This window comes from Nyctibius grandis, chromosome 2 (genome assembly GCF_013368605.1).
Source record: "Nyctibius grandis isolate bNycGra1 chromosome 2, bNycGra1.pri, whole genome shotgun sequence".
Lineage (NCBI taxonomy): Eukaryota > Metazoa > Chordata > Aves > Nyctibiiformes > Nyctibiidae > Nyctibius > Nyctibius grandis.
In genome coordinates, this window is record NC_090659.1 from 94,081,652 (window position 1) to 94,225,830 (window position 144,179).

General features: G+C 41.4%; 3 protein-coding genes across 11 annotated transcripts; all 3 read right to left on the bottom strand.

Moving 5' to 3' along the window:
• Positions 1–28,853: 28,853 nt before the first annotated feature.
• On the bottom strand, positions 28,854–79,568 carry ZC3H13 (zinc finger CCCH-type containing 13). 9 transcript variants are annotated; one of them, XM_068421934.1, is made up of 20 exons: positions 79,359–79,568; positions 72,741–72,863; positions 72,197–72,306; positions 67,174–67,285; positions 60,379–60,487; positions 58,473–58,612; positions 57,579–57,733; positions 56,051–56,248; positions 54,482–54,655; positions 50,429–50,739; positions 48,905–49,369; positions 47,366–47,548; positions 43,715–44,258; positions 42,514–42,617; positions 41,074–42,093; positions 39,166–39,675; positions 35,935–36,090; positions 34,832–35,032; positions 29,979–30,142; positions 28,854–29,328 (listed from the first exon to the last, which is right to left on the bottom strand). In XM_068421934.1, the coding sequence occupies exons 2-20, from the start codon at positions 72,855–72,857 to the stop codon at positions 29,158–29,160; spliced, it is 4,944 nt and encodes a 1,647-aa protein (XP_068278035.1). In that variant the 5' UTR covers positions 72,858–72,863; positions 79,359–79,568; the 3' UTR covers positions 28,854–29,157. The 9 variants fall into 9 exon arrangements, with proteins under 9 accessions (XP_068278035.1, XP_068278015.1, XP_068278014.1 ...); XM_068421914.1 differs by having other exon boundaries at positions 54,482–54,574; positions 72,741–72,866; positions 79,359–79,448; XM_068421913.1 differs by having other exon boundaries at positions 35,941–36,090; positions 72,741–72,866; positions 79,359–79,448.
• Positions 79,569–81,705: 2,137 nt separating this feature from the next.
• Positions 81,706–101,894, bottom strand: CPB2 (carboxypeptidase B2). The gene is made up of 11 exons (XM_068425468.1): positions 101,824–101,894; positions 96,293–96,368; positions 93,501–93,625; positions 93,301–93,409; positions 92,652–92,753; positions 91,992–92,096; positions 89,294–89,410; positions 88,210–88,300; positions 83,965–84,167; positions 82,018–82,102; positions 81,706–81,890 (listed from the first exon to the last, which is right to left on the bottom strand). Exons 1-11 carry the CDS (start codon positions 101,892–101,894, stop codon positions 81,706–81,708), a joined length of 1,269 nt encoding a protein of 422 aa, XP_068281569.1.
• A 12,698-nt stretch (positions 101,895–114,592) lies between these two features.
• LCP1 (lymphocyte cytosolic protein 1) lies at positions 114,593–133,647 on the bottom strand. The gene is made up of 15 exons (XM_068424970.1): positions 133,569–133,647; positions 132,011–132,162; positions 131,127–131,256; positions 129,690–129,822; positions 129,026–129,107; positions 126,870–127,035; positions 123,577–123,719; positions 121,431–121,526; positions 120,637–120,835; positions 119,870–119,948; positions 119,554–119,668; positions 118,579–118,712; positions 117,442–117,565; positions 116,431–116,555; positions 114,593–114,990 (listed from the first exon to the last, which is right to left on the bottom strand). The coding sequence occupies exons 1-15, from the start codon at positions 133,633–133,635 to the stop codon at positions 114,858–114,860; spliced, it is 1,878 nt and encodes a 625-aa protein (XP_068281071.1). The 5' UTR covers positions 133,636–133,647; the 3' UTR covers positions 114,593–114,857.
• Positions 133,648–144,179: the final 10,532 nt, after the last annotated feature.

Below are 144,179 nucleotides of genomic sequence, written 5' to 3' on the forward strand. Positions count from 1 at the left end.
GCTTTGATTTGGATTTTCACTGCTCTGAAGTTTTCTAAATTTTATATTCTGCTACTTCACAAGGGTCCCAGCACACAAGTAACATTTCCCCCCACCACTAAAAACAGGAGAGGTCAGGTCTCAGGTCTGGTGTAACTTGGAATAACTCCATTTAAAGTCAGCGATGTTTTCCTGATTTACACTCGCTGATGGATCGGGTCCGTTGGACACAAAACATGGTAATTACTGGATGCTGGAAATACGAGAGCATAAAAAGGCACAGAGCATGCTTCTAAAAATAATGAAATATATGATGCATGAGAGCACATACAGAGAGAAACTTGCACTGAGGGAAAAGAGGCTTCTAAATCAACAGAATAATTAAACATGCAGAAAGCTTTTGCTTGTCATTCATCTGCATATCACCGGGCAGGAAATTACTAATTAGCCATTAGATTGTCCTAGGCATTAAAAAGGAATTAGGGAAGTGCAAGGAAAATAACATGCTTTTGTGTATTATTACCAGTGCGTGTCTCTGTTGGTGGGCAGGGATCCTTTTTGAGCCACTGAGCCTCATTAAACTCGAGTCCCCATAACCGGGTTTTCTGGGAGGTGATTGCGCCGAAGCAGATGAGGGAATCAGAAAGCACATTCATTTCATGGGACAATCCTGTGTGATATGTTGCTCTGCTTGTTAATAAATCAAAGAGGGTTAATTTAATTAGCTCTCTGCCAGAACTTCCTATCAGGGTGCTATTTAGGCTTGCTGGCTAAGTACTCAGATGGCTTACTTAGCCTTCGTAATCCTTTTCCCCTTCAAAGCAGAACAGATGAAAGTAGTTTTTCTTTCTTTTTTTTTTTTTTCCCTTCTTTTTAAACGTGAGCCCAGCGCTGGGGGTGAGGCTTGTGCTGCGGATGGAACAGCTCCCATAGAGCATGGGCTTCAGCCTGGGACTGGTTTGTCACAACTGCCTCTTCCTAAATCAATACTGCAATACTGGCTCTGCCAGACTGCAGAGAGCCTGTGCGTAAAAAAAAAAACAAAAAAGGATTCCTGATAATAAGTGGGATATTGTGAATGCTGGAACAGCTGACGACACAACCCCCACAAAGAACATTAAAGACTGGAGGAATACGTATCTCTCAGTTCTTGACATTTGCTTGTAAATGAGATAATTTTTGCAGTGCTGAGAGACACTTTGAGAATATTTTCAGACAGACTTGAGGACAAGTGAGTGAATTGATTTGCTTAAATGTATCCTTTTTCTCCATTCCCAAAGTAACTGTGAGCATCCAGATATTTATTATTTATTTCTTCCTGATTTGTAGTTGGTAGCTGAACAAACACTTTATGCCAGCAAATTTCATTCTGCAACATATCAGTGCAAGTATTCTGCCGTTAAAGCCTTAAATGAGCAAAAGGTGCTCATTATTTACATTGGTTAGTGCCACCTAAATCCCCTGGGATTATTTCTATTTGACTGATTGACTCAGCTGACCCAGCTGCCCTCCTGGGGGGAGCAGGAGAGGTGTCCCTGATCCCACAAGTGCAGGGGACATCTTCCACCTAAATATATACCCATGTCACTGGGTTGGTATACAAAAAGGGTTGTCGTTCTTGCAAAGGAAAGACCACCTTCAAGGGTGGGTGAGGTACCTTTGCGGTACCCAAATCCTGTAAGCATCTGTGCCTATCTCGCGTTCTACATGTGACCTTCTGAGGAGCAGCTCCCGCCGGCAACATTTGTGGAGAAGGACGAAAACGAGGGCTCAGTGCATCTGAAGGTAACTCCTGCCCAGAGTGTGAGTTCATGTTTGTGGTGATGCTTTTGCAAAACTTTTTATTGCCCATATTCTTTGTGTCCCAAGACCCACTTGCAGCACCCTCTTATTGCATTTCGACACACAACTTAGCACCGCCTTGACAAGGGACCCTACATCTGCCGAGCTGCGGCAGCCGGCAGTGCACGCAGCTTCACTTGCAAGCAAAAGCTCAGCAGCGTGGTCTGATGTGCGGGTGTGAATCCAGGTCTGTCTTCTGCTTTTGCACATGGGGGCTCTTGACCACTGTAATTCCATTAACTTGAGTTTGTGGTGGCCTTATTAAGGCTTGGGAATGCAAGGTCTGCTGCCCTACCTGGCCTCAAACCATGAAGCAGGTTCTCAATGGCTTTATTTAGTTGTATGGATGCAGCCAGAGAGAGGAGGAACAAGTCCGTGTGCAAGGGGCACTGGATGAATCCAATTTAGCTGCTGGTCGTTAATTTCTGATGACTGTAGCCATTATTTCCAGGATAGTTAATTCTGTAACATGCAAGTGGGATGTGGCAAAAAGCCATAGGCTAAATCATTATTAGGATCCAGATTTTGCCGAATTAGCAGCTCTAGTTGCATCACTGTAATACCCGTGGTGTTATAATGTTCTAACAGCTCAACTGCTGGTGCAGCTGCATACGGTTAGCATGGTAACAGGGTCAATTAGACATAAAAACTAGTCACAGCAGCTCTAGCTTTCTGGTTTGACCTCTTTGCTTTCGGTCAGAGCTGCCAAGGTGAAAGGGAAATGCATGCAGGAAACCACGGGTGTCCCGGCATGGTGTGACTTGGCAGGATGACAGCCTGGGAGATGCATCGCTCAGTCCAAACCCAACGTTAAATGGCAGGGCTTGAGTTTCAATTGGATTTCTTTATCTTTCTGACCAGGCACTTTTGGGGGTGACTTTTCGACATGCTGCTCTCTCTCTTTTCCTGCCCCGCCAGACTCAGCAGGTGTAGAGAACCCAAGTGCCTTCTCATCCCTACTTGTACAAACCTGGGTGAATGTCTCTTGCATTATCTTGCTGACATCCACAGGATGAATCCTGTGCAGCTGGCACCAGGCTGCCCTCTGTTACCAACAGCTGTAGGAGAAACATAACCCACCTTGGATGACACCGGCACTAGTCTTTATCCCAAGGATGGGAGAGGTGGATGCCGTTCAGGGCTTCATGAGTACCCATTCAGGCAGCTTACCAGCTTGCTTGTGTGGCCCCATTTCTGCCTGCTGGTAGGATTTCTGGCAGGGCTGGCTGACATGGGGTGTACTTTGGCTCCACTACTTATATTTCTTTGGGGAAAGAGCCAGGCCAAGCTAACCTGCCACTGTCCTCTAGCAGGGGCAGCCCACATGTGTGCCCTGGGGCATGGAAGGACTCCTTTTACACCCTCAGCTCTGCCTTTTAGTGATGATATTTGGATATTTAAATGCGTCACTGTCCCCATCTAGCCAAGGTTCAAGTTCATTTTCTGCCTAGGCAGGGGCTGCAGGAGCAGGATCCATGCCAACTAGGCACCTCTCCCATGAGTATCTACATCTGAATGCATCAGCCTGCCTCTCTTTATAGTCGCAGGGGAAAATGGGGTGATGCTGAGGACATGTTTTCCCTGACCTGACTGGGATGTCAGGCAATTTTCTGCACCCTTTGGATGCAAAGTTAATGTATGAAGCTTCATCATCAACAGGAGAGGTGTTTGCACTTAGTTATAATTTTCCTCTGTTGTCCACCAGACCTTTTAAGCAAGAACATAATAAACGTCCCACTATCTCAGTGCAATGGTCCCTCCAGCCCATCACCCTGTCCCCAGCAGTGACTACAGGAGACGGCATTTTAAGTCAGCTTGTAGTCAGGGGCCACCACCTGCTATCCATTCTCCTGGTATTCCCTCAGCATCTACAACTGTCATATTGGGGCATTGGAGGGCACATCCCTAGGGAAGCAGAGCCAGCAATTTTTAAAACTGGGAGGAGAGTTGTAGCCCTCCAACCTGTCCCCTGTAACGCACGTGTCACTTCATACCAGTGGCTTTGTGTTTTGGTTAGAGCCCATCCTTTCCAAAAAGCCTGGGTTTGATGTTTCCCATGAAGGAGACCACTGGCACCTCCTGCTAAGTACTTCCAAAGGTTATTTATCTTGACAGCTAACATTTTTCATTGTAGCTCAAGTCTGAATTATTTTCCTGCATAAGCTTCTGTCTGCAGAAAGTCGTTGTTCTTTCCCTTGCTGGGGAAGCCTCTGCCATCACAGACCTTCTCCATTTGAAAACGCATTTTTTGTCTAACCTCTCTTTCAGTAAACCCAATAAACAGATAGTGTTTGCCTTGCAAAGCACCTGTCTTGCCCAAGATCAGGTCACTCTTGCAGCTTCTCTATGCATTTTCTCTACCTCCTCCTCATCTCTTCTTGAGCCTGATCTCCTCACTGCTAATGAGTACAGAAGCAAAATGACCCATTTGTCTCATAGCTCCACGGTGCACTAGTTATGGGCACAACATGTCCACTCCTTTGGGTCCCCATTCCCACACCTCCTCTTCACTTGCAGGGCAGATTTCACACCCCTTCAGCACAGCCACGTGGGAGCCAGAGCTGCCTGCTGGGAGGGAGGAGAACGGCAAACCTCCCTGGAAAATGCATGGAGGCACTCCCTCCTCTTGTCTTCTCTGGTGTCTACAGTGATGAGAGGCAAAAGCACCAGCAAATCTTTTTTCCTAATTCAAAAAATGATCTATTTTTTCAAAAGTAAAGTTGTTGTCTTTACCAAAGTACTTTATTTGTGGTGAATTATTCTGTCAAATACGTTTTTAAAAATCCATTTTGCCTCCATGCAAAGATATAAACAGTATCTGCACTGGAATTGTACTGATGCTTTAAGTAGAAACTGATCTTAAATGTCTCAACAATTTTCATTTTCTCAAAAGGACAGCTTTTATTGGGCAAGAACTATCAAAAGCAGTCTTTAAAGCAGTTAAATAACATGCCAATCAAGATATTAGTGATAAATGCCACAGAAAATCTTAAAAAACTAGGGAGAAAACTGAATCTGGTCATCTGGAACCAATTTCACAATTCTGAGGTTCTTCCTGGCATTTCCTCAGTGCTGTCTTCCTTCTCCCTCTGGGCAGCTCACCTTCAACCATTGCCCTCATGGTCGTCATGGTCATCACCCTCAGAGCTACTTTGCAACACTGCACATCCAACACCACCGATGCAATAACCAGGATGCACGCGGCCAGCGTTCGCATGCTTGGGCCACATCTCCTGCATCTGTCACAGGGCAAAAGTCACTTCTGCACCCCGTGGCCACCTTCAGAGAATCATCAAAGCACAGCTGCTGAGCTGGGCTTTTTCTGCTAATGTCCCTTTGGCAGAAACTTATATTTCCCTCTGGTATTGTAGGACACTAATATGGCAAGGGGTATTTTTCTTTTATTCCTTTCAAAGCCATCCTTCCTACATTATTATTAACAATACATGAGTTTTCTAATAGCTGGGTCAAGAGGGGAATTCTTCATTTCTCCTTGGGGGTATCTGCTGCACAGGGAAAAATGTTGCTGCCTCCACCTTCTTAATTTTGCCCCTGCACACCACTGCATTTGGTGTGCTCTCCCTTCCTCTGCTCGCTTATTAATGGGAGAGTTTATGGCAATACCCCAAGCCACCTCTCTCTACCCAAGAGAGCATCTCCTTTAACTCTCACCAGCAGCCCAGCAGCTCAACAAAGACTCTTTACATTTTCATGCTGTTATTTAGATAAAGTAACTGCCATCATTTCCTATTCATAGTGGCTGCCTGGTGCCCACATTACCATAAGGACACATTGCTTTCAATTGCCAGCCTAATGCAGTGCCCAGCGGAGAGTCCTGCTGCCCCGGGCCATACCGGCATGGGGGGCAGATGGACTGTAGCCACCTCAGTTGCCTTGTGTCAGAGAGAAAAAGCACCAGGAGCCAGTAGTGATGGATGGAGGAGGCTCCTTTTCCTGCCAACAGCCTGGGGAGCGGCTTGTTCAGAGACAGCCTCTAATTCTGAGCAGGTTTTAAGGGCTGGAGAGTTTCTCATTTGCCTGAGAGTCTGTCTCTGGTCATGCTTTGTGGGCTGGTGTTTCGTTCCCAGAGCTGCACTCAGCCGGGGCAAGCGGCCGTCAGCAATGCAGACTGGCGGCAGCGCCAGTGTCACCCTTTAATCTCCTTAGTGTGCCCTCATCTCCAGCGATGATTTGTAATCAGGATGCTGGGGGCCTCCCTAGGAGCCTGCCAGAGTCATGATGGGCTTTTTTTTGGTCCAACTGCTTTAAAACAGACACAGACACACGTGCACAGAGACATGGGAAGGACAGGCAGGTAGCAGGGACGAGACAGATTTGCTGTGCTCACATCAAAGTGCAAGCAGCTTCTGGGTGTGCAGAGGAGCCCTGCTGAACCAGGTCATGCTGCTCCTGCCTCCCCATGGAGGAGGCGGGCCTGGGCAATGAAGAGGTGGAGGGTTGTATCCAAACGACCCAACAAGACAGACTGAAGTCCCTGCTCTTCTGGGTCACAAAAATGATAAATAATTCAGGCTTGCTTCAGAGCTTTGGATCCTATGTCCAGGTTTTCCTGGTCTTGGACTTCTCTGTCTTCAAAATCTTGTCGAGGCAGATTTTGGAGACGTTCATTGAGGATTTTCCAGCCATTGGAGGTGCCATATCTTCCACTAGCGGACGTCTATGCCTGATCTAGCTGGCTGTGCCTCTCAAGACAGTGGGAAGCAGGTCTGGGGCATCTCAGATTAAAGGAGATATCTAAAATGGGTTAGATGACCCACCACCTAGGTGTACCAAATCACCTCCACTGACTGTACACCCGCAGCTCTCACAGACGTAGCACCATGCTCCTCAGTAACCAGCTGAGATGAATCCCAAACCCAGCAAGCTGGGCTTTGCCACACAAGCAGCGTCTCCAGTACACGGCATCCTGTGACCCCACGCATCATACCTGGACAGTAGATGCCATGGCAGGAGCTGCTTCAGGGAGGTCCAGCACTGCTTGACCAGCACCTCAGGACAGCCAGTGCTGGCCATGACCGGGGAGAGCAGTCTCTGTGAGGTGTCCTGCCTTCTGTAGGGGTACGTGCACAGCCCACGCTGCTCTCCCCGGCCATGGTATCCCCCTGGTCTGGCCCTAGCAAAGGCCCCAGTGATCCCAAATTATTCTGGGCGCACACCAGTGCAAGTGCCCCTGTGTCCTCTCTGGTCCCCGTCCTGTTTTGGGCAGTGGAGCTCCCCATTGCCAGCTGTACCCCAGCAAAGACCCCTTGCCAACACGTGTGTGGTTGGACAAGTGCCAGCTAGGTATAAATTTCAGACCTCTTTTCTGAATTTCTAAACCCTTTCTCTAAACAGAGACTCCCTAGGACAAAGCCCAGCAGTAACGCCCCCTGCAGTCATGGTGAGCCCAGAGGCCACCACCACTATCTGAAGGTCTCACCAGCTCCTGCCATCTAAAGGCTCACAGGTCTCACTGATGACCACTGGCCAGGTGGGACACATAGCCCTTCCAAATCTGTATTTACTCATTTGAGAAAACATGCTTGCCAATGCCAGCGTTGCTGAGATATTGCTGTGAAGATCAATTAGCTAATGGCACAGAGATTTGGAGAGGGACATTTGAATGTGAGGCAGTACTCAGTGCGAAGTGCTGTTAAGATGTCCCAGTGTATCACTAGAGGCATCCATCCCTCGTGAGCTGCACCTGGTAACAGCTTGCCCGGACCATATCCTTTCACATCTATACATGCACCAAAGGCCCTGGCAGCCAGTGGCATTTTCTCAGCCCACAGATAGCTAAGGTTGAGCCCACGTAAGTCAGAGACTGTACAGGGACTCATCTGCCCAAAAAGTGTGCACAAAAAAAGGATGCCCAACAAGAAAGGCCTCATCTGGAGCATGAAATCCTCTGCCCCTATTCACACGTGGTGCTCCCATGACACCAGTGGCATTTGTAGACAGGTATCTGACGGCAGAATTTCACTCTTAGACCATTTATTTCACCTTTAGGATCTTCTCAGGAGGAAAAACTAGAGGTAGCTAGTCCTCCCTGAAATTAATTTTTGGGCTGTCCTTCAACTTAATATACCCTTGCAATTATGCTGATGTCAGCAGAGATGAAGCAGACTGATGCCTGCCATTGCCAGCTGGCCAGCGCAGTGAAAGCCACCCAGCTCCTTCTAGGCTACATCCTGCAGCATCATTTCTTTCTCTGCATCTGGACTAGCCAGGCTGTGATGTCCAGGACCCACATCACACCTGTCTTGCTTTGACTTACACGGCAAATACCAAGGTGAGAAACGCTGAGGAGGGTTTTCAAAGTATGACCTCTTTTTACCTCCTCTCTGCATCACAGGTGGATAAGTGATGCTGTGCTGTGCTTCAAACATGGTCAGAGTCACGGACAGGGCAGAGGATGTTGGTAGAGCAGTAGAGAGGGGCAGGAGGTGAGAGTTAGGGGGACAGAATATGTGCCTACATATAATCCATCTTCTTTGCGTGGTAAAAGAAGATACATCTGGAGTTATTAACCTTGGTTATAAACCCTCAATTGACTATTTACTTGGAGCAAGATGGTACAACTGCCCTTCATGCTGGTGGGCATGTCACCGCACTAGGTCCCTCTGGGCAGGTGGTTTCTCACCGGTATAGGTTTTCAACAGCACTTGAAATAAATTTAAAATATATAGCACTGGAAACTACAACCACCAAATGAATACTTGCAGCCACATCGCACTCTCGGTTTCCCTGGGGAGAGCAGTTTTAATACTGACAGTGTTGCCTCTGTTTTGGGGCACAGCCACAGGACAGACCTTATTGCTTTTCTTCCTGCCTTTGTAAATTTAACTAAATTAATTTGATTTATATAGCCAATAAACAGGCGCTTCTGTCCCCTGCTCTCAGACACAATTGTCAAATGGACTGTTCCTGCAGCCACCTCTCTGCCAATAATAACAACGTCTTCTAGTTGAAAAGAATCATTTAAAGGGGCAACTGTCCTAATTGCCTAATGTCTTAATTCCGGGTCTGTTTTCCAGAGAATAACTAATGCTTTTCATAATGAGATCAGTTGTCATCTCTGGGGATACAACCACCTTCTTCCTGGAATGCTTTTCATGCCGGAGGACAAGCATGGAAACTGAGAGCGATATTGTTGGCGAAAATCCCAGCTGACACTACGTGTTTCTGACTGTGATACAGCTAACTCCCGAGAGGCAAGTAAAGCCTGACCTCAGCGCAGGCAGCAGAGATCAAGGCTGCAAGATCCCAGCCTGCTTTACGCTGAAGGGAAAACTCCCAGAGCCCGCTCCCCAGGAAGATTTTTCTGGCAAAGTGACTATTTTGAGTCAAATGTCTCGAAGTGAAAACATCCCTCTGCTGGCAATAATAGCTGAGAGAGTTCCCGGTGTGATTTGTGTGTAATAGCACTGGGACTGAAACTGCACGCGTTGCTACCCATGGCACAGCGAAGAGTCAGGCAGTATTTTAAGGCTTGATTTCCTTTTTTGGGAACTCACTGTTTCAGTTCTATTTGGCATTTCTTAGCAAAAAAATCTGAGCCTTCACTAAAACTGAGCATCCAGATAGCTCAACACAAACCTAAAAGCAGGTTATCAGGACCATCCTGACTTTATTTTGACCCATTACTAGAAAACAAACAACTCCTGCTGATCCTTTGCCAGCAATTAGCTAGCAGGCAGCAAATTGCTCCTCCCCAAGCCCTTCCACCACGGCCACCTACCCACCGACCTATCTTCCTCAATCACCAAAAGCCCAACCAGCAGATGAGCCCTGACCTGTGGCCTCGAGGCCATCGCGCTCCGGCTCGGGGGGTCTCGAGAGGCTTCCTTCCAGAATGCACGCTGGTTTACATTTTAAATGGCAATTTATAAAACCACGATACAGCTAACGCTGAAAACCTAACTTGTTTGAAAGCAATCCCTGTCACGCAGCGTGACAATGGCATGCCTCAGGGTTTGCCTTTTTTTTTTAATGTAAAGATATCAGATGATCAGCTGACTATCCCAGTGTTATTTCACCTCTCTGTGCGAAGCAAGCCCATCAGAGACACTTTTCTTAATTACTCAGCAATCCCACTGAGATTCATTTATCTCCAGGGTTCAAATATGCCAGGCACTTAAAGTGCAAACTGAAGGATTGTGTTAGAAGTTTGCCAGAAGGACTAACAGCATTTTATGTGCGTAACATCCCCGTTCGAATGATTTGGAAAGGTGGCTGTGATATATTCCATTTAATTATTTCTTTCAATGGTTTTATAAATGTGCTCTCTACGATCTACGAGCAGTGTACATCTCGATTATATAAGACATGTTTTTTTTAACTAAAAGAAAATCAATAAGAGACTCCACTTTTTATTTAATGTTGCTGTCAGATGGCTGCTCACAATAAAAACCCAAAGAATATTAGTTGAATCATAAAAATCCAAACAGGCTACTTAACAAAGCATAAAAAATAGATGCCAGCCTTTGTTTTGGAATTAGATTACAAACCATGCCCCCGCATCTGAAATGCAAAGCAGCCGAGCTGAAGGATAAGGCATGAACCAGCACCTTTGCCCCTCCACCTGCCGGCGCGGTGGCTTTGAATCAAAGATTGAGAGGAGCTGTCCTGCCTCGGAGAGCACCTACCACCCACCCTGGCCCCACAACCTGTCACGAGAAAGGAGGAGCTGTAACAGATTCCAGTCCTAAAGTTCAGATCAGGATTTTTTTTCATTTTTTTTGGATCCGAACTTCATTCAGCCCCTGATCTGGTGTGCAGCCCAGGGGTTGCCACCTCGTCTGTGTTTCTGCTGTGCCTGCTGAGCGTGAGATGCTCCAAAGCACAAGTACAAGCGGGACATAGTCACAATGGAGGACCTGACCCCTCTGGTGGTCTTGGGTGCCAAATCCATTTCCCTCTAACAGAAAAAAAAAAAAAGAAGCATATTTTTTGCTCCTCTGAAACACTGCTGGAGGAGGCTTGGCCACCCTGTATCTCTTGGCCCTTTGCTCCCTGTCTGAGCTGGAGGCCCTCAGCAGGAGGGCAGAGGTGTGGACTTGGGGACAGCAGGAGCCAGGACACAGTGGGACCGGGCACAGAGAGGGTTCGGGCATTCCAGGGTGGAGAGCGCCCATGACACCCAAAGCTCAGCTGTAGGGGCACTCACAGCCCACATGGGTGTCCTCAGGCCCCTTGGGGAGTCCAGACTTTCCCAGCCCATGCGTTTTCCCGACTCGACTTTCGCTCTCGCAGCCCCATTTGCCTCCTGCTGCTTGTCTCTGAGCAGTGATCTCTTGCCTCCCATGGTGTGTCTGGAAGTGGCCACATCCATGCATGAGATGGACTTCTCCACCTTGAAGTGGTGATAGGAGGAAAGAGGAGAGTGGCGCAAGAGGAAAACAGCTCCCAGATGAATTCACGCTTAGCAGTTATTGCTCATTTTACTGGTTTTCATTAAGAGAAAGTGTGAGCAAAGAGGATTTAACTGGATTTTGCTTCTTGTACTTCTGCCTTTTCCACTGTTTGCAGATCCCTTCAATTAACTTCTCCTGGAGAAAGCCCTTCTAGATCATTTTCCAAGGCTTTGCAATTAATGTAAGCAGAGCCCTGAGGGGCGTTCGATTTGTGTTAGAGTGTCAGTCTCATTTATGGTTAATTTGGAATAGATCCACTCCACTTTGCTTTGCTGGACTGTAGCACGGAGTCAGATCTGTTTATGAGATGCACTTTATTACTCGCAGAGGTACCCTCAGGGCACTACATCAATTTACAAGTACTTAGTCGCTGCTTTCTCTTAACCCTCTGACGGCCAGCATATTTGCATTTTGTAAGTTGAATAAACAGTAGTCCCTGGCTGACTGGGGCAAACAGCAATTTCTTTAGCTAGTGGATCCTGACTAATGAGATAGGAGTAAAGCATCCACCCGTGTCCTAGTAATAGGATATTGCACCGTGTCATTGCACTGTGACACTTCAGTTGGAGATCCCTGGGATCTTTATGTGACAGTGCAGAGGACAAAAAGGGCATGGGGGTGGGTCATAGAATCATAGAATCGTTTTGGTTGGAAAGGACCTTTAAGATCATCAAGTCCAACCATTAACATAACACTGCCAAGTCCACCTCTAAACCATGTCCCTAAGCACCACATCTACATGTCTTTTAAACACCTCCAGGGATGGTGACTCCACCACTTCCCTGGGCAGCCTGTTCTAACGTTTGACAACCCTTTTGGTGAAGAAATTTTTCCTGATATCTAATCTAAACCTCCCCTGGCACAACTTGAGGCTGTTTCCTCTTGTCCTATCACTTGTTACTTGGGCAAAGAGACCAACACCCTCCTCACTACAACCTCCTTTCAGGTGGTTGTAGACAGCAATAAGGTCTCCCCTCAGCCTCCTTTTCTCTAGACTAAACAACACCAGTTCCCTCAGCTGCTCCTCATGAGACTTGCTCTCCAGACCCTTCATCAGCTTCGTTGCTCTTCTTTAGAATCTCTCCAGCACCTCAATGTCTTTCTTGTAGTGAGGGGCCCAAAACTGAATACAGTATTCGAGGTGCAGCCTCACCAGTGTCAAGTACAGAGGGATGATCACTTCCCTAGTCCTGCTGGCCACACTATTTCTGATACAAGCCAGGATGCTGTTGGCCTTCTTGGCCACCTGGGCACACTGCTGGCTCATATTCAGCTGGCCATCAACTACCAGTAGGTAGTGAGTGCATGAGCCTCCCTCTGCAGATGAACACAGGGGTTGAATGACCCATCACCGCCTGCACAAAAGGGCTGGGCAGTGACTGGAAGAGTGCCTGGAAGAAAACCCACATGTCCCAGATTTGAGAGATCTGCTCCGCTCTCCAGCTCCAGCCTCTTCCTGCTTCATGGAGTCACAAGACAATGGGAAATCGTTTGGGTGGTTTCACCCCACCACAAGAACACCATGAAATCCCGCTGGTCTCCTGGGTGTTTAAAGGATGCTGTGAGGCCTCTGCGGGGGCTAAGCTGGGGAGCACTGACCCTTCCACCACGGCACTGTCTCCATCAGTGGCAGAGAGGGAGAGAGGCATTTGGAAGGAAGGAGGAAAAATAAATAGAAATGAAACAGTGTAAAAAAGGAGCTCAGGCTCAGGTGTGACTCTGTCTGCTAGAGCAGAGAAGAAAATTGTTCCTGATGTTTTCCAGTGAAAAACAGCTTTTCCACTCAATAAACATTTTCAAGAACATTCTACTCTCAATGATTTTTCATGATCTGAAAAGTTTTCATTGCCAAGAAACTCCTCCATTTCTCAAGCCCTGAGTTTCTGATGGAGAAAGTTGAAGAAATACCAGCAGGGACAACAAAAGTCCCTAATTCCATAGTGCAAAAAATCCCCATCAGCTCTGGTTGCAGTCCAGAAACAACCCTGCAGATAGGACCCAGGAACAATTTCCCATCCTATTTGCTCACTTCACTGGCAAGGAAAACTTTCCCCTTGGCTAGGTCTGCAGAGCAGGCTTCCTCCTACATCCTCACAAGAGGGAGTAATGGTTACACCACGTAGCACGGGGCAGAGGTAATGACTCTGTGTCCTATTTCAAGGTCAGTCTTCCCCTCTTAAAGAAAAATAATGTGAGAGGAGAGAAACGGACCCCTTCTGTACCAGCTTTTGGGCCATTTTTGTGCTCCAATCACACTTTGATGAAAGTTGGGGCAGAAGAGAGGGGCAGTAAAACAGGGATCTGTAGGAAACAATAACAGAGAGAGCGTGTCAAGAGGGTTTAAATGGACAGCTTACATCGGATGGAGGAGTAAATGCGGTTAACACAAAGCATTTTAAAGCCGATGGTAAATGGCAACTATGTTCCTTTGCTCCTTATTATTAAATCGTGTTGGATTAATCTGGCATTAAGTGGTATTTCTGTCTCTCTACTCTGTCACACAGATGCATCATTCCTGTGAAGCGCTGGCTGTGATACGTTTCATGTGAGCTTCAATCAGCAGTGTGGGATCAGCTTCTGCTTGCAGAGGTTAGAAATGGATTTCTCTACTCTACTGCTCTCACAGATCATGTTTCTAGATACTACAGGGGAAAAAAAGAAGTTTGTAAAACTGGAGCATTGACCATTCAGATTTAGCTTGGCTGATTCCGTTCTTCCTAATCAAAAACTGACTATCTTGGAGAAATGTTCTCCTTGTGAAAATTGCAGTGTACCATCACCAGGCAAAATTGTGATGTTCGACCTTGGAGAAGACAGAAAAGAAGAGGTGACCCTCCAGGACACATTTTCTTAGGTGCTCTGGGATGTCTTGGGAAATAAGCAGTGATGGGCCTCAGCTACCCACAGAAACAAACAGACCCTTTAAGAGAGTCCACTTTCATCATGGCCTTCCTGAAGAGTGAAAGGAACAGCCCTGAGAGCTGTGTTGCTCCTGTGGAAGTGGCTCTAAGACTGTAAATGAAAAGTCATGGCTACTCTGCAAGATTTTCCACTGATCTCTTAGGTCATTTGGACAACTTTCACTTTTTCTCTTCTGGACCTCAAAGCTGAACTGAAAAAAAAAAAAAAGAAAAGGAAGTTAAAATAGCTGCAATTCCTGGAAATTCTCCTGAGCTTTCTGGTATTGTCCTAGTAACATGTATCGGGAAGCAGAATGACTGCATGCAGTGTTTGGCATTGATTGAATATATAGATTGGTGATGTCTCAACTTCTGTTTTAATCTTTCCATTACCTATGGTATTTTTTACAGGGAAAGCCTTATTATTTAGAAAACAATTTCTATCAGCCTTCAAATAGATGAGAAGCTGCAGCATCTTAATGGAAGGCAAATTACTGGTGCTTTCACAGCCAGAGCCTCTCCCTGGTCTGATGGAAAGGTTAACCATTTCGCACCTCCTCAGTCTGAACACCGTTTTCCAAGGGAATGACAATTTGGCAGAATTTGTCACGGTATATTCAATAGCGCGACAAGCTCCTCCATATCTGCTGCGAGGGATGGCTACTCTGTGCCAAAGGGGGCTAAATTTTTAGCAGTGGGGAAATCCCTTATGGGAAGAGCATCTGGCAGGAGAATGACTTGCAGGGACATGTGCATCAGTGGGCCACCCCATGTACCAGCACCAATGGCCCCGCTCCTGGTGACAGCCACCCCTCGGCTGCAAGATGGGGGCTCTTGGTTCTCGGTAATTCAGTGATCTATCCCCACCTCCGTCCTGTCCCTCCAGGCAAATGACCAGTTTCACTTGAGCGCCGAAATCGGATTCCAGCTGAGGGGTCTAGGTGGGGAAGGCAATTGCTTTAATCCATTAAGCTACTTTAGCTCCCCATCTTTATCTGAAACTCACAGACAGAAAGTGTCACTGTGAACTTGATGGACTTAACTACTTAGTGCACTCAGTGCTCCCAAGTGCAAATTGGAGTTTCTTGGTTACCTTGTTTAAAAGTGAAATGGCCAAAAAGAAAAGGCTCTATTGCAACCTTGGATGCACCGTTTTGGAAACAAATCCTCACCAGACAATCTGTGCCAGTCAAAAAGCGTCTCAGAAGAGGCTGGGGACAGGAGTGGGGTGGGGTGTTTCATCTGAAAATGGCTGCAAGCCTGAAAGCCCATCTGTTTTTAAAAGCCAAGCAAATCCAACATGTACGCTAAAAAGCTTGGAGCTGGTTAAATCAGTGGGACTGCCAGCAGACACTGGTGTGACATGTTGATTTTCCTGTCTCTCCTTGTTATTTGGTAAACCACAGAGGCTTCCCACACCTCCATCTGTCACAGATCCATAATTTAAGGTGTGCACGGGCATCACGCACATTGCAGTTTGGATGACTGCGAGCAGCATGATGCATAATAAAAGCGTCTTTTGGCATCAGGCTTTTAAAGCCCCCCCAGGCTATTATTTGGTTTAGATTTTGACGAGGGGGAATGCTAAAACCCACCTCCAGCTCTGCCTGTGAGTGGGCAGTAGACATGAGGCTCAGATGACCCCCCTCCATCCTGCATCCTTGTACTGCTTCAGCACCAAGTTTCCACACAAAAGTCACGGAGGGACTAGGGAGAACTTGGGAAAGGATGCAGAGCTGGCACTGAATATGGGGGGCAGCTCCCCAGGCTCTCAGGTGAAACTGCTACAGCAGCAGAATCCTGTCCCCAGGGCCGAGCCTTGGGATGCCTCATGCCAACCCCAGGCCCCTTCTCAAAGGCATCGTGAAACCTTGACCAGGTGTCCCAAAGCCCTCATGTCCCACCCCCACCACACCAGCCAGCTTGACACAAAACCTAAAATGCCTCATTACCCTTCACGAGGTTATTAAAGGCAATGAAGTGGGGGACTCTGGGAGGTGAAGGCTACTTCCAGTGTTACTAAATCAGGGAGGGGTGTAACAGCTGAGCAACGTGCCCTCTTACGAGGCTTTGAAAGTCAAAGGCAGAGGCACTGGGAAGATTTCTCGTTATATTGGTCTTTATAATCCACTCAGGCATTTTCTTCCATAAGGGGTCGCTTATGGGGACCCAGTTTGCCCCTTCATTTGATGGATCAGACGACGACTGATCTTTGGTAGCTTCACCTCTGCCTGTGTTTTACTGGGGAACAGCATTCTGCCCCTATATCCACCAAGTTTATCTTGAAACAGTGGTCATTACCCAGAGTTTCCTTTCATCCATCCCTCCTGACTTCTTTTTCCTTACACACTCAATCCTGTGGGTTTTTTCTTACTATTTTTTTTTCCTCTCATCCTTTTTCCCCTGCAAGTTGCCAATTTCTGGATTTTCTGGCCCTTCCCTCACCTTAGGGTCAGGGCTTTGTTCTTTCCCTGGGCGACAGTCACCAGCCTAGGACTTTCCAGGCTGGCAGAAGAGACAGACCAGCGGTACTTTGGGGAAGAAATTACAGCCGCTTGCAGAGCAATTTCCTCGTTTATATAGACCTGAGCCCAGCTCCAGGCCTGAGGAAAGCACAACTTTCCACGTGTTTCTCACTTCACCTGCAAACAGTCCTCCGGCTGTTGCCTAACCCTGTGGCTGTTACAGTTGTCCCCCCCAAACTGAGATGTACCATGATTTGGAGGGTTTTTATTCCACAACCCAGCCTCTGTTCCCCAGACCTAGGACGCTGCTGACTGATGGTTAATGGTAATAGCTGCGTGGATGAGAACCAGGAGTAAATTGAAGGCCCCCTTGAAAACAGGGGAAACAGATGTTCGGAAGGCTCACACTCCTCATCGTTAACTTCAGAAAGTAAATGCCTGCTAATTCCTCATTTTATTGCCCAGCCTCACGCACAATGTCAGAGAGAACAATCCTGCAGGGATGCTCCATACATCAGCTCTGAAGGTCACGGCAGTGGTGGAAACGTACCTAAACAGGAGCGGGGAAAAAGGGTGGGGGGGCTGCTGTAGCAGCCGGCAGGCTGTGGCTGGGAACAAAAGGGTCTCCTGAGTGACTGTGAGAGAAAATGAAAGAACAGGGTCTGACAGCAGAGAGGGGAAGGGGAAGCCCTGTCCTGGACAAACAGGACTAATGGAGTTGAAGATTATCATTAGCTCAATTCCTGACCACTTTTGGTGTCCAGATTTTTCTCTGTAAAAAGCCAGGATTTATTTTTTTGTTTGGGAAGAAGCTCGTGAAAGACAGTTCCCCAAATCCAACATGACTTTGTTGGGAGCTGGGTCTGTCCTGGAGAGAAAACCAATTTTCTCTGCGTAGAGGGGAGATTTCTACTACCTGATGAACAGAGATTTAATGATATCTGTTCTGTCATTTTCTCACTCTCTCATATCTTTTTTCTGACATTTATTCATCCTCTTTCCCCCTGCTTTTCCATTTCAGCTCTCCTTCTCTCTCTTCCCAAGCACTGCCACTGTTCACCACCAGCTGACAGTGCTCAGGACCACAGATGTGGTGGTGAGCTAGGGGGGACAGGGTTTTGCAGTCTCTGACCTTGTCACTTGGACCTCCACACTGAAGCTCACACTTCCTCAGGATCTAACTCCTTCTGTACAGAAAGGATCCTGCAAGAGGAGCATTCATAAGGAGATTTTCCTGAGGACAACACATGAAGAAGTTGTTAGTGGTGTTGCATCTAGGAGATTCCTGCACTTACTGCAGCAGTTCAGCTGGCCTCCACTGCAGCAAGAGGCACCTGGCATTGCTCAAGGAAGATGGTGAAATGGAAAGCAAGAGCTTAGAAGACACAGGACATGCAATAGGTCCTCCAACCCACAGCATGGAGGAGTGGTTTACTGGACCTTAATGCGCAGCAGGGAGCACTGCTGATAATATTAAAGCTGGATTTACAATGCAAAGGCTTGACCAGTAAGCTGTATTTCCTTGCAAATGGATTTCTGTGAATGCATGTATGGAAAAAGAGAAGCATGGATGAGTGGAGTGGAGCTGAGGCAGGCAGGTGCATCCAGCATGAGCAATTTACTGTGTTAGCTGGGAGATCAGTGGAAACTCCTCTCATGTTCTCTTAATGTCTAGAGTCTCAATAAGCAGAGAAAACATGCATATTTATTCTAACCTTTAACTGTGCATATGAAATATAGGTCAAATATTTATTTGAAGACAACATGACCACAGCGGTGTTCTTTGGGGTTCTGAGGAATAAAAAGGTACCTAAAAGTTTTCTACTTAACAGGCCTCTGTATATCATCATGGACACTTGTCCGCACTTGAAATGTGACAGTTTAATAACTATGAAGCCACTGGAAATAATAATTGAGAAGATAGCTGACTAGGGCAATTTTACTTAGGTGTAACAAATACATCAAGCCAATATGGTGTTGTACACGTAAGATTAGCTTCAGCTAGTACATTAAAAGGTCATCATGAAATGAGGGGTGGGAAAACAACATCTCTGATTTGTGGACATAAGCTGTACAGTCAGGAGTGAGGTATTCCAGCCCTCATCTCGATGTTTATAAAAGCACAGGGGTATGTTAGTCTAATCAATCACTTCCCATTTATGAATTCCAGCTTGTACTCGCCAAACAAAAATCGCGTGCACATGTACCAAGACTATTGTTGATTAGCAGCTAAGACCGTTCCTGAAAATGCCACAGGCACAGAGGGGCTCCCCAGCTGTGCCTACAACCACGATAACATCCTGGCTGGGACCAAACCTCCATTATCCTTGAGGAATAAAAAATGCAGAGTAATCAGGCAAGGGAGATGTCCAAAGTACAGTTAATTTTGGTGAGGCATATTGATCATTTTGCAGTAGTAATAAAGTGAGGCAATATACAGAGGTCTCTAAGTATATGCTAATCACGAAGGTTTTGCCTTGGTGCTTCAATGTGATGCATTAGAGACAACACACACAACGCAGAGAAACCAGTCAACAGACCTCTAAGCAATGATCTGTACTATGACCACACTCCCTAAGTGCAAGACTCTCATCAATATTGAAGTGTACATAGCAAAAGACCATAAAATAAACCTGTAAGATGTCAAAGGGTAGTCACTGAAGAGTCAGGCAAACAAGGACTTCACCTCATCTAGACTTGCCCAGGCTTTTGGTGGGAGTGGGGGATGCAGTATATTAAGCATGAAGCCAGCAAGAATTCAGACGAGATAAAACCCTAACATCAAATTATGGGTATGCATGAATACACTTTTGTCATATTGCTACTTTCATGTCATAAATGCTTTGCCTAGTCTTTTTGAGATAGTTTCATACAAAATAAATGTAATCACACCTTGAGTATAATATTCAGATCATGGGATGCAGGCATACACAGTCAACACCTCCGAGTTGGGTGTAAGGATGGAAGTTGGTCTCACGAGGGACAGGGACTGGCATGGAAGTGGCTGTAGTGACAGACCAATATCCCTTCTGAATTACTAACACCAGACATTCAAGGGTGAATTATCCCTTTCCACCCTTTCTTTTTATGGAATCTTTCTCTTCTCCCAAAAGATAAACCAAGTATGTTAAAAGGGAATTGAAGACAATAGGCAACTTCTCATGCAGGGAATTATAACACCTTTCGAAACAGAGGTTTAATATTAAATATGGGCACCTTGCTTCACAGCTAAGACTTGAGTGCTCACTATTAAAAATGCCATGATGCACAAGGGCAATCTGGTCGCTGCCTTTTACTGTTGCATCAAATGGTATCAAGTAGAAGGTTTATTCATCTCATTAATATGAAGAGATTTTCCATCTTCTTTGTCGATTTAGGATAAGCAGATGACATTAGAGTTTGTTTCAGATTCTGCCTTCCTGATCAGTGTAACCTGCTTACTACAGATAAGTGTGACAAGTGTAATTTATGCTGCAACAGAACGGGGATGAAAAACGCTGAATCTAAATAAGATTTTTGACATAGCTTTCTTACCAGAAGAGGAAAGAGCACGGTAATTCATAGATGCGTGCACACTCACTCGTACACACACAGCCACTGAATCTTATGACATTATTAATGAAGATGTTTGGCTTTGTTATGTTTAATGTCTAAAATATCATCTTTGTTGGATGGCTAAATTTAATGTCATATTGGTCTCAGATCTTCCCCTGAGGGAACCTGCAATCTGTATTAACAACCCAATTCAACAGAGAGGCCCATTTAACACTCCTATTAGCTCAGTACAAAGATTAATTAAGAAATAATCTCTTCCAAACAGGTCCTCATCAGTGGTTAATAACATGTTTGTTAGTTAACTTCCTAAGGCTAGATCTGTGATGGGGAATGTTCCAGTGAGCTGGTTAACTGTCTTAGCAATTGTTAAAGGTTTTATTGCCAATATAAACTGTACTTCACGATTTGCAACAGGAGCAGTGTTCATAAAGAGTTATTTGCAAAACAGCAGATTTAACCATGTAGACAGAAAGCCAGCCATTTAACCAGCGGGGGTCTAAGACAATTAGAAAGAAGGCCACGCTGAAGATAACTGTATCTCTCCAATGGTCTTTACAATATTCTTCGCAATGTATTTTTAAATGTGCCTAAGACTTCTGTTGGCTTTTTGAATGTGTTTATTTACAACAGCTTTCTATTGCGATCTCATACCCCTTCCACGTTCCTTTTCCAGCAAGCCCACATGGATCTGCCAGCATGCAAGCAGCAGCACGTGCCAGCAGTGGAAAGATGAAGAGGGTCAGGGGCGACAGCTAATAATTGGGATCTGGCTATATATTGCCCTGCTCACCACTAATCCAGGTCAAAAGCTGCTTAAAATTTAATTTTTGTAAGGCTGGAAGGAAACTTTCCCAGATCTTGATCAGTAGCATGTGATGAATTGCAAAGCTAACAGAATTTTGCAGAAGTGAGAGGAAAAAACCCAACAATTGAATTTAGTTTAGGGTTACATTGATTTCTCCTCCATCCCTTTACGGGACAGTGTCAGAATCTATCAGATTAAAGTACATTACAATGTCTCTAGATAAAATATTTCCTTTGGAGCTGCAGAACTTGTGCTTTTATGCCCTGCTTAAAAAGAGTGACATCATGTAAATCCTCCTAAAGATGCAGATTGCAAACATTTAGGACACCTCTGCCCATGGGCTCTGCCCGAGGTGTGATCAGCCTCACAGGGCAGTGGCTAACACATTGATGCTCCTCATCAGAGCTGCCCCCTCTCCTGTGCATGTGTATGTTTTTGCTACAGCTTTTAGGGGGTAATTAGTCCAATGTATACATGTATTTCAGTAAGAATCAGGGACAAAAGACAATGAAACTCCTGCTCTGTGCCTAATATTCATTTTTTGATACACAAATCAATACAACAGTGATTAGGTACTTTTAAAGCAACACAGTATTTCTAAGGAAAAAAAAAACCAACCACCTGATAAATCCTCCTCTGCTGTTCTTGGATGAAGAGCTGAAAACCAATTTTTATGGTTCAGAGGCAACGAGGGAAGGAAAACATCTTTCCAGATATTGGATTTATCACTTTGGTAGTATATCAATTTAATCATGTCATTCTCTTCACAGTTCACGTTGCGAACAGGTGAAAATTAGAGTTGAATCTCCCATACATAAACACAATCTTTCCTTTCTATCCAGATGTGTGTGGCTGGGATGAGGCTAGAACTGATATATGCCTGTTGCCAGAAAAAAAAAAAGTCTGACTCTGAAATTCTCTATCCAGTTGCCTTATTTATTAACTACCCAGTACATTTTATCATAGGCTCCAGCAATTTAATGCAAAATCAGGCCGGTTTACGCTCCTCTGGTATTTGAGCAGTATAAAATTGCTTTTCCTAAAACGGTGCTGAAGGGGGACCCTAATTTGAGCGTTTCCTTATGAACGAACCCTGTGGTGATGCAGTGCTCCTGTGATGACATTTCCATGTAGATCGCGATGCCATTGTTCTTGCGTTCCAGAAAACGCTCATGTGCCCACTCGGACACGTACTACGAACAGAACAGCTCTGTTTTTCACAAGCTTGGAAACGCTTTGAAAGCAGTGTTTACCAGCCCTTTTCCTTTAGGCGTCAGACCTGCTAAGATTCCACGCTCCCACCTGGGTCAGAGGAAGCTGTGATTTACGCTAAGCTGCCATCAGACAGCACTCCCCATTTTTTATGTGCAGTTATAAATGTGGCATTAACTAGATCAAACAACAAGACGGAATCGTGCATCACACACCGCACATGCTTTAGAGTCCACTGATGAATAGGTGAGGCCATCTTTATAATTTGTGCCCCAAGAAAGGAAAAAAAAAGTGGGTGAGATTATAGCAATAAAAATGGAAATTAAAGGGATGAATACAGCAAATAGATTATGCTATCATTCCAGAGCAGACAGCGGAGAAGTCACAGTTGCCCATTTATGTTTTGACAGTTCATGCATCAGATGAGATTTGCAAAGAGGGGTACCACTGCTTAGGGAAAGTAGAGAACAGAATAGTTGCTGCTAAGTGTGAATTTAACAGCACATTTATTATTTGGGCAACTTGCTTTTTGATAAGCAGGAAAGCAAGCCTTTTGCACAAAGAAAAAAATTTTAAAATTCAGATTGTGCAGGAAACATGCTGCAGTCAGTCGTGTTACCTGTCAATTTATCTCTCTCTTACAGTGGTCCTAACCAGACACCTCAAAGGAAAATTCAAAAGCCATCAAATAGGGTCTCCTAATTTCTACCAGACTTAGGCACAGGCTGACGTAGCCTTCTCAGCAGGTCTTACAGTGTCCAAGGGGTGAGCAGTTTAAGCCCACACATACGACACCTTGCAAGATTCAAACACGCCCAGGATGGTTCCTGAGCATGGGAATGTGATTGTCTGAGTCTGAATGATTGCGTGACTGAACCTGGCCCGTCCCAAACTGAATTCTCCCCATGCAAATCCCCTGTGTGATTTAGCAGCTGGGTCAGGGGCTTTTCCCAACAGGCAGCCATGCTATTTTGGGAGCGAGGACAGCTTCCTCACACAGAAACAAACTGCTGGGTACCAGGCACTCGCAATGTCCGACAGCCTTCCCCATCGTGTATAAATTCATATAATATAAGCTGTTATAGATGCAGTCTCAGTTTACCTCCCAGGAGCAAGCATATATACTTGCATGATCAATCCTCTTGAAAATCTTGTTAAGTTTTGGCTTGTGCGACATCCTCGAGCATGAACTCTAAGCCTGATTAGGCACTGTGAGGAAAACAAGAATTTCTGTTTTATTATCCAGTTCTGCCACTCTTTTAATTTTACGGAATTACGACTGAGCTCTGTCATAAGAAGCAGAAAAAAAGTATCTTCTGTCCTCCTTTTTCTGGGTCACTGTTTCGTATATTTTAATCATAACTACTGTTGCTCCTTTCCTTTCTAAGGACATGGTCCCAAGAATTTTAATAACTTTGTTATGAGATCTTCCATGCCTTCCCTGAGTTCTCACCTGCTTTGCAATAAGCTTTCTTGCACTTGGAGCCTACTCATAGCACAGCTTCTACCTTTGCATACATTGTATTTTCTCTGTATTCTTCTATTTTTGGCTTTACACATGTCTCTTTACATCAGATTGAAGTTTTCTGTGAACTCTGGCAGTGATATTGCTAACTTACAGCACTGTAAGGTATAGAAGTTGACTAAATTTTCCCCTTTGGTGATGTGTCAATTTATATATGTTGATGCTGACTGGCAGAAGGACTTGAAATGAGCTAAATGAACAGGCCACATAGCAGCAAATGCATCTCCTTGGGTTTTTCTCCAGTTTTAACTGTAATTTGCAAATTTTCCCATCTTCCTTCTCAGTCAACTCCTTCCAAAATCACAAATGTACAGGGAGGTCACCCACTGTGAGCTGTTTGTAATGAGATGTGATCATTTAATCCTCCGTTTTACCTTCTGTTTCCCAGTTAATTTTTAATTCATGTCATTTCTTTATCCTTCACTTGCTACAGCTTAATTTTTTCTAGTAACCTCGTGCAAGACGTTTCAAAAGTCCTTTGAAACCTCTTGCTAACACATTTTCTGTGAGCATGCAAGACACAGACAGAGGAGTGATGTCTAAGATAGAGGCAGCTGCAGGTTTCATGCAGACCCAAAGCACCTTTGTGACTTGGAGAGAAGGTAAATCTCACATGCACCTATTCAGGTCCTCAGGGGGTTTCCAGTATCCATCTTAAAGTTACATATGGGCAGCTTAGGCTCACCTGTTCTTTTGCTGACCTCCTTCATTTTTTTCTCCCCTTTTGTCACTTTCCCATTTTTTTTAGGAGACAGCAATCATAATCCATGCTTCTCCTCAGTTTCAGGGCTCCCTGCACCTGTAGGTTGAATCCAACTTCTGCAAGCATAGGGAGTAGACCAGGTGAGAATTCAAAGGTAGTAGAGTAGTTAAAGGTAGAGTAGTAGTTACTTCAGAGAGTAGTAAAACCGCTCCTATCCCTGCTGGAAACACCCATCTGGAGCCATGTAAGGGCTACACTGCCTGTTTCCGGACCTCTTTCACCAGTGCAGCGTATGCTCAGTTAGGACGTCTAGATCTTTCTGTCTCCATTATTCTGATGAGCGAGGTCCTCCCTTGCAGCAGAATTGTGAAGTCACACTCCCAGGCTGACAATTACAACTTACACTACTCAATGCTGTTCCATTTCTACTACTCCCATCCTCAAGTACTTTCCACACAGTGCCCCAAGCACCCCTCATATATATAATATATCCAAACAGAAAATATAATGATGAAGTAGATGGAAAAAAGTATTTTCCACTGCCCCCAAAGCTGCAAGCTTTCTAAAAATCACCATCCACTCCTTGTTACTTCAATCATCCCTCTTGTTTAGGAACTGCATGTTTGCAAACAACACAATCCTTTCACACGTGAACGTACACTTAAAATCTGGCAGCACTCTGCTTTGTAACTCAGTTTGTTCTAGCACGTCTTTTGACACTTCGGTCTTTAAAGAGAATACCTCGACTTCATTACTAAGGAAAAAGCAAGCCTGTGGTAGGTACATCCCTGACAGGGAAAGCTGATATCAAGCAACCAGACTTCCCCGGAATACAATTATCTTCCCTCTTTCATCTATTGGTCCCTACCGACAGGGCAGAGGCAACGACACTGGCTGTTCAGTGTAAAAACAGTCTTCTTCCAAAAAACTTTAGCTGTTTGGTTTTTGAATGCTATTTTAGCACTTCTCTCCCCACATATTTGGACTCCTTTATTGATTTTGATGGGACGAATTTCCAAATTCTTAGGAGGTCAGTTTAAGAAACCTCTTGCATCTCCGTGCTTGGCCACATTGCTTTACTTCTGAGTTTAGGGCTTAGTTTAGAGCTGCTTATTATTATTGTAACAGTACATTTGCCATTCTCAAGCTGTCTCCTGAAATTGCATCTAAAAAACCTTGGATGCTCACACTGCCCACAAAACCTTACCTATTACACAATGTGCGTACCAAGACCAAGCATTTGGCACCACTGTCTTGGGCTTCCCCTTAGTGTTAAGGTGAAGACCTGTATGGTAAAAACAACTGTTTTGTATACAGACCCTTTGCAAAGCAGATTTTGACTGTTACTGCAAAACAGAGGAGGTTCCTGAGCTCTTTAAGCTGGCAGCAAGTGTTCAAATTCAACACACATCCCATGCCCTGCCTTCCACAGGCAGGGCAGCTCCAGCCAGCCTGCTCCCTGCTGAAGGACATCCCTACAGCAGAAAATGGAGAACACAACTGCGTCAAGGCAATTCAAACAAAAGCCTTAATTTAGTAAAATTGTCTAAACTCTGTCTTTTGAGTACGCTGTGCAGATGGCCTGCTGTCAAAATCTGTATCTCACTTCACTAGTTGAAGCGGTAATAGCCTGAAAGTACTATTTGAGCTAATGAACATGACAATATCCCAAGATACAGGTCATAGCCCCATTTGTGCCTCAAGGCTCTAAAAATCTGCTCTGTCTGTGAAGCCATTATGGCTGCAAGAGCTGGGCACAGAGTTTCACCTGAGTGCACACCTGCCTCATCTTAGCAGCGTACGTGGCAGCTTGCTCTTCTGCAGCTCCACATTCCAGGCTGCACCTCAGGGATGCTTAAAACTAATTTATCATCCAACTAGGCACAGCATGGGCTTAGCAGCAGAAAGGGCTGACATCTCTACTGTGGTACAAGGACCGCTTTAAAGTTGCTGCCACAGCTTAAAAGCAGAAACCAAGTAGACTTGGAGCTGGAGCACACAAGGGCATTCGAGGCACATGTTCAGCCCTGTCCGCACACCACTGCTGGAAACATCACAGGCTCTTGTGTATCCTGCTGAAGCCTTGCAAAATGAGAACTGGACTGAAATTCTTCCATCTACTCTTTTTTTTCTACACAAAATTAAGCTAGGAGAGAAATGGGGAGAAAGGAAGAGATGGAAGAGGATAAAAGGGTGGGCAGACCCCATCTGAAAAGTGATGGCCAACACACAGGGAAGGTGATGGAAGGTCCTAAAGCAAGTTCTCCGATTCAGACAAGTTTCACACCTTTTTCTGAATTGGGATGTGGGCAAATGTCCTCTTCTTAAAGTTACTGTAAAATTGCATGATGACAGTTTTGTAACTTACATTCCCTGTAAACTAAACACTACTTTTTGTTAAAGTGATGAAGACCAAAATACTCACACACAAGAATTTCACACCTGCTGGGTGCTACCTTTGCAGTGACTCCTGCCAGGTGAGAGGGGAATTGCCTGAAAAAAAATCTTAGTGCTTCCCACAGGAACAGGCATGTTTTCTGCCAGTACTGTGATGTACTTCTGCACTCACAAGTGCTGCAAATGGATCAAAACAAAGGTGTGCAAGAGGCAATTTCAGCACCTTTTTGTGTAATTCCAACAAACAACAGTACAGGTCAGCAGTGGCTTTGACCTTCAATGGGACACTACCACTTCACGAGATACTCACAGTAGCCCATCAAGTCTACTTTATTTTGCATTTTCCAGGGTAATGTGAAATACTCTTCCACAAACTAAGTGCATATATACACCTTGACTGTTTTACAGTAAGGTGTTTAAAGTAAGCACAGTGTAATTAAATGCCACACAGTGAATCTATTTTGTGTACTGCAGTCTTAGACAAGCCCGTTTCTAGCTATCAAACATTTTTATGTCTTTTAGAGATGGAGATTAAAATGGGCTTTAACATAATTGGAAGCAATGATCTAATACTTTCAGCTTAAAGGCAGCATTAGTGTAGCTATAAAATAGGCGAGAATACATTTAAATGCCGGATAGAACAGGTTTGTTAACTCTTGCTCATGTTAAAGTACTAGTGTTTTTAAAAGACACACTTACTTTTAATAAGCGTATATAAAAATCAACAACGACATTAAAAATAACAGTCACCAAGCCCCTTAAAAACGTTCCAACAAGTGAAAAACTTAGGAAGATAAAGTTTTGCCTGGCTCACATAGTTTAATAAGAATCAAACAAAAGGTAGAAGTTTCTCACGTCATTTGTATTTGATACAAGTACATATACACTAGTGTGGGCACTTACAAAAATATAAATAAAACCCCCTCACATTATCTTTAACAACAACTCTTTAAATGTAGTATAAGAACATTTTACTGAACGCTATGTACCAGGCATTACAGGAAAGCTTTATAGCAAGAAATCTTTGTATTTGAACTGAATCGCTATTCATATCTAGGCCTTTGCTTGAAGCCAATACAACTGTCGGTAATCACAGGAGACGTGAGACAGGCCTGCTGTTAAACTGCACAGTCAACATCCCGCCTCAGTGTGCTGATTCCAAGGAGAGAAAAAGGATATGAAACTAACATAAACCAACTGTCAAAAAATTTAGTGGTTCATAACTCATTTTCAACCTGAATGAGAACAATGAAAACAAGTTGTTTTGCAGCAAGCCAGTATCAAGGTTAAACTATGGATTTCTTTCCCACCCTCTATGAGCAGAATTCAAAGCAACAGTTCAGGTTTAAACCCGGGAAAAGTAGAGAGGTGTATACAGAGACTTAGTCTGAAGTTTGACAAGTCTCAGTTTCACATGGAGGCCTCCACAGACTACCTAAACATACCTGACTGGTATAATCCAAAGATCCCACACATGATATTAACTTCTCAAACTGAAAACAATTCTTACAAAATTGAGCCCAGGCTTGACAAGTCTCTAATCAGGCTCCTGAAATCTGTAACATCCAGCAAAACATGGCTGCTCACTGCCTTTACTGCTAGCATCCGAAAACTCCTGAGACTTATGAAGTGAGAAATACCCTCAGGTTGCTCCCTGGGATTGATCTGCCCTTATACTTAACAGAATGTAAAATACATGCACTAGTCCTCCTTTGTAAGCAGCGGGTGCTTCCAAAATGCTGTTAGTATCACAAATATAGGCATCTAAAACTGGTCATAAATCACTTCCTGGAAGTTTTTTACTTCATCAACAAGAAGGGGAGCCTTACGTGACTAAACTAGATTTTTGTGTCCAGAAATTATCAGAGGAAACCTACATTAAAGATGGAAAAGAGCTAGAGTTTTGTCCAAATCCAGATCCACGGCAGAGGCTACTGTGATAAGAAAAGTATTTGGAAAGTGGAGGTAGACGGACTCCAAGGAAGCCAGGTATTTAAAGAGATGCCACACATGTACTGAGGGCCTATTTATAATGAGGAAAAAGATAACACAGACAGTTTTCTTCAGTTTAATATCAGGTGGTGTTATAAACTGCTAAAACCAGACATCTTCACATTATTACACTTGATGCACCATAAAACAGGTTTATGTTACAAAGACTCAATATTATAAAACTTGCAGAGAACTTCACACAGAAGTCTATTTTTTACCTCTTTCATTCACATCCAAACCAAATAATTCTTATCTGTGTACAAACGGAGTATTTTCTGCCATCTTCTACAGCTGCTTTCCAACTAACCAGTTCTAAACATCAATAACAACATTGGTAGTGGGAAAAGTGCCACCACAGTCATTCGCTCAAGACACACACACTTCTTGCTGGATAGCTGGTTGGGGAATTTTACTATCCTCTGTCTTTTCCTGCCCAGGAACTTGGCACACAGTCTTTCGTTTGAATAACCGTAGACTCAACCGTAACAAGTCGCTGTCCATTGCTGCAGAATTTGTGTAAGTTTGTTTTGTTGCACCCTGTTGAAATTAAAAATTAAAAAAAAAAAAAAGAAAAAAGAAGTGAAAACAGTGGCTTTTACCACACAAGCTGAGAAATTAACCTCAAGTACTCTCAATAATTAGAGGTTTAATCATACATATTCACTAGAAAAGACTTTGAGAATTAATGATTTTTCTATTAGCATGCAAGATCATAAAACCTACTGTAGTGCAAGAAATGGTGAAAGTATTTTTCCTTTTAATTTAGAAAAGAAAATTATCTACGTACTTTTAACTGGGAAGAACAGAATCTTATAATTCTTATAAAAGTACATGGAATCTTAAACAAGAGAATTATTCAACAATTGTCTTTGAAATGGTATTTTAACATTTCTTTTTATCATGTATTCTCTAAATGTAGAAAGTGTATCTCCAGAATTTAAACTACAAAATAAGAAACAGCACCCACCTCTAATCTCAATCTTAATTAATGTCCCATCCTAAATAAAAAATAAACACCCTACAAGCCCTTTCAGTAAGTCTGTTCTCTGTTATTTAAAGGACTAGGTTTGCTCCAGAAAAACAAACAACAAACACCAAATACAAAAACTGTCTCCCTAGAGAAATGTTTTGCATAGTGGAATCTGTGTTTCCACATTTCCACTGAGCACTGTAAACAAACCACTTGCCTTTTCATTCTTCATTAGCTGCTTACGAATTGCAGAATCCCTTCGAAAGCACAGCGCTTTACAGCAAGGACCCAGATTACTGAGAAGACCTGCTCTCTCTTCTTTTCGTAGAAGTGCAGCCATGTTCAAGGCCCCCAGTTCATGTTCAAAAAGGTTTTCTGCATCTACAAAGAATTGATGTTTGCAGCGATCAACATATACATGGTGTTTTGGAATAGCAATATACAGTAATATGAAATCCCTTGAAGTTTTACTATTTGTATTTCCGCCTTCTAAACAATACCAAGGTTTGGAAAAAAGGATATTGCAGTTTACAGAAAAACACAAATAAATCCTTCACCATTTAAAGGGAAGGACAATACCCTTGTACATAGCTTCAGCACTGGAAAGCAATAATTGAGACAGCAATCACCGATAGGCCTAAAAATGAAGTGACAGCTCTGGGGTAAAAGAGGGGATATCATTTACGATCAGACATGTGTGACGAAAGCTGTTTACTACTAGAGTTAATCAGAAAGTGGTCTAAATTTCACTTCTCTGCAAGGCACAGGATAACTGTACCAATGTCAAAATAGGCTTTGGATGGCTGTGCAGAAGTGAAATACGACTATGTAGAATAACTCTTTTATCCATGGTGGATGATCCTGGAGAACGAATAAACAGATGCTAATGAACAGCTCCCTCCTACCAGCTCATCTAAAGCATTTGTTCATAGTACTGAAAGCGGCAGGTCTAGTCCTTTAATACATTTATCAGAAGAAACAGCATGCAGCTAGAACACTTTAACCAAAGACTCCTTCTGAGGTGAGACTTGTTCTGTGACATCTTTTTTCTACAAAATGTAGACAAAGACAAAAAGAGTGCACGTGGCTGAAGCACATCTCATTGTGTTAGGTTAATGGTTGGACTTGATGATCTTAAGGTCCTTTCCAACCAAAACGATTCTGTGATTTATAACCTTTTCACAATAAATAGGAAGATTATGATATAACTGGAAAAAAATGTAAGGTATGGAGCTAAGTCCAATCCAGCCACCTCTATATAGTAAAATATTTGGTGTTCAGCAGAGAATCTAACACCTATATGCCAGCAAACATGGGGAAAATTTAGCAGCTAAAAGCAGACTGCTACAGCAGTTTGGCAGAATGCACACAGAAGAGAACAAAGATGCATTTTTAAACCACTCAGTGAATTTGTGATGAAGCCGAGTAAGACTAGTTTTCAAACAAAGTGAAAAGAAACAAAAAAAGTTATATTAAATCAAGGGCAGGTTAAAAAGAACTGCACTGAAGTCATCAAGCCAACCTCAGCAGACAATCAACAGCACAAACAAGTGACAAGACACAAAAAGGCCACTTCAGAGGCCACTTGTGTCCCTCAGGGTTCAATTCTAGGGCCAGTCCTGTTCAACATATTTATCACGATCCGGATGCAGGAGTTGAGTGCACCGTTAGCAAGTTTGCTGATGATACCAAACTGGGAGGTGCTGTTGACTCTCTTGAGGGACAGGAGGACTTGCAGAGGGTTTAGACAGACTGGAGCATTGGGCTGTGATTAATGGGACGGAATTTAGCAAGTTGAAATGCCGGACTCTGCACCTGGCATGGAGTAATGCCGGGCACAAGTATAAGTTGGGAGAGGGGTGGCTGGAGAGCGGCCCTGCAGAAAGGGGTCTGGGGGTGCTGGTGGAGAGCAGGCTGAACATGAGTCAACAGCTTGCCCTGGCAGCCAAGAAGGCAAACCGCATCCTGGGGTGCATCAAACACAGCATGACCAGCTGGTCAAAAGAGGTGATGATCCTGCTGTATTCAGCATTGGTACAGCCTCACCTTGAGCGCTGTGTGGAGTTCTGGGCCCCACAACTTAAGAAGGATGTGAAAGTCCTTGAATGCGTCCAGAGGAGGGCAACAAAGCTGGTGAAAGGGCTGGAAGGAATGTCCTGTGAGGAGCAGCTCAGGACTTTGGGCTTGTCTAGTTTGGGGAAAAGGAGGCTGAGGGGTGACCTCATTGCTCTCTACAGCTTCCTGAGGAGGGGAAGTGACAGTATCCAGTGACACGACACGTGAGAATGGTTCAGAGCTGTGCCAGGGGAAGTTCAGACTGGACATTAGGAAACATTTCTTTACCGAGAGGGTGGTCAAACACTGGAACAGGCTTCCTAGAGAGGTGGTGGGTGCCCCAAGCCTGTCAGTGTTTAAGAGGCATTTGGACAATGCCCTTAATAACATGCTTTAACTTTTGGTCAGCCCTGAATTTCTCACGCACTGGGACTAGATGATTGTTGTAGGTCCCGTCCAACTGAAATAGTCTAGTCTAGCCTATTCTAAAGGTAGTAACAATGACAGTTTGTAAAGTCTGCCTATGTGCCAGATGCTGAGCATATCTGGCAACTAAGCATGTCCATATCCTTAGAGGAAACAACTGCATATAATAGATGGAGGGTAAGTCGGCAACAAATCTCAATTCCATCACATACTACAGATTTTTGTTTCCAAAGAAAATGAATTAAACAAAGTGCCCGGAACAAAAAATCCTCGAAACAAGCTATTGTTTCCTTTTTTTCTGCATTTCAGTGTATTACCAGAAACTTTGCATCTACAAATAAGAACAAAGAAGGGAGCACCAAACACAGGAATAAAACAGGGAAACAAGTTATACCACCATGAAGAAGTCCGAAGTGAACACACTCCATTTTCACTGTAACACACATTGAATATCTAGCTCAAATTCATTCACTTTTCAGGGCACCATATTTGTGCCTTTGTTTAGAATATACGTGCTGTGGCTGTGTAATCACTCTACAAGGAACCTTCACCTAGCAGATTACAGAGGAAATGCATACACTTGAAAGCCTGCTGGCAGTTCCACATGTAGCAACTTTGATACTTGAGAGACTGCACATACCAAAGGGAAATCAACGGAGGCACTTCAATCCCCTTTCCTCTCCAGAGCAAAGTTCTGCTGAATCTGAGTACACTTAAGGCAGCCCAGAGGCAGTGCTGGAGAGCCTCCTATTATCACCACTCCTCTGGACTTTGTTTATTTCTAGAGAAGCATGCAAGGACTGCTGAGGTTACTTCGGGTATCATTTTAAATAGCCAGGTGGAGTGATTCTGCACTGCACTTCCTGTTGCAACGAATCCCTGATAAGAAGTTTTGAAGTATAGAGCAAAATTAGAGCTTACAGGGAGAGAGATATAGTTCATACCTTTACTATATCAGACAGTTTACAAACAGAGGAAGACTCAATATTGTACCAATTACATTGGTTATGTGAATTCTTAAGCATAAGAGCTGAGATTTTTTTTTTTTTTAACTAGAAGAAAGCTAATACTGCATAGAAAGCTGCAACTATTGCAGTGGGACACTTACAGTACTTACTAATATCAAGTACACACCTCAAATTATACTATCTATGATGCATTAAAAATGTTTGCATTTAATTTGACTTTTAAAAAGTAGAAGCAGTAGCAACAGCCCATGATTAACAGTTATACAATTTAAATGGCTCAAGCAAGCAGTGACATTCATGGAGATTAACAGGCCTGGGAGAAGTTATTTTTTTTTTCCTCTCCTCTTATCTGAGACTGCGACACTAACAAGACAACTGCATGAAGAATACTGTTGCAAAGAATTAAAAAGTATTGTTTCAAATTAAGAACTAGAATTTATAGAGTAAAAAAAAAAAAATATTTTTTTTTCAGAAAAATCTGCTATTCCCTAAAAACAGAGGCTCAGCAGATACTATTATTTATAAGCCATCATTTTCTCACATTTAGATCCTGGAATAATTTGCAGAGAGATCTTATAGAAAGCAAATGTTTCATTGTCCTAAAAGAACAATTCTACCATGCAAGTTGTTGCAAGTAGCATCCTCTCTCTTGCAAAAGTCCTGCTTACACTACAGAACTTAGTAAACAGCACTGGTATAGTTCATGCTCCCCCCATCTATCATCCATGTCTTATGCCACACACTTTGTCCCAATGTCAGACCTGTGTATTATTTAATTTTCCACTTCTAGCAGAAACTTAATATACAAATCTCACTGAGCTCCTTCATTCTGACCCAAAATCCTATCTATGCATTCTGCAGAGGATCCTCAAAAGGAAAATAAAAGGACAGACCTTCAGAGAAAATAAGAAATCTTATTTCTTTCCCTCAATATTACTGTTAATTCACTGCAGAAGATATTTAGCTCTCCAAAAAACTGCTAACACAGTGTAGGCCACGAAAGCATGAACGGTCTCACAAAAAGAATATTCCACTAGGATGAAAAATTTTGTTTCAAGACCTTCCCACCACTGCTGGAATTAAAACACTAATTTGATTGACACGCAGCTGTATTACATTCCTGTAATTCTCACACAATACTCATTATACACTTTCTCTGGTCTTGAAACCTGGAGAAGAGGAGGCTCCGAGGTGACCTTATTGCAGTCTACAACTACCTGAAGGGAGGTTGTAGTGAAGTGGGAGTTGGCCTCTTCTCCCGGGCAACTAGCGATAGGACAAGAGGACACAGCCTCAAGCTTCGCCAGGGGAGGTTCAGGTTGGACATTAGGAAGAATTTCTTTTCACAAAGGGTTATTAGCCATTGGAATGGGCTGCCCAGGGAGGTGGTCGAGTCACCATCTCTGCATGTGTTTAAGAAAAGACTGGACATGGCACTTAGTGCCATGATCTAGTTGACAGGGTGGTGTCAGGGCAACGGTTGGACTCTATGAACCCTGAGGTCTCTTCCAACCTGGTTGATTCTGTGATTCTGTGAAACCTAAAATAATGAACTAATGCACATTTCATACGGACTTTCACCAAATACAAAAGACAGTTTAATCCCTGCAGAAACAATTACCTTTAGGTTTTTCTAACACTCTCTGGCAAGTCTCTTTAATTTTGGTGAAGAGCTCTGGTCCTGCCAATCGTTTGGAAATGCCAACTCTCAACATAACGGCACCTGGGGTGAATTTTAAGAGTGCAGCCCCAGGCTCCCGTGGTTCTTTTGGCTGCTTTGGCATAAGACTGGACCAATCTACATCTATAACATCCACAGGATCTGCAAAAACATTAACAGAGAACAAGTTATCACATCATCATCCCTTACCACAGTTAATGAATTTCACATGCTGTGTACATCCCCATCTCCTAAAAGCAATATATATTAGATAAATATTGTTCTGCAGTTCTCAAAGCCAGATCCTTGGACACTTCAAACTCACTTAGATTGATGGAAAAAAGGAGCGTAAAATACAAGTCGTCTTGTATTAAAAAAAACACCCCTAATATTCTGCTTCATTTTTATTGCAGCCTCTTTGTGGAAGGCTGCTTGGATTCTGCTTAGCCAGCAGATTTCGGCACATCACTTACGCATTCACAAAAGTCATAGTACAACTAAACATGCTACAACAGATCCAAATTAAATACTTAAAAAGCTAGAATTTCAACTCTGGATGCTGGATGTTTTTTTCAAAGGAGAGATATACTATTTATTGAATAACCATACAACTGCATTTGTCTAGTATGTTTAGCATAGAAAATATGAACACTGATCATACAGCCCAGATGACCCAACTGAACCTACGACAAGTAGAAGATTCCACGCTTCCCAGTGCATTTGGGAAGCATTCAAGCACAGATAAAATCTGTTCATAAAAATATCAGTTCCAAGTAATGATCAAAACCAAATGGGATAAATGAAAACACGTTTATAAAAGCAAAAAGCTTACCCTTCCAGCTATACAAAACAAGATAAATATTACTTCACAATACAGCTCCCACTACCCTTTACTTACCTCTATACTTCCCAGGCTTACCTGACTATTACAGAACAAATGAGAAATACTGAAGAGCATACAAACTGCATTCCCTATTCAGAAATACTGTCAACATCACAATAGCATTATAGGCAAACTGATCTAATCTTTATATTCAAATAATCATAAAGGGGTTTTGCTATACTTTTACCAGGCATCTTCTCATCCTCCTGTTGATCCTCCCGCTTTTCAGCATCACCTGCCAGAATTTCATCCAGTTCATCATCACTGATTGGCTCATATTCTCCAGCACCAGACCCCAATGACTGTACATCATCAATCTTTGCTTCATCTTCTCCTCCTACAAATACAGATATTTTCGGTAGCTTTAAAGCAATCATTCTTGTTTTCTAACATGCTTTAAGCAGTCTGAAAACAAAGAGGTTCAGCAAACTAAACTGTTAGGTTTTGGGGACAAGTACATTCAACATGCAAACAGGTATTAACTCATGGAAACAGAAAAGTTATTTCTCCTGTAGACAACGTGGCAGTTTGAATTTTATATCTCAGTCATTGTTTTTTGGTGCAGTATTAATAAAACTGCACACAGAAGGCCATACTCAGAAGAACTATTGGAACTGTGGATTAGCTGATATCTGATATGTAGTTAAGAATACAAATCTAAGTTAGTCCCACGAAGTCTTTCAGATGCTTTTGCACAGGAATCCAAACTTAGGATTCAGTCCAAAGGTTCTGCAAGAAAAAGAAGTAACAAAACCCCAAAATACAAGAAGGTGCAAGATATCCTGAATGAAGCAATTATTCACAGAGTTTTAGACTCTTTGTGGAAGTCACAAGAAGAGCTTTTTAGAAAGCCATGCCAAACTTCTGTAGTTGTTACACCATCCACATACTATACGCATATACAAATACCTCTGCTGTATGCGTAGACATGTTCCTTAAAACCTGTAAACACAAGACACTCAAACGTTGCATTTTGCAGTCCATGAAAGGACCATCTGAAGGTATTCTCTCATCTTCAAGACTGAAAGATCTCATTCAGGCATTCAGAAACGCTATTGCTCAAAACTCATAGACTTTCGTAGGGTTCTCTGCCACAGTTCTTGCAATGAGTTGTGCCATACAAACTAGACAGAATTTACAGGGGTCCTCCCCTGTGGATGACTATTCTAATATCTTCCAGCTCCCTTATGCAGAAGCAAAGCTGCCTCCATTTTAAGTTGCTCCCATTTTTTTTTTTTTTTGCTTGCCTTTGTAAAAGCTACAGAGGGGGAAGAAAAAAAAAATCACCTCAACTAACCTAAAAATCAGCATGGAAAAAGCAAGTAAAAGACATGCTAGCAGAGTGTAAATTAACTACTCAGACCACCCGGCAGTGCTTTGGAGGAAGCATATAGCATCTTGGGCATTATTTAAGCCCACTCCTAGAGCAAACACATTAATGTTCAAGACATGACAATAACTTAGTAATTATGTCCTTCTGTCTTCACGCTGACCTACCAGATACACTAGCTCACCGTAACTATGTGCTTGGACAGCACAGATGAACCATTAAAAAAATTACTGTATGAAGCAATTAAAAATAATAATCCATAGTTCTCAATAGATGATTAAAAAGGATTACTTTCTCAATTTTGAACTTCAAATCAAAGTTTGGTGATTTATAGATCATGATCCTATCACTATCTTTACTGCATTTTTGCAAAAATGTACTTTATATTCATTCTACCTTAAAAACACGATACACTAGTCAGCTAAAAGGAGCAATCTAAACAGGAGTAATAAAGTAATGAAAGACAACGAAGTACACTGAACCTTAGAAAATCATAAACATGCTATATATAGTATGCCTTAATAAAATGGAATGCCATCTAATATTTTACAAAAGACCTATCTTTTTCTAATGAAATAATCCTAAATATACCGTAATTTCCTACAGATGGTAATTTTCAGAGAATTTAGAACATAATCTTTGAAAAATGCACATAAGGATACACATTAAAACACTTACAAGAAGTCTGCTAAAACGCTAAACCTAAGAACACATTTAATATCCACAGGCTGTTTAGTTACAAGTGCCCTCTTGGAAAAAGATAATGTACCTAGAAACAGCCTTTCACCAACTCCTTTCCGAAGTTACCACATTGTACTCTCAGATTTATTGCACCATTCCTTCCTCTAGCTTAAAAATGGCTGAATTCTGTCCATTACAGCAAGACAGAGAAGACTTCCCCATACTCACTCCAAACACTATCTTTGACAAGTGCTTCCACTCCACAGATAATCTCCTCAAATGGAATTTTCTCAATTGTACCACTCAACCTTAATGACCACTTTGTGAGCAATCAGGTATGAGACATAAGTAATAAATATTCCTCATTGTCCTCTCCAGACAAAATTCGATTTAACTGCCCAAATTAACAATGAACATCTACTGATAATTCTTATTAAGCATGCAAATATGATGAGACAACATCCTGTTATCTTGTGTAAAACTACAAAAGCTTAATTAATTTGTTTCTCTTTCTGAAGACTACGGACTTCAGGCCTTACCCTCCCAAACATCCAAAAATTCCAAATCCTACAATGCCTTTTTTCCTCACGACAGATTTTTGAAAAGACAACTCCTGCAATCACCAAAAAAAGCCGATTTACTGAACATAACCATAACATACACCAGTCACTCTGGATTTAGACTCTTGCTTCTTTTACGTTGTTGCTATAGGTTAAAAGTACTTCCCAAACTCCCTATCCATGCAAAGCTCAAGCTGTCTAATCCACGTGACAAACTCCTAAGAGTTTGTCAGTGTTTGCCTCTTACTTACTTTATTTATTAATCCTAAGCACATTTTCCCCAGTACCATCAGGGCCAGCAAATTGAAGCCACATTTAATAAGATTACCTCAGGAAAGCCATTTTTGGACTGTTACGCCAAGCCATACATATGTTTCACCTACTAATCAGACAATCATTTCTATGATAATTGGGCTCTGAAGTAAAAAAAACCCAAAGAACAGTTCCAAGTCAACACTCATTTGTTTTCACTCATTACCTGTCACTTCCAAACTAAGAAACAGATCTTATAACGATATAACAAAGCAATCAAATGTTGGTGTTATTCTTTAGCAAACTGCCTATTCAGAAACGTTACACCTTGGTGAAATTATACCTCAGATCATTTATGTTTCTTTGCCTCAAGACTTCTTTAGAAATTAACAAATAACACTAACACAATTAACACTAAGGAAGATGCTCAGCAGATTTCTCTCTTGTTGTGTCTGCTTCCACAGTAGAGAAGCTGGAGCCAATAAGCCTTTCAGTAGAAAATTATTCTAATATAGCTCAATTAAGCACTATGCTAAAAGGGAAAGAACAAAATATTTGTCAGTCCAGGTTCTTTCCCAGAATATCTCACCTTCTAAACTCTCTACCTTTTCAGCCTCATTTCCATCTTCAAAACCTTGTAAAGGTCCTAAATCTTTGTCCGTTCTTTCCTTCTCTGAAGCTGTTGAATCCCGACAAACACCATCAAATTCCTTTTCGTGATCTCTGTCCAGTTTTGTTTCACTGTATTTAGTTGATTCCTTTTGAGAGGAGATTTCAAGAGTTCTGTCTCTCTCTCTTTCAGCAGTATCGGGTAGTTGTCTGTCTCTCTCTCTGTCCAGCTCCCGCCTTTTCTCCCTCTCCCTCTCTCGTTCTCTGAGTCTCTCTCGTTCCCTGCTCCTCGGCCAGTCTTTGTCAACATCTCGGTCCCAGTCTCTCTGTCTTCCCTCTCTCCTGTCTCTCTCTCGTTCTCGATCATGCTCATGTCGATCTCGCTCCTGAAGCCTTTCCCTGCTATCAAAGGACCCAGATCTGGAATGGACCTGACGATCTGATTCAGGAGAACTTCTTCTTGAACTGTGGCTTCTTGAATCTTGACGATCTGCATAAAATATTTTAAATAAATGGATGACTACAACATGTAAATGTGACAGCATTTTACTATACCAAAGCATTTTGAAGATTCAGATATGAAAATGTGCTTCTCAAAAGCGTCATCTTCAAATTAATAATGCTTTCAGATTGCCTATAGATTTAACCTTACTTAAAACCAAGGTACTTCTCCCAATCCCAAAAAAGATTTTTAGTGGCTACTTTCTACTACGACAGAAGGCAAACTGAAAGTACATCATTTTAACTCAGAAATTTAGGCAAGAGGAGGAAAAAAACAAACAAAGGAATCATCACAAAATTCCAAATTTTCGAAACATGTCTTCTAAAAGCTAGGAATGCCTTGACTAGCAAATGACAAATTCAGAAAAATAATTTCAGGCATGTAACCATGAGAACAGAGAGCCAAAGTGCTTTAGGAGGAAGACATTTTCCTACTGATGCTGTTTAAAATTTAAAACATTTTACCTTTTTTTTTTTTACAGGAACTACACAAATAAAACAAGTCAATTGTGATTATTTTGATTTGCAAAGATGCTTTCCATATGCATTAAAAGTATGCCTAACAGGAATCACGACAGATTTACCTCAGTGAAAATAGCTCCTGAGATGATAATGGATCTCTCTCCCAGACATTTTCATTTTGCATTTCATTTTCATTTCAGAATTTCCATATCAAAATGAATGTTAATAATGAAAAGGGGGCCTACAGGAAAGCTGGAGAGGGGCTTTTTACAAGGGCAAGTAGTGATAGGACGAGGGGGAATGGTTTTAAACTGAAAGAGGGTAGATTTAGATTAGATATTAGGAAGAAATTCTTTATTGTGAGGGTGGTGAGACACTGGAACAGGTTGCCCAGAGAAGTTGTGGCTGCCCCCTCCCTGGCAGTGTTCAAGGCCAGGTTGGATGGGGCTCTAAGCAACGTGGTCTAGTGGAAAGGTGTCCCTGCCCGTGGCGGGAGGGTTGGAACTAGATGATCTTTAAGGTCCCTTCCAACCCAAACCATTCTATGATTCTGTGAATTTAAGAACATTATTTAGATGATAAAACTACCTCAATGTTCTGTTACATTGCATTTTCTCTTTTTATGAGTTTTCTTTGTTTACTTTATTCCTCAGGCAGCATGAACTGAATCTGACTGAATGTTTGGGTGTGAACAGAGTGGTAATCCTTTTGAATTTGAAAAGGATCAGCTTTTCAAATATGGTAATACTTGCAGGAATCTTAATTCACTCTAGTTTTACAGTGAATGGCAGACAGCACCTCCCTCTCCCCTCACACTAATTACAAATGAAAACAGTATACAGCCAGGCAAGAATGATTTGGGATTTGTACCTTCGCACTTTCATACACAATGACAGGTCGGTCTCACTAAAATGTATCTTATTACCTGAAGATGTGCTGCGGCTGGGTTCCCCTCGTTTCAACTGATCAATTCTGGACTTTCGTTCCCCGGTGATTTCTAAGCTTTTCTTCTCTCTATCCCTGTCCTTATCCCTGTCTCTAGAGCTACTGTGCAGGATCCTCTTCCGTCCAGTCTGGTCATCTCCACTGCGATGAGCTGACTCATTGGAAGGGGATCTAAGTCTGCTTGAGGCATGGCTCCGATTGCTACCAAGGCTGCTGCTGCGCTTCTGATCCACAGGTTTACGGTGTGGTCCATCGTCTATAGTAACATGAGGGGCTTCCACCTTTCCTCCCCTCATCCTGTGACTTTTTCTATGGGAGTCCTCAGTGCTTCTTTCTGAAACAACAATGTCACCGCGTTCAGGAACATCTTCATCTGACCAGTCACTAAATGTTGTATCTTCTCTTTTTTGGGGGACTTCTGCAACAGCTTTCTCAGGTGGTGCTTCAACCAACTCTTCTTTTGTTACAGGGGGGGTTCTTGGGCCCTTCTTCTTTTTATGATGTGGAACAATTTCTTCATCAGAAACTTCAGAATCACCCTTGGACCTCTTCCGCTTTTTCTCTACATTCTTCTTTTTTTGACCTTTCTTGGGTGAAAAGACCTGGCTTTCCTCAGTTATTGATTCATTAGTGTACCTTTCCACCCCACTGTCATCATCTTTCTTCTTCTTTATGGCCTTTTTCTGTACTTTAGACTTCTTCTTGCTGTCATCATGCATTCTATCAGAAGCATCTCTTTCTTCAGAGGGGCGGTGTCCAAGGTTTTCCTGAACCCTGGACCGGGAGCTTTCTGAAGCATCTGGTTGCTCTCTTTGCTTATCTGCTGAAGAAACCCTCTCTTTAAACTCTGGTTCTTCATAACGCCGGGAACTTTCCTTCCTGTCTGATTTTCGCTCTTCTTCTTTCCAGCGACTCTGCCGCTCTTCTGTAACGTGAGAGGGGCTCAGTGACCGGGATTCCTGTGGCCGCACAACCTGGCTCAGAAGTCTGTGCTTTTCATCTACAAAATAGAAAAAAGGATGTACTTGTATTGTTTAGGAAGGAGAACAGGGGAACATTCAGCATCTTGTGCATGCCAAAAACTGTCAATTAAAACATACAATCCATTATTTCAGTTACATTTCTTAAGTTTTTCTACTGCTGCAGAAGCAGCCACGGACTATTTCCATTTTGGTGAACATGCACCTTAAACAACAGATGCGGAAGCCACTATCACCTGGCAGACCTAACACATAATGACAAATGAAGGTAAAAGACAAACATACAGATTAAGAAAAATGGTGTTGCTCATAAAAATAAGGGGAGGAGGACACTTACGAAAGCTCTCCCGATGTTTTTTTTCTATTTAAGATTGCAAGTTATTTTCCATAGGCAGAGGGCAAGCTGGATCCAGCTGCAGAGACAGTCTACTCCTACTTACTTTTATCATCTCCACTGTTGTAAGCATCACTATCAGGAGAGTGCTCACGGCGACGTTTGGGTGACTGACGAGGACTTGGACTGCTTTCATTTCTGTGACGCTTCCTGCGGAACAAAAACGTACAGTCAAATTTCTTCAGGATTCTTTAAAGAAAACATTCATTAATTGTGTTTATCACCAATACAATCCCTGAAGTCTAAGCTCCTCATATAGAAGACGACACACCTAAGGATGCCAGGAAGTTTTTCTAAGTTGTTATTCCAAAATTTCAAGCATGATCAGTTTTCTGATCGTACTGTAAGATACCTTAAACTAAAACTCAAACACTTAAGACAACTATCTTTTTAGCAAAAAGTTATGAAAGACTATTAAGATCAATTTTTCCCTCAGGCAATGACCCTTGCAGTTGATCCCAGCTGGCAGCTAAGCCCCCACCTAGACACTTGCTCACTTCTCCTCCAGTGGGACGGGGGAGAGGCCATACTAGACAATTTATAGGAATTCACAATTCCCTCACACAAAAGCTACTATTTCCAAGGAAAGCAGCCATTCAGGGCAACGCTGTTCTCCCTGTTATTGACAGAACAATGAGAATTGTATTGTGCTAAATGGAAAAAAAAAAAAAAGGCAAATCAGTGGTATGCACTTAAAAAAGGAAGCACCACACATTTACTTGGGGTATGGTTCACGCCTCCGCTGGTAGTCTTCTAGTATTGAAAATTTAGTAGTGCAAAGGGTAATGTATGTTCCACAGAAATTTAATGAACAAAGTCATGAACCCTGACCTAGTTAGCTGCTATCTTGACACTCCAGGCTTCAAAAGGTACCACAGTCGGCTGTTATGTTTCCAAGAAAGCCTGCATTATTAAAGCCAAGGCCACGCAAGTACACTTAGAAGGGAAAATGACATGGTCTGACTCAATTGTTAGTTCCTGAGTAGCTCCATGATTCTGCACTAACAAAGCATCAGATTAACTTCACCAGCATAGTACTGATTTTGGGGACACCACTATGTGCCACACAGATGCAGGAGAGACAAGGCTCCAGACAGTGCCGCTGCATAAACAGGATATCTTCTTCCTTGTGATGCCCCCCTGCTTACTAACTTACTGAAATCAACAGTAAAAGAATGCCTGTTTTGGTTTTTTGTTTGGTTCGTTGGTTGTTTTTTTTGACTGAAGAAACATTCAGATCCACTCACTTGGATTTTCTTTCCTCATGGACATCTCTTGAACTTCTTTCTTCTCTGATATCTTCTCTCTTATCCCTGCGGTCTTCCCTTCCTTTTTCTTTGTCATCCCAGTCTCTCTGGCGGTCTCTTTCTTTATCTCTGTCCCGACCTCTCTCCCTTTCTCGTTCCCGCTCTCGATCTCTTTCACGCTCTCGCTCCCTTTCTCGCTCCTCCCGCTCTCGCTCTCGTTCCTTCTCCCTCTCCCTTTCTCGTTCCCTTTCTCTGTCATGGTCCCTGTCTCGGTCACGCTCGCGGTCCCTGTCTTTGTCCCGCTCTCTCTCCCTCTCCCGTTCCCGAGCACGATCTCGTTCCAACTCTCTTTCCTTCTCCCTTTCTCTTTCCCGGTCTCTTTCTCTTTCCCTCTCTCGGTCTCTCTCCCTTTCTCGCTCTCTCTCTCGGGCCCTTTCTTCTCTCCTATCATCAGACCGATCTACCCTTCGCTCTTCTCTTCTTTCATCCCGCTCGAGGTCATCACTTCGTCCTTGATGTCGTACCGGTGAGCTTGCTCTCTGATCTGCGAAGAGAGGCAGGTTTGATTACCAAGTGCTAAAGTGACACACACTGCTTCCACTACACTAATAAAAACCCAAGAGCTTTTGGTTTGACAATCTAGATACTGGTTTGAATTAAATGAAAAGCAGCTCCTGCAGAAACTTGGACATTCTCTTTGGGGAGGGAAAAAGACAAAAAGCACTACTAACTTTGAACTATTTTTTCAATATTTAGGGAGTGGGTTTTCCTTATTTTAGCCTAAAGTTACTACAAAATTTTTATTTTCTACCAGAATTTCCTGAATGGCTTCAAAAGATAGTTATACACCTCACAGCCTAGCTATTACTATTGCATTACTCAATGATTCAAAATCTGGTATAGGATCTCAAAAAGCTCTGAATGACATACATATTAAATGAAATGTTATGAAAATTTTACTTCCTAAACCTGTTAAGAGTCACGGGCTTTATAAGAACTCACTAAACTAGCAAAAGTTACTGAAAAATAAGAAATATTGGCCTGTTTCATCACAGAAGAAGAGACTCCTGCACAGAAATACACAACCAAACCCATGAGAAAGGAAGAGGTGAGGATAAGACATGGGAAGCAGAACTGCTAGAAGTTTTCATATGTATTCACTGCAGTGTCTTACATTTTCAGAACATGAGTTTTTCATTGTTCAGACAGTAGATTAGAGTCAGGGAGAAACCTAAACTTATGTAGAAAATGACTGATCCAGAAGAACAGTGAAATCTGATTTACCTAATGATATTTACTCTCCACAAACTTAGATGCATTTTGTTAATGATATTTCAGATATTTTTTTAATATTTCTAGAAATTCTGACCACCTCATAACAATTTCTATGCTGATGTTAGTAGTATTTGAACCACAACAAATCAATAAAACTAATTTTCCACAATATATATTAAAATGCTATACAAAAGAACAAAAAATGACATGAACAGAGGTTGGCATTTTTTGGTCCGTTACTCTGAGGCTGAGAGTGCACTTCGCTGTAAATTGAGACAATGTCCACCAGGGGCAAGCAGGCAGAGTTTGAACAGGACTAAATCAATAAAATGTGCATTTCCATCAATTTAATCAATTTTCATCTCTGAGTGAATTAACAATGACTTAATGCTCCCCTGTTACCAGGTAAAATTAAAAGCAAACTTTCTGCCATGGATATAATACTTTTTTAAAAAGGTAAAACATCAATCCAAGCAATTGGTTCCGTGAACAGGTTTCACATTCTTTTAATGCTGCCTATAACATTATAATATGATTTACTGTGCATATTAAGTACTGCATTAGATTATATACAGAAGTTCTGTAACTCGATGTTCGTTATGTCAGTTTTGGTGACAAAACATCCACATGAAAGTCTTACATGAAGCAAGATACTGGAGGTGTATTAGACAATTAAATGTGGATAATCAGCACTTCCTACATGACTTCATTCTTTGAAGTGCTGTTCCAGTGGTTGTTTGGAACACCCACATATTTGCCTTAGTTGAATAAAGGCAGCCCAAATTTGCAAGCTTGCATTTTAAAATAATACTAAAAAGATTCCTACATATCATAGAACTAAGTACCAACCAAAATCTATCTTGATTTTTCTCCGAATGACAAATGCTAAGACTGCGGTCTAATTATGGACACTATGTCTTGAATTGTAACTCTGAGGAAGACTTACTACTACAAAAAGTAATCTAAATTTTTAAGGAAGAAAACAACAAATCTTATCTTCATTCAAGCTCTTTATATTTTTCCCCCCCAAAGGGAAACACAACCCATTCACAGCATCTTCCCTTCTAGAAATTTATTTTGTTGTGATGACATGTTTTTACTTCTAAGTTTGTTTTTTTTTTTAATTTCTTAATACATCCAGAACTCAGTATGATATGAAGAGCATAAATTACATGATGATATATCTAGGATTTATTGGGGGTGGGGAGGTGGAAGAGATGAAAGCTAGACTGCCAAAGCCAACCCCCAGGACACATTCAGACTGGAGGATTTTTCAGTTGACAAGAAAAAAGGAGGCTTGGATATTAGGTTTGCTGAAATCCTGCTTTGAAGAGGAGACAGAATCTAAAGCAGAACCCTTCACAAGAACAAGCAACAACAGATAGGTTTCAGCGGGCCAAAAAGCATCTTTCAAAATAGCATACAGAACATCCCTCTGCAAAACTGAAGTTGAATAGCTAGAACATATCTGTCACTTCCAAATAGAAACTCAAGGTAAAAAAAACCCCGCTGTAATTAGTATTTATTCTTCACAGCTTCTCCTTTCATTTTGATGCTATTTTCATTTGCCTGACTCCTCCTGTTCTCTTAATTGGTGAGCAATACAAACATTTACCAGAGTGAAAGTAGGTACTAAGTTCCTTAGAGACAACACAGTACTCTTTCAGGTGCAGAAGTGTGACATCTTGCATAGTATGTCTAGAAGAACAGTCTTGCATACTGTTTCTGTTGTCACCTGTATCTGTACCAACACTTAATAGCCAATTATTATTGACCACAGCAAAGCATTCATCAATATTAAATTCTCCAGGCAATAAATTTTTGAATTAATAATAAATTTAAACTGTCACTTACTTTAGTAGTAAGTAGTCCATAATTAAGTCTATCTAGTAGTCAGGCCTTCCCCCAAACACATGCAAGTAATTTATAGTGCAAAAGTACAATGTTTCTATACAGACAAACAGAACCAGTAATGAAATGCAATCATGACTCTAAGCTGACATGTGTATGTACATGAAGTGGAGGAGGAGGCAAAGAGGAGGAAAAAATGTTTTACGCTGAAGTTGTACAATGAAGTCTCTTGAAGAAGTTTAGTTTGTTTGAAGACTGCTTGGATGAATAAAAACAGAAGGTGCCAAAATCTAGCCATAGGAAGAGAGAAAGGCCACACTATTCATGCGTGCATGAAAGATCTTACTACAGAAGTTAACTCACATCAATGATAGGACTAGTGTCAGTGTGTGGTGTCAAATCACTTATTTATGAATTAGTGGTGTGGGGGCAGAACAGGAAGAAAAAGGAGGGAGAGGGAAACACACACATTCATATATATACGTTTGACTACATATGTATGTGCAAAAATATATATTAAAATACCTCTTTCTCTGTTGTCACGCCTGTCCCGTTCACCATGTCTTCTTTCAAAGGAGGAATCCCTTGCTTGTTCTCGACTATCATAGCGATCCCGATCAGGGTAGCTACTCCTTGATTCCCAGCTGTCATGGTAGTTTCCACTACTGCTGTGACCATCAACCTGGGATCCTCTAGTGCCTCGACTTCCTAATAGAGATGTATCAATATAAAAGATGAGCTTTCACATGTAAGGAAATCACAGAATCACAGAATCAACCAGGTTGGAAGAGACCTCAGGGATCATCGAGTCCAACCGTTGCCCTGACACCACCATGGCAACTAGACCATGGCACTAAGTGCCACGTCCAGTCTTTTCTTAAACGCATCCAGAGATGGTGACTCGACCACCTCCCTGGGCAGCCCATTCCAATGGCTAATAACCCTTTGTGAAAAGAAATTCTTCCTAATGTCCAACCTGAACCTCCCCTGGCGAAGCTTGAGGCTGTGTCCTCTTGTCCTATCGCTAGTTGCCCGGGAGAAGAGGCCAACTCCCACTTCACTACAACCTCTCTTCAGGTAGTTGTAGACTGCAATAAGAAATCCACTGATATTTTATACCAACTAAAGTAGTAACTTCTAATAAACTTGAATTAACTGTTCACGGAAACAGAAACTGAAGCGTCAAACTCTACTTAACCGACAACTCAAATTTCACATTTTAATTGTAAAGTTACTAATTTCAAACTGCAAATGCAAGACTTTCTAAATCACCACCCCCTGGTCAAAGTATGAGGTCTCATGACTAGAAATACAACAGTCCAAAAGCCAGTTCACATTTGTTCTGAGTGGGATGTAAGCTTATGGACAGTATAGCAGCAATAAGCATAGAAAGTAGAAATAATTTTTCTTTTAAAAATCGTATAGTGTTTCCCTGATGAAAACGTCACAGTAAGCCTGAGAAAGCCAAAATATATTTACTACAGATGATTAAAAGGTGATAAGTGAAGCTGTTCTACAAAGTGCATCAGACTCTCAAAAATACTGCCAAAGGTTAAAATCCCTTTTTTTTTTCATCAATCAAGAAGGGGCGGGGTGGTGGCTGGGCAGCGCAGGGAGAGGTGAGTGTGTGTGAAAGCTGGTTTTCAAGTACCTAAGACATGCAGTTGCTTTTGAGAGAACACAAAAAAACCTGCTGCCCTATACTTTGAGACACACTGCCCCCTACGAATCTTCCACTACATGTTAGTCTCTTGCTTGTGTTTGTAGCCCATGAGAAAATCAAGGGTTGCAGAAACATTAAATAGAGTGGTGTAAGGGCTAGTGTTTGTTTTAAAATAAGATGGCAGAACACCAATGTTATGCCACTTTAATGAGTGGAGAACACAGAAGTGCTATAAATTTAAGCAACTGTTCGCACTTAATGGCAATAAAATCGAACATAGCTTTAAGAGCATGAACTATTTGGCAGCACTTCCATATCAAATACCAAACAAGATAGTATGAATGTCAATATTCAATCTCCAATGATAGGGACACTTATTAACTTTTTAAATCACACAATACCCTTGTCAGATAATTCTGGACCTCTGCCTCGACTTCTGCCAGTTCTATCACTTCTGCTCTCATTTCTGGAGTCACTTCTGGAGTCATTCCTTGTTTCAGCACGAGAGCTCTCCTCTCTGCCATGGGATCTTCCATAGCTGCGCGAGTCCTCCTGATACTGGTCATCCTTTTTATGGGCATCGCGACTCTCTCTGTCTCTGTAGTCATGGGAATCTCGTGTGGAGCGTGAGTCTCTCTGATCACGACTATCTTTGGTATCTCTGCTATAATCCCTCGTATCTCTGGAGTCTCGAGTGTCTCTGGATTCCCTTGTCTCCCTCCGATCTCTGTTGTCTCTTGTCTCCCTCCGATCTCTTCCATCACGAGACTCTCTGTCATCTCTATGATCCCTGGAGGTACTCTGCTCCTGGTCATAATCGCGATCATCTCTTGTTTCTCTTTCTTTTTCCCTTTTCCCTCTAGTTTCTGTAAAATGTTCAGAAGAATGTTACATACCTAGCTTAATCAGAGCAAGCAAAAATTTAGCACACAAATAACACTAAAATAATACAGTCAAAATATACTTCTGACTTACACACAGAAAATCAAAATTAATATGTGAAGTAGGAGAAGATCATGTTGGGTATCTACCCATACACTCAGTAAGCTTTAAAGATCTTTTTGTGAATTTGAACCTGTACTTTACAAATATTTACCTGTTCAAAAGACAGTAATTATAATAAAAATAAAAATCAAACATATTAGAGAGAAAGCACACTTAAATAATTTTAACGTAGGATCATTTCTCCTCCAATCATAGATTCCTTTTTTTCCTCCACATACACATATATTCAGGAAATTTGTGCTACATTTAGACCACTTGATTTTAAGACCTTAATCCCTGCTAAAGTCTTTGTCTTTTATTTTTTATTAATTATGTATTTATAATGTTACGGCTATAGGAAGGTAAGTTTACAGCCAGCCTAAAAAAAGCTGACATATGTACTCTTTGTAATCTCTCTCTTGAGAGAAACAGCATGTTTGCCCATCACAAATTGCTCAACCAGCTTTAGAGATTTCCAGAGGGAATGACTGTTCCTTTGCACACACCTCACTTAATGTCAACTAAAAAGACGACAGAGCAATCAGTGAGGACTAGATCAGCACCTGGCACCTTACAGAAAAAAGTAATAGTGACAAGTATCCTGCCGTCATTCAGCTGATCCACTAGTATATGCCTGATACCAATGGAAGATCACTTACCTACTGACACCGCCACTGCATTACACAAGAAATACCTAGACAGATGCCTGCAAGATCTTTACAATCAGCCGAGCCTACATACGCAGTCCTATTAGGAATACTGCACTGCACAGTCCCTGAAAACAGCACCCAACAGCACAGGAACGATAACACAGCCAGTGTTTTCTTCACCCCCTAGCCATTAACATAGGTGCAGACAATGCCACAATTTGAAAATCAAGTTTCAGAATGTAATTTGCAAACAAATAAAAATTATTATGAAGTGCTATTTTTTATTCATACCATCCCGCCTTTCATGGCGCCTATCACGAGACTGTGAAGTCCGATCACGATCATGTCTTCCCTTTTCTCTTCCAGGAGATTGGTGTCTTGAAGGGCTTCGCTTCCTCTGAGGAGAGGAGGAAGAGTGTGGGGGATAGGGAGAAGATGATCGCCTTGCCGGCGTTGAAGCTGTCCTTTGATAGGATGGAGAAGGAGTTCTTTTGCGGCGTGGGGACGGAGAATGTCTTTGAACAGAGGAGCCTGACTGTGATGAAGAGGAGTGATGTCTGGAGGATATGGGAGAATGATGCTGACCTGATGGGGAAGCAGACCTGCAAGGAAGAGTCAGAATAGGCACACCTGTAATAACTTGACTTGAAAGGTTCCTACCATACCCTACAAAAAAGAGTGATTATAATAATCTGTGCATTCTCTACCCTCTGTCTGCTGAAAATAAGTGCTGTTTCTATAAAACATCAAACTAGTCTTCCCTCAAGGGTACCAAGGATATCCTTCCAAAGTATTCTTATCTTTAAATGGCTATAGTTTATTAAATATCCAAGAACAAGTTGTCCAATCAAAATTATATTACACAGCTACCAGAGTGCTTTCCTGGGGGAAGGGAGGGAGGAGTCAAAAAAAACCCATGATCTTCTCCCCCACCCCCAAACCAAGCACGATTTTTTTCTTCAATATAAAATGCTTTTTGGAGTTCATGGTAAAATTAGGCAGATAACTTTTACACAGTGCTACCTAAGGAGAATTTTTCTTCTTTTGTTTCCAACAGGATTCAGTTTTTTAGAACGTAGTGTCTCCTTCTTCTGCACTTTTAACTTCTTTCATTTATTATAAGCATTGATCTTTAAACAATTTAGGCCTGGATCCTGAAAACTCATATGCATATCTGCTTAAAATGTTAGCAAACATGAATATTTACACAAACTGGGAAAACTCATATCTAATAGAATAAGTATACAAAGTGTCTCTCATCTTTGAAATCCCATCTCTTAACTTAAAGATCATTTACACAACAGTAAACAAATCTCCTCATAATATGTTACACCATGCAAAGTCTAGTGTGGACAAACACACACTTCAAGCCTTTGAGCTCAGTAGTGTTTTCTTTCCCTTATCAGTATCAAAGCAACTTGCAAGTATCTTTTCTCATTAAATATGCATTACCCTTAACTCCCAACTCCCTTTCACTTCGCAAAATTCCAGACTCCAAAAATGAAGAGGAGTCAGAAAAAACACACACGGACAATATATCTTCAAAAATCTCACTTAATTTAGTTCCTGCTTTTCAATGTCCATATACGGTATTGGTGACTTCAAATAAACATCCAGGTTATACAGATGAAGCTCGCAGTTTCTGGTGACTCACAAACAAGGGACTACTTTACCAAAGGCAGTAGTATCTCCCTGCAATCTTCTGCAATAGCCCAGCAGCAGGTAAAGATCTATATGTAACACAGCTCTTGCTGAATATCTTGCAAACATCACAAGAAATTCTTCTCAGTAAGACAAGCTGTTATCAGTTGGGCTCCGAAGAGAATAAACTCTCAAATAATTCAGATTAGCAGGCTTACAGCCTGTCCTGACATTATCCAAGAGTCAAATGGACAGCTGCCCAGCCAATGCTACTTGGCAATGGATCTCCTGGCTAAAGCTTCTTAAAGACCCAGACTCTACAGGTAAAAAGATTCTCCTCATGTCAAGAACACAGAGCAATGATTCAGCTTCCAAGCAGCAAAGCTTTGGAAATGGAATGCCAAGTGAAATCACTGGCAACCTGAGGTAGGACCTCAAGTCTGTAAGGAAGTCCTTTCTGGGTAAAAGGCAACATGGTGGAAATCTTCTATCAATATCAGCATTTCACCCTTCCTTCCAGTCAATGTCAGACTTAAGAAAACTGCGTTCAGAGCTCCATGGAGTAGTATACTGATTACCACAGCACCAATCTCATGAAGATGGTGGTTTTATAGCCAGATTTATTACAGAACCAGATATATTCACTAAAGGAAGCATCTTGATTGTTAAGGCACTTCAGACTTGTCAATTGAGAGAAGTCAAACAAAATTTTTGCAGGACAAGCTGAAACAATACTTGTACTGAGCCATTTCATCTCCACTAGAGAATATACCCAGAAAAGTGGCAGAAAGAAAGGGGTGAGACAGAAAAATAAATAAAACCAGACTTTGGAACGTGCTTAACTAGGATACTCTCAAGAACAGGCTGCATCTGTTTTTTCCATTTAATTAATACTGTGTCTGTAAGCTTGTACACTTGGATATTGCCAGTCCTGGAGACTATCCCACTGAGATGTGTTTATGATGGTCAATGCCAGAGAATATTTGCACACCCTCAACAACAGACTAAGATTCTGTACCTCCTTGTCTGAAGACCTAAAAGTGCATGGGATCCAGTTGATGCACTCTTGATCTGGCTTAGGGATGCCTGTAAATTCTACACATAGTCTGACCTCCAGGATGCTTATGCATAGCTTCTTTTGTCTGGAAAATTAAAAAGCCTCAAGGTCCCCTTGTGCATGCTACCAGTAAACATTTGTCGTGGATGGCAGGAAAGAGGAAACTCAGTTTCTCTGTCTCCCTGGATATATACTCATGCTGGCCACAGCTTTCCATCACAAGAAGGAAGGTCTGACCAATGACTACTCCTGAGGAAACAAGTAGCCTGCATGCCTCTAATAACAATTTGTACACATTGTCACATACAAATGAAACAGATGGCCTGGAATTAGGGGTAAAATTTCCAAAGCACTCAACGTAGAATTCAGTCAGGGTCAGAAATGACTAACAGAATCTAGTATTATTTCAGGACTTACCGTCTTTAAACTAAGATTACATTTACTTATCACCATTAAACCATTATTATGAAACACAGGGTTACCAAAATTGGCTATCAATGGTCTCGAGACAAACAGAACATTTCAAATATCTTTCCTTCCATCTAGCAGAAGGCCCATTTATCTTCCCTGCTTAATATTCCCTTACATAACACTTGATACGTCTGCATAGAACCCCCAAGCAGGTAGTGACAAGCAAAATACTGGAGGAGGTTAGAAAAAGTGAGGAAAACGGTACGACGAGGGTATTTTTCAGTCTCCTTACTACTGCCTGCTGCAGGGGCAACGGGCTGCTCTACTCCCTTCCCTATAAACAATCCAACTTAGAGAAAATATCCATCAGTGCCATCTAGCTAATACAATACAACATTGTTCCAGCTGAACTGAGTCACCACAGCAGCAAAGGAGCTTGCTTACAACTCTTAGGATTGCTGAATGGATGGGTTTTATTTTGCTTGTTTTATCAGCATGCAGATACACATGACATCTGCTGTCTTCCTCCCAGAAGTGCAGAAAACAAGTATGCCTCCCTCTCCATCATACAAACATAGGACTGAAGTAGTATTTAGCACTGTCATTCTAAACCTAAGCTTACTCCTCCAGACCAAAATAAGAAGCCTCCTCCTTTCTTTTTAATGAGTAGTAAAAGATTTTTTTCTAAGGCCCCTAGAACTAGCAGGATGATATCTTCCCTGAAAGCTTCCTGCAAGAAGAGTCTCTGTCCTTGTATTGTACTGTTTAGCCTGTTGTGCTTGTTTTTCAGGGAAGACGTGTAGAACCAGGATCTGTGTATCACCTTACTCATTTCAGAATGGAGAAACTCTGCTCCTTCTCCATCTCCAAGATAGAAGACTTCTCACGTTTTCTACTTTTTAAGAAGGGGGGAGGTGAGGAAGAAAAAAAAAAAGTTCCCAAAGGATCACAGACTGACTATGTCTCATATTAGACTTCTGAAGTTCCACTTGAAGCCAAAACATTTGAGAGGAACTCACAAATGGAAGCCTGCACCATGAGTTGTGTTCTTGACATGACAGGTACTCTCAATGTAGTAACCTGGCAAGCGCGGAAAAAAAAAGTCTCAGAGCTCAAGTGTTTGAGGCACACACATACCCAGGACAGACACATATGAACGAGTAGTCAAACCAACAGAGTAAGTTTCTAAACTAGAACTATTCATGGAAATAAAATCCGTGCAATTGACCTCCCACCTGCGAGAGGGTGAGAAGTTATGTTTGTGAGTACTTGACTTGGCTGGAGCTCGGGAGGTTTGTCTTCGCCTTGCCGCAGGTGGTGAATACTCCCTAGAAGGGGAAGAATTACTGCCAGAATGATCTGCAGGACTAGGAGAACGCTTCTGTCTATGGGAGCTTTCAGAGGGATCCCTGGGAAACATAAACAGTAGCTTGTTTCACAGGTGTAATATAGCTTTAGTACATTTCTAAGAAATTACAAACAACTCCAAGACAGAACCTGTGCTTACAAGATCAAGAACTATCTTACAGAATCATTTGTTCCATTTATAATTTCATATATGAAATTGCCTTAAACTAGCAAAACTCAAGAACGCAAGATATGCACTAAATTTCTTGCTAATCACTGGACTGTAAAATAGAAAACTAGAATATAGTAAAACCAAAAATATATTCTTGTAATTTTACCTAATATTTCATGTAGTCGTGAAACAGAATTCCTATCAATAGAGAATTATCTTGCTACCCTATTTAAAAATTTCTGTAATGTCAGAACTTTATTGAAGAACCCTAAGCTCACAGACATTTTCAAACACTAATCACAGCTGCATATGAACAAGAGGTCTGTCAGAACCTTCAACTATTTAACTTAGTGTACATCATGAAGATTTGACATTATTTCTTAATTTTTATTATTTAGGAAAAAAAAGAGAAAAATGCAACACTGAAATACAAGGCTGTAGTCACCACAGCAACACCGATTATAATACAACGATAAGCCAATTATTCTCTTGATCCTTTCAGCACTACCTAGAATGTTCTTTTCTACTGCTTACGACCTTCCAGTAATGAAGTGTGCAAGCATGAGGGGAATAATATACTTTAAAGTAAGAATGGTGTAATTTATTTAATCAATTAAAAATACACAATTCACTTGTCTTCCACTCCATAGTCTTTGCTATGCCAGTGACAAAGTAAACACATACGAACACACACCCCATTTTCATCAAGGGAATATGGGACTTAAAAACGCAGATGATGTATTTTTCAACTTAAATGGACACCTATGCTTCAGAAAATAATGGGAATAGTCATACTAGTCCACCATTTGAGATAGATAGATAGTTAGAAAGTGAAGTAATTCTAAAATTGCAATAGTCTTCGACTACTTCAGAAATACTTTTAACCTACTGAGCATTAGGGAGAGTTTAAATGTGCCACTGCCAATTTATAAAGATATTAGTCCTCTAAGATTTCAGAAGAGTAGGCAAGCGGACAAGTGAATGACTTTGTCAAAGATTTTTGGCAAATGCATTGCTCCATTGGCAAAGGTCCAACTTCCTGAAAAGTAATGAATCTATCAAAAGGGTATTTTACAAATTTGATAAGTTATGTAATTAAAACCTACCAACCTGTTAGTTATAGTCTATCAATCCATCTATATAACACACTTACAATATTTAACGAGTACTGAAAAGGTTGTTGGCAAAGCAGGTATAAATCCCTTATTATTCAGTGTTCTATGACAGATAACTTTAAAAGCAAGGTTACATTAATGTTAAAAGCTAATAATGCAACATGACTTACCTTTGCTTCTCTTTTTTCTCCTTGTGCCTTTCAAAGTCACGCCCTCTCTCTTTCACCTCCCTTGCCTTTTCTTCTGAACGTTCTTTTGCTTTATGTTTCTCTTTGTGTTTTTTCCCCAGGGGAGTTTCCTCTTGTACTGGAGGAGGAGGACTAGGGGTACGAGGACCTTTCTTTTTACTCTGGTTACTTTTAGAACTCCTAGAGATAAATTAACAGGAGGGGAAAAAAATCAAGGACTGCCAACTATTTCAAATAATGGTTTCTCAGATGCTGGCAGAAAAGTTATAACCTAAAGGGTCTTGAAGCTTTTAGGATAGGATTCACCACTCTGTTAGCAAGCAGTGCTTAATAACTGTACTTGACCAAAGGGGGAATGCAGATGGTAAAAATTCACATTGAGCTCTTCCATTTATAACCTTTATTTCTGAAGTGAACAAAACCAGGAATTGCTTCTGTTCATACAGAATCAGTTTTCCAAGTTAAAATGCCCTTGCACGAACTGCACACATGAGAGTATCAGAACTCTATATATATAGTATCTTGTCTGTTTAGACTCCCATTTCTGCTATGCAATACCCCAATCACATACACAAAATTACTTGAACAACTCATGTCTTAGATTTAATGTTAACTACCTGACACAGTTATCCACAGCATCCAAATATTTTTAATATGCATTTCGCAATATGAAATAATATATCTTTTTCCATATAAACAACCACTGACATAAACCCTATAAACTAGATATCACTGCATACTGAATATCAGTAGCATACTGAGCATCAGTAGCATACTAGCCCATGCTGTACATTCTTGTAGCAAAACCAACATGATCTTCTCCCTTTTTTAAAGGGGATTTTTGCTTAGCAAATACAGATGTGTCTGCTTACACCGCTGCAGTAATTTCTTTCCTATCTAAAAGCTGCAAACAGTGATTCAAAAGGTCCTGCAGCCAGCAGAACTTAGAAAAAGGTTTTGGAGACTGACTTTTTGTGGCAAGGTGCCCAGTTTGAACTTCCTGTGATTTTCACAGACCTTACCTTACTTTTTTCCCCTTCCCCTGCCACATCCTTTACTTCTTTTCCCCTCCTGAATTCTGAGAAATTCCCTGCCTTGAAAGTCAAACGTTATTTCCTGAACATCATTATGCAATACCAACAGAATGTGCAGTTTTAAACATTTCACTTCAGTCTAGAGCAGCTACTTCACAGGCTGCAGCATCTGAAATAAAACTGCTTCCTGATTTTTAATGGTTTATATTTCCTCATCACCTCCCAGAGACTGGACATTTAAAGAGAAAAGAACTGCTTGTAAACCATGAAATTAATCAACTGACAACTACATGCATATAAAAATTTTCTGCAGAAGATTATTCACAGTGCACAATTTAGAGACCTTCCCGTAAAGTTATATAAAAGTCCTGAAAGCAAGGAAAATGAAAAACCATATTAATTATGAAAACCCCAGTATTAAAGAACAGTGTGGTTTTCTGACCTCTCTTTCTCACAAGATGCATCTACATACTGACCTCTGCTGATCCAAAAGTGGGGAAGATACAGTAGATGCTTTCTTCTCTTTCTTACTAGCTGAGGAAGATGATTTGGGACTGGATCTTCGTTTTGGAGATTTGCTAGACTTTCTCGGTGATGGTGATAATTTAGATCTAACCACCTCTGGAGAAATCTTGAGGAAAAGAATATATTAACCAATAAGATATTGATGCTGAAAAGCTTATCTGTATGCTGATATATGTGTCAAATATGTAAATTCAGTAACAGTCTACATCCGAGATCTTAACCATGTACACATCTATCTCAAAGAAACTAACCATATCGTTTTCAAAGAACACCATAAAAGGAAGATGATAGGAAAAGGGTGGGGGAAGATAAGTGATACACTCCATAATACGTTACAAAAACTGTAACTAAAAGTTTAAAATCATTACATACTCAAGTTTGTCTGAAAAAGAAAGAACTATGTTAAGGCTTTTTTTAAAGCTTCCCTGAAATCTGACGGGTTCTAACACTTATAGCTTTGCCTCTGTCACTCTACTTTACTCTGTTACTACAAGACATGCCGGAAAAGGAGCTTGGCAAACATTATGCCTTGTGTTTTCTTCTACATGTCTTCTTTGTTAAAGGTCTTATTAGTTTTATATCATTCAAAATGCATTAAATCCTACTCATTTAATAGCTGACTTCATAAAGCAGAAAACTTGGTTATGGTGCTGGATGATTGACCAGATACTCACAACCAATATCCAAGTCACATACTAAGTTATACACATGCCAGTTATTTACTACTATGTAACACAATAGTGCATTTGTAGCCCAGGAAGCTCAAGTCTCCCAGGAAACAAATTAGAAGCCTATGAAGTGGCTGATGATTTATTTTTTTAATTTCATATTCCCATAATACAAACCTCTTTTTTAATGACTATTTCCTCTCGTTTCTCCATGTTTTCCTGTTCCAACTTCATGAGTTCTCTCTGAATCTTTTGGCGCTTCATTTCCAAAGACAGCTCATGATCATAATCATAATTAACATCTCCATTATCAGAGTCTTTATTAAAAAAGAAAAGTAAATAGATTAGTAAACAATCACATATAAAATAAATCATAATATTTAGCACACTGGATGCCAAGCATAAATATTTCCTTGACTTTTAAGCACTGCATGAATGGATCAATGAAGCTAAGCCAAATCTCTTCTCCAATTATGTCTGTAAACCTGAAATAACTCCAGTTAGTTCCATACAACCTGTAGTTAAATTCTTAAACTTCATTTAAAAAAAACACCTTAACTTCTTTCAGACACTTGCATCAATTAAGCTGAGGCAGTAAGGGAAACACAGTAAATCATTTATTTATATTTAAATAACACACAAAAAAAATTAAGAGTGTGTTTTCACAAAGACCAAAAATATGTAGAGCACTACTTAAGTGGGAAATCTCACATGAAACGGATTTAAATAGTGATGCACAATACTAGAGGTTTTCGTTTAATGGAGTATCCCACAAATCAACTGATATTTATTTAATTACATCTACAAATTGATTTTAAAATAAAATAAGAGGGCTATATGACCTCTTTCACTGGATAAATGCATACTTCAAGAGTTTATTTCTGGTTTTAAAACATTATTACTGTTTCATTTTCTCATCAGAAAAGGTGCTATTTCTCTCATTTTTTTATTCAGTCACGGCTAGTTAATACCAGATGCTTCAAGCCTTGCAACTGAAATCTTGTTGAAAATTAAAGTAGTTTTACTCACTCTGTTTACATTTCTTATTTTGTTTATGGCTATTTAAGTCTAATGCTCAAAAAAGCACTTTAGGAAAATAACTGAGAGAGGAAAGATGACTTCATTAAAAAGTCATTAGCTTTCACCCCCCTTCCTACACACAGGAACTATGTAAAAGGTTTTGCAATAACTAAACTCAGTCTACAGATTCCCTTCATGCGTCAGGAATGCATGGGAGCGGCTTACAGAGAGGTGCAGCTCCTAACAGCATTAGGTTTTTTCCCAGTCCATCTGTCCTCTTCCCTTGCAATATTGTAACTACTTCTGAAACACTGATACTTTCAAAACTATGTGAACACCACAGTGCATTAGAAGCTGCCATAATTTCACTGTGAGGTGAACTTCAGCTCTAACAAAACCAAAATGGAGGAACTCAGAAGAGAGAGGAGAAAACAAAGACAGTCTTTTCCTCAAGTGTCCACATATCAAACAGACGAGTGTTATCAACAAGGACAAAGAAATCACCTTTTAAACACACACAAAAAAGACTACAGAAGGTAACGCAAGACTCTTACCACTCTTGCCGTGTTTTCAGAAGATAAATAGTTCTACCAATTGCTACCTTCAGCTGTTGTCACACTCATTCTAATGGAGCCCTTGTTAATGAGACACTCCACACCATTACAAATTATGCAACAAAAACCTGCTGACTTTCAAATTCAAAGGAGTTATGCTCTCTCCTCAGACTGACCAGTTTCAAAATTACTTTGGATGTAACTTGGATTCAACTACTGATCTAAACGTGAAAGGTTCAGCAACCGAGCTGCCTAGAGCCAAATTCTTTGTCTGAAGAGTCAAAAAAAAGGCAAAAAAAAGCATGTGTTTTTAAAATAAGTTGGTTTCACCATTGTAGCAGTCCAACTCAGATTGCTTCTTTGCTCTCCTCCAAAAATAAACATTAATGGCTACTGCATAAAAGTATTCTGCTTAGAGTCCAAATCTTTAAGCATTTTGCTTTACAAACAGCCCAGTAATCTAGCAATTCTTTGAGCTGTAGGGGGACCATTAGTTTTATTATACTCACCTTCTCGATTTGTTTCCCAATCCCCATTTTCCTCTTCACTTTCTGGTGTTCTCTCCTTTGTAATTTTGATATCCTCCTTTTCTCTATGTCTTCCTCGTGAGGACTCTTTCTATAAAGGGAAAAATGCTGCATTAGAGTATACAACTTTATTTTAAAAGACGCCTGAAGAAGCACGTATATTTTACATGGTATTTTGGCTGTTTCTTTTTTTGTAGTACAAAAAGCATTTTCCCCTTCAGCCTGTTGAACAAATACCTTCTAAAATAAGCAGAGACTCCACAGGCAACATGTTCTAATGCAATTTCATATAATCAGTACGCAAATAGCAGATGGGGAAAAGAGAAGAAAGAATTCATAAAATAAGAAGGTTTAAAGGCAGGGCAAGAATCGAGCACGTATCAGCAAATAAAGTTTAAAACAGGAACTGAGAGAACAGATCAGGTTCTTAAGATCAGAAGTTTAATGAACATTTAAAGACTATAGTTTTAACAGCTTGAGTAAGAGTTCTCAGCTGTAAATAAGAACATTTATATGCAAGGCAGATGAGCCTCAGAAGCTGAACCATTTAACTCTCCAGAGGATAAAGAATAAGGGGAATAATAAAATAATAAAAAAAAAAAAACAAAACAGAAACCCTTGGCTGGCAGAAGGAAGGGGGGAAAAAAGTCTAAAGGAACACAATGGAATCAAGTTTTGTCGATAGTTTTTGATCTTTCACTGGTCCCAAGTTACCAGACAAGTCTAACTGTTGCAGTAGCATGCATTTTGCACGTGGCAGATGGTCCTGTGGATACCCAAGGAAGCCAGAGGCTATTGTTACAAGAAAGAAGATAATTTCAAAAGGCAACTGAACCTGTGCTGCTCTTCTCCCCCTGCTAAATTCTAGTAGCAAAGCTGCATAGTTCCATCATTGCCTCTACTGAAATAATATTCTCTAAATAATCTACCTGGGCTCAAGTGGAGTACAGGACAAAGTTTTTTCACTATTTGCAAAAAAAAAAGAATGTTCAAGCTTAGAAGTATCTCAGGTTAATTTATTAAGTAGGAAAACAGAAAGAGCAAATAATGAAAGTCCGTCCCATATCCCTTTTGTTCTCACCTCCCATAGTGCCTTCTTTTGTCTTTTGGGGATTCTTCAGTGTTGATATGTAGGAACCTTTGTTTTTATGCCAAGAAAAGGAAATGCCTGAGAATTTCACTAGCTATTCCTTATCAGGGCTTAGATCTTGACTTAATTTAAATCCTTAACATCACCTTAGAAACACAGTACGAAAATAACACAACATAGTGGATAGTCACTCCCAAGTGACTAAAATTCAACTATTCCTTTTTATTCACTAACAATGTTAAAATCTTATCCCTAATGACATAAATGATGACAGAAAAAGTACAGCATTTATTTTACCTAGTGAACTAAAACAGATGCTTCAATGCACAGTTATCTTCAAGCCTCTCATCTTGATGCATTCAGTATATCATATTCAAAGCCTTAGAAGGTTTGGAAAAAACTGACTGGTTGCTACATAACACAAAGGAACTTCACCATAAAGAACTAATTTGTGTCACATTTAATTTAAAGCGGCTTGTAGAATAAGGAAAAAAAGTTATTTTTCTCCATTTCATGATAGGATCTCTAAAATAATGCAAAAAATTCTAACCTACCAAGTCGTGTTGGTTGTTGACATCAACTGCAGACAAGTCTACGTCAACTAAGCCATCATCACAACATGTACTAAAGACATTTCAGTCTAAAAGCAAGAATTGTACTAAGCTCCAAAGCAACTTTAAAAGAAAATGACTCTGATGAGATTTGAAAATCTGTAACTTTAGCAACAAGCCCCTCCTGCAACCATTCTTTTTTTTTCTTAGAGTATCTTAATTTTTCTAGACTGCCCTCCTTGAAGAATGCATCTGTTCTATTAAACTGTGTCCTGCTGCTATAATCTCCAACTAATTTCTACAATATAAACAAACAATAAACATTATTTCTAAAATACAAATACTAGTTTCTATTAATTCAACACTATTTGTTACTAGCAAACCGAAACACGCATGTTAGGACATCCTCTATATACTGATTTCAAAAACCTTCTCAAAGCCAATTCTCCAAATAACTTGTCAGCAGAGAATGCGTAGATAAGCCAGAATGCTTCAAGACCAATTTAATACCCCATAATGCATTACCAATTTAATACTACACAACTTGTATGTATCTCGCCTACATCTCCAAACTTACAACCAAACACAAGCATCTTGAAACAGCCTGTATTTTCTCCTTTCAGTGGAGAGATTCAGTAGTGGCACAATCATACTTCTACAGAAGAACAGAGAACAAAAACATCTATGAAAGGAATTTTATTGAATTATTGAATATAGGGGAAGGAATAAACAATTTTTACGCAAGCATGCTATTTTACAAGTCAGGACAACTTGATCCAAGCCACTCATACACTAAATGACTTCAGTTTAGTTGTCACGAAAAAAGATTCTGGTAACGTTGCATCTTGAAAAACAAATCTCATTTTGGAAACTGAGTATATTTTCCTGGGGCACACAAATCAAGAATTTAAGTTATGATGGTTTAGAACACATATTTGAGTCTTCTCATCGAAAAGTCTTCAACATATTCCTTTTATTGTACTTGTTCCACTTACAATGCATTTAATTCCCTCATGCTATGGGGAGAAAGTATTTTCTTCATATCCTTATAAATCTTCTTGCACTTTACACAGGTTATTTTTTTGTCTCTCCCTTAATAAAGCCAAGAATAAAATAAGTCAAGCTCCTAAAGGCCAATAGCATGTCTTTCACTTGTACTTGAAGATGCTGTATCCACTTCAGCCACACTTGTAAACTATTTCTCTGCAGACTCTGAAAAAATGCCATTTACTAGACAAAAAACAATAAACTTTCATAATAATATAATTATTTACTAAAAAAAAAAATAAATATAGATTGTCCTAAGAGTAAACAACAGTTTAGTAGACTTTGTCTATGCTGCTTTCAAGTGTGTGCTCACAGTTAAACTACTTATATGTGTTGGACAGATTATTACAGTTTAATGTTGACATTCAGGAGAAATGCTACTTAAGAAAGGAAAAAAAAAATACGACATTATGGCTGAATTCTGTGAAATTTTATTTAATTTAATGTCTACTTAAGTTGAAGTTCCACAGCCCGTAAGATATGATCAGCACTCTACAGCACAAGACTTGATGCCTACTTGAATGAATTTCCCACTACAGTCAGAAGAGTTTGGCCAAGCACAAAAGGACTCATCCAGTCTGCAAAACACGCGTCTACCCAAGAAGTGTTATTTTGCCAACACCGATGGAGACAATATTTATAAGACTCTTACAATCTACAATTCTTACAAGGCAGAAACTTCAGTTTCAGCCTTATCAGCAGATGTATAGGCAGCAGCAATATAAATTAATTCAAAAGCACAGATTTCTTCATATCTAGAATAAGGTGTCACAATAATAAGCTAGAATCTTGTGGGCAAGTACTGTACTATTTTGCTCTACATATAATACCTTTATAATATAAACTACTACCACACTACGCAAACATACAAGAAAATGAATCTGAAGTTTCCCTGAAATGAACAGGTATTGCTTCCATTTCAGAGATGGAAGACAATGCTGACTTCCATTTCCAGTGGAGATACTCAAAAGCCACAGTGACAAAAAGCACAGATATGAAACAAGTGAAACACAGTCCTTACAAAAACCTTTCCTAAATGTACATTAAGTTCTTCCCACTTCTTCTCCCAAATCACACACACCTCCCAGGTAATACTTCAAATCCTCCAATGTAGCTGTCTTCTCATAATACCGTGAAAAATTCAACATAAAAATTTCCAACTAAATACAACAATGGCAGGAACCTTATCTAATTATTTGTATAATAATTGATATACTAACATACAGTGCTGAAATAATTCCGAACACAAATCTGAGAAATACAGAAACAAGAGAGTTCAATGTAGTTGTCCACGTAACGCAGCATATTGTCTCTGAAAATAATAGTACAAGACATGAAGAAATAATAAGGGATATATTCTATAAGCTGTCCATATAGGAAGTTTCTTCCTAAATACATACAGATTGTACTAGTTATCTTATGTCTCCAAAGAAGAAGAAATCTCTTCTAAAAAGATTTTATACTAGTTATACTGTCTCAGCTTTTTGTGGAACCTATTCAGGTTTTTCACTGTCTTCTGGCAATCAGGTAGAATTGTCATGTATAACATAAATAGCATTTCCCCTCGTCATTTTCAAATTTGCCACTCTTTCTACTGGGATAAAGTATGAATATGACGCATCTAGTTTACATTTGCTCAACCACATGTTATATGCATTCGCCACATGTCCTTTCTTTTCTCCAGTCTCTTTCTCACCTCCTTGCCCACTTCAAAAAGACCTTTGACTGCATTTTCTTGCATACAGGTGATCACAACCAAACAGCATTTCAAATAAAACTGGATCATGAATTTCTACAGCATAATATTGATCATTTTCTATTCCATTTTTATATACCTGAGTGTTTGCTTCTGCAACTGTGACTGCACTTTGAACAGATGGTTTCATTGAGCTGTCCACAATAACTTCTTTTTCTACTGGATGGTTTCAGTTATTTTTAAAATTGTCATTCATGATTTTTTGTTTCAAATACTTTCTTCACTGTGCATTACCTTGCACTTGCCAACACCAAGTTTCATCTGCCATTGTACTGCCAAAAACTTTCCCCAATCCCTATGGCATTCCTCAGACTTTAGTAATCTCAACTACTGTTTTCGTATCTTCAGCAAAGATTTCGGATGTCCAACAGTTGTTCCACGTTCTTAAAAAGTTCTAGCTCTTTAGATGAAGCTTCATAGCATCCTCTGTAACTTCATCATTTGAAATTAATCTAAAATTTTCCCTTTAGCTGTCTTCTAAACCTGATAATATTACACCTGCTATTCTTTGACTTATCTATATGCCTCAAAAGCCTTGTTTCAAAAGAAGCTATTTAAGGTTTCACCTGTATCAGACAGTTCTCTCTTAGCCACTATTTGCCGTTAAAGTTTCAGGCTAGTAGAGTAGTGAAGCACAAATTTTGTCTGCAGGAACAGTGCTGCTTTTTTTTTTTTTTTTTTAAAAAAAAAACCAACATAATTATGAAACTTTTTATGGAACAAGCTACCTTTCGTTATTTCAAAACAAAGTTAAGATTTCTTATCCAGCCCCTCTGTTATCCCAAAAGCTTTAATAAGAGATGGAAACATCAGATATTAGATCTCCACCACAACAGTAGGTCTAATGATGGAGCAAGCAGCTCAGCCACTTCAGTCTTCTGTTCTTTTAGATATCCTGGTTCTTTGCAATGTAACTCTTGATGACTCTCCCTCTTCATCTATTTGTTCCGGAATATTTTCTTTCGATATCCCACATTTTAAGAGTTGCCTCCATGCAACTAACACAAAAGCTCAGTGGTTTCCTCAGCCTTCTGTTTTATGAGATTGAAGCAGAGTAATTTTTTCTCCGCAGAGGGCTTATCCTGTAAATAATTCTTCGGTACTTTAAGAGACCCACTAATTCTCTGATCCCTTTTGATTCCTGCTTCCAGTTCACCTTTACTTGGGGTTTAGCGGTTTAAGAGTATTTTATTATTACATTAATGGAACACTATAAAAAACAGGGTTAACTAATCAAAAGTAAGAATCACATCAAAATTAGAGTTGCACCAGAAGAGAAGAAGTTATAGTAAATTTTTAATAATGGTTGGAAAAAAACACTTTTCCAACCAACCACGTACTCAATAACTGAACAGTTTATTCAAACTATTAGAAAATAAAAGAAACACATTTAAGTAAAAGAGTAAAAAGATTGAAAGTTTATACAAATTAACAGCAACTGAAAACATGATTGGAAGATAAGCCATTGTGTTAATTTAATGATATCAGCTGCTGTTGCTTTCTTTACACCTGACAGAAAAGCTAATTTTACACAGCAAATAGGAACAGACTGAGAGAAAAAAAATGCTATTAATACCTGCAGAAGCAAAACTGATTTTTCACAAATAAAAACTTTTAATCATTTTTCATACGAAGATGGTCTTAAAAAACATGACACAGGAATACACTGGTGCTGTGTTACACAGGTACAGGGTCACACTAACAACTCTGCCCCTACTTGTTTGTAACATCAGTGCAGGAACAGATAACACAATTTAAAATGAGTAATTTCTGATATTTGAGGGGCATAGGGTTGCAGAAAGATGCTTAGAAAATAAGAACGATAATGATTTAATAATTTTTTTGCAAAATCCAAAAGTGGGCAGTTGGGATGGCTGAGGAGTACTTGAGGAGGAAGGTGAAATGGACCAGCACAACAGTAACTGCATGGTCTCATCAAAAGCAAACTTGGGATGAACAACTGGAGTCAGGATGCATGTAAACAATGGATATGAATAAGTGTTGGGGGAAAAATAGTGGATGATTGGAACAACGGTTAATAATCAAAGAGTCTACACTATTATTAAATACCCATTTATCAGCATTCATAATGTATTTTAGTCTGTGGATTTTATAAAATCTTTGGGAACCAAAAGATCAGAAAGTGCTATAAAACTGCAAAATAATACAATTGTTAAGACACTTCATAATAAAATATGCCACATGCTATTTACAGAATGATCACGTCATAAAAACATTTTAAATATTAGAAGTCACCACCACAATCAGATTTCTAGGACATGCTGCCCAATTGCTACTGAGGGATTCTGGAGTTCTGCAAACTCCATTCTTACCCTAACAGGAGAGGATGATTCCTCTGTACTTCGTTTCTGTGACTCTGCCTCAACGTCTTGACGTTTGTTCTTCATTCTTTCCCGAAGATCTCCAGTGGGTCTTTCTGGTGACCTGTATAATACAGAAACATAATATAACCAGTTCTACGGGACTATTTTCAAAGGAATACAATCTGTCTTTAGTTATTTTTTTTTTATTAGTATATACAGAAAGATCTAAACCTCCCACCCAGAAGCGAAGTGGATGAATAAAAAAATATTCTGTTCTAATGGGCTTAAGCATTCTAAAAAAAACCTCTTTCAGAACATCAAGGAAGACGTGACTCTAAGAAGAAAAATTACTTGTATGTATATATGGCATGACTCAGTTACTACTCTAGATGAGCTTCAGGTGATCCTATCCAGAACAAATCATCTTTTTCTGACCATCATGCAGATGTGTTTCACAATCACTCTTACCAAGTCTTTCAAGGTATCTTTAGCCTTCTCCATACTCTAAGCTGCACTGCTTTTAATATATATATTATATATATTTAAATATATATATATATAAATAAAACTAATGCAGAGTCAAACTACTGTAGACTAGCAATGATTGTCACACAGAAGCACAACCCTGAATACGGATGAAGTCCGCAAGTGGAGATAATCTGACCTAGGTGATATCCTCCCATGACCTTGGTGAGACTGACACACAAAAAAACACTGTTGCAGGACCATGCACCAGAATTCACTCTTGGAGGCCTCCTCCATTTTCGATCTTGCAGCAACATAATTATTTCATTATTTAATTACAAAATATTGGATGAACTCTTATTAGTCATGCAACTTCAAGGTGTATTTTCTGTAAAAGGTATCACTGTGATGTGGGGGAAGGGAGGGGGAACATCCTACACCACTACAAGACATCCGTGTAATTTTGTCACCTCTTAGTAGAGATTCACAAGTTTATTTATCCCTTATGGGTTAAAAGAGAACAACCCTCACATTTAAACAAGTTCTTAAGCAAAGGGGATGTAGGAGCTGCTTCAAATGATCCTTCAGTTCAAGAAAACAGATTTTCTATTCATATAAATCTGGCTTGATACCAAGTTTGGTACTTCTGTGACGGCTGTAAGTCATAATTATAGATTCTTCTGTGAAATGGTTGTATGAAAGTACCTATCAGCTTATGCTAAAGAATCATGAAGAGTTACTGATTCTGTCTTAGCTGATTAGAAGAGTTATATATGATATTTGAATAATGAAATTTGCATTTGTTTTGTTTTTCAGACTGAATTATGGTTTCCATTTAGAAAGTAGTTTCTCTCACTCTTCCTCTGTCACAGAATACACAAAGGGTAAACTGTCTTTCACAAATTATGCATACAAAAAACTAAACTAATATGATTTCATTTTCAACCTGTGCATACTTGAAAAACAGAAATTGGTTTCCACTTCCTCTTTTGCAATGTTATCTATATTTAATTCTTTGAACTGTGTCATAAGGCTAAGTGTCTTAGGATCTAATAAGAAAAAGACCATTGACTGCTCTCATTTTAAAATGCATTTAATTCTTCATGAAGTTGTAAATACAGGTCACTCTAGATCAGAGGAAAGATACAAAACAGTGGCATGCTGCTTCTTTCAGCTCTAAGAAGGATCAAATAATAACCAGCATACAAATATAAACAAGTTATCTTCCTTACATGCATTATTATATCATCTTTAAAGCATCTGGCTTTAGCAAAGGTTATGATTCAAGGTATCTTTTCTTCCCCCTCCCTCCATATTAGAAAGATAATTCCTTTGCACTACCAAAACACTCTGAAGCGTTCCAATGATCAGCTACCTCAACAAATAAACTGTCTTTCAACATTAAAGTGGCAATTCAATGCCTTAATTTTTAATAATACTGCAGCTATGGCACAAAGGATTTGGATTTGTGAAACTGAAAATTAAAAGGCAAAGGGATTATAGATAATGTACTAGTAACATTGTTCCTCAAAGTAACATTGTTCCTCAAGAGGAGCAATTTCAGAAAAAAATCTGGGAGCTGAAGGAGAGAGCAAGAGAACTTAACAGTGAATGCAGCTCATGTACTTTCTAGAGAGACATTTGATATTTTAATACTTTATTTTTTTCCTTTTTTTAAAGTTATATGCTGGAGTGAAAAAAACATCCAAGCCATCTCACCCTCAGCTGGTACCTTTTTCAGTATGGTAATGCACACTGCTGAATTTCAACACATAACTACAATTTTACAGGTTTAAGATGATGTGGCTAGACTGCAACTGGTAGAACTTTTCACACAAAAGGCTCCACAGCATTATCCCTGTACACTGAAAGAAGGAAACTACTCAACAAAAAATTTATCTTTAATGACTTAATATTTTGTGCTGGGGCCACCCTTCAAATAAGGCTTAAAATGCAGAATTTCATCATTTCAAATTTTAAGCAGTGCAGTTAAGTGATTTTAAACAGCATTACTTCCTGCAACAGTTCAGTTCTCCATATTTAGCAGCTTGGTTAGGAAATGTACGTTCACAGCAGGGCTTCCATTTTTCCTATACCTCTTACGGTGTCAGGAACAACTCCCCAGCAACAAGCACACATTACAACAAACCTATCCAAGAATATCTGTGTGTATGTGTGTGTGCATGCACACGTGTGTGTATAAGCAGATGACACTTACTAGTGTATAATGTACCTCTTATAACTGAATGCTCATGAAACATTGTCCAGTTTTTCAGTTTCCCATACAACAATATTTGAACCTTGCAAAATCCGTATGGTTCTTACCCAATATTACCGCTGGTTTGGTTTGGTTTTTAAATCCAGTGTAATGATCCAGAATGAAGAAGATCAGACAGGCTGAGAGAGGGATACTATGATGGCATAGATCCTGACAACAGTATAAGAGAACCAGCAGGAAGATGCCAAGCAACTAACCAACAACTATGAGTGAGGCAAGAGAGCAAAATTCCTTGTGAGACAGCATGCTTACACACAGCTCTTTCCTTGTTAGTTTCTCCTTACTTCAGATGCCTGGAAGACTGGCAGGTCTATTACTGAATTCTTAATATCCTCATCAGGAAAGCTTTATATGTAAAAACATGCTAGGTTTTATTTTCATAACAGAAAGATCAAAAATTCATGCTGTGAGAGGAGTTATAACAAAACTAGATTTAAGAGTCTCTTTCACATCTTAGAGTCATGTTTTCCTACTGTCTGGTGATGTTCTGAACTATGGGAGGTGTTATGGTCAAATAAAACCATTAACGATTAGATTTATTTAAGACAGGTATGAAATTGGAGGGGCAAGACAGAATGGCAATAAGACGTGCTTTGTCCTACCAAACTGCTTGCAAAGCAGACAAAAGACTTCACCAGCAGGCCTGGCTGAACACAGGTAGACACACCGCCATTATAGTGTCCCAGATACTTTAACAAGAATACTGTTTGAACTGAACTGATGTGGAAGCAGCATTAGCTTGGCTTGCAAGAAGCCAATACAACTGCATTCAAAATACCTGGATAACATTTGTAAAAATCTCTGTAATATTAAATGGCATGAAAATGCCAACATTTTATTGTGTACATAAACCAGCTTTTTCTGTGCCTGGCCAAGAGCTATCAGTAGAAACTTCTGAAGATAAACAAGCTTGTTTCATTTGTCTGTTTTGGCTGAGGGGGTAGGCAGGGGCCTCCTCCCCCTTTTTATTTTTAAGAACACCTTTATTAAATGTTGAATGTATCAGACAAATAAGCAGCAAGATCTGTCCTTTGACTTTTTCATACAGTCCTAGTAAAAAAAGGTTAGCAATAAAAAGAAGGAAATCAACATTTTTCTTAAATGTCAGTGGTGACAGTGAAGCAGAAACAAAGCTTTCATCATTAAAAGAAATGTGACTTTTCTTCAAATGACCAAACAGAACTATGCACTGAGTGTTCCAAACACTGAAATAAAGAAGAAAGTGACATTTTAACAGTTTTAAAATTTCATCTCTACCAGTAAATCACTCCTTTTTCCTGCTTGGAACATTCAGTACAGAACAGAGTAAAATCTTCTACACACTGAAAGAAACATTAAACTCAGTGAGACATTTTATATCCCAGCTGCTGCCACCTTAGAAGCAATGGAAGATCAAACAAGCAAAGTCAAGATCATCCTGAGAGTATGCCACAGGAATAGGAAAAAGAATGAGAAACAGAACCCTAACCTCATGCCAACTCTCCTGTCATTGCTTTACACTTTGATGCTTCAGTGTGCCCATCCATAATCTAGAGTAACATTGACGTTACCACAGCATTGTGAAGCACAGTTGTTTGTAAAATGTGAAGCCTTCATACAAAAAGGTACCATGCTAAAACTGTACTATCTTTTTGTCCTTTTTAGCAAGAATTTTACAAACTTACTGCCATGTTTAGTTTCAGTTCAGTAAAGTGTTATGCTACACAAAGGACAGTCAAAAAAACATTTTTAAATTAACATATGAAGAGGCAGACAATAAAAAACATTCTCTTCTGAAAAATAAAGTAACTTTTTGGATCTCTTCCTATGATACGGGATATTTGTTCTATATCTGACAGATAAAAGTCACAAAACTATGTTTTGAAGAGAAACAATATAGCGAAGGCAGAAGGGCTGCAAGTGTGAGTACTGCTGTAAATAGTCGCAGAACAGCATTTTAGTGAAGGACAGAAAGGCATATCAGAAGCTGCAGTGACACTACGCCAAAAAAAAAAAGAGTAAAGTATTAACGTACTTGAACTTCCCATTTCAAGTAATATAAAAGTTAATCTGCATTCAGCGGACTCCATTCATTTTGTAAAGCTACATACACACAAAAATCCTGGGGAAACCCACTGCAAGTTGCCAAATTAATTATTTTGATCAGCTTCACAACATAATTGGTTATCGACAAAACACACCATTAGGCACACCACAGCATTTCACTTTTAAAAAAAAAAAAACAGAAGACAGTTGCAAAAGCTATTTTCCTACAGCATGTGAAGAATTCAAAGTGAGTTCTTGATTTACCTTCTATAACTGCTGCTATAGCCTTTACCTCGTGGTGAAGGGCCATGTACGAATCTACATGTGTTCCCATAGAGGCAGTTGCCAGTCTTCAGCCAGTTACGGCACTGTGTCTAAGAGACAGACATTACTGGGTGAATTTCACACTCATTTCTGGAAATACCATTGGTGTGAGTGTGGCAGAACAAACAAATGACTCCACATTAACTCCCATTTATCTGTAATTTCTGTCCACCAGTAATATAACTAATTAAAAAAAATAATCAACAATGAGCATCAGGTCTGGCACAGAAAAATTTAGGTTGGTGGAAATGCTATTAATATGTACAGTACTACTGCTCCTCTCCAGAAGTTGGGACAACACACGTTATTTGAAAATTCTAGTATTAGTATGTTGAACACCCATACGTTAAGGAGTTCTTTCCACCTTTACTAACATCAGTGACATCTGAGTATTTGGCACTTGTGAGCTACTTTCCCACCACCTAAATCCTGGGAAAGAAGATGCTGGGGTGGGGAGGAAAAGAAGAACACTTTCACAACTCACCTCTGCAGAACTTCCAGTGCTGGGTCCAAGCCTTTCAAACACACTGGGTCTTCGGGATGTGCTATCGGATATGGTCTTGGTATTTTCCACTGTGACCTTCCTTCTAATTTTTGACATTTTGTACTACTTCAACCAAAAAAAAAAGCAAAACTGTAAAATCCTTCAGTTTGGGGCTATTGACACTGAACTCACATGAATAAAATAGTATGATATACGTTGTAAGAGTTGCTGCAGAGGTGATGAATAAAGAAAAAGCAGTCATAAATGAGTGAAATGTATCTAATAACAAGGAATGCCTCTGATTTGAACTAGTTAGCTGAACACCAGTAAAGATAATTTTTCATTTTATTTTATGACTTGCTTTGGATTCTTCAGCTTCTCTTTGGGAAAGACCATACGATATGTTATTCATTTAGGTAGCAAACACCACGCAGAACAGATGTTTTCCTTTGACATGTATTTTTTGTGCATCAATCAAGTGACTCCAAGTGAAAAGAACCTTGAATGTTATTTCACAAGCCTCTTCGAAACAGGTTCTGACCACTACAAATGGCTCCCATTTTCAAAAACAAATCTCCAAAAACAAGAGCTCCATTTTTTTGCCCACTTTTGTTGTGTGTGACAACCTACTGAAAAGCACCTTGATATCATCCAGTCTGTGTTTGTTACTGGTTTGTATTCTACAACTATTTGGAACCACCCGAGTTTAGAGAAAAAAAAAACAAAACCAAAAACACCCACAATAGTGACACACTTCTTAACCTTCTCAAGAATTAACTCCTTTTCATCAAGAAAAACAGATTTTGAAGCAAATACAGCATAAGTTTGATAAATAAGAAGTCATAATTTATCTTACCTGACAAAGGAAGGAGTTATGGAATATTGAGAGAAAACCATATTAAAAAAAAAAAGAAGATACATATTGGACACTGAGACAGGTTGTAGAAATAAGTCAAAACAAGCTTCAAAAACTGTTGTCCATTCTTTAAGTGCTACCTGATCTACACAGAAATAAAATCAATTTGGGAAAATCTGCCAGATGCTGTACAATTCATACACAGCTCAAAAAACTACCTCATTGTTGTAATACAAAGCGTCGTCATTCTAGAGCTCATTAGTCAGTATAACATGATTAGTCAAACACTAATCTCCTACCCTTCTGCTGTCTCTTCTGCTCCTATCCACATGTCACTGCGTTTAGAACACACACACTTAAGCTAATTTCTCATACACAAACAAGTTACAAATGATTAAAAACTCATCCATAGAGTCAGAATAATACAAATTTAAACTAATCCCCACCAGATACTCTGTGCTGAAGCTCTTGGTAAGCACTTTAGCTCTTTATAAACAACAGAAGAAAGAAAGCTTACACTATGTACTTGAGAGATTTCTCAGCTCAGCTCTAGTGACTACTTGCCAAGCCTTTGATTATCTGAAGAATTTATTCTCACAAGTAAGGTTCAGATAACCAAGATGTTAACCACGATGCTCAGAAAGGGTAGAAGTTAACCATGTGGTGCATACCAGACATTAAAAACAATGGTTAACATCAGTTAGTGGAAGCAGACAGTGAAACAGTACAATTTGCCAGTAGTAGGAAATTATTTGGGTTAGTAAAAACAGTGTAGAATAGAGATTTCCAGAAAGATCTAATTGAGTTAGAAAATTGAGTAATACAACAGCAGATGAAATGCAAATAAATATAATGTAATGCACACAAGGAGAAATGATTTTATCTAAATACTTCATGAGTTCAAATTAGTTCAGTCTTCTCAGAAAAATAATTAGGAGTCATTGTGGACAGCTCAATGTGCAGCAGTAGTTATAAAGTCTGACAGGATAAACCATTAAAGTTAGAAAGCAAAACAATACCACATCTCACCTAGCTGAGCACCCTTCCATTTCAGGATTGTTTCCCATTGTATTTCAAAAAAAAAAAAAAACCCCACTGAATTTGTAAGGTTTCATGCAGCTACACCCTTTAATAGAGGATACAAAAATCGACTGACATATGCAAAAGCATTTTTAATAAGACAATCATATACCAAATACTGAATTTGGTTTAAATATTTACAGTAAAAAGAGCCATATCTGAAATAAAAAGGGTTAGAAGAACGGCACTGGCAGGGGCATATGGAGAGGGTTCAACACATGAAGGACAGATAAAATGAGTGCATATAATACATAAGTACAGTACGTACACACTGACGTGATAGCAGTATATAAATACAAAAAAATTTACATTCATTTTGCCTCCTAATTTGAATGACCTTTTACTTTCAAAGAAACAAGAGGCAAAACATCTTTTTTTAAATGTTCCTTTTTACCCAACAAATACTATCTTCTTGGAATTAACTTCCTATAGGAAGTTATGATGATGACTAGGCTTAGAAGGATAGTTATAAACATGGAGAGGACGAAGGGGGTAACACCATCATAACTGAACAGATAATTTCATTCCAACTACCTACTTCCCTATATTTTGGTCGATAATTTCCTATAAGGAAATTAAGAGAACACAGAATCACAGAATCACAGAATGTTAGGGATTGGAAGGGACCTCGAAAGATCATCTAGTCCAATCCCCCTGCCGGGGCAGGATTGCCTAGACCATATCACACAGGAACGCGTCCAGGCGGGTTTTGAATGTCTCCAGAGAAGGAGACTCCACAACCTCTCTGGGCAGCCTGTTCCAGTGTTCGGTCACCCTCACCGTAAAGAAGTTTTTCCTCAAATTTAAGTGGAACCTCCTGTGCTCCAGCTTGCACCCATTGCCCCTTGTCCTGTCAAGGGATGTCACTGAGAAGAGCCTGGTTCTATCCTCTTGACACTTGCCCTTTACATATTTATAAACATTGATGAGGTCACCCCTCAGTCTCCTCTTCTCCAAGCTAAAGAGACCCAGCTCCCTCAGCCTCTCCTCATAAGGGAGATGTTCCACTCCCTTAATCATCTTCGTGGCTCTGCGCTGGACTCTCTCTAGCAGTTCCCTGTCCTTCTTGAACTGAGGGGCCCAGAACTGGACACAATACTCCAGATGCGGCCTCACCAGGGCAGAGTAGAGGGGGAGGAGAACCTCTCTCGACCTGCTGACCACACCCCTTCTAATACACCCCAGGATGCCATTGGCCTTCTTGGCCACAAGGGCACATTGCTGGCTCCTGGTCATCCTGTTGTCCACTAGGACCCCCAGGTCCCTTTCCCCTACGCTGGTCTCCAACAGCTCTGCCCCCAACTTGTACTGGTACATGGGGTTGTTCTTGCCCAGATGCAGGACTCTACACTTGCCCTTGTTATATTTCATTAAATTTCTCCATCCAACATCCAACCCTGCACCTTCTAAGGTTTGTAAAACCCCCTATCCTAAATAAAATAAAAACTTGGAATGTGAAAAGAAAAACCGTACTATTTCAGGTAGCATTCTGTCAATTTTATCCTTACGTTCTGACCCACACCCACTGGCTGGCATTTAAAAACAGACACTTTATTAACAGAAGAGAGATCTCCTGAGAAATTATTCTAAACAAACAAGAACAGCACACTGTGACTGCACAGCATATTACTTTCTGTATGCACGTATTATCACGTGAGGGCCTCACTCCTGCAATCAGAACTCTATGAGATTTCACTGTTAAGTGACTATAGCTGTTACAGAGGCAGCAGGATTAGAGTCCAGATATATTATTCAGAGGCAAATGGAGGAATTTTCACTATGTTAAACATTACATTTGAGAGACTGTATCTGAAAATGCAGTCACTCCCATTTTCATTCTTCAAAGACCAAGCAAGTTGGAAAAATAAAGAGACTATTAAAACAATATTGCAGTTGAAATCTCAGATGCAAAACAGCAGTTTTATAGTACTGACAAGCTTCCTTGCTTGTAAACAAGTACTGTGAGGGGAAAAAATTTATGTGTTTCATTTCCAAATTTTTCAGATTGCACATTAATGGATAATCAAGAACAATTTAAATGGAACATCCCATAAAAATTCCCATAACTTGCTCAATTCTCCCACTTTTTCATGTTACATTGCTTTACCCTTGATGATCACAGTCCTGCTATCAATCCCACACTGATGGCCAGTGCAATGATTTTCCTTTCTATCAAATGTCTCTGAACTACCATCTCCTTATCAAAAACTCAAATGGATTAGTACAGATAGTTTAAGTTAGTATAGACATACCATGATTTTTTTTTTTAGAAGTTTCTAAGTAGAAAACTATGTACTTCTCTACTTCAGGTACATGACACTGCATTGCTAAATCTACTTAGGGGCACTGAAGTGGCTGCAACTTCTGAAACAGCTTACTACCACTAAGTGAAATTAACGTTATACTCCTAAAACAAATCCTATAGCTAAGGTTTTAACTCTAAGGTATCACTTTTCCATACATACATAAGATCCATGGGAATGTTTAATAATAAATTAGAAATATTTTAACACTACAATAACTTACTCACAGATGCATCTACGTTATTCTTTAAATGAAGTAACTTTTCCAGGGTGAGAGACAATCTGTTAATGGCATTAATTATACTACCATTTGAAGTAAAATATATCTCAGAGTGTTACTTCATTAATAAACCTAAAATGTAGACAGACTAGACAGAAGTGAGCATACCTGGTGGGCACTAACCAAATAACTGAGATCAATGAAGCATGATATGATTGACACAATATTCAGCGAAATGATCTATTTTTATTATCAGTACTGCTACATTTTGGCATCAAGCACGCTTAACATTTTTCTTCAATAGAAGTATGATATTACATCAGCCACAATCAAGAGAAACACATCTGAAACACCTGCTTTTCTGTTAAAAAACCTAACCCAGTCCTCTGCAAAAATTAATCCTGCTTCTACAGGAAAACTAGAAACTGAGATGTAATAGAACAAAAGCAAAGTTCACAAAAAACTATAAGGAGATAAAATCTCTTTAGAAGTCCAAGACATCACTAGTAAGCATGTCAATGTCTGTGCATGCATACATGCACATCACACACAAGCTAAACATTACATCACTTAAGAAAATCCTACCTGTGAAGTGATAAATAATATGCCCTTTAAAATAACAAGCACCATTTTAATTTTAAAATCCTACAGAAGTTCAGATACAAACTGATTAATAACACTCTAGGATAGACTAAATACCTGTTGACAACTAAATAACAGCTTGGAAAGAGGAAAATGTCAGTACTTCCCTTCACTTTTCCAAATCAAGAGCTTTTACCTGCAAAGGTTTTGTTTCTGATTACAACGTTAGCGTTTCCATGTCACAATACTAATAAAATAGCTCCACAGGTTTACTACCTAAAAATAATACTAAAAATAGTGAAATGCGTTGTTAGTCAACTTTCAAAAAAATAGTCAAACACTGGTTGCACATTTACGTGATGTCAGTCTAGCACTCTTCAAGTCACACAAAGAAGCCTGTTTGATAGAAAACTAGAAATTATTCCAAGTTTAACAACTCTATGCTGTTAACCCACCACCATATCAACTTGAACCTATCCCTCTAATTTAACATATGGTATTTCTCCATTTGCAGTGATAAGCTACTGCTAATTACGTTAAATCGTGGTCGGCTTCTACATGTAAACAAATAAATAAAAAAATCAGGCCCTAGTGTCACAAAAGAAAGCATACAGTACTCCATGACTTGTCTAACAAAGTCCTCATACTGAAAGATGTTTCATGAGACTAAGGGACAGTCTACTCAGACTGGTGCAGACAGATCCAAGCTCACTCAGCCTTCGCAACAAGTTTGCTGGATACGTGTTATTTTCAATCTGTAAACTGGATCACCATATTAGCATGTTGTCACACTTGAGCAAACATTCTGAGAAGCGGGGCGTATTATCTCGGGCACAGCCACATATAGCCACACTTCTATAGTTTTCAGACACACTTAGTTCAGGGGCTGAGTCTGTCCACTCCCATCTGCACAGAGGCACCATAAGTGTTTCACCACCAGTGCAAGATGCCACAAGGTCCTGGTTGCTAACCCACTACCTGTCAAAGCCTGTTCTTCAAACAGTCTTGCAGAAGGCTGACAAGAAATCAATGGTGGAGTGAAAATCCAGCAGAGAAGGCAAAGGTGAGAACCTAATCAGACCATCCCTAACTCTAACACAACATGCCCAGTCTACAAGCTCTGGAAGGGATGGGAGTTAGCTATAGCCGCTATCTAAAGAAACGGTGATGAGTGAATTTATACGAGCGAAATTAGTAGTTCCTCTAAGCGCATAAAGCAGAAAATATTTTACTGCCAGAAACTGGGAGAAGAGCCCCACTGAAGTGGAAAAATCCCCACGAACAGGGAAGATCCAAGTACGTGGGGCGCAGGCTGCAGCACGGCCACTGACCGAGGGAACCGCACCCCGAGCGAAGGGCGGCGGCCCCCCGGGCCCCCGCAGGCCGCCTCCACACCCCCCCGCCCCGATTGCGCCCCCCTCCTCAGGGAGCCCCCTGGGCGTCCCCCAGCCGCGCACCGCGGGGCGGGGGGAAAGGAGAGCGGGGGCCCGCCCCGCCCCCTCCCGCCTCCCCTCCCCTCCCCTCACGGCCCTCCCCTCCCCCACCCTCCGCGCCCCCGGCCGGACCGCCGCACTCACCTGCTCCTTCCGCTGCCGCGCTGCTCCCCGCCGCCTCCTCCGCCGCCGCCCGGGGCGGAGAGGGTGGGAGGGGGCGAGGGGGGAGTCCGTCCTCCCGGGCCTGAGCGCGGAGCTACACGGAGAGGAAGACGAGGAGCGCCACCCGCTCCCGCAGCCCGACGGCGCCCGCCGCTCCCGCCCTGCCCCCGCGCGCCAGGGCCGCTGGGTAACCGCCGCCGCCACTGCCGCGCGCGCCCTTCCCGGCGGCCCTCGCGCCGCCGCTGGTGATGACGTCAGGGGGGGCCGGTGGCGGTGGGAGGGGTGGCAGCGGCAGCGCCGCCATGCCGGTGGAGGGCAGGGACGGCGGGGAGGCGGCAGTATGCGGGGTCGGGCTGCCTGCGGGCGGGGTCCGCCTGCTCCCCCGCGCCTTTGCACCGGGCCGCGGGCAGAGCGGCAGCCGGCGGGGAGTTGCTGGCGGCTTTCGGCGTGCGCCAGGCCTTTGGCCGGGCTGTGTGCGTTTGATGGTCCCAGTTTCTCGGCCTGGGCCGGTGAGGGTTGTGGGGATGATGGGCGGTGTGGGTGATGCGCAGGAAAGAATCATAGAATGGTTTGAGTTGGAAGGGACCGTTAAAGGCTATCTAGTCCAACCCCCCTGCAGTGAACAGGGACATCTTAAGCTCGATCAGCTTGCTCAGAGCCCTGTCCAACCTGACCTTGAATGTTTCTAGGGATGGGGCATCTACCACCTCTCTGGGAAACCTGTCCCAGTGTTTCACCACCCTCATCATAAAAAATTTCTTCTTTATATCTAGTCTTAAGTTTACCCTCTTTTAGTTTAAAACCATTACCCCTTGTCCTATTGCAACAGACCAGGCTAAGAAGTTTGTCCCCATCTTTCTTATAGGCCCCCTTTAGCTACTGAAAGGCCACAATAAGGCCTCCTCAGAGTCGTCTTCTTTCCAGGCTCAACAACCCCGACTCTCAGTCTGTCTTCGTAGGAGAGGTGCTCCAGCCCTCTGACCATTTTCAAGGCCCTCCTCCAGACTCGCTCCAACAGGTCAATGTCTTCCTTGTGCTGCAGGCCCCAGAGCTGGACACAGTGCTCCAGGTGGGGTCTCACCTCTCTTGACCTGCTGGCCACGCTTCTTTTGATGCAGCCCAGGGTATGGTTGGCTTTCTGGGCTGCGAGTACACGTTGCCAGCTCGTCCAATTTTTCATCCACCAGCACCCCCAAGTGCTTCTCTGCAGGGCCGCTCTCAATCCCTTCATCCCCCAGCCTGTATTGATACAGGGGGTTGCCCTGACCTGGGTGCAGGACCTTGCACTTGGCCTTGTTGAACTTCATGAGTTTCGCAAGGACCCACTCTTCAAGCCTGTCAAGGTCCCTCTGGATGGCATCCCTTCCCTCCAGCAAGGGTCTCTGGGTCTCACCTTCAGCGCCATTCTTGCATTTAACGAGCGCATCAGCGTGATGACAGCTTGTCTTTAGACATGTATTGGTTCTGACCAGGAGATGACTGTACGTGGAGGAGTTGGTGATCCAGGTGAACCTGAGTAGACCCAGGCTGGTCCTGTGCGGCACTGCATGTGCAGCCTGGCCTTCAGGCCTATGTTGTGCTGCACAAACCGCTGGCTGCAGGATAAATCAGCTTAGCCAGCTAATTGTAGCAGAGAAGCCTGTGGGGAGCTCCCACTTGGTATCAGTGATTTGGCCACCTGTGCATCCTTGTCTTTATCTAAATGTGCAGCAAGAATTTCTTATGTGAACATCCTTTCTGTTTGACAGTGGAAACGGTGAATAGGGTTGTTTTCTTGTAAGGAAATCCTATAATAGCTGGAATGACTGAAATGGGGGAATTTCTTCTATGGATGGAGTCTGCCCAGCATGCCACATGTCAATTCGATGCTATACCACCTGGGGCTCCCACCATCTAGAGGGACATAAGATTATCTATGCTATTTTCCCATTATAGTGTTATCTCTAATAAATAACATTTTAAATGATACCTTACAGAGACTGAGTGTCTTTCTTACAGGGATTGTAATGGACCAACACCTCCTGGTGCAAGATAACTTCTTCCACGCAGTTTTTTAATGTGTATGTGAGTATTAAGTGCTGGGAAATTGTATTTGCAGCACTGTTGCTATCTGTATTGCTGTCCTCATAGGAAGCTACGCTGAACTACTGTTGTAGGTATAGGTATATAAATACGGTTGAAAAAACTTGATGTATTCTAAAATTAAGTCTAGAAGGTGCAGTCATCCTTTTTTTTTTTTGCCTACATAGAAATAATTTTAATTTTAAGCTTTTTTATTATTATTTGAGCTACCTAAATGCAGTCATGCTGAAATAAATTATATTCAACATCACAAATTTTGCAGAACGTGTTGAGCTATCTCTTTGACAGCAGAAAGTGCTTCTATGCAAGTTGGTTTAATTTCTTGAGGAGGAAGCAAAAATCCATAAGTTCCTGTGTCCCGAAGCTCAAAGGTAAAAGAGTATTTAATGCCAAGATCATAAGCCCAGTCGTCTGACCCTCCAGGAGATAAATCTGTGTGAGGAAGGGAAAAGAGATCACAGTTACCTGAAACTAGAACTTCAGTTTTCTGTTCAAAAGCTGCTTTCTGGTGCTAGTAAGGATATGCTACCATGCCTGTTGTAGTAAAAATCATACTTACAAATTGTTTGTGCACCAGGACCAAGTCTGTAAGTTTTCTTTGTTGTCCTCTTTATAGCTTTAGCTGCTTTCTTTGCCAGGCTTTCCTGAAATTAAATAAAACATTATTAGCTTTATAGCCTTATGATAATGGTTACTATGTATTCAGTTAGGATTTATTTATGCTGTGGCCTGGATCTTGCGTTAGTTAAATACACATATAAAAGGCTCTAGAAAACCCACAGAAAGTGGTTAAAATTTTCAGCATATGCCCATGCTACAGATTGTATTTCTGCTGTAGCTAGATAAAAAATATACATGGGACCTTACCACCCACTTCAGGCAACAAATTGTCATCAGACCATTTGTTCCCGCTTGTCTCGTATTTTTCCTTTTCCACCACAGTATTTAAGTCACTGTCGATTTATGTAATATTGACAAAAACAGCAGAAGAAGATTTTCGTTGAGGGAATTCTGCTCTTAAGCCATGAAGAAGACGTAAATGCCCAGAATTAGTGCATCGCTTTCTGCTTTACAGGGACGGAATCACAAATGCATTATTACTGTTCACTCACAACTGCGTTTTTTTTAATGCAGTATATAAAATAGTTTGTTTCAGGAAATTAAACAGCAACCAAGACAGCATAAGAATATATGTTGTTTGGGGTTAGTTTGTTCCGTATTTACATTACTGGATTTTTTTCATTTCTTCTTCTGAACACACCGGCACTAGTTACCAATGGAAATGCTCTATTGGACTGTCTGGGTTTTTGTCTAATGAAGCAGGATGCTTCCAATGCATTAATTGTGTACTTTTTGCATTCCTCTTAACTATATAACATTTACTTTTTAAAATAAAATGTTTTTTTAAAATATGATTTTTAAAAATAAAATATGGTGACATGGGATATGCATGAGGTTGAAAAGCAGTAAAAGTTACAGCAGTGTGTGTGAATGTCAATCCTGTATCTTTATAAACTCTCTTACTGTCAGTCCTTATGTCTTGTAACATATGAAATGACCTGTCCACCTCAGACATGCTCTGTCTTCCCACATGGCAAATCCCAAAACCTGCAAACCTGCTTTCTAGTCCCTTTTACATGGTTTCTGCTCCTTTCTTGCTGCTAGGCAGGAGCCCTTGCTGCAAATAAAATAACTTCCTGCCTCAGCATTTGGAGCTTAGGAAACACCAGAAGTGGGCTAGGAAGTGCACGAGAGGGAATTCCTTGCTGTAGGGGACTTGATGTCTTTACATAAGAAAAATATTTCTAAGCTGTCCACCTGCTCTTATGGCTTAATTGCTCTGTTAGCAAATCCTATTTTAGCCTGGATATTCTTTACAGATCCAGACAAACCCAGAGTTTTCCGGTCAGTGGGAAAATGCAGCAGCTACTTTTTCTATTTTAAACTCTGTCTGTCTTCTAGGAGAGTTTTTACTGTGTGATTTGGTGGCTCAAGAATATAAAATGCTGCATAAGCAGGATACATTTTCCATCCTACTGTTAGAACCATTTTAAATAAGTATCCCTAGCAAAACGCTTTAATACAAATAGCAAGTGTCTACCAGAATACCTCATTGCTTAGGTATGTGGAGGGTATTTTTCAGTTACACACCCAGGTAATTTCAGAGTTTGTGTAAATCATACAACATAATCAGGAATTTGTACAAATATCTTTTCAAGGTGTCCAAAAAACCAAGACGCTGCTTTTTTAGCAGCAGCTTCAAAGTATCAGAGGTTGATGATATGCTATCAGTCTGGAATAACTATTTTCATTTTTCATAGTCTTCAGAAGATGCTTGCTGTGCTAGACCAGCCCAGACTTCTTTAAGTTCTTAAGAACATCAGGAGAAATCTCATTTCCTAATTCTTGATCTTCAGAGCACTGGGACCCCCTCATTACAAGCCTAACCAAGCAGGGTAAGAAGTTCTGAAATAAATGTGAAACTTAAAGAGATGGGAAGACTTACCAGCTCATCATGGTCTTTGCTTCTGTCCGTAGTATAAGAATATGGAAACAATATCAACTGAGAGTAAGAGTGCATGGTTATGTATGCTTTGATGATGTCTTTGTGATCTCTGACAAAGCGAGCCACTGCTTTCACTTCAGGTTCAGACTCTGGGTAGGGTCCACAGTATATCTCCTTACATTCGTAGGGAGATGCTCCTTCCTCTGTAACAAAAGAGTGCACAGGATTACTTCTTAACTTCCTCCCTTCTGCATTTCTGTTCATCTAATGAAAGAGAAGAGTGTGATGCTAGGATTTCCGCGAGGAAATCAACGTGAGCCTACTAGAATTTCTTACCTACTATACTCTTGCAAAAAAATTGAGAAGATGAATATAAAAAAAAAAAGATTCAAAGACTGGATAAAAAGTCTTAGAGAAGAAGATGAAAATGCTCCATTTAAATTCATCACGAACAAGATTGTGAGATCCCTTCTTAAAATCTAGAAGTGCTACAGGAAAAAGGCAGTTCTAAATCATTATCTCAGGGGAAAGCCAACTGTCAATGGGAAATTGAAGAAACACAAATCAAATTGAAAATAATGTGCCCTTTTTTTAAGAATGAGGAAGACTAGGCACTGGAACAATTTCCAAGGAGACAACTAGGATTCACCATTTTTGCTGTCTTCAGAATAAGGCCAAATAACTTTCTGGAAGCAGCCAGGATCTTTAGTGTTAAATGTCAGCTCTTCATGTTTTAATAAATGTTGTGAATTTTCCCCTTTGCTACTATTTGTACTTTAAATGGATATTTTATACTTAAATCTTATGCAGGAATAAATCTCACTGAGTACTTTAACACCCACAAGACTTTCTTGTGTGTCCATCTTCCAGGAATCAATAATGCCAGTACACCTGCAGAGTAGCAGCCCTGTAGAAGCAACACAAGCTGTTGTCATATGATACAGGAGAAAAGGAAATGTCTTCTGATGCTGGTGATATCTAGGGAAGATCTATGGCATGCCACAAAGTAGTGGGGAGCATATCTGGACCCCAAAGACACTTAACAATTCTGATATATATATGCTTTAGTTAGGTAAAAGTTGCAAGGCTCTGTATAGGTGTATTTGGGTGAGATTTAACTGTGATGACAGACAGAAGGACTAGGCGATGTGGTGGTCTCTGGCTGTCAATGTTAGGAATAAACCTGTATTTTCATGCATTCAACTGTTCCACAGCTACCGCAAGCCCCTTTATAATATCAGTGGCTGAAAATAAATCCTCAGGTGACCTACACCCTTGTATGACACAGCAGAAGAAGCAGAAATACATAGTGAAGAGAGCAGAATATGGGGGAGAAGTGCCGACAGAGACACAGAGTCTGGAAGATGCAGACTGAGAGGCCAGAAACAAGGGTGCTGGGGCACAGAGGGATGTGGTACATTTTATATTATGGGATATATCCTTAATGTTGCTGAATTGAGGGGGATTTCACTGTCCATGAGAATTCATGCACATGAAAGTACAAGCAATTCCTGACATCTATATGAAGCCATGCAAAAGTGGCAAAATGAGAATGTTAAGTTTTATACTGTTCTGTTTTTCACAGAAGTGAGTATTGTCCAAGGGAAAAGGCAATGAAGTATCTGTTGGCTGGCAATCTTAGATTAATGTTCTGTCTGCTTTCCTAAATCCTTGGTCATACTGAGAACAGCCAGCTACGAAAATGATATGGAAGACATGGGTAAAACTGGGTTCCAGTCAAATTTAGTTCCACACAGTGAGTGCATTGGCTTTAGTGGAGTAATTTTGCTTTTTATTAGTATAAAAGTGTAGTGTATCAGTGCATTTAGTATATTTTGCTCTTCATAAAAACTGTGAGGGCATTGCACATGTTCATAAAGTTGTTATCTGAGCAGCTGAAGAAGAACAGATAAATGTGGCAGTACAGCTCTGATTAAATGCATAGATACAAACTCTGGAATTTTGTGGTGACGCAAAGTGTATTCACAAGCAAATCTGAAGCCAGTGGAAGTCTGAGCATTTGGCACCCTTGACAAGAACTCTTCTCTCTTTAAAAGTATGAGAGTAAAGATTAAATTGCAGGTTCCCATGAATTTGTGTTCATTTCCCATGGACACAATTGTGTTATTGTATTCAATTGACGCAACTAATAATAATTACAACATTATTATAAAGTGATAAAAGTTCAGCTTGGGTCTCCTGAGGATCCTGGTGAGCTCCTGGTGTTTTGCATAGTGTCCTGGTTTGGCCCAAACCAGGCCAATTAGTCTTAGAGAAACCAAGGTCACTGCTAAATTCCTCACTGCTTACGAGTGAAGAGCCAAAGGGGGGTCGCACCTGCAGGGAGGACCAGACAGGGCAGGTGACCCAGGATTGACCAATGAGGTATTCCATCCCATACATGTCATTCTCACTTTCCTATTTATCACTAACCCACTGCCTCCTGGAGGTGGGGCCCAGGAGGGAGGGGCCCTCCTGTCTCCCACTGATTGGTACCAGCTTTGCCAAATCTCCAGTTAAAAGCCTGCAGGTGTGATGGCAGGGGGAGCTACTGCATTTTCCCCTCTGCCTGTGCTGGGGGGAGCAACTCTGCCTGAGGAGGATTTCCAAGCTCTCAGTCTTGGTTTTGTATATATTTGTATATATTTGATTATCTCTATTATTATTATACTTTTTTTCATTACTATAGTTTATTAAAACTGTTTTAACTTTCCAACCCGTAAGTGTCTCTCTCCCTTTTCCCTTTCCCTTCGGGTGGGGGAAGGAGGGTTAACAGAGAGCATCTGCCACAGGTTTAATAGCCGGCCCAGCTTTAAACCGTGACACACAGAGCAATAATGGAGATTCTACAGTTACTATGTTCTGGATCAAAGCTGTTCAATCCTTTCTGTCAGTTGCTAAGCAAAGATGTATCTCATTTGGTATGACCAATGGTTTTATGCTAATTAAGAAAAACAGAATTTTGTTTTTCAGCATTTTGCTGACTGCGTAACTAAAAGGAGCAGAAACCTAGGGACACCCTTACAGTCATCCGCTTAAGTTATTGGAAGCACCTGACTTTGGTTCTTACATTCATCTGTACAAATAGTTTTTCACTCCAATGACCCTGCAAGGTGCCGAGGCTGCTCTCTTCTATGTTTTCTTCCATGTCTGAGAGGAGCATAGCATGGCTGAAAACAGTATGAATATTTCCCTAGTTACTAAAGAAAGATGTTCTGCTTTTGCCCTCTAAGAAAGGTATATATTTTGTCCAAAGACTTCTTTTGAGAAGAAGCACTTTCTGATCTACCTGTATTCTTCTCTCTTTGTAAAGTAGAATAATTTCTTTGCTGCAGAAGTTTTCACCACCAAAACTGCTTGACAAGTTAAATGCGTTACATTACATAACCTTTCCCTAAAACTAATATCTATATCACACAGCTTTTTTGCTGTTATTTCTTCAGACTTCCCCAAGTTCTGCTTTTATGACACATTTATACTGAATATCACTTTTAAATCTGTGTATTTGGTCCCCATCTTCATAATTTTGTGCCTGAAACAATGTATGTTTTTCTCTGACTAATAGCCATGCATGGTAAACAAACATCTTCATTCCCAGTTTAGCAATGGACTACAATGACTGAAAGTCATACCAGACATTAGTGTCAGTACTGAGTGAAGCCAGATCTGATCTATAGGGTGACATTTTAAGATAGCTATTCTGCAGACTATTAAAAACCTGTCAAATCCTAAGTGCCTGCAGGTAAGTAAATGTGATATAGCCTTGACAGCAAACACTGAGAGCCAAGAAATCTTGGTCAGCTAGGCATCACTGAAGGATGACTGAGGTGACCAATTTGTACAGCAGAGTAGAGCATCTACTCAACTGCATGGTGCAACAGGCATTGGGTGACATGACAAGGGCCACCTCTTCCCTTCTTCCTCCTTCCCCGCCCCCCCAGCCTGCACCTGGTGTGTCATGGTGTGATGCAAGCGACAGGATCCAGGGTCTGGTCCCTCTCTCTTGTCATCATGCTGGGAAGAGGTTAGTGCCTGGTGTGGAGGACTTCCTTGGGAGGAAAAATCCTGGGTCCCAACAGAAAGTATCTCAAGTTGGGGAAGTGTTCACTGGTTCGTAATGGATATTCAGCTGCATTTGTCTTTATATCAACTTTGTGAAACGGTAAATGAAAATGTTTTCAAAATAAGGAATTTTAAAGGCTAAAAGTGAGGCAGGGGTGCAATAAGAAGGAAATGATGTCATACCACACCAGTGCGCATCAAAATTCCTGTTCATATCGGTACCGATGCACTTGCTGTTACCGTGCGATGAACGGCTCTTTCTCCACAGCCTATTCTATGGAAAGAGACACACAAGCCATGTTCAGGGAAAAAGCTGAGAAAAAGGATGCACCATGTGATGGTTAGTTAAATGTGACTTCCCACTTGTGCCTCTACAGGTCATACGACAATGAAGAGGCAAAAGACCAAGAAAGATTATAAAACCACAATCTGATTGCCACTGAGGCTGGATGATAAAAGGAAATATTGGATAGGATAAGAAGTGGTCACATCTGGTCTAATTTCAATGGATTTGGACTGTGGAAGGAGGGGAGAAGACATACTGTTTGGCCAGGTATGTGAGTTTAGGGGTCCAAATCCAACCTTTCTGTAGGCGTTGCTGACAGCATGTGGAAAGTTGGAAATTTGGTGTGCAGCTGTTGAGGTATATGTGCACCATTATCCAAATGTGAGCCAAGCTGGGTTGAAGACTGAATGACTAAAAGAGCAGAGGAGACTTTTTTTTTTTTTAACTTGAGTGAAGGATCTAAAAATCAAAGAACCATCTCAACAACTTGGAATTTCCAACCAATGAATAAAATCTTGGACAAAATATACCTTTTGTACCTTCATTTATCTCAAACAAAAAATACTCAGAGAATGGAGCTACCTTGCAGGAGGAAGGAGTGAATTATTGGCTGTGCTTTACCTGATGCAGCACACTATTCAGCTTGTGCTGGATTGTGCCAGTATTTGTAACCTTCCTGCTGATGGCTGACACAGGCGTTCCCTGACATCTGGAAGTATTAAAATCCCAGGATGAGATTGCATTTCCAAATGCATTTCCAGCAGCTTGGAAGACACAACGGTACTGTGGGTCAAATGCCAATTAGCTGCAGTATTTGTTGTGTTTTAAATAAGGTTGAGATGCAGAAATTCCCAGCACAGATTAAGAGTTTTTGGGGCATGTAGTTCCAAGATGGAAATTATGCCCTAAGCATGCACACTGATAGTTCCCATAAATTGCACACCAGTACATCACACAGACTGTCAAAAAAGCTCTACGTACAGAGGGATGGCTCCACGTGTACTCATAGCCATCCACGTTCATCACAGGCATGACGTAGAAATCAAAGTGCTCCAGAAGTGTTGTCATGGTTTGATCTCTCTCACGCAGATGGATTGTCTATAAAGCATGGGGAAAACTTATTAAAAGCATTCATAATAGTGGTTTTCTTATGTTCCTGGAAAGGCACCTGATGGCGTATGTAAAATAATTGTGGAATTATCAGACCGGTCTACCTCCTGGTAGAGGTGCATCACATCACAGAAACTGCTACATAGCAAAGTCGCTCTTTGGTTAGAAGTGCCAGGGAGAGGGTAAGAATCGAACTGATACAGTCAGTCTGATACACTGCAGTCCTTTAATGTTAACGGGTGGTCATGAGATAGAGTTGAAACCTATTAATAGGAAGGTTTGAGTTTTTGCTGCTTGTATAAATGAGAGGAACCCTTCTTCCCACCTAAAATACCACAAAACTAGCATAAAATAAAGCAAGCCCAAAAATAACAAGTGACATTTCAAATGTCTGCTGTACATAACATTATTTCTTCTGGTTGCATTGCGAGTTCAATGCACTTGTATGCCGAGAGCCAGTAAGATCTACATTGCTAATTTTGCCTCACAGCCTATTTTGAAGGCTTTAGTGACACCTAACCTGGTTGTTGGTCCACGACATAAGGATAAATTTTTACCAAGGTAAGTGGTTTTGTTACTATTAGAATAGACCTTAATCATATCTTTCTTTTCTTTATGCCTTACTTAAACCACCTTTTTTCATTTTAAATCCTTCCTAGTTTTCCTCAGGCAATGGACTTCCTCTGACTAAATGAGAAATGTCAATCTTCCTGCAATCTTAACAACAAAATTTAATGATAAAGAGTGGACCCATTATAAAGAATGCCTACGATTTGCTAGAAGAGAACTAGTGATTTTAATGTGCGTGTGCAGATGTGTATTAATGTCAGATTTAAAATGTTACTTCATGAAAAGTGATATAGAAATAAAATTTGAATTTAAAACATGTAAATTAGACCAAGGGGACAGAGAACCTAAATGTTCAGCTTGTTACTTCTGAAAAATGCCTCAGGGACATGTCACTGGCAAACTGACAGCACAGCTGGTAATTATTGAGAGCAGCATGAAACTGGCAAATGCATTTCTCTCCAAGGGAACCTTGGAGGCTGGGATTATCAGTGGGTCACAAGGTACATTCAGCTGTATCTGTCCCTAACTCCTGCAATCTCCTTTCAAATGTTACAGTCATTGAGGTTTTATAGTTGTGACTGAGGACAGAAATAAACACATTTCTTCTTCTTACTAATATCATCATCATTATCTAGTTCCATCATGGCCAAACCATAATTCATGTTTCAAGGACTCATCTATGTTGTTTCTCTGGCTACAGTACTGGTGATTGTGAAGTCTCAGTCTCATCTAGCTTGTTTTTACTGTGAACTTTATTTTTGTGAAAAAGTAACAATAAATAATCTCTCAGGACATTAACTGAGCAAGCAGGGCAACGTTGTCTGGGCCAGAAGAGCCTTAGGAGCCTTTTCCTGGCCCATACTAGGAACTGGCCCAGCAGCTCAGTGTGATGAGTTGAGCAGAAATGCCTTAAATTCAAAAAGACCAAGGCAATATATGTTAAGATCCAGGTGCAAACCATGGATGTTGTGTCTTTTGGTGTACCTTTCTTCACTATCCTGAGCAGTGTAGATATTAAAGATTTTAAAGATCGGATGTGACCATCGATCTCTTGCGGTACATCAAGGCTGGTCAGGCTAAGCCCATAGTACAGTCTCGTCCAATCAGTGATTTACCAGTTTCCATGAACTGGTACTAGGCACATGGCTGGCAGTGGTTGGTCATATTCTGGAGGTCTGAAATGAGGATGTCTCTAGCAGGCATGGTACCTTCAGAAGAAGGTGGCTTCTGTGGCCTCATTCTCTGAATGAAGCAGATCCAGAAAAAAAGCAGAAGCACAAATAGAAAACGCAGAGGCAGGAGGCGGAGAAGCAGTAGCAGCAGGCACAGCAGCAGGTGACACATCACAGCAAGTGTTAAGTAGAGATTGCTGCTGTGCGTGCTGGTGTGGAGCTATGCCATTCCTGGAGCAGGCAACTGTGGGGCATCTGTTGCTCTAGGAAGGCACACATGGAAGAACCAAGGGTTGTAGGACAGCTTGAGCTCACTCTGGGTGTCCTCTGATCTACTCCGAGCAGTGCCAGCTGGAGTAACATGGGCATGAGCCACCACGTGCTGCATGACCCAGAGCCAAGATCATTCCTTGGATCTGTGTGGCAGTATAGACATAGCCCTAGTAGATGACCAAATACTTGCTTTTCCTGGCATGCCCTCTCCATCCCTTACCGTTCGTAATTGTAAACATCTCTGTTGAATTTGCTGCACATACTTTGAAGTGTCTTTCATACTTGAGAATACATCTGAGCTCTTTTGCATTAGATCCATATGACTTTCTGTCTCTCTCACACGTACACCCCTCCATCTACTGACACACACATACATGCACACACACTCACTGCTACATATGCAGCTTAGACACAAATCTCATGTGTTGGTGTTGTGGAAGCAAATGGATTAAGACTTTGTGGAGCTTAGAGCGCAATTGGACAGAGAAGGTAAATGGCATCAAGATTTTTTGCTTTGCTTTGAAAACGGCAATCAGATGTGATTATCTACTCACATGGCCTATGAACCATAGGCAAAAGGCAGGAGAAATCCATTCTCTAGCATGGATACCACAGTCAATCCATATGGCACTTTTGGATTTTTCCTGGCTTTTAGAAAGCTGACAAAAGAGAAATTGTATTAAAATGTCACTGTTGTAAAGTGTACTACATAAAAGTGGAAGTGAAAAGGGTAACCAAGATGGAAGAAGAAGCTTCTGTCTTGTAGGGAGAGCTTAGACTGATCCTGGACCAGGATACCACTCTCAGTTATGTTCGCATACAGTCAGAGAGCCATATTCAGACTACTTGCAGCAAGCTCCTAACATATACACCAGGACTGCATCAAGACCTGAGGTCAAGAGAGTAGAACACCAACTATGCAGGGCAACAAACTAGTTTGGCTTCATAGTCAACAGAGGAGGGTATCCACCATGCCAGTATTTCATGCCTTTGGATGACGTGATCCAAATGTGATAACTTCTTTGTGACCGAACAAGGAACCTAATGTGGTCAAATGCCTTTGCAAAGGTAATGCACCTTACTAGAACTTAGGAAACTTCTAAAAAACACAAAAATATGCATGTAAGTATAGATTTAAGAAACTATTCTGGCCGAACCCCATCACTTGCTTACATTAGTACTTGGAAAGATTTTGCAGTAAGTCACAGCTGTACCTTCAGAACATAAAGTGGTCGTTTTTCGTATGATGATCCAATATATATTTTCTGGAGGAGGTCAGAATGGACTCTCACTATTTCTTCCATCCAATGATATATCTGGAAGGATGAAGTTAGTAAATAGAAGTTAGTAAATATATCTTCTTCCTGTGTTCCTTCATCCCTGAAAGTGGTCTAGACTTAAATTTATTCTTCCTCCCCAAATCCTGCCTCTTAGCTGATGGAAAAGAAAAACTAGCAATTCAGATCACTTACCACTTGCCTAACTCTAATTTATCTTAAAACAAATGGTAAGATACAGGAACAACAGAGTCCCAGTATAGCCCTGAAATTCCTCTTTAGTTCTATTTGTTTAAATTATTATTAATTTTGTGTTTTAAATATTTATATGTTGTTTTGTGACTTCATTTTGCTTCTGTATTGACTGCATTTGAATGGCAGTTGGAGGCAATACACATGTGAGAGATTTTGTCTGGTGCTTTGTTCTTTCTCTATGAAGGCATTACAGTAAATACAACTCTCAGTGGTTCAGCAATAGAATGGTAATTATTTACCTGTTGATGATTTCTTCCCCTATCTCCATTCTCAACCATGAGACAAATTTCACTTCTTGAATCTACACAGGATTGCAACAAAAATATCTTACTTCTTTCATCGAATGGTAGTTTTCATAATATGATGAAGAACTGCGTGGGTTGACTGTGTCATTGATAGTCTGTTTTTCAATAAGTCCTTGAACGTCTTCCATTGAGACTCTGAATAACAAAGAAAGAGCACAACCTCTTGTTAAAAAACTCACAAACAACTTTACAGAAACATTCATGACAAGAAATAAAAAATGCATACTTGTATTGGATGGTCAGTTGCCTTAACTGGGCTTTTATGCTATTTATGCTGGATGCCCTGACATAGAAATGGACTTCTCTGTCCTTCTTGATGTTTTCAACCACAACAGGTTGCCAGAGGATGACCTGCAAAGTTTCAAAAAAAATTTATTTTTTTTTACCAAGGAAAGAAAAAAAATTAACATTTAATAAATAATTTGAAAATAATTAAAGCATATGTTTTCAGTTTAAGAGACCACTTATAACAAGCAGTTTAATGTTCCCTGTGTTGTGCTATAGCATTCTGCTGCTGCTGGAAATGAAATGTTTGTATTTAAGAAATGTTTATAATGACTTCTGCACATAAATTCATAAATTAAGAACAAAGACAGGAACATAACCTTTTCTGAGATACTATTTCTAGTATAATAGATGTGTTTAGCCTGTTATTGTGTTACGTGTTTTCAAGTCTACTGAGAGTTATTTTCCCTGAGGGTGTTTGGAGAATTAATGAAGATCAGAGCAGTCTTTGTACTTATTGTATTCGCTGATTACTTTGAGCAGGGAGGAAATAAATGCCAGAAGGGGTTTGAATATACGTCAAGTTGAAGCAGCAATACAGAGATTAGAAATGGGAGGAAAATAAGAAAATGAGATTCTTCTTGGTAAAATTAAATCATTTACAGTAATAAAATCAGAAGTCAACATATTCAATAGAAGACTGAACTTTAGAAGCACTAATACCAAAAGATCTAGGGGTGACAGCGAGCAGAAGATTAGGCATGAATTTACAATGTGAAAAAGGTCAGCATAATTCTTGGATGTGTTTTTGAAGAGATTCAGTATGGACTTGCCAGACAATAGGGTTTATTTTTTTCCTTTCTGGTTCAGTTGCACCACGAATATTATATTCAACTTAGGGCACCAAGTTTGCAGGCATGTGTCATCTGTCAACTGTTTACCTCACTCATTTCTCAGAGAGAACATGTCTGCAAAATCATACAGAAAACTCTTCCATGCTTTTAGTCAAGACTTTGGAACAATAAATGGTAGAACATTTGGGCCCTGCATATATTACTACGATGTGCTATACAAATGGCTGAGCTAGTCTCAACGTAGCCATCTCAGGCATTATTGGCAGGGTAGCGACAGCATTGTGTGGCTCAGCATTTTTTGGGGAACCCAAAGAAGCATGCTGGATGCTTAGCTCCCCAGCACTGATTTCCCTGTTGCCCTGGCTAGCCTGATGTCTGCACTGACATGCACCAGTTCAGATTTAGATTCTTTTTAGTATAGGCATTCTTTTAATTGAAAATAAGAAAACCTAAGGAACTCTGGATTGATGCAGCTGAGGTGGCAGAAGAAGCAATGAATGGGGGTAGATGGGAAACCTTAATAGTGCATATGATTATTAGTCTCTTTCCCCATCATCAGCAATGGTCAGTACTGCCCCAGGAGCAGCTACAAAAGGCTCTGTTGTAGGTGCTCTTGCATCTGGGTCTTCTGATGGATGCTACACGCAATGTGTGTCCTGTAAGAACAAAGCATTTCCTTTGTTTTAGGTTTTTGCTTTCCAACTTTTGCAGGAGTAGCACCTATAATTAGCCGTGTAATTCTTCTTGTAGGACACTAATTTTCAATTGCTTCTTTTTCGCTAGATTGTAACCATTAAAATTTGTTGGGAGGTACTGTTTATGTCTTCCCTTTCTCATTCCCATTCCCTTTCCTTTTGCTTTCCTTCTCCCATTCCCTTTTCCTTTTCTTCTTATAACTTGCCCAGTTCATAGCCGTGGAAAAAAAATGGCCAGTTTATAACCCTTGAAAAATGTTCAGTTTGCACATTCACATAAGTGACTTGGTAGAAACCACCACATGCTCTCTCTGTACTGAGTGTGCTGCAGTTGTTCTTCATGGCTTCTTGGGTCTTCTGTGCACAAGAAAGTGAAGAATGACAGTGGTGAGGAAAAGATGGAGGAGGGGAGATTTATTTTGGTACAGCAAAGGAGGTGGATATGTGAGTTGACATGCGGAGGTGGAAAAGAGCAAGGAAGGTTATCAAGGTTTGTGTGAAGTGAAGGGAAGGATCAGAAGATGCTGGGAGGGACAGCAGAAGACTAGTAGGGTTTTGGTGTGGACATAAAATGAATAGGACCCAAGAAAGAGAAAGACTGGGCATAGGCACTGTTAAAAGCTCTCAGTCATCTGAGACACATCCTCAACCATCCTGTAAATTATGTTGGCTGAGGGAATGGTTACACCTTTGTTGCCGAGTGTTGGCTTCAAACCGTGAGTGTGTGATTGAGAAAATGCTTTTGAAGAGGAAGAGATGCCTCATTTTAATTAAATACTCTCTAACAACAGATAGAAGTAACTAAAAAAGGTATTGCTTAAGAGAGTTTTATCTTCTAAATGCTGCTTTAAGAAAAATACCACAAAAGTCCTGTCCTGATCTTCAAAGCTGTACAAGTCATATAGGACAAGAATGTATTGGTCTAAAGTGCTGAGATTCCATAGTAAAAGTGTTTCTGCTTACTCTGTGTTGGTGCTTTGCCAGTTTTGCAGCATCTTAGTACACAAAATCAATTGCAGAAATCTGAGCTCTGATATAATGCACTACTATAACATGACGAAGGAGGGGTCTTCTCATGTAAATCAGAAGGTAACGGAGCAATGAAAACCAAGCATTTGCTGAGGTGCTGTATTAGAACAAATGAATGAATGTGGGCTAAATCTTTCTCTGAGGGAGAAGCAGTATTAGTGCACTTAGTGGAAGAATTTGGCCTAGAGACCAGAAAGACAGAGGGAACTGTTTACCTCAGTAGTGTTCAGTAAATCCTGAAGGGCTTCGACTTGTTTGTCTGTTTGTGGCAGAGCCCACAAAACTTCATCCCTGAAAAACAAGGGTATTTAGGTAAAGCACAGGTATTTGGAACTACTCTAGGTCATGCAAAAGTAGAGAAGCAGGCATGGCATTTCTTGACTTCCCTGGCTTGGCTGCCATGAACTCAAAGAAGATTCAGTAGTGAAGATCCTGAGCCCCATTCCAGCCTCTGCTTCTACCAATCAGTAAAATCCATGAAAGAGGTGGTGCAGGGCTTTGGTAGCCAATATGTACTGCTGGACTCTGAGATTGCTCCTGGGAGCTGGCACCAGCGCAACAGCTGCCAGCCCCAGCTAATCCAATGTGCAGCAGCACCAATGGAGAGCTAGCGTGGACCAGGACGCAGCACTCCTGTTGTCCCGAGTTTCTCGAGCTCAGTCACTGTTCTGCAGAGACAGGAGCCCTCCCAGCCTCCTGCAAAAGCCAAACATGATGTTTTATAGATGTGCGGAGGCTACTACCATCATCATTCCTACTCCAGTCTGTTTTTTCTGATCTCCTCATTTCTCTCTGCCAGGTATGGTTTCAGTTGGTCTATACCGCTGCCCTCCCTCTCTTTGCCCGGTAACTTATATTCCCCTTCTACTTGAAACCCATGGTATGGACACACGGTACATGAGATGGCGCTTCCCAGCTACTCCATGCCTGACCCCACCATCGGTGACAGAAGTGAAATTCACTTTCTGGGAAGAAAAAATACCACTTTGCTTTGTAAATCCAGCCCTGATCTTCAGTGCCCTGCAAGCCATGTAGTTCAAAATTGCATTGGATAGGTAATTAACATAATTAAATGGAATCATAGCATCATAGAATGGTTTGGGTTGGAAGGCACCTTAAAGATCATCTAGTTCCAGCCCCCCTGCCATGGGCAGGGACACCTTTCCACTAGACCAGGTTGCTCAAAGCCCCATCCAACCTGGCCTTGAACATTTCCAAGGCGGGGGCAGCGACAGCTTCTCTGGGCAACCTGTGTCAGTGTCTCACCACCCTCACAGGAAAGAATTTCTTCCTAGTATCTCATCTAAATCTACCCTCTTTCAGTTTAAAACCGTTACCGCTCATCCTATCACTACATGCCCTTGTAAAAAGTCCCTCTCCCGCTTTCCTGTAGGCCCCCTTCAGGTACTGGAAGGCTGCTAGAAGGTCTCCCCGGAGCCTTCTCTTCTCCAGGCTGAACAACCCCAACTCTCTCAGCCTGTCTTCATAGAAGAGGTGCTCCAGCCCTCTGATCATCTTCATGGCCCTCCTCTGGACTCGTTCCAATGGCTCCATGTCCTTCTTATGTTGGGGGCCCCAGAGCTGAATGCAGTACTCCAGGTGGATGTGACGGACAGAGTTTGTATGCCTTAAACAACTTGTTTGACAACTCTGGCTGGAGGAGGGTATGTGTACTACAGAGGCCTGCAAGTCTGTCAAGAGATAAGGGTCTTGGGAACAGAACAATACCCCTGATGTGCCTTAATTGTTGTGATTTACAACTCTGGCTGGAGGAAGAGATAAGTCCTGCAGAGGCGGGATGGTATCTTTTCCTTGGGACCAGCCTACATGTGCAACAACTTTGCAAGGCCTCAACCACGCTTGTGCAGAAGCGGGGTCATACAGCGGACACCACAACTAGGGGGGATCACGACTACCATACACCCCTTGGGGGACCACCGACTCATTTCGAGAACAATCTAAGACTACAAAGTGCAGGCGTCCCAATTAGCATGAGAAGCGAGTAGAGGGGGGGAGACAAGAGGGATGTTACCACCCTCTCCTATCTCGCATGCAAATGACCTAAAGTATTTAGACCTTCTCACTTGGGATGCTGGTGCACGCTCCCGCCCGCCACCTGAGGACCGATCCTGAAAGCGATTTACCGGAGGAGCAACTCTGCAAGCAACTTACCAACTCTACAGACTTACATCGCTGGATCCAAGGGTGGTGATCTCTCTTTTCCTCTCTCTCATAGTCTCTATCCTCTTTCTCTTTTCCCTTTTCCCTCTCTCTTTTGGCAGCAATCTTTAGAAACCCAAGACACTTACAACCATTCAACTTTCCCTGTATTAATAAATTGTTCTTAATTTCATACCAGTTATTTGGTGTCGTTTCACCTTAATTTACTCCAAGGGATTTATGAACTAGTTGCGACCAGGTCGTAACAGTGGGGTCTCACGAGAGTGGAGTAAAGGGGAAGAATCACCTCCCTCAACCTGCTGGCCATGCTTCATTTGTGTGTGTAGAAGGAAGAGACTCAGGGGAATGTCAGACCGCTATTTCCATTTTCTCGGCTGGGGTGGCTCTCAGCCCTCTAATCATGTGGAGTTGGTGACAGTGCATCAACCAGGCACTGTGGCAGTCCCTGGCAGCCCTGTCTGCAAAGACTGTCCTGAAAAGAAAACAGGCAGGGCTCTCAAACCTGGTGTTCGCAAGCTGCATAAAATGATGGTCACAACTCATTGTTGTCACTGATTTCAAGCAGAGACCTGACAGCATCTGGCAACCAGGTGATTCATCTTTTCTACTTTTAGCCAGGCTCCAAGCAATCACTGTTGTTTCTCATGCAGAGCCAACAATATGCCAGCCCTACTTTTGCCCCCACCATCATTTGACAGAGCATCAAAAAGCAATCAGGCATAGGCAGGGTTGTCAATTTGCCTATTTCTTTCGGCAAGTGCACTCCAAAGCTTGTGTTTGGGGCTACTTTAAAAATGAATTTGTCTTCTCCTATCTGAGGGATTCTTTTCACAGGGGAGACCAGAAAAGGGCGGCTGCATCTGGTTTCATCCTATGATTCCCACAGCCTGAGAGTACCATAATGAGGAAGCTGGTATGTACTTGTACCCCACCATTTGTTGCACAAATATTTCGTCTGACTGTGGTAAGTACTGGACAGGTGGTAGCTGGCAGTGATTCCTCTATAGCTCTCGTTGGTAGGACCTGAATACACTGAACAAGCTGATCCAAGTTCTGCCCTTGCCCTTGTAGTCATGTTTAACATGGGAAATATTAACAGCTGAAATTGTAGTCGTTGGGCTTCTCAGCTTTAATTTGGCATTATACATTCTTTCATCTGTCTTCTGTCCCACTCCTGTTAGAAAACACCCAGACAAAAGCTCTAATTGTTGCCTTCATACCAATCTCAGAAACAACCCTAACACCCCCAGATTCCTTGCCCTGCTTTCTGCCCTGGTACAGCTGGACATGTTCCTCTTGAACACATCTCTTTTCTTTCACTTTCTGTCCTCATACCCTGCTTCCCTGGTTGCTCTTTGAGTTTGTCCTTAAGAGAATCCCGCTCATTCCCTTCCTTCAAATTTCTGCCAGGGTCTCACTGGATTCTGTCACTATTTTTCCGTCTCTTTTTCCTCTCCCTTTTATTTCTGGCTAAACAGAAGTCCAGCTGCCATCCCCACACTACAATGCTCAGATCTTATCCTGTAGTTCTGACAGAGTGAATGGGATGCATTATAGTTCATTTTAGATGGTTTTGATATCTTCCTCTGAGCTAGTCAGTCTCTTAATAAAGAAACAGGCACTTTCAGGGTCCCGTTAACCTGGGCTAATTTAGATGTGTGTGCTAAACTGGAATAAATTATAACCTAAATACACATATTTTTCTCCACTAGCTTGTACAGGAAGATGAAGGATACTTGTTCCTATGCAGAATTGTGCAGAAAGCCCATACAGTCAGATGAATCCCATCCAGGGGCCATGGCCGCCATCTCACAGATAGACATAAATCAGTGCCAGTTCTCTGCAGGCATCTCAGCCTCTTCACCTCTCCTTTCCATTGCATTTCTCAGTCACTAGGAAGACCATCAGCATCACACATCCCACAGGCTCACAAAAACAAGGCATCAGCATGGATGTGTCTCCCCGTCCTAATAGCTTGGCTTCATTTAAACCTTGCATGTTCTTTCTGACTAACATCTCCAGAGGAGAGGCCTCCCTAGTTGTCTCCTGCTGAACGTCTTACCCTGGCTCTCAGGAGGTAGTGTCACTAGAAGAGTGCTGCTAGCATCTTGTCCTGTCCTCCTGGATCATGTAAACTGTTCGTCTGCCTGGAGCACAGATGTCTGTGTGTGGGCTCTCTTTTCTCCCACCTTGCTCTCCAACAGCCTCCAGCCTTGCCTTTTCCCTACAAGCGAGCCAGGTGTCTTGCCAGTGCCATCAGCTCTTTCACAAGTTTCACAATATTCAGTATTTTTTTTAGAAGTCCAGATGCAGTAATCACACTCTAACCTTGCAAAGGGAAGCTTTAATACATGACCGTTAAATCCTCCAACACTAGCACACAAACAGAAGTAAAAAGTCAGATATAATATACCACCTTTAAAATCTCATTATTTTAGACATTTTCATAACCGGGGCTGGGAGAGTTAGACTTATGCTTTCCAGTGGGAAATGCCATATTGTTCTGTATAGGGGAGATATTCAGTGTTTTATTTCAACATGACATAAATGAATCTTCAAGTAGCACAGAGCAATATTGCTCCACTGAACTCACCTAAAAACTTGTTTAACTGTTGCCCTACTTTAACCCTCACTCCTCTGTAGCAATCCACACCATAATATGATTACAACACAAACAGAGATGAATGATCCTCTTTTTAAGGCATGAACTCAAGAGGTGTTCACCTGTCACAGGTCTGCCATTGGCTTGTGGTGTGGAGTGGAGTCACAGAAGGGCTGTGAGACAAATAATTCCCTATTATTTGGGTAGGTATTTCAGTCCTGGGAGCAGGCTGTGTTTAGTCGTGATTTCTGTAGGTTGTTCAGCTTGCCCAATATCACCACGAAGGGCTTATCCTTTCAGTTCTACCTATTAAAACATTGCAGGTTTTTAAACCAGCTGTACATGTAGAAAATAAAAGCACTTTGCCTGTCTTCATCTCTGACATATGTTCTCATGTTTTAAGAAAGCGTTAAGGTTTCAGGGCATTTCTGAAGTTTATTGATAGGTAACAATCAAGCTGCTTCTGAAACATTATACAAATACCAAATGGTTATTCAAAAATGATTTATGACTGGAAAAACAATCATAAAAGCTCTTTAGAAAGAAAACAGATTGTTAGCACTTTCTGAAATGGTTTCTCTTTCTACCTCAAGAAGTAATTTATTTAAGGTCTTGTTTTAAGGCAAATGAAGCAAATTATTTTTTCCCATTAAGTTTCAGAATGCCCTTTATTGGCATTCAAAAGCACTGAATGAATAGAATTTATTTGCACTTAGACCAAAAAGAATAGTTTTAATATGATTAAATACATAGGATTTATGGATGCAAAGAAGACTTAGAATAATTTTATTTCCTCCACCATCTATATGTTAAATTGAACCACATATCCAATTACAAGAGCAATAAATAAATGTCAGCCTTTGCCAAATGTTTTCTTATGCAACTTGGAGTTATTTTGTCTCAACACTTTCCCTGTCCCACTCACCACACACTAAAAGCCCAGTAGCACCAGCAGATATTTACCTTGGAAGAGCGAAGACACCCTTCTCTTGAATCCAGATAAAAAGGGTAAAAAAGAGCAGGTAAAACTTCATCTTCATGGCATTCACAATGAAACCAAATGCAATTGAAAAGCCAAGGGTTCAGGACCCACATTACTGATTTCAAAAATGTTATTTAAAGAGTGGTTAAAATTTAATACTGTCTCTCACCTCAACCCCAGGCTCCTGGTGGCTATGTCAATATGACAGAGCTCCCCGGGGAGGTTCTGCTCATATTGATGTTGCTCATCCCTGAAAGGATAAGGTACATTTTGGACATTTTTGTATTGACAACTCAGTTCGTCATCTCAGCCTTTGTGTCATTTCGTTGTGGCTACAAACCACAGACATAAGAAAGAACACCAAGTGCAAAGTTTTTGTGATCCTCGAATATTTACAGAGGTCCAGCAGCATGCTCTGCATTCAGCACTCATATCACAGCCAAGCGTGAAGCTGGGTTAGAAGAGTCGGGGTGAAGTTAGGTGAAGTCCAAATGGAAAAATCCTGAGCAGGAAAGCTTCTTTTGCTGGCATTCGCTAGCAGAGAAAACGGGGAGCATGGTCGTCCAGAAAAGCTGAATGAATTTGACATGTCCAGAATAGATGATCTCCATAAATATTCTGTGCTTGAACAGTAAATCCAACTTTGCTAGGTCACCGCAGGCTTATTACATGGTTCAAGTCCTCTTCTTCCACTCATCAACATAACAGTTCAAAGCATGGCACTGGTTAAAGAATGCCCCTATAGAAGCCTAAGGCATGCAGAGGAGAACTGCTCATTTACATCTCCAGCATCAGACCCACTCTAATATTAGCCCTTGGCTGAGCATCTTGTATAGGTGCAGAATGAAGGAACCAAGCCTGGGGCAGTTTCATCCATGCTGTCTGATATAAAAGGTTTTTCAGGTGAACAGTCCCCAGAAACACAGCATGGTTTTGTTCCAGAGGGAATTCATTCCAAAGAGGACCGAGGAGTGAATCAACATATGTGCAATGGGGACACCAGAGAGCCAAGACCTGGGAGTGAATGGGGGAACTCTATGATTTGATATTGTAGGTGTAGATTAGGGTTATGGCTATACAACTGGGTGAAAAATGCCTGGGAGCAAGCCCTGGAGCTAAGGTTAGGTAATATCGACTAGGTTGCATCCACTAACCTCCTCTAAAACAACTCTGGAGAGGTCTGGATCAGAGTCAGTGCTCCAGTTAGGCAGGCAGCTGGGGCTTCAGAGCTCAAATTCAGTCCTGGCTCTCTTTTATTAAGGAGGACAGACCTGCCCTAAGAAGCCAAAAAGCTGTTTTAGATGACTGAATTCAGCAGAGGTAATCACGCTCCCCAGTGAGTACCCTGGGGTTCATGTCTCTGTGAAAACACACCAACATTGAAAATCTTCAAACTGGAGTTGAGCACAAATGGGACATCAAAGGGAAAGAAAAAAAAAGGTCACAGGAAGCTAAACCACTGACACCTTACCTAGATTTTGTAGTTCCTATTTTATCTTTTCTAGATGTTGTTCAAACAAATAGGAAGCTCTGGTAAGGTACAGAGGATGTTCCTGGCAAGGGCAGTGGGCAGCGCTCTGCCACAGGGGTTGATTTTTAAACCAATGGTTCAGATGCCCTTCCCTCACCTAGGCAAAAGGAAGCTGGCGACAGAGGATAAAATACAGGAGATTAAACTTGGTCCTCCAGGCACACTTTTGTCTGGAAATGTCTGATGCACAGATAAGAATTTAAAGAAAAGTTAGATCTACTGAGATAGGTGTAACAGAGGAGATTGAAAAGCCAATGGAGTGGCGTTGCTGGTAACAAAGGAAAGAAAAGGATCATAGTTCTCTATGTATTAAAGTGTTAAGTAAGTAGGAAAAGGGAACACTTTCTGCTACCTATCTGAGAAGAAAGTTGTGGACAAATGGTAGGTGTCAGATATTTTTGTGTGTTGGCTGCTTTTCCTGTGAGTTCTTTGGCTTGTTGCAAAGAGATGGTTCACACGCTGTTTGAAAGCTGCTGTTTTTCTACTTGCTTTTTGGTTTCAGGTATGCACTGGAAATATTTCACACCAAAAAAAAAGGAAAAAATGGGTGTTTGAGGAAACTAAAGGAACTAGAGGAAATTCTGAGGGAAAGACAAACCAGAGTCTTGTGGTAGTTAAGGCACTGCATGGGTTAAAACACAATAAACGGAAAAGTAAATGTAGGATGAAAGATCAAAAAAAAAAACAAAAAGGAAAATGGAAGATGTGACTGACCAGGAGGCAAAAATGTACGTGCCCATGCCTCTTATTTGTCTAAAAGCCTCAGAGATCTCACAACTCAAGGTAGGACACAAACCTGTTGCCTCTCAAGCGTGTGCTGGACATTGCTTATTTGGATCAATTGTCTTTCTGCTTTTTTTTCCTTCCATTAATATTTAAACAATGCGGACAACATCCTCCTCACCACCTTTGGTCACTGACCTTGGGTGAATAGATGGCAGCTCCACACCCACTACAGCCCCTAGCTCCATCCCAGATCCACCACCCCACCAGCAGCAGCCAAACTGTCTGAATCTGGGTGCCTAAAATGAGGTTCCTGGTCAGTAAGCACCTCCATAAAGTGGGCTGATTTTTGAAAGCATGGAGGTTCCCATTGCAAAGGTATTTGTGCTGTGGCACACATCGCACACAAAGACAATTTCTGTGACAGTTCAGTCTCCAAGCAGGTCAGATTTCCTTTGCCAATGTGATCTATTTATACTGTGTTGCTGCGGTTTGCTCTAATGAGCAACCAGCTATACATTGATTATTCCCAAAGCCTTGCGAGCTGCTGAGGAGTGCTGTAGCTGCGCCCAGGCAGAACAGCAGTAAAAAAACCTACTGCCACAATAGAAAACGATGGGAATGTATTTAGACACCAAACTTAAGCACGACTTCCCTGCTTCCACCCAGCTGTTAGGGGTTATCATTTGTCCTTTGACTTATGTTGACATTCCCTCTATCTGCTTGTCTTATCCTTTAGGAAGAGAGATTCACCTCCTCTAACATTAGCCCTTCCCAGTGCAGACCACTACACCTGAGTGAGCCATCTGAGCGGGTGTCAGTCTCTTCTCCCATGTAACAAGTGATAGGATGAAACAGTCTCAAGTTGCACCAGGGGAGGTTTAGATTGGATATCAGGAAAAAATTCTTCACCGAAAGGGTTATTAAGCATTGGAACAGGCTGCCCAGGGAAGTGGTGGAGTCACCATCCCTGGAGATATCTAAAAGACGAGTAGATGTGGTACTTAGGGATATGGTTTATTGGTGGACTTGACAGTTAGGTTAATGGTTGGACTCAATGATCTTAAAAGTCCTTTCTAACCAAAATGATTCTATGATTCTATCTCTTGCCACTTGCATAGGCACTGCAGAGAAATGGGCACTTTTCAGGAGCGGTTCATCTGACCTCCTGTAGACATCTCAGAGGGTAATGAAACGCCTGGTCGTATTCGTGGCCACCCGAGCTGGGATGACTTGCTCAGAGGTAGGAGACTGTGTTTGTTCCAGTGAATCCTGTGGATTCTGTCTATCTATCTCCCTCCCTCAACTTGGACACTTCAGGTGCTTGTTGTGATCAGAAGCAATATGCGGTGTTCTGGGCCACAAAAGTAATAAATTCAGATATACTCGCTCTACCTACAACAGTAAATTGTTTCTTCAAGAATTTCTGAGAACCTCGGAAGTATTTCCCAGCTAAGCTGGGAAGAAAAATACCATCTTAAAAAACACTGTGAAGTGCAACTATAAACACAATTAGGTTAAGCAAAACATTTTGTTTTGATAATTTCAACTGTTGTTTGATTTTTACTCAATTTAAAAGCTTTTCCTTAATTTTATTGAAAATTAACTCACATTTCTATGCATTCTTTTTTAAGACCTGGAGGAAATAAGATTAAATTTAGGAACTGTTGCAAAGGGAGATTTCAGCTGTTTGAAAGCTTCCTTTCTTGAACAAATATAATTTTCTCTAATTGGGAAATTCATCAAAACAGAGCCTTTCCAGTAACCCTTTATGCTTCTGATGAATCAGCACTCCCTGATGAAGAGCCACTTGGTCAAAAACTCTGGCTGAGTTCAAAGGTTTTGCTGTGCTTGGATTAATTATTATTTCTATCCTGAGTAGACCATGGGCTATGCTGAACTGGTGCCTGCAAGTGTTACCATAGCAGATGTGACCAGAAGCCTTGCAGTGATGGGGAACAGTTTAATCTGTGTTGGTTTCTATTAACTTTTAGAGTAGCTTTGGGACATACACAGGCTTTTATTTAAAAGGGATGATCAGGTCCTAGTTTTCAGAGCAGATAATTAACAAAGTAGTCTCTTGATTTCTTTGTTGAAAACTACGCTTGTGGGAATTAGGACTGGCAGTATACAAAGCCTCCTGGTGCCATTACTGTATTGCTTTTTAAAGTATAATCATGCTTTAAAGTCAATTCTAAAGAGATATTTCCACTCTTTTGGCTGAACCTGCTGTCTCTCCCTTCCCTCTTCACATTGACGTGTAGGAACACCCATGTCCTCCTGATGTTGCACAGGTGTTGTACCTCACCCAGACCAAGCTCTGGCACATCTTTGTGTGGTGGTTTAAGATGTCAGTGCCCAAAAAGGTGGCAGCAGAAGAGGCCAGGCACCCATATCCCAGCTAAGTCAGGATATCACTGCTCAAGCGCCCTCTGTGCCAGCGTACTCTGAGATGCTCAGCTGTGCCCAGCCATCATGCTGTGCTCCTGCAGTTGCTCTTGCTGGTGAAGGAGAGCCAGACCCCAGAAAGTGATCAGATAAAACATGTCAAAGGAGAAAATGCTTGAACTGCTGCAGCCAGATGGTCTTGAGCAGTTGCAACAGTGCCACTGAGTAATCTCCAGTGACTCCCATTACTGGCACCCTTGGCTTTCAGCAATCAAGTGTCACGAGATTTCCTCTAAGCTCAGCCAGGACCTAAGCATGGCTGTTCTCTTTGATCCCGGGGCTTGCACAGCATCCAGCAGCAAGATTTTAAATAACAAGCCTCATTCTGTATCGAGACTCTCAGATCTGAGTCTGTATTTTAGCATGTGCCAGAGCACATGCTAGGCTGGTACTGTCTGTAAACCTGTTAACAAGCACACAGAAGGGGCAGGAGGAGGGGGGGTCAGCTGTTACCAGCAGCCATATCCCTCAGATCCTTTTCCTTGTTTGGGATTAGCATATTCTGCTATTGTTTTGATCCTCTAGAGTCCTCTTGTTTCCAGTTAATCAGCAATGAGTCCCTCCAGGGATGGGCAATCACTCCAATGGATCCATGTGACTGAAGCAGAACACAAAAGCCAAACAAGTCTGTGCTGTCCTTCTTGGTTCTTTCAATTCAGATCCAAATGCAAAATTCATCTCCTGAAAAATATTTACAGGCTCTTGCCCTTTTTTTTTGTGCGTTATCACTACTGATGAGGCCAAAGGTAACTGGTTAGCATCCTTCCTACATGAGGCAAAGGATGACTAAAATCTAACTAAACTCTGATCTCTGTTGCTTGCTGTGCAGTGCAGCTGAGTGCCGTTGCTCATGAACCACACAAGAATGCAATTAGTTTAACAGCTTTTTATCATGAATGCAGCAGAACAGAATTAGAACTCAGTTTACAAGTCTCCCTTTCAAACCCATTCAGCCGTTAAGGCCACACCATCTTTCACTTTTCCAAGGCATATAATTGATAAATGATTTCTCCTTGCACACCTCAGCTCCTCATCTTTATTCATGAACCAATTAATCGCTGTAAGATGCTGTGATCATTTACATACATGGCCGATGTCACCAACCTCTGTCATTTCATTCTGGAAACAATTTTGCAGCCCATGAAACCACCAGGAAGGAGAAATCTGGACTATGTCTAAATTTCTGTGGTTCTGGCATTTCTCCCTCACATCATTCCCAAATATAAAAATCAGATGCTACCTGTGCTAGAAAATGAGGGGTTAACCTGTGAGGAAACAGACCTCTCATCCCCTGGTGAGTACTGTACAGGCAGTATGTTTCAGTCGTGGCTGATAGGTATGAGCAGAGGCTGAAAATACATGTTCACTTTTCGGTTTTGAGTACTCAGTTATGCCACCCTACTTTATTCATTTTTTATTCTGCTCTCCTTGCTGTTTAGCCTTCCAGGGTCAGCAGAGAGAAATGCTGCAGTGTATGTGCTGTTTTGGGGAGGTGAGGAGGTGTCTGTACTGGTTAAACACTTTCCTCAAGAGCTCTGTTTCCTGAAGGTCTATTATCAGCTCCCATCCAAACACCATGTTGTCCAAGTGACTCATGTTTTCGTATTGCCAGTAGATACTCATTTATTTGCCAGCATCTTAACAAGGAGCACTTGCAAAGCAAGTTTAACTTTGTTAAACAAAGGACATCAAAGGGAGCCACAGCAGCACTCCAGGCAGAGCTTCTGAGCACTTGAGAAAGGTGCTCCAAGTACCACGTACAGAGAGCACACTTTGGCTAAGGTGCAAGCAAATGGATGCATGCTTGTCCCCCTCTATATGTACATAGGTATGTATGTACATATCCGGAATGCAATTAGCCCTGGAGGAGTGATGCGTTCTGCCTGTATCTGAGTGCATCAACAGTATTTGCTGCTCTTCTCTGCACTGCTTGCACTTGCTCACATTGCTTACATGGCATCTGGCAGATGTTAGAATAGTGGGCCCTTCCTTTGGGCTTTTGGAGGATGCCAGGACCTGTTTGAGGATGCTGGTGAAAAGAAGCTCCATGGAGCAAAGCCCCTGTCCCCTTTTGTTCACCTGTCTCGACTGGTGTGGCCCGCAGCTCAGAGAGGCATGTCTTACTCTCAGGCCATGCTGACCATCAGTCTGCTCAAGCAGATCCATACTGCAGAGAGACTCATCACTGTCCCAGCAGAACAGCTCGTGTACAAATGCACCCAAATAGGCATTTGTCTTTTCTTCTATCCATCTAGGGATGGGGAAGGGGAGAGGTGAGCTTTCTTGCAGTGCACTCTCAGTGTTGCAGTTGCAGACTGCCAGCAAAGCAGTGACACCATTGTATGGCTGCTCCAGCTCACAATGGTTGGACTTGATGATCTTAAAGGTCCCTTCCAACCAAAATGATTCTATGTTTCTATGACTGCTCTGGCAGCTGAGGGCATCTGTGTTGAAAGCTTCTGCAATCTGCATCCAAAGACCATGCTCTGAGAGCCCTGTGATTCCTCTTTGGGCTGTCATTTCCAAACCTTTAGGAGATCACTGTAGGCTAGAGAGGGATTTCTGTCACAGTGTTGGGTATTCCCCTGCCCAGAGCTTGTATGAGAAGTGTGGAGTGAAACGACCTTATGAGAATTTGTTCCTCTAGTAAGCTCAAAGCTGCTGGGTGGTCCCGAATGGCTGCCACCAGGTCAGCAGAGGCTGAACATTGGTTGTTCCTGCTTTGTGAATCTTGGCAAGCCAAGGAGGTTTCTGACAGTACAGGTCCCATTAGCAGAGTACACAACCTCTACAGTTAGCAGAACCTATATTCCTAGAATTTGGCTCCAGCACCAAATTTGGGAAGTTTCTAGAGGCATTTGACTGTTCTCCAAGGTCTGATCACCATGTGGGCAGCATCGCCCCATCTTGGTCTGAGAAGGATTGTGGCTGAAGCATTATGGGGCACTACAGCCACATTTCCCTAATGTGAAATGTAATATGACAGAGCAGCAAGCAGTGGAGGTAGAGCTGGTGGTGAAGGCCTGCATCCCTCCTCAGAGATCTCTATTACTGTTTACTGATGTGGCTGATTGAGCCTTTCACTGGCTTGTTACTTAACCACAAGACTGTTTCAGTAGCACCCAAGCAAACGCAGGTCTTGAAGAGAAGGCATGGAGAGGCTGATGCACCTAAAGCTTATCCACCACCTCTCAGATGTGCAGGATGTTCTGCTCCAGGGCTGCAAAATTAAGGGAGGACATCTTACTGAGGAGCCGGTCAGAAGACATCTCACCATCTCAGTGACAAACCAACATGTGCTCTGAGGTGTCCGGTTTGCTTAACTGCAGTGAAGAGCCAGGACTACTTCACAGGCTGCCAGAGGTGCCTGGCAATGGGACATTGCTTCTCTGCCTGCATGAATCAAAGCAGCACTGTGCATGTCAATCACCTGCTAGGAGATTTCCCAGGTGGATGTGTGGGGTTTCTCTCCATGCTTTGCATGTTCACAGATATTCATTCCTTCAGGTCCTTAACAAGTGCACTAAATGAGTGCCTGCCCTGGAGGAGTTCAGTGCTTATACGCATGATGGATTGTGTAGCTTTCTGCCCTTTTCACAAATTTCAGACATATCATTACCTGTGAGCACACAGCCTGTGGGAATTCTGGCCCTTCTTGGCTTTGGACAATTTGTCATGGATCTGTAATAGCAACAGTAGCTTGCACACTGGGAGCAAATTAGGTTTTCTGTAAGGTACTCTTGCCTTTATAAAGTGATCAGGGCACAAAAAGTAAATAAAGTGCGATGAAAAACAATGCTTTGAAAATAGTAATTTTACTTCAGAGCTGTGTGTTACTTCCTGAGCAGCAAACAAACCATCAGGAGAACACACAATTTTTCTGGTGGCAAAAGAGAACTGCCACTGATACACGCAAAAAATATGAACAAAATAAGAATGTTATTAAGTTATTTTGGTCCTAATTCAGAGTTTGCCCGTACTAAACTATATAAAGTCTGCCACTTTGCCAGTACACAGAGCCCCCCTATTTACTGACTTGCTTAATGAACAGCTTCTTAGGTTTGTGTATAAATTTTAACTCTGACGTTGCTCGCCACACAACAGGCAATGAGGCTCAGGCATTCAGTGATGCTACTCTCTGCTGCTTACCTTGTCCACTTGCCTGAAAAGTACTGGACTTAAAGTGGCTGAGCAGCTTGGAGGAAAATGCTCCCAAATTATTGACCTGTCCATTCTCCAGATGGTGGAGGAGGCTGTCAGAAGTGGCAGAAGATGGGGAGCTGGAGAGTCTCAGTAGCAACTCAACACATGGGTTTGCAAGATCGGAGGCACCAGGATCCATTTCTCCATGAAGATGAAAGCAGCGGTAGCTGAATACTTGCTGTAGGACCAGCACCGCTTGTGTGTTTTTTTCAGCTATCTGCCAGAGACAGGATCCTATTTTTCAAGCAGGAGCCAAACCAAAGCTGCTGCATGGTTAGGCAGCAATGGACACCAAGACCTGAGGCTTATGATCAGGCTTGCAGCAGAAGTAAGCTGCACTTGGAAGGAGGAGTGATGCCAGGTTGAGTTTTTGGTTCAATTCCATCTCCAGAGGAAGCAGAAACATGACTTTATCTGTACAAGAGCACAGCAGCCAGCCATAATGCTTGCTATCACCTTTCTAAATCCAGCATAGATGATTTCTAGTCAGGATAGATGACTTACAAGAAGGTGTAAAATCCTCATCATGCACCTAATTATGCTCTACTACACTATGGGGGCATATTTCCTTCTGAGTCCATCTGGTGATCAGACTATACCCTGAAACATGTGGATTGATTGCCCTCATGGTTTTTTCGCCTAGTTAGTCTAACTGCTGATGCTTTATTTTTATTCATATGAATGTCTAAGCCTTTTTAAAGCCTTGAAAATTATGATTAATTGTGCAATGAAAATCAATAATGGAAGCACTTACAAAGCCAGCTTGATTTGGGAGTGACTCCCAAAGACAGCTGCTTTCTGTAAGAGTGATGGAAAAAGTTGGAGAAAAGCAATAGCAAAAAATTCCAGACCCTGGCTGGTGGTGTGGGGTTTTTTTTATATTTGTCATGGGTTTAACCCCTTCAGCAGCTGCTGGGAGCTTTATTACAGGCTCCTATTACCAGTTAATGAAAGCAAACCCTCAAGTCCGTCAAAAAGCCCAAGAATATCCAATTAAACAGAGATGCATTGAAAAGTGAAAATGTTTATACTCCTGTACCAGAATGTGGCTATTCCCACACCTTCGGGTCCATGACAGCTTTATTTTTCATGGGAGATTATAGAGATAGGGATGAAGATCTGGTAAGGCATTTACTATAGTATCCCTGCCTATTTCCTTTTGCACCCTGACAGGTGCTAGCATTTTGCCTAGGGTTAAATATCCCAATTTTTCTCTATTTCCCAGAGGAGAGCATTTTCGGAGCTCACACATGCCAGTCTAAAACTCTAAGATAGAGCGACTGCCATCTCGTGGTTATGTCTCCCTGCTGCACCGGTGCCAGGGCTGGTGCCAGGGCTCACCGCTGCTGCAGAGCTGCAGGTTGGGGTTCAGAGATAGTGCCCCAAAACGCAGCCTGGGGGCAGGGAACTGCATGGCAGGGTGCCTGGCTCCAGTGCTGGGATGCTGAGGAGGAGGAAAAGCAGCCCCTTTCACAAAACATGCTTTGAATAACAGCGTACATCACCTGGCCCCTCTCCAGAGCCTGAGCTAGAGGCAGGTTTCAATTTCCAGGGACACTGGAAGTGTCCAAGTCTTACATCTTGCCTATGGGAAATGCATGATGTGTGAAAGCCTCCTCTCCCTGCCTGTCTCAGCAGGCTCCTCTAAAAATCCTACCCCTGTGCAAAAAACTGAGTTGCTAAAGGCTGGTGAATGAGAAATGCTGTGTCTGAAAATCCCTTCTTCTCTTTGGGGATAGCAAGTGCCAGTACTCACTAGGGACCAAGGGAAAAGCCCCTCCTCGCACCCCGGTGCTGCTGCCATCTCCCATCCATCATCTACTTCATCCCTCATGTCCGCCCCTGAATCTGCAGTGAGGGCGTCTGTCTGAGACAGGGAACTCAGAGCAGGGCTGTCTTCAGGCAGGATTACCTGGCCCTTTCAGATCTACACTGTCTATCCAGCCAGAAATGGCCCTTGCAGTTTGCGAACATACACACATGCATGTAAAACACACACAAAATACATGGTCATCCCACCCGAGGGAGATGCTGTGGTCACAGTTTCTGCCTGCAGTTTCCTCTCTCTGGTTTACCTCTTCTGGACTCCCAAGTCAAACATAAGGGAAGAGCAGCTGCCTTTTCAGTGCCACCCCTCTTGTATGGCAACAGTGGGTCCTATACTTTTAGAAAGAGGAGGAGCAGCGTTGGGGCCATGCTCTGAAAACTCCCCCTTGATTGGCAATAAGTTGGGTGATGTCTCCTTCGTATAACACTCAAGATGTTCTTCTCCTCTGTCAGCACTGTGAAATATTGTGACCAGATGGGATGGGTCTTGGGATGTTGTACCTTTCCCACTCTGTATTATATACGTAGGTTCATAAGAGGAACAGGGCAGCCAGATCTGAGCAGGAACAGGATCTGACCTTTAGTACAGAAACCCAGTGGCACATTTTCATTGCAGAATACATAAAAAAAAGCAAAGTTTATGGGTATATGAGCAAAGGAAGAGGATGATGGGTATTGCACTGAATGGAGAAAATCATACTGGTCAGGCTGCAGGTCCAGCCAGCACAGTGTCCCGTCTTTGGCAGTGTCTCAGAGTGGCATGTACAGAAAGCTCCTAGGAAATAATTCTTCCTGCAATCTGTGGTTTCAATAACAATATGGAGCCCAGAGTGTTGGTTTTTTTTAAATCTGTCCCTATTTCAGCTATATGATACATGCCTCCCCATTAGAACATGCATTACTGAAAACAAAGATTACACATTTGGCTTTATAGAACATTTTATTTGGAGATATTTCTGACGTCATTGAATATTGGTTCTTTATTAAGGCAATTCTGAAGGGTCTGGAGGGGAGGGAGAGGGAGAAGGAGGGAATTGAGACTGTGTCAATGGGATTGCATTAAGGCAAAATTCCTTCCTTCTGCATTTCACCACAGTAAAATCCATGTAAATGCCAGAAGAGTAAATGACTCAAGCCAAGGAAGAGATTCAGTGCATATCCCACTGACTATCCGCAGATGGGGCTAGGTCCTCGACTGAGGCAAACTCACAGCGCCTTGTTAGCCGCAAAGCTATGCTGATTTAGCTCTGTTGAGGATCCCAGACTGGGTTCAGGGAAGCATTTTAGTATGTCTTTCACAGGCAAGCACACATTTAAATGCTCTCCTGAATCAGGGCCACAGCCCTTTGAGTGCAAGTCTGTAAAGTTAACAGAGTTTAATTTTTATTCACTACATAAATATGTCATTCTGCATCCCTTTGGTTCACTTCTTATCTTATTGCTACTGAGTATAACCCTTTAGTTTCTTTAACATGTTTTTCATTTCTATCATGCTTTGCAATCTGCTTATGTTTTAAGTGTATTATGATATAAAAATGAATTATTCTTTGGAGAGCATTTCTTGCAAAGGTTCCAGAGTTTGAGTGTTCTTGGAGGACCATGTTACGGTATGTTTTTTTTCAGTGAGCAGTAATGTACTCTGTGAGTAATGCCACTGATGGCAGAGGCATAACTTGCAGGGAAAAGTACTGCTCAGTTCATATACCAGCAACACATAGCAGACTCCAAACACTTCTCTCTTTCCACAAGAATTTCCTAAAAGGATCCTACCGTTGCAAAAATTTAGTCACTAATACTTGCATTGACTTGGGGAAACCCCTTTCATTATCCCAGGTGCAAACTGAAGGAAAGTATGGCAGAAATGCTACCAGAAGCATGAAGACATTTTCAGGCAAAAGCAGTATATAACATTCCATAATCCTAAAAGCTCTCTGTACCTCCCAAGACAAAGATCTCCAGGTGACCTCTGACAGAAACGCCCGGTATCCATTAATAAAAGGATATGTATAGGCCTCATTACTGAAAACTTACTCAGGAATATGAAATGGTTATATCTAGCAAAGTGGAAAATAAGGCAAAGAAATCAAGCATGTATTACTGTTCAAAACAAAACATTTCCTGGATACACATGGATACACAACTTTTGTATAATCTGGAACCATATATAACATTCATGCCTTAAAAGCATGAGCACCCTGCATATTTCCTTGATATGGAGAAGAGCATCCAGTTTGAGGGAATCAAAAGGGTGAATACCAGGCATCAGTACGAGTCTTTTGTGCTTTAAACTTTCCTCATGCCTTTTCCCATAAGGCAAGCAAACACTGTCATGACCATTTTGGGCTTTACTTCAACCAGATCTTCTGGAAGGGCATAGACTCTTGCTCCAATTTTTCTCGCCATAGAGATGGCATATCTGCAAAGCAGGGGTGAAAAAAACAAAACAAAGAAATAAATTAGTGCAGTAGCATTAATTTTCCCTCTGATAAGAAGTTTTTTATATTATCAGTACCAGAGTGGGTTGGGAACTTTCTTACTGATTCATCAAAATTAAACTTTTCTATAGGAATGTTTGAAACAGGTTCATAAAGAACTAATTTCTAGTAAAAGGTAGAGTGTATTCCCTGATGGTTAGAGCACTGATTACCTACAGCATGGGAGACTGCAGGTCAAAGTCTGATATGAAACATTTAATCTCCCATCCCCTGAAAGATTATCCTAACAAGCAGCCATTCTGGTCTTGCTCGCCCTCAATTTCTGCTGCTCAGTCTTCACACATAAACAAATTCATGAGGATGGAAAGCAGAAGGCTGGTGTTGGTGGAGATCAGTGTTGTTGGAAAATCATCATTCAGAGACTTCTCTTCTGCTTGAGTTGTACCCAGAATCTGCAAGCTGACCTTCCCATCTCCCTCCTCACAGTGCACTGTTGCATGGCTACTGGCTGTTCTCCAGTGGGTATGTCTCTTCTCTCTATTTTTTTCATGAAAAAAAGCTAGAAAATCCCAAGTCTTCCCACTGCAGAGCACATACATTTGTGAAATTCTCCCCAAAATGCAGAGAAACATGGAGGAGGAGGGTGAAGAAAGGGAGGGTAAAAAAGTAAAACATCATCAGAGGGATGAAGAAATTAAGTATGGAGAGAAGCACATGTAGGACTGCAAAGAAAGAAAAAGAACAGATGGTAGGAAACGGAAGGAAAAAAGAACAGTGGGAAAAGTCTTTATAAAAATGATGGCAGCTCTGATTGCTTTACAGTCATCCTTTTCTCTTTTGTAGTTGCCACATAGCAATGGAGAAGCTAAACTGATGATCACACCGGGAGGTGATCTGTATAACTCTGAAAGGAAAGGGAAATGCCCCCAGGATTGGCTCTCTGCTAGGAAATGGCTTGTTGTCAGGAAAGAAAAATCAATATCCACATCCATAAAACCAGTTTTTCAGGCATGAATCCTGTCCTCCCTCTTCTCTCTTAAATATGCCCTTGTTCCACCTGTATGTGACTAAAGAGGTATCATGACCTCTAATCACTGGTTTCCATGGCTCACTATTGTTGGCATTGTTCCCTGATCTCTGAAAGAATTTTAAATTTAATAAGAGAAAATAGGAGCTTGTGAAGCCAAGTGATTTTGATCCCTTCAAGGGCATTATAAAGCAGGAATTATAACATTACACACTTCATTTCCATTGATAGGCTTTTTTATTGCCTAACTCCTAGCCTTCATGCTTCTAACTCTGAAGGTATTTAACAGTTGAGGTTGTGCCAGATGAGAATGATAGCAGAGCAGTTTTCAAAGACAGAGTTAGGCAAGCCTGAGCAGGTAACTCATCTTAAGTGTCACTTGGCACTAACATACTTAGCATTATTTAGTTTCTCCTCATCATTCAGGTCCTCTGTTTTCAGGAGGTCATATTTGATTGATCCTGGCTGAATGGCATCAATGAGATCCAGGACTGGCAGGCTGGTGCTGATTTTGCTATCCTGCATAAATGAAAAATACAATTAGATGCAAGAACAGGATGACAGATCTCCCACAAAGCCAGAGTCTAGGCTCAAAAGCAATGGACAGCTTGGTCAAATACCATTTAGGTCTTCACAAAGGGCTGCTTAGCATAATTTTTCATCTAAGGCAGACTAAGAACCCCTTCAAGGATTTTTTTTTTTCCCCAATGGATGAGACATTATTAAATCAAAAGATGGGGTGCTGGCTAGTGAATTTGCTTCCTGTGGAGGGATGACATTGATACACGTCTACTGATGGGAGGTGCGAGAAGGACCAGATGTGTGACTTCTGAGCTCATTACGTGAAGTCAGATCAACCTGTCCTCACCTGGTGGAAACTGATTTACATCCACTGAATGTTCCCCAGCTTGGGAAGTGTCTCAGATGTGTTAGCAAAATGGGAAGCTCTCTGGAATTGGACCATCTCTGTGTTTATAAGATGCCTTGCAAAACAGGGCACGACCCGTAAATGGTACTACCATATTATAAAAGTATTGGTATTGTTCTTTTTGTTACTGTCATTTGTAATTGCTGTCATTGAATAATCAACAGTACAGCAGTTCTTGCTTCATTCCAGTCATCATTCCTGGCTCCATACTTTGATTTCCTATGTCAAACTGGCATCCAGGTTGTTTCCTGTTATGCTCATATCATGTTTCTGTTACCTTTTCATAATAAAGCCCTTGAATAAAATCTTTATATCTGAACATGCCTTTAAAAGGGAATGAAAAATAATCAAACTATGTATTAATTACAATATATTGTGTGCATGTATATATCTATATACAGGCAATGTATATAACATACACACAAACACACTGAATAAGAGATTCCTAAGCAGAGACTTCCAACAAAAAAACTGTACCTTGAAACTGGAGATGGTTGAATCCTTCCCAGCTGCAGTCAGTGTTTCATTGACCCAGCTGACAATGATTTCATCATTGACCTTCTCTCCACCACCAATGTCTTCAAGGATATTCAGGGTGTACCTTAAGAGGGAAGCCAGTATACCTGCATTTGCTCAAAGTCTACCGTAACCTCAGAACCATCCTGTATGTGCACATCTTGATTGGGATCAGCCCAACAGTCCTCATAGACCTGATATTCCCCTGCTTTTCGCACACTCACAGTATATATGAATTATATTACAACATGCTAATTCATCTATTGGGTCTAATTCACCCCCAGTTCCCTAATCACTGTTATGGGAGTGTCAAAAGGTTTTGATACTCAAAATTCCTACATGGTCCCTCTTAGTGGATCTCAGTGTAAATGACTCATTCTCACAGTGCTTAAAAAATAATCACCAACTTTAAAGCCAGAAGGGAATTGTAATGTTCATCTAAGACTGACCTTCTGCATAAACACAAGCTTGGAATATTTTGCTTATGTGTCAGCATACACCTTGGAAAGACATCCCAAACGGATGGCAAGTAATCACCACATCCCTAGATTAATTACCTGCCTGAAAAACCTATACCTTGCTTTATAGACGAATTTAGTCTGTATTTAGTTCCTAACCACTGGGTCTCTTTACATCCAATTATGGAGCTCTTAAACACACACAAACACACACACACACAGAATTACATTAAAGTGGGGAGAGCTACTGAGTTGCATCCGCTTCAGGTAGCAGATCACAAAACTTCTGCATCAATTCGTGTTTCCAGTACATTCTCCCAATTCCCTGATACAGAGACCTTTCAGCTTATTTTTCTCTCTTCCATGCAAAGAACATTTATTCATTCTATACAGATAGTGACAATAATAATCTTCTGCATGAGCTGACTGTAATGGCCCTGCCCACAAGATAATGCACTTCCTGACTGCATCCCTAACTAGGAGTGAGCAAAAGGTTAGTCTGTCTTTGCATATAAGTGCAAACAGAGGAGTGAGAAAGCTGTAGCCTGCAGAAAACCTTCTCAGTGATAGCATCAGGAAACGATTACAATGCAAACTGAGTTTACCAAAACACTCTGGAGTTTGTGTCTGACTGCCATACCTTCTCATCAACTGCCAGATTAAGGCCAGTGTGAGCGTACGGTTTCCTTCATTCAGATCTTGCCCAGCGATGCCAACAAGCGAAAATTTGGCTTGATTCTTTCCCAGTTCCACTGCATAGTTGCAGTTTTCAAGCTGTTAATGACAGAGTCAATTAGTGTGGTTCAAAAATATAGCAAAAAAGAAGACAAGACACTGTTACTTTAAATTCTTTGGATCGCTTAGCCCAGATCCTCCTGGGCATACAGGAGCTTTGGCGCTCTGTAATAATACAGCTCTTTGACTAACAGCAGCCAGTTCCATCCCAAAAATACCATGGTAAACTGTTAACACAGAAGGAAATGTTATGCTTCATCATCAGGGCCTGAAAAACAGATTACCCTGGAAAATACGAATCTATCGCTCATGGGTACATCCAGCATCATGGCATTGCGCTGAGACAAAGGATTAGTGTCCCAGTCAATATTTTAGGTCAGTAAATCACTCTGGCCTAACTGGATGCAATTACTCATCCAGATAGCTGGGAGAAAGGTTTGTATTTAGCAGCAAATCTGTGATCGGTTCTTGAGGCATCTGGTCAAGAATGCTTATCATCACTGTCTTCATTTGATGTGGAGGGCAGTGATCCAGGCAGCTGCAATTAAGCTGGTGCCATATAACTCACGGTGAAGATGCATTATAATTGGTGATGAAGACAGTAGCAAAAGTGGCCTGCAAATACAGTTTTAAGTATTGATACAAAAGGTGTCAAGTCTTTTTACTTTGCAAATATTGTTCACCTGTCAACAGAGCCAGTGAGTCAAATGTATGTTTCTTTTTCAGGATGAAAAATTATTCACTGACTAGACAAAAGATCATTTAATGTGCTGTACTTGGGACTTGAGAGCAACATGAGTGCCCACATTGGTGTTTGAAATTATATAGACATCCTTTGAGGATAAGGCATCACTATTGGAGCTATTCCAGCTTTTTGTACCTTCTTCATGTTGCCACCCAGTTTAGGATATGGTGGTTTGTTCACTCTGTTCCAGTCTACTGGCACTTTGATCTTTTCATAGAGCTGGAAGATAACCAAGGCATCTGACAGGTCACTGAAAACAATAAAAAAGATACATCATTGTCCAAAGAACAGAGGAAAGGAATCCAACTAAACTATCAATAGAGATAAACTTAGTTTCCTAAAAAAAATAAAAGCAGCATATATTCTTACAGGGTCCAAAAGTTTTTATGTTTTTGTAAACGATTTGCTGTCTGTATTTATCATCTGAAGGAAATGTAATACCTCCTCTTACCTGTATAAGTGATTTACACGTGGATTAACACCCAGGGAGTTCATCCAGTTCCTGAATGTCCTCTCTTCCCTTGTCTCCTCTAAAACAACAGATACATCAATCAACAGGCCAGCAAAATACAACGCTCCACTAAAATAAGTGTCTTGTGATGAAACCATAACTCAGAATTTATAGTGCACTGAACCATAAACAGAAGGAGACACTGGTTGCTATGTGAAATAAGAGAGCACAGTGCAGCATGAAATATTTCTTCATGCCCTGTATATTAGAGTATTTATGCAGATTGGCCTTGAAATGCCTTCAAGAATTCAAGAACAGCCTGTGCTGTTCTTGAACAGTTTCACTATGAGGCTGAGAAAGAAGGAACTGAAGCTCAGCAAATGACCCATACAACGGTGGTCCTGACCCCAACGGAGAGCAAGCAGGCAGGAGGCTTAGGCAAGATCTAATTTTTAAATTATATTCTCAATTAAGGGAATGCCAGATCAACTCTAATTTCAACTAGCAAGCTCAATAGTCCATACTGGTTCAGACATCCCACAAACATTTTTGTCTTTTAACATGTGCTCTCCACAGAACACACCCCCAAAATACCAGAAGCTACGTGCAGGTAAAGAGCAGCATCCCTTTTTCAACACTGCCTGTGCTAACTGCGCAGTGAATATATGTCTGAAGGACATAAGGTTAGGCTAACGTATCATCAGCTCAGAGCTGGGGATACTGTGGCACTGGTGGCCAGAAACATCCTTTATTTGCATTTTCCTTGCCTTCAATAGAGCTCCAGTCGATGTCCTGGTTCTCTGGCTTATGCAGGGCAGGGTATTTGTTGAACAAGTTGGCAATGAAGGCCAAGTTTAGCTTTGGGTTCCCCCGGACGACGTCGGTTGGCCGTGACGAAACTTGCCGGCAGCCCAGCCGCTCCGCCTGCTGCAGCATGCACTCCGCTCGCTGGATGTCGTCCTTCTCCTGCGCCGGCAGAAAACAGGGCCATCAGCCTCACCCCACCACCTGGTACTGCACACAAGACCCGCTCAGAGACTCCGCATGTGGAGCTAGGTGTGGGGCTGTTAAAGCACATCCTTGTCAGATTTATAGCTATTTCCTTTCCCACTTTTATTAACGGCGGGTCTGTGTTTTCAAATGGGCTTTACCTACAATCCAGCCATCTCACCATATTGCTTTTACAGTTATATTCATAAAATCATAGAATGGTTTGGGTTGGAAGGGACCTTAAAGGTCATCTAGTTCCAATCCCCTTCCATATAAAAGGGGATGGTTTGATGAAATTCCCAAAGAAATGTATTTAAATATACTTGTTACATGTTAGTAGTTTATCAGTGTGGTTCAATGGTTGTTAAAGTTTCAGCGATAATATCTAATGAAAGGCAAAACACATCATTTAATTCTGTGAAAGCTTTGATTTCTGAAATACAAGATCATGTTGCAGTGCTAAAAAACAGTCTGCTTGTTCCCGGCATCTCGGTTGCAACTCTGTGTTGGCCAGCAATTCAAGTAACAGAAAGAAAATATCGGCATTTACTCTAAACTTATCTCATCTTACCCTTAATCCTGACATGTCAATAGTAATAGCTGGAATGCCTTCTTCATCTCCCTTGGGGGCAACTTGGTTCAGCAAATGGTAATAAGCTCTTGAGTCCTGTGACAGACAGAGAAATTAAAGGGAGGAAAAATTTCATCTACAGCTCAGGTTTTGCATGCCAGTGCTCCCCTGGACAATGTGCCTGCATGCTTCGTTTTTATTACATCAATCCTTGAGCTACATAATTAAATTAATTAAGCTGGAAGCACTTAGCAATTCCTACTTTATGTTGTATTTGCCAGGTCTATTTCTTCCCTAAGCCAATACATACATGCTGCAGAACGCTCAATGCACAAGACAAAATGCTGTGTGTTGCACTTACAAAGGACAGCAACAACAAAGAGATATTAGAATTGACTTAATCTGAATATTAAATTAGAGATAAGAAAATGCATACCTTTATAATGCTGTAGAAGTCAGGCTGCTGAACATTTTAATAAAAGAAAATGCAGAAGGAGAAAGCAGATGTTTAAAGCTGATTTCAAAAGCAACGCTGGAACAGTTATGGAAGAGAAAGCATAGTTTTCAAGGACAAAAGTTAAAACTGACAACAGTATCAGCATTTTTCAGGCAAAAGGGCAGGAACAAGACAAGGATTTAACATGTTGTGTCTTTAATCTTTTGTGAAATATACTGTTGCTTCCACGTGTGCAAAATATTAATCTCACTTCAGAAATAACTCAAAGAACTGAAATAAGGCTACACGTTAGTGTCTAGGGACTTTGACTAACTAACCAACTAATAACTCTTCAAAATATAAAGCAGATTACCAGAATTATTTTAAATCTTATACATCTGCATTACTACCCACCATTATCTAGAAAGTTGTTATTTATAACAGAAGTGAGGTGGAGAGGAGACACAATTAGAGAATGGCTGTAAATGCTCAAGTCTTGACCTCGGAGAGGTAAACATGCACCTGATTTTCCAGCTGTAAATATGGTAAATGTGATTTATCTTTCAGTTGCAGATAGGATTGAATCAGTTGCATTATAGTCCTCTTGGCCAGCCTACAGAAAGATGGGAAAGACCATTCTCTTCCCTTTCCGTGGATGTTCTCCAGTTACCTCCACCCAGTGAACCAAAAATCTGTTACAATAAAAATTGTATTGTCGAATGTGACTCTCAGACTCTCCTGTTGCCTTCCCTGCTGTTTTTTTCTGTATGTCAAGTAAGTCATGGTAAATGACTTTTCATGCTCTGGTCCCTGGTGAAGCCTACAAACAGGCATCTCTGGAGCGGGGCTTTTCCCATGCTATGCTGGGAGCAGGCAGGTCAGGTCGTGGCTGGTGAGGTCAGTGTGCCAGCCAGCCCCTGGCTTGCCTGGAAGCCAGCTCAGACACCCTCCCTGATATACCCCCTTGCAGCCTGGGATGCTGTCTGGGCCTCACACTGTAGTTTTAGTGTTTGAAACTCATCAGTGTGCACCAGTGAAGTTCAAATACATCTGTCTAGGAAGAGTGAAGGTCCTACAGAGAAAGCTCTGCTGAAATCCGCACCCACAAGCCCATGAAGTCCCAAGTACATGCAATATGCTGCATGGGCTACAGACCCATCCTTGCAAGTGCCTCCCTATCTAGCTATATTATTTGAATAGTCCCACTAAATTAAAACTTGCAGGTAAGTGCATGCAGAGTTATAGCAAAGGTTGGGACAGAGGAGCACATAACCTAGGTGCTGTACTGAATGGACAGATCAAGTGGGGGGGGTTCCCATCCTCTTCCCCTCCACCTAGTTAGTGTCTAGGTTAAGGTCCAGCCTTTTCCAAAAGGCATTAAGGACATTGAGGAAGGAGGAGAGCAATAGAGGCAGCGAACTGAAAAGCAGCGGTAGAGTCTGTATTGCCCTGTCCAGAGACAGCAGCCATTCCTTCCCGAGGCATTTGGTGTGCTGGGGCTGGCAGTGATGACTGGGATGTCGGGAGGAGGAGGAATACTACTGAGCAGAAAGGTAAACCCCACTAAAACGATTTTATGTACCCAGGTCCATGTGTTTGGCAGAGCAGTCTCGGCTGCTTGGATTGTTTCAGTGCACAATCCCTGTTTGGAGGACAGGGATTTGGGTGTGGAGATGCTGTTTTGCTATTGTTGGTCAGTGTTTCTTGTACCTTGATGTCTGAGCTGAAGTTGTTGACTTTGTTGCATCCTGCATTCTCTAGGTGATAGTTTGCCCACCGCAGCAGCAAATCCTCTGGAGACAACTTCATCAAATCCTCCAGGCTTTCTCCTTCTCTCAGAAGAGCGATCAAGGCTAAGCAGGGAAAAGGAAAAAATTAATGATGTTGTGAATACTTGTAGAGGAGAACATATAACAATTTTCTCTCTTACACATTTTGCTACCCTGGTTTCTAAAAGTGAGCGACCAAAGTGTTGCAAAAATTCAAGGTGGGTTAGCATGACAGAGGACACAAACAGAAAAAGGGTCTCATCAATAAAATGAGGACAAGGCTGTTTTAGTTGTGGATCTAGTAGTGGATCATATAGAAATACAAGACAATTTCAGTGTGGTCTAAGAACTATTCGATTTCCTTGCCTCAGATCTTAATGAAAAGATGATGATGTTGAGCACAGGGAGAAGATGGGAATGAAAAATGAACACAGACTTTCTGCAACTTAGATGAAAGAAATCTCGGTGACCTTCACACTGAAACTGGATCCACACAGGTATTCTGAAGAACTTGCACATGACTTCATGGGCACATGGGCCAGTAGGGTTACCTCATCTGTCAATTGGAGAAGATACACTATTTATATAGAAAAATTGACGTAGTAGTTATGTTCATAAAAGGAGGAAGAGGCAGGAGGGAAGGATCAACCCTTGCAACTGCAGGATGTTCAGCTGATCTCTGGAGCACAAAAGGCTTTAGAACAAGTTTTGAAAAGAACAACTAATAACATGGAAACTAATTCTTAATGTGATAAAAAGGGAGAGTGTGTCACACTACTCTGATCTCCTTCTGGTATCTTTTGTCATTCCTTGAAAGAAATATGGATTTGTTACATAAAGGAAACAGTGGAGGCCTACTATATCTGGAGTTCCATAGATAATTTGATATAGGGTGCTATGGGGTTAAACTGAACCAGAAGGAGGTAATAGAAGCATTTGAAAGTAGACAGTGGATTTTATGAAGAGAACAATGTTAACACTGAGAGAAGTAGGCTGGAAGAAGGATTCTTGTGGAGTTGATCATGGATTGATTTTTGGATTAATGTTTTCATTTTTTTGCATCAATTATCTTGGCACGAATATTAGAAATGTGCTAAAAATTTGTTGATGATATTCACTAGGTGGCATAGTCAGTACAGAGGATGATGAGGAAATCAGACAGAAAGAACTAGAAGACAGTGATAAAAACGAAATGTAATTTAATAGTGCCATGTTCAAAGACACTCACTGGGGAATTATTACAGCTAAAAGCTTATACAAACAGAGGATGAGAAAAACTTGAGTGTATTAGATGTCTCCTGAGCTACTCTAAGCCACCGTGTGATATGCCCAGGGGAAAATCAAACATTATATTAGTGCATCCTAGGTATTTCCCACAGAGGCTGGGATGTATTACTGCCTTGATAACATGTGCTCATGAGAGCTTATTGGAAGTACGGTGTCCCATATTCAAGAGATGGGAATTTCACTTGGAACAGCTGCAGAGAAGGGCTATCAGGGAAAGAGAGAACCTGAAAAGAAATCAAAATTGTCTTGGCTTGTCTACCCTGACAAACTGAAGTCTGAGATGAGGAGTGAAGGAGAAAATACCAGAAAGGGAAAAACAGCTATTAAGCAAGGTCAGGCTAACTACAAAAGAATGGGAACTAGGAACTCCGGAAACTGGTGGTTCTGGCTGTGAAAGGGATAGAAATGTGCAAGGGGTGAGGCAATGAAAGTATAACACCTCCATGGTAACTGGAGGAAAGAAGTGTCAGTGTTGGTTGAGCAGACTATCCAGAGGTGCAGGGAACAAAGCAGCAAGATGAGCTGCCATGGGGACTGCATGTACACACTCACAGCCTCACGCTGAAGCTGTTTCATGGAGAATCTTGGCATTGGTGAGACACATCTGGAGTGATGTGAGTTCGGGTTCCCCAGTACAAGAGACACATTGACAAACTGCAGCAAGTTTAGTGGAGGGAGACCAAGATGGTTGGGCTGGAGTACATGATACACGAAAAGAGGATGAGAAAACTGGGTTTTTTAGCCTGGAAAGAGGTCTGAGAGGGGCACAAGTATTGTCTTCAGCAATTGTAAAGGGGCCAGAGCTGTATTTTCCCAGTATGCACAGCAAAAGGATAAGAATTTACAGTCACAAGGTGCAGGAAGGGAAATTCCAACTAGATATAAGAAAAAAATTTCACAGCAAGAGTGGCTGGGCTGTGGAACAGGCTGCCCAAGAAAGCACTGGAAAAGGCCCTGAGCAACCTCATCTAACCTTAAGACTGGTACTGCTGTAAGTGGGTAGTTGAATGGCTGAACCAGAGGACCTCCAGGGTGGACCTCCAGAGGTTCCTTCCAGCCTAGATTATTACAGAATCACAGAATCACAGAATGTTAGGGATTGGAAGGGACCTCGAAAGATCATCTAGTCCAATCCCCCTGCCGGGGCAGGATTGCCTAGACCATATCACACAGGAACGCGTCCAGGCGGGTTTTGAATGTCTCCAGAGAAGGAGACTCCACAACCTCTCTGGGCAGCCTGTTCCAGTGTTCAGTCACCCTTACAGTAAAGAAGTTTTTCCTCAAATTTAAGTGGAACCTCCTGTGCTCCAGCTTGCACCCATTGCCCCTTGTCCTGTCAAGGGATGTCACTGAGAAGAGCCTGGCTCCATCCTCTTGACACTTGCCCTTTACATATTTATAAACATTAATGAGGTCACCCCTCAGTCTCCTCTTCTCTAAGCTAAAGAGACCCAGCTCCCTCAGCCTCTCCTCATAAGGGAGATGTTCCACCCCCTTAATCATCTTCGTGGCTCTGCGCTGGACTCTCTCTAGCAGTTCCCTGTCCTTCTTGAACTGAGGGGTGATGAAGGAAGGATTCTATAATACTGATTTCACAAAGAAAGAGATGATGTTTGGCAATCAAGAGCAAGAAAAGAGCAAAGCTTCCTGAATGCAGTGTAGCATTTCCTTATCCCAGATTTAGTGCCAAAACACCAATATACTTGGGTGTAGACTGTCATTCCTGACCCAATGAGCATGAAATTGGCTCTGCACATACAAGCCTGCTCACAGCCTTGGACTTTGGAGTGCTGGAACTTGTGAAGAGCAGGGGAAATTAGAGCAGTCAAGAAGAGAGGCAACAAATACTTGAAGAAAAAACTGAATTAAGAATTTTTTTAAAAGACCTTTATCCTAAAGACTGTTCAGTGATAACAGTAGAGCACTGAAAGGAAGAGCCATACATACCTTCGTTCCTGCTGATCTCTATGTCAGCAAAGAGTCCAATTTTGATGACTTGCCATAAAAGACCCAAAACCAGGTAAGGTTTCCCTTCTTTTAAGTCTTCAGCTCCAATGTTAACAACATGGCACCCAATGGCTGAAGCAGAGTTCAGAGCCAGGTTCAGATTTTCCTAGGGAAAGAAGAGAACTTCTGAATGATGAAGTAACTGGAGAGCTGAGGATACAGGATGGGAGCATAGCCAAAACTAGTGAAATCTGTGAGCATCTTCACTGTGAATGCATTCACATACATGTCTGACCACAGGGAGCAGGGGAACACAGAATCTCCTGGCATTACGTGAAAGTTCTGAGTCCCAACATGAAGACAGAAAGGACCTCTTTGGCAAAGATGAAAGACACCATGTCACAAGGCATTGGAGCTCAGAGCTTACGTCTGCATTCACAGTGATGTCCTGGCTCAATCCTGGTTATCAAAGCCAGGCTCTCCCTAGAGCTAATGCATAAGCACATGTTCAAGTGCAGACTTATCTTCAGCATGGGGCAAGCTCTCCTCTGCGCATTCTTGCACACATGGAGGAATGAGGGAGCTACAACCCAGTCAACCAGCAGATATTCCAGGCTTGGCACTCCCTAAGCACTATGCAAAAGCCCTAACGCCTAAGATGATATAAATAAGTTGCTAGCTGGCAATGTATACAAAAAGCACACGGTCATACGGATCAGTATGAATAAACCTGTTGAGTTTTTAACCTTGCAGGTCAGCCAAGGTCAGAACTGGTCAATCCTGGATATTTTCTTTTTGAACTTTAGAGTATGGAGTCCTGGTTTGGGAGTGTTCAGTGGAAGCAGAGGGATTCTGTGATTCACAGTGAGGGGCAGAAAGAAAGTGATGTTTCAGGAACATTATGTTCCTTTGCCACTTCATTCCCATTGGAAACAAAGGATATAAGAAAATCTGACCCACAGGTCTGCACTATTCAAAAAGGTGGCTTGGTAAACAGAGGACAAGTAAAGCAGGCAAAGAAGTCTGGAAAATATAATTTATCACACAGATTTGCAATTTTTCACATGAATTTCATCACTGCTGGCATGACAGAGAGATTTGATTAGATACAAAATGCAGAGAGAGACATAGTGTAAATTCTCATAAGCTATAAAAATTGGAACACTTCAAATTAATTACCTTTTCTCCACTAGACAGCTGTAGAAGGGTTAAGTTAAAGCAGAAGCTATATTGATCAAATCATGTCTGTGTGTGACAGGGATTGATCTGAGCTGCATCCCTAAGCTATGCTGCTGACCAAAACAATTAGAACTGAAAAATGTGGTATACAGCATAAAAATCCAATTTAATGGCTTCTGAGCTTACTTGAGCCTGGCTAATGTTCCATCAAATCAGAGTTGCTGAGGGCTAAACTGGGTTAGGTTCATATCTGTTCCATATATCTATTTATATTCTGTAGCCAGATACGTAGATGCTGTTCATATAAAACTATCTATCTCTCTACATACTGCTGTGTGAGAAACACAATAAACTTTAAATATGTGAAAATTAGCTTTTTTATCCAATTTTTAAATCATACACATGTGCACATAATTAATAGAAATAAAGAAGGGATTCAGTATTCAAGGTGAACTAGCATGGATTGTAAAAGGCAGGCAAAGGCTATGGTCCCATCTCAGGCATGTTGCACACCATGGTACTTCCTGGATCACAGCTAATATTTTGGTGAGGACAGCAGACTGCAACACAGTAGTTGTGAATTCAAGTCCATGGCCATGCCTGTGTGACCTTGGATGTGGGGTTCAGCCTTCTGAGAGCTACTCCAACTGGAATTGGTCTCCATATTATCTAGTTGCTCTTGCATTCGTATGGCATCTACACAAAGGTATCTAAAGCTTTGAACTGGTAACGATTATACGTTGAGTTAAGTGCAAATACAAACACAGTTTGTTTAGTCGGATTGTTCATATGTTTGGAAAGAAATAGAAATATAAGTATTTATGTTTTTATGACGTGAACCTGAGTATCTTACTTTGCCACAAACAACTTTGCCTGATTGTGTTGGGCAGGACCATGGTATCTCCAGCCTTCACTCTGAGTGATTATATCAAAGCATCCTAAGGGGAAAAGCAAAGAATCTTGTTACATTTTAGTACCTGTATGGTGAAGGGCGTGAGTTTCTTTTTGTTGATTGTTCTCTCATCAATGGTATCTGGCACTGAAAAGTTGATCATCTTACTGGAAATAAAAGAAAAAACAACAAGAAATACACTACTAGCTACGTGTGTACGAAATATGATACAGCTTTTGTCACTACACTGTAGGACAAGTCAAAGAGCTGGAGAGTTACTGAACAAATGTTTTTACATGTACACACACAGGCACACATGCAATACTTGAGAAATTCTTTTGGGTCACATGCAGACTGTACTATAGGTGTGAGGCCAAGAATGCCACAAGGTGAAGTAGTGCGAGAAGTTTATTGTGCAGAAAATTTCTGTGGAGGCACTCACTATCATCTCGTGCTGCTTTGTGTGAACCTCCAAAAGTGCTTGGACAAAAATAAAACCAAGTAACTCCTCTAATTTCACTGACTTCATCTTATTGCAAGAGTATGGAGGCAAAGAAAAACTCTCACTTAACATGAAAGAAGCTTTATATTTTTAAAGAGAAAAGAAGCAAAAAACATAGCATTATTAAGGCCCTGAATCTGCAAAGATTCACAAGTTTAATGTAAAGTCAGCAGCTTCCATTTAAGCAGAGGTGTGAGCTTCTGCGGACTCACAGTTCTCATTTGTGAGAACAACAGGTATTATTTACCAAAGCACTATGCCATCACCGACCGCCTGGAAGAGATCATCTGTTTCTGGATTCATTGGGACCACGTGTTTACAGTCAGGGTCCTTCTCAAGGGCTTTATTAATCCAGTTGACAAAGGCATACTTTTCTTCCTCTGTGGACACAACATCAAAACCATCAGTTTGCCGTGCAATACCTCTACCATCATGTTACTTACAAAGGCAGAACTCCTGGGGGAGAAGACTCTCCCATCAATGTGACTGATCAATGAACCCCTACAAGGGAAGAAGGCTCTGAGGAGACAGGCAAATGAGCTGAAGACAGCAATGGGCTTCAGCTGGTTAATAGTCCTTCCATACTCTCACTGACTGAGGTTGCCTGGTGTCATGAGGGCAGGCATATTATAGAGACTGGTAATGAAGTTCACGTGATTCAACTGTATGTTGCAGTTGCTATGCTCTGCTAAGTGTAATTTGTACTTGCACCATAATTTGAATGCATTGTTATATTATTCTGCTAAATCGAAATCCCACGTAACTTCAAATAAGCTCACATAAGTGAATTCTGTATTGTACATTACACCCTCCACGTGTGGAATATCTAGAAGACCCTGTCCAGGATGTATTGGACACTGACAAGGAGCATTCAGAGGGTAATGGGCAAATGTTCCCCATAGTCCAACAGGGCTGTAACATAGCTATCCTGTACCAGCAGCAGCTCACACCACCCCCAGTAGCTCAGAGAAGGTGTCCTCTGTGCTCAGGTGGGTGAAGACCTTGGAAGCATCCTCTGCTCTCCCTTCCCCAGAGAGAGTTCCCCACCCCTGCCCCTGGAGAAGACAGCCAAGGGTGGGACCTCTGCCTTGCAGAGCTGCTTCAGAGTAGGCTGTGCCCAGGAGGCAGCAGAAGCAACCGTGGCTGCCCTAAACCTTGAGCTTGGAGAAACAGGCTGGGAGAAGAGCCTTGATAGGGTCATTCCCTCTTTAGAAAAAGGTCAGGAACCATTTGGTTACAGGTGAGTTTACAGAGAGACTACCAGAGAACTGGTAAAATGTACAAGGAAATGGGCTAGCAGCAGCAGGGAACCTGTGCTTTGCCTCGCTGGTAACCAGGGATAGCAATGGGGCAGTCTTTGTGCTGCTGCAGCTGTGCCAGGAGGCTGTTCTCCAGCAGAGCTGCAATGCCTTTATGGTAAGGGAAGCTAAGCTGCCTGGAGCTTCCTTCCATAGTCACAGCTCTTCCCAGCCAGTAAACTGGCTCACTCTGTTTCGGACGAAGACCCTCCCTCCTCCAGTGCTTTGTCACCTTCACAACTCTTCGCCTTGCACCATCCTCGCCTGAACAGCTGCTGAAGCTCACCAAGGCCAGAGCACCTGGGTTTGCACTGAGATAAGGTGCAGATGATCTCCAAGGGCACACTTGTTCCTAGTTGCTATCAGTATAGGACACCTGTACTTACCTGAGTAAGAGTGCTGTGTGCCGGCACTGGACTGCTCGGACGTCCCACCGATAGCACAGATCCCCTCCTTTTTGTTGATTTGTTTTCGGAATGACTTAGCAACATCATCACTCTTCAGGTTTTGGAAAATCTTTCAAGCACAAGAGGCAATTTTAAAATTTCAGAGAATTAAACCAAGTTAAAACAGTGACATCTTGGGCCACGAGACACGTCCTCTCTGCTTCATACATAGGGAAGCACAGCTTGCGTATGACTCAGTGGGTTTCTGTGTAAAATCTTTGTATCTGCTGTGGTAGAACAGGATCATACACAGATTTTATGTTTTCAAAGTAGTGAACAAAGATCACCTAAGTAACAGAAACGTACATGGTATGAAACCATGAAGCTAAGATGTGCAGGAGGAGGGCCTTTAACAGTTTCAGTTTGAAGAAAGGATAAGTAAAATTCTGTTTCTCCATCCCAAGGGAAATTCCACTATTTTAGCATTTGCTTTTGTTCCAGTTCAGACTAGAAAAAGAAGCAGCTTTTTAACAGAAAAAATGCCCCATAAAGTTTTCAGCTTCAATCTGCTGAAATTTTTCATAACTATCTAGCTAGAACATAGTATTTTTGCAACTTATAACTGAAAAACTTCATCCTGCTGCATCAATCAAACTGAAAGATATTAAGTCTGTTCAATATGCAGCTTCATTCATGTAACTTGTCCCAGTTAATTGCAGGATTTCTAGTTCAGTTACCTCCTGCTCTCATCTTCCAGCAAGGGGACTCCTTGGATTAACTAGGTACCCATGAGACCTTGTGCTTGTGCCTCTGCTGTGCCCTGGGGACCACCTTGAGAATCCCACCTGGCATCTTACTTACTAAATAAATAACATCTTACTTACTGAAATAAATTCATCAAAACTGATCCTGCCATCCCCTGTGGTTGTCAAATTCTGAATGAGTTCTCTGGCTTTATATCCTGGGAGAGGGAGATTGGCTGCCTTCAACACATCTGTTAAATCGTTGGCGTGGATGAAGCCATTCCCACTGATATCTGCAAAGATTAAAGTAAACATTTAGATACTATATCAGCCTAATGAAATTTTATGCACACAAAGGTTGTTGTTTTTATTTTATCTGGGGAAGTTTACATTATATATAAAGATTCGTTATCCTGAAATTCAATCTTTTCAACTACTGCAGTGTCATTCACACCCAAGAAAAAATTACAATCACCATTTAACAAACAAAAACTCACAGTGATGAATTTATGTTTTAGACATGTAGTAATATCTTAACAAAGCTAGGTTTAGATGTTTCTCTGCAATGCTAACATGGATAGTAATGCTGAGCCTGTTACAAGATCCAGAGCCAGATTTTATGAGATCACCAATATCATAGAATCATAGAATGGTTTGGGTTGAATATGGGTTGAATATGGGTTAAACAGTCCTTTCTTTTCTACCAGTTTGCCAAAATCTCCACAAATAAAAAAGGAAAATGAATCTGTTGTGTGGAGAGTTTCAGTTAAAACACTATGGTTATGTACATAGTTATATATAGAGAGAGTTATATTTATATTTACATTTGGTTTTTATATATCTGTGCATTTCTTGTTCTGCAGGCTCTTTTTACCCAGCCCAGAGGCAGAGGTGATTTCAAAGAAGCGTGTGCCAATTTCCTGCATGGGAGGTTGCGATGTGAGTCACTTGTTGCATGCAGCAGAAAGGCACTGGGCTCTCAGCATCAGTAGCACAGGGTAATACCTATTGCAAAGAGCATCCTATCCATTTCTGAAGTCATACAACAAAAGGATCTGGACTTGGAGAGGGAAATGTCTGGGAGAGGAATGAGAGGTTCGTTCCAGCATTTGCCTTGTCAGTGCATCGGGTGCACTGGGCACACCCAGTGACCCGATGTTTAAGATTGCCAGCCTGGACTACTGTGTGCTCAGAAATTAACCAATCATCATCTGAAGCACTAAGGACAACTGATTAACACATAATGCAGCGAGGCTGACAGATCTGCTAATAAAAGTTAAGTGAGCTGTGAGAAACTCAAGGATTTTTCCTTAGAATTTGGGTAGACAGTGATGGATCTGCGTGACTTTAAAGGAGACAAATCAGATGAGACCTTTAAAGGCTTGGAAAGGAAACACACACTTTAAATTAAACATATAGGGCTTGAAAGGTCATAGTATAGCTTTTGAGGTTATTTCGTAAGCCCTGCTGCACAGTGCCCTGCCACCTCTCTCCGGTAAGAGCCCATTGCTCTGCAGCGTGCTGGTGTGGTTTCATCTAGGAGGCCTGCAGCAGCAGGCAAAGGACTTTCTGTGGTTTCTGTGACACAGCAGATCAGCGCTGGAGTAAGCTCCACTTCCTCATGGCCAGTCAGTACATGAGAAAAGAGCTTGCTATGGCTTCACACTTCTGCAGCGTCTTTCCTGTTTGCTGTACTCACCGACTTTGCTGAAAGCCTCTCGTAGCTCTGCCATCTCCTCCTCCGAGAAGTGTGCTGTTGACGCCATTTCTTATTTCTCTAAGTGGCAGGTCTGCAAGAAGAAAGCACTTGTTTTTATTGGGTGCCTTTTTGGGTTTGTAATCATAATGAAAAAGAAAGGATTTCACTTGGATTTTCAAAGTCTCAGAGCAGTTCCCCATAGCTGAAAACACAGTTCCTCTCTGCACCCCAAAATCAGGTGAAGGGGTAAAATCCTGCGTATATGAGATACAAATCCGTGTCCCTCCTGTTGTTTTGCCAGGCCCTGCTCAAAATCCCAACAGTTTTATTTATACTAATTTATTGGAATTAAATTTTACCTCTGCTAAATTTTGTTTCTCATGGAGAAAGTGGACAAAATTATGCTGGTTCTTGTTATTCCCCCTTTGGAAACACAGTTCACCACGCGCTTCTTCAGCAGCGCTGGCAGAGAAGCTGAAGCCCTGTCTGCTCCAGGGGCTCCGAGTTGGAGCCAGAGCCCTGGGGGATATTTGCACCACCTGCCTTTGGGTACCTAATCAGGAGGCTGGTCACCCCCTTATGGAGTGGATGGATGGAGAGAAGCTCGTTCACAAGGAGCTTCATTCACATTTGTGAGAATGACTCTAGTGTCCTATGTCTCTTTAAGTATTAATTAACCAAGCAACTATTTAAATAGAATAGAATGGAAACCTGAGTTGATCCTGGAAAGTGGTTGCTGTAGCTACAGTGTTCAAATGAGGAAAAAAAAAATCAGAAATACCTCATTCCCAGACTAAAATCAACATTGTATCCTGGAGGCTTGGATTCCAAACTTTATAGAAAGATATACAGGGATAATTTAGAAAATTACAGATCTGCTATAGCCCTCTACAAAGACACAGAGTTGTGTACAGACTATCTGGGCTTCATATTTAATACTCTCCTGAACTCATGAATTAATTCCTTATATCTGTGAGAACACTATGGACATGGCTTTGAAATAGCCCAAAGGCAATATCATGTGGTTGGCTTTTTGTCTGCTGTCTCCCTGTAGTATCATGCACCCTTTATATGCCTCATCACTGTGATTTTAGGGTGAGGACAGCTTCCAGAGAAAAATCTGTTCATTCACTCCGACCTTCGTAAGTAGAGAAATGCAGCATAATCCATAATGCAGTTGCTCTTGGGGCATGAGAACCCATGTGCAGTTTTCAGCACAATGGAGCTGGTGATTGCTCCTGAAATACTAACATAATATTAAAAGTGGTTCTAACCATCATACTTTCAAGGATTAGCTGTAAAAATCCCTGTGATCCACTAGCAATGTGGGTTATGTATACTAGGGTAAAATTAGATCCATAATCTTCCTCCTTCACCCTGGTATCTTTTCTGCCTCTGATTCCTCACTACCAATCTTTTTCTGTTGCATGCTGCTTGTTTTTGCAACATGTATGATTACCTAAAATGCGCCTGGGCACATGAAATCTTACACTATCAGCAATAAAATCCATATTCCACTCAAGATCATCCTTCCAGTCCAGTCACTTGATCAAACAATATAATTTGCGACACAACTTCTAATAGCATTAAGACTGTTCTAGAGCTTAACAGTTAAGAAACATCACAGGTTGTTGCCTACAACATTACTTTTTGCAAAGAGTTTTATAACCTTGAGAAAAAATTATCACCAACATAAAATGGGCTTTTCTTGATTGCATAAGAAGTTGTGGCCTCTGATCAGGAACTAACTGATCTGTTAAATACAGAGAATCCTATTAATAGTACGTATGTTTACATGTGTGGGCATTTATACTAATAATACATAACACGATGAAGGGCTTTGCTGTAATGAACCCTTCTGACATCTTTTTCAGGTCAATATTATCCACTCTGTTGTAAAGGTGGCTACTCTTAGCCAAGAAATAAGATGAAACTCCGCGCCGAGTGCGAGAACTGTTCCTCGATCACCCCAGGAGTAGCTGTACTCAGGCGATGGAGGTATCATCACTGCCCACTCCAACACACAATTGAGTTTCTTCTGCATTTTCATCCCCCTTAGTATCATCTCTTGATTTCAGCCTGTCAGCTCCAGCATCTAACATCACCTGGTATACCTGATTAAAAACCTGCTCTCTGAGGGTTTGACACTGGTGCCCATCACAGTTCATCTGCCACATAAAATCCATACCAGCAAGAAAATCCCTTTATAGCCACCACCTCTACACAGTTTCAGGGTTATCTCTAGTCCAGGTTTTGGCAAGGGACTGCAATAAAGGCAGGGAAAGAGCTGAAAGTCTTTGCTGCAGGTCTTCTAGGCTCACCTGCAGCCAGAACACTTCTGTGAAGTGCGTGAAAGCCCTCAAATTTACACTCAATTAATCAAAACCAGAATTTTCAGATTAAAGGTTTCAGAGTTATTCACAATTAAAAACCGCTGACATTTTTTAAATTGTTAAAGAAGTAAAAACAAAACATAGGGAAATCAAGAGAGCAAAAGAAGTCCAAAGCTTTAGCAACACACAGCAAAAAGGAACACATTCACTTTCAAAAAACTACTTTTCAGTATATAAACTGATTATTTTGCTTAGATCATCAAAAGTAAGTGATGATATTTAGACACACAGAAATGTAAAATGCTTCTGGATAAGAGCGGAGGAGGTCAGGCCCAATATTTTCCTTCTGATTTTGTCAGCCAAGAGCAATCATTTGCTTCTAGGGGTCAAACACTTCCAGCACTTCACCATCCCCAATGCAAACTGAAAATACCTTGGGCATCCCATCAAAAGGGCATCCAACAACCCTGGGTGAACAGTCCAATTACTGATAATCCACAAGGCATTGTAAGCATACAGCGCACTGCTCTGCTCCAAACCATTTGCAAAATCAGTATGACGAGACATAGGCAGAGAAAAAAATGCAGAGGGTGGTATAACAGCAAAGGAGAATATGTGGAGATGACAGACAATATAAACAAGTTGAAACAGCTTATTTGAAGGGAATAGCTGTGGAGGAGCTGAGGGAGGAGCAAAGGGAAAATCAGCTGACAAGAACCAGGTGATGGCTCTGAATCATAGAATCACAGAATCATAGAATTGTTTTTGTTGGAAAGGACCTTTAAGATCATTGAGTCCAACCATTAACCTAGCACTGCCAAGTCCACCACTAAACAGAATCCCTAAGCACCACATCTACTCGTTTTTTAAACACCTCCAGGGATGGTGACTCCACCACTTCCCTGGGCAGCATGTTCCAATGCTTGATAACCCTTTCAGTGAAAAAATTGTTCTTGATATCCAGTCCAAACCTCCCCTGGCACAACTTGAGGCCATTTCCTCTTGTCCTATCGCTTGTTACTTGGGAGAAGAGACCGACACCCACCTGGCTACAACCTCCTTTCAGGTAGTTGTAGAGAGCGATAACGTCTCCCCTGAGTCTTCTTTTCTCCAGACTAAACAACCCCAGTTCCCTCAGCCGCTCCTCATGAGACTTGCTCTCCAGATCCTTCACCAGCTTCGTTGCCCTTCTTTGGACTCGCTCCAGCACCCCAATGTCTTTCTTGTAGTAAGGGGCCCAAAAGTGAACACAGTATTCGAGGTGCGGCCTCACCAGTGCTGAGTACAGGGGGATGATCACTTCCCTTTGAGCATAGAGATGTACGGCAAGAAGCAAAGAGAAAAGCTGGATGGGGGGAGGCATGGCAAGAAGGAGGGGAGTTTGAGAAGGAACAAATGCAAACAGCTTAGCTATCAGCACAAATGAGATTTTGAAGGTCAGCAGAAGCTGGGAGGAAGGATCTTGAAATTGGAGTGATCGAAGATCAGTGAAGGAATTGAAGTTCCTTAGAGAGAACAAGATGAAAGTCAGCACATGCTTGGATGTGGAGGCAGGACACTGAGGAGAGGAAGACAGCTCCACAGAGCAAGAAAGGCAGTGGAACTGCCAAGAAAGAAATTGAAGGTAATAAAAATTCAGAAGGAAAATAAAACACTTATTGAGACAGACTGAGCTTCAGATGGCATCAGGACATCCAGATTACACATTGCCTGGAAGTGACACTTCATTCGTGTTTGCCAAACAGCATAAACCCGCTATTGCAAAAGCAAAAATCAAGTTGTGCAAATACACTCCTTTCTCCCCAGAAGACTGTTGAGTTACAGGTTAATGTAAAAAAGGGAAAATGGTCTCACCTAAGCTGCTGAGAATCATAACAAACTGATATCAAAAGAGCCTCTGCGAAGCACTCCCTTTCCTGCTGTCATTTCCAAACCAATACATTACAGACATGCCATAAAACCTCCTTTTATTTGACCTTTTCCTCAGAAGAACCTGCTACAACACTGATGTTTTAAGAGATCTAATAACAAACTATTTTCAGTCTGGAATATAAAGGAAGAACTAAAATAGTCTCAAACCTGAACGTTACTGCTAAATTGAAACACAGCAATATTGATGTTCTTTCATCTCTTCTGATTTTGAAGCCATAGTCTGAGAAGCTGCCTTGTTATGTATTACTTGGCAAAGTGTGCACCCACCATGCAATATAAATAATAAATGGCAAAGCCATTAAAACCTAAAGGTTTCCAAGACTTGTATTAAATGATTACCTTGTTTCATATTTCCCTCCACTCCTCTGGTGTTTAAGCTTTATTGCAAGCAAGGCAATGAAAACCTTGAGGAGGTGAAACCGCACTTTACAGCTAAACATAAAGTTGTGCCTTTCCCTAAAGCAAAAAAGTAAATTTCACGGCGCAACACTACATTTCACAAACACATATTTAAGTTGTCAGGAATGACTTAACTGGGAATCTGGTGCTGAGAAAGTTGAATAAATTACTAATATTTTCCCACCTTCTACCATCAGGGCTTTATTTTGCTAATGCACTGGTACTTTGTTAATAATACGATAACCCCTCTAGCTGTTGGAGACTGATCAGATAAAGGATTGCACGTGTTCCCTGTCATATATAAACTTCCCTATTTCTTCTGCTATCTTCTCTTCAAACTTGTTTATTTTTTCTGAAAGTCATGAAACAAGAGGCACTAGCTGTTGCAAAACATAGCTGTTAGAGTTGCATGGGACAGCGTAAGAGTGTGTCCCCCTCCGTGCACAAAACTCTGCCTTTTACTTTCTCAGAGCTCACAGCTCCAGTTCCTTTACTTTTCTCTTTGTTGTCTCATCCAAAAATTCAATTTCCAAATGTCCGGCTTTCCTTAAGGGTTGGGGAATACTTCCCTAGCTCTTTTCTGCATTAGCCTTTCCTTCCTAGCTGGTACCAAAGAGGCACCACCAGCAATCCTCCCCCAACGCACAGCCTGCCCTGGACAATGCCACCAGCAGGCAGGAATAAGAGAAATGGACTCAGAATTGTGCAGAAACTCTTGTGATAGACCTGGAGCGTCTTGCAGGACAGAAAGATATAAGGGAAAAGGAAGTATCTTGAGCACATTCAACCTCTGTCCCATACTTCTTGCACCTTTGGGGCCCTCCTCATTCCTGGTCACTCATCAGAATATCCGTGATAGGATATTCCTCCCCAGAAATATTTCCGTCTTCCTTTCTCTCATAAGGTCCCACATGTAAGCCCATATATCCATATGCATTTCTGTTCAAATTATGTGTCTCAGCTGATTTTCTACAGTATGGAAGGGCTGAGGAAGAGACAAGAAAATAGAAGATTTATGAATTAGTCTCTGATAAATATTTTCCTACTGGAGACAAATTTTTCTCACTTTCATTCCTGCTAAGGGGTGAGAAAAAGAGAAATTATTTGGTGGATCTCATCTTGAAAGAAGAATCAATGCTATAACCACAACAGCGTGGCCTAGAAGTTCCTCAGTTTTGAAGTTTCATCTTGTGCTCATCGGCAAAAAACTTCAACTAAAATGCAACCGGCAAAGCCATCTTGTTGGCAGTCAGCCAAACATATTCTTGTGCATAATCCAGAACAGTTTATCTCCCAATTAAGCTTCATATTCTCAGCACATTTGCTATTATCATGCTTCTCTCTCATATATTTATTGTTATCTGTTGTTATTCTTACAGTTCTGATCAAAATAGTGTGCTTGTATCCCTGCACTGGCAGGGTGATCCATAGTGCACCCACAGAAAAGTAGGACAGTAGCATTAACACTAAATTTCCCCAGACTTAACTGCCAGTTTGGAGCAGTGATAATTTGCAGCGATGGCTCTAGGGTATCCAGCCCTCTTAGACAAACAAACAAACAATTCCATCCATGTCCTTTATTCTTGTTTGGTGTCACAGCTTCCAGGCAGATTGCATGGACATTTTTTGGTGATAGTTTTTTTTCTGGTAATGATGTAAGATATAAACTAGAATCCATATGTCTCTTCCTTGCTGATGAGTTATTCAGCTACTCGCCATGACTGACAGCATGAGCAAATACCATCAGGTTTTGAACCACCTGTCAATTAGTGCATTTCTTGCACGACGACTTTGAAAATTGTTGAAGAAGCATGAAGAATTGCAGCATCTTCGAACAGGTGAGGAAGTTCATTTTTAAAAGTTCATTTTTTAAGCCATGCACTTAGTGGTATGACTATTTCCCTATTTAAATAGCTGTAGATACACACATGGATAAGAGCTTTTTCTAATTTCCTCAAAGATGCTGAGTCAAATTTTAAATCTTAAAGCAGACAGAAACATACTTGTCTCTATCAGCAATATGTAACTTGGATATTACAATACCTTAAGTCTGTGTGGGATCTTGCTGTTTAAATCAGCATACAAAATACAGAGAGGAGTCTTTCTGAAGTTATGGCAAATAGTTCCTTCCTGGTACGTGATAAAGATTTACAGTTTAGCCCACAATAAATGACACCCTTTGCCTCAAAGACTGGTGCCTGCAACAGCAAAATCTCACCGTGTATGCAGGCACTGGAATTGTTAAGCTGTTGCACTTCACATATTTTATTTTTTATACAATTTGAAGAAACACAGAGAAAAGACATTTATTGCTGTTCAGAAAGTAACATCGTGATGTCCATGAGTTATTTTCTTAATGTTCTGTTTTATAAAGGACCTTATTTGTCAATGTGATGCCTGAGTCCTAAATCAAATATGAGTCAACAAGGCTTAGGAAGGGAAAATCCACAGAGCTTGCAGAGAAATGGAGATCTCTTTCCAATATACCACTCAGTGCCAGGGAGTGCTAATCCTTCAAGGAAATTAGGATATTGAAGTCGCAGAGCTGTAAAACCGTAAATACTCTCCTTATGTGTCTTTTATCTGTCAGATACATCCTACCAGGGAGACAGCATATATGTGCGTATTATTTTTCAACCAAATTCTGTAGAATTTTTCTTAAAAAAAGAAAAAACTGATCCAGTACACTATGTTTTTTTTGTTAGGTCATTTATATTTTCTCTCCCTTTACCAACACAAGCTAGCTAGCTTTTAATTGGAAATTTTTTTCCATTGAAAAAGGAACATTCATTTTGATTCTCAAATGCTTTCCGGTGATTTTTTTTTTTTTTTATTTTTTTTTTTTTTGGCCAAAGCTGGTTTTCAAGCCAAACCAAACTGACAAACATCTTCAGTCATTCAGCAGATGTCCTATTTGGCAAGGAAAGCCCTGCCCCACCCAGTTCCACCTTTGCTCACTAAAGTGGGGGAAGAGGAGAGCATCTACAGGGGCTGCTCTGGGTACGGTTACTAGGAGTTACCCCACCCCTGCCCCATCATGACCAGGGTGGCAGATGGGACACAAAACCTCGGGGCAGATGGATAAAAGCCTCTCTTCCTATTCCTGTGAGGTAGTCATCATACTGCAGCCCAATGGCAGAAGGTCTGGTCACGAAGTACTGACTCTGTCCCAAATGTCCTGTGAAAGTCCAGTATCTGATACAAGAAAAGGAGAACATGGCTTCTGTTTCCAGCTTGGTAGCAGGAAAACAGTTCCTCTGTGCATGGAAAATATTATAAACATATTCCAGCTGTAAAAAGGAGGTTGATATATTATTTTTAGATACAAACGTATATTTGCATTTCACTGAATCCGCCTGGATTTATTAATCTGTTGCTGTTGCTCCCATGCTGGGAGCTGTATTCTGTCCTCAGTCTTGCAGGACTCTTCACTGATTTCAGCAGGGATTCACAGGGGCTTAGTAAGCCCCTGCGTGATCAGGCCCTTCCACCCATCAAATCAGACCAGACAAGAGAGAGCACATCTGAACACAGCCCTCCTTATGGGCTGTCCTTCTGCTTGGGACCCCCTCCTGCAGTGGTGCCACGCTGGGAGCTGTGGAGTCTCTGAGTGTGCAATGGGGAACCACAGCAGGAACTGGAGCAGCAGGAGGCACAGTCCTCTCCTGCCTCTTTCCCCTGAAGAATAATTTGGCTTTATGGTGTGGCCCCTGAGTCCCCACTGCCAGGCACCCCTCGGGTCAGCATGCCACCCTCCTCCTCGCAGGCGCTGCCTCCACGTCTGGGACACCCCACTTTGTCTTACTCGGGGGCAGCAATTTATTTCCTGTCCTACGGCTTTCCCCTTTGATAACTGCAAAGATGCACAGAGTGACCAATGCAGAGCCCCCTACTCCATCTTACAGCACAGCTGGTTTCAGTATTGTAAATGCTATTTCAGTTTTTTCATAAATATTTTTCATTTAGATAAATATTTTACGTTTTGTATCAGCATTTCACTGCAGTCTGCTGTTTTGCATGAAAGGGCTAGAAGTATGAAAATCAGCTACATTTCTGAATGCACTTTACTCTCCTGACCTCCCTCGTATCTTTCCTTCCCCTTTACTCAACCTCTTTCTAAAGTTCTTTCATACTTTAGAAAAAATATATGGCGATGACTTTTACTGCAGGATTCCTATCAAGATAGCTCTGGTCCATGCTACACAGCTGTGGTTTAAGCTGCTCATGACTGAAATCAGAAGGAAACAGGATCAAAAAAAAATTGGTAGGATAATACAGCACGATGGAGTGCATGGTAGGTGCTGTGAGCAGGGACAGAGAAGCAACACCACTAGACTTGTTTAAGTACAATGAGTTTCATATAGGATCTCAAATATTTTATAACCATAACAGTACTCAGTCCAAACCCTTACTTGGTTTCAATTGAGGAAGCAGATTCAAAAACTGTAACAACCTTTTTTGACCTATTGTGCGAGTACCGTCTTCAGCTTCTGAGCTAAGTAAATCTGGACCTCATGGTCAGGACTGAAGCAGAAATCCCTGCTCTCGCTACCAGCAAGCAGGCAGGTACTTCTCAGTCCCTCCTGGCTCTAGCATCCCTCCTTGATGGAGTTTCCCACCAGGGAGGGGGTTTCCACACCTCCTATCTGCTCAGGAGAGCTTGCCCAGCCCCATCCCTCATCCCCCACAGACCCTCAGTGGTGGGCAAACCACTCCTGCATGACAAGCAAGAGGGGAGGAAGATGACACATACTGGAGTTCTTCTACATCAGAGGTTTCACGGTGTGATCTGCTTTTATCAAGATAATAATACAGTGATCTGCTGAGCACCCATCTGTGCTTCTGATGGCACAATCTCACCTGCCATTTGCTAGAGGTCATCTTCACTTGATATCTGCAGCAGTGAGGGTCAGCCGGCCAATGTTGCCTGTGACTTTGGCTATGCTAACAAAGACCTGAGGTCCCATTTGCTTGAAAAGTCAAGTTACTCACAGGCTTATGGTTCAGTTGTACAGACAGCGTTCAAACCAAATGCACATGCTGAGGAAACCACTATCTGGCAAAAACTCTTACAGATCAAAAAGTTAAGCCCAAAGGCTTACAATACTACTGCCTAAAATGTCGGTAGACATTTGCAAGTCACAGTTTGTCTACAGCCTGAACTGAAATCCCGAAGATGATCAGGGACAAGCCTGACCAGCTTCAACAGTCAAGAGCTTAAAAGGCAAATATAATGTTAGGACCACCCCATATCACCATTTTTAAAGCAGAAGTCCCTACTACAATCAGGCTATCATGAATCAGTTTGATTTATTCTCTGGAGAGTAAAATTACATTTATAAAAGCCTAGTATGAATGTCCTAACAGGCAGCAGAATATATTGCAAACAATACAGGCCAAAATACATTAGCTTTATGAATCAGTGTTTTTCATCACTGGAATTAGTATTACCCTCTTACAGGGATCCACTCTGCAATCTAAATAATGGCTTCATGCTTTATCACACACTGCCAAACTAATGAAATGCCAGCAAATGCAAATTCAAAGACTACCACTCTACTCAGTCAAAGACCACTCTGCCCAATTAAATCCATCAAACACTTTCCCGAAGGTCAGTAGAAACGCAGTGCACAAGACAATTGGAAAACGTTTCATGCTAATACAGAACCTGCACTGCTTTTTCACGGCGACCACAATTTCCTGTGCAGTTAAACTGCTCGTACGCGCAGTGAGGGTGGCTTGCTAAAAAAACAGCAGGTGCTGTGATCTTACCTCCCGGGCTCAAGCGGTAGGTCCAAACTGCCAGAGCAACTGCTCGACAGCTGCAAATCCAACAGAAAGGGGAGAACTTCTTAAAAAACACCAACCTTTTTGTAGGTTGGGGAACTGCAAAGTAGTATGTCGAAACAGGTTACTGCGTGACTAGGAAAATCTTCCTTTTCTGCAG

What these genes read in the sequence shown, in the direction of transcription:
- LCP1 (XM_068424970.1), bottom strand. Translation starts at nt 133,635, where the DNA reads ATGGCGTCAACAGCACACTTCTCGGAGGAGGAGATGGCAGAGCTACGA. An exon ending in AGAGGCTTTCAGCAAAGTCG is followed by an intron (nt 132,163 to 133,568) that starts GTGAGTACAGCA and finishes TAATCTTTGCAG; the next exon opens with ATATCAGTGGGAATGGCTTC. An exon ending in TTGACATGTCAGGATTAAGG is followed by an intron (nt 120,836 to 121,430) that starts GTAAGATGAGAT and finishes CTGCCGGCGCAG; the next exon opens with GAGAAGGACGACATCCAGCG.
- ZC3H13 (XM_068421934.1), bottom strand. Translation starts at nt 72,857, where the DNA reads ATGTCAAAAATTAGAAGGAAGGTCACAGTGGAAAATACCAAGACCATA. An exon ending in TCCAGAATTATCTGACAAGG is followed by an intron (nt 47,549 to 48,904) that starts GTATTGTGTGAT and finishes CATCTCTATTAG; the next exon opens with GAAGTCGAGGCACTAGAGGA. An exon ending in CATGAGGAAAGAAAATCCAA is followed by an intron (nt 42,618 to 43,714) that starts GTGAGTGGATCT and finishes TTTGTTCCGCAG; the next exon opens with GAAGCGTCACAGAAATGAAA.
- CPB2 (XM_068425468.1), bottom strand. Translation starts at nt 101,894, where the DNA reads ATGAAGTTTTACCTGCTCTTTTTTACCCTTTTTATCTGGATTCAAGAG. An exon ending in GGTGTCTTCGCTCTTCCAAG is followed by an intron (nt 96,369 to 101,823) that starts GTAAATATCTGC and finishes CTTGTTTTTCAG; the next exon opens with GGATGAAGTTTTGTGGGCTC. An exon ending in GCCTATGGTTCATAGGCCAT is followed by an intron (nt 89,411 to 91,991) that starts GTGAGTAGATAA and finishes CATGCTTTATAG; the next exon opens with ACAATCCATCTGCGTGAGAG.